The sequence below is a fragment of the Emys orbicularis genome, chromosome 25 (genome assembly GCF_028017835.1).
Source record: "Emys orbicularis isolate rEmyOrb1 chromosome 25, rEmyOrb1.hap1, whole genome shotgun sequence".
In the NCBI taxonomy this organism is placed as follows: Eukaryota; Metazoa; Chordata; order Testudines; family Emydidae; genus Emys; species Emys orbicularis.
Window position 1 is genome coordinate 2073113 of NC_088707.1, and position 139236 is coordinate 2212348.

Sequence of the window (139236 nt, forward strand, 5' to 3'; positions counted from 1 at the left end):
GTCCAGCCTGGGTGGGGTTCTGATCCCAACAAATTAAATGTTACAGACCCTTGATTAACCTCTTCATTTAGGAAAAGTCAAAACCTGAGGCTGGGTTTTGAAAAGGGCTAGAGAATTTCCTGGTCAATATTTGCAGTTGCATGTGCTAATCCTATCTCACGCTCCAGTGGGTAAACTGATCTCATGTACAGTGTTGCACAAGCTTCGTGGCATGAGAGACCCCCTTGTCCATTGGTGGAGGGACAGTGGGGTGTGAATACCAGACTAGATAGACCAGGGGTCGGCAACCTTTCAGAAGTGGTGTGCCAAGTCTTCATTTATTCACTCTAATTTAAGGTTTCACGTGCCAGTAATACATTTTAACATTTTTAGAAGGTCTCTTTCTATAAGTCTATAATATATAACCAAACTATTGTTGTATGTAAACTAAATAAGGTTTTTAAAATGTTTAAGAAGCTTCATTTAAAATTAAATTAAAATGCAGAGTCCCCCGGACCGGTGGCCAGGACCCGGGCAGTGTGAATGCCACAGAAAATCAGCTCGCGTGCCGCAGGTTGCCTACCCCTGAGATAGACCAAGGTTCGGATTCAGGGTCACAAATCCTGGGCTCCTGAGAGGAAAGAGAGAGAACTCAGGACAGTCAGCGGTAACTAATTTCTATTGGCAGCATGTTGACTGTGGGTATAGTAGTAATCTCAAGGAGGGAACATCTTCTTATGTTCAGAGAAGAGGACTGGCATGTTCATGGCTTTATCACTGACTCGCTGTCCGAACTTGGGCAAGTCACTTCACCCCTCTGAGCCTCGGTTCCTCCAAGTATAAGTGAGGATTTAAGTCTCTTTGACCTCAAGAGAGTTAGGAGGATGAGTGTTTGTAACACACTGACATCCCAATCCTGCAAGATCATGAAGGCAGACCCCTGTGTCTGTGTTGATCTCACTGCAGGATCTGGGCCCTAGGTAGCCTCTGTTAAGTGGTGCGATAGAAGAGCAAAGTACTAGAAAGTTGAAAATAACGTAAGAACATAAGGACATAAATATTTGCTTTAGTCACAGATTGGAAATATCAGCAAAAAAATAATGGACAGTGATTATTTCTGGCAAGCAGAAACGGCCTGGTGGCTGCTATTGGGAGCTTGTGATCTAAAAATGAGACATCTGTTAACTGAGCACAGGATGGGGAGTCAGGACTGCTGGGTACTGTTCCTGACTGATGCATCGTGGGGCTCACTTCTTAGCCTCTCTGCTCCTCAGGTAGGTTTTCCATGTGTAAATGATACTGACCCACACTGTATCAAGAGCACCTGTAAGTACAAAATATTAACAATCATTATTATTTTATTATTATGAAAAGGCAGCTGACCACAGTTAAACCACAAGGCCCAGGTGATGGGGTTCAGTCCCAAAGTGTTGCTGCAATTAGTGTTTTCCTTCTACTCCTACAAATAATCACGCTTTACTTGGTGGCAGATTAGCACCGATAGGCTGCATGGGAGAAGCATGTTGAGGGTGGGGGGCCTGGTTGGCCAAGAAGTCGTCCTGGTGCCATGCCACGCTGGGGAGGACCCCAGAGAGTAGAAGGAGGTGTGGGGGATGCATCGGAAGGCAGTGCTATGGTAGGGAGGTGTGGCGGGCTGACAGGCTTGAGGTGAGGGGTGCAGGAAGTGATCCAAACCTATCTAGGGCACCCATCGCCACAGTGAGACCACCCTAGATTACTGTCTCTCCCCCAGGGCAGGGTAAGAGGGTTAATTCATGTTTATAAAGTACTTGAAGAGCCTCAGATGAAAGGCAGCAAGAAGGGCAAAGGAAAGGACATGTCATCTGTTATCAGGAGATGCTTACAGCATACCCCAAAGGATGCCCAGGCAATTATTTATGCAATGGGATGGTAGCTGCAGACACAGGCAGGTAGCTTTCTCTAGAGCCACAGGTGGATGCAGGAGATTGCAACACCCCCAGCCGCCCTCCTTGCCAAGGCTGTGACGCTTCGGAGCACTTCCTAGCCTGCCTCTCGCCAGCAGGTGCCGGGAGAGGCCCCGCTTGGCTCCGGGCTGGGCTCCTGCCTGTGGCGGGCCGGTCGGTGCACGATGCAACCCTTGGCTGCAGCTCGTCCGCCTTCCCAATCCCAGGGCGGCCTCCGAGCATCAGTTCCTTGACATGGCGACCACGCAATTCAACGCCCCTGCCCCGGCTCCCGGCCGAGGGCGTGTCCCGTCAAACCACGGCCAGCTGCCCAATGGCGGGCTGCAGTGTCAGCGCTTGGCACGGCCGCTCGCCTCACCCCACGCGCGCTCCTGTGCCCAGCCCAGGGGCGGGGCGAGGGGAAAGAACTACAAGTCCCATAAGCCCCTGCGAGCCACCCCGGGCAGGCGGCGGGGCCCCGGCTCGCGCCAGGAGCACGTGGGGGGCGCGCGGCCCAATCCCCGCGCGGGGAGCGCATCTAGCCAGATGGGCCGTGGGGCGGGCGCGGAACAAAAGGAGCCTGCGAGCGGCCGGCGGGCACAGGCCGGTAACGGAGCCGCGCGTGCACCGGGTAAGTCCGCGGCCCGCAGCCTGTCCGGCGGCAGATGCGCCCCCCCCGTGCCAGGGCCCTTTGCACAACGCAGGGCTCCCGGGGGACGCGGGGTGCACTGGGGGGACTGGCCCTATAAAAGCGGGACATCTGGTCCCCCTAGCTGGGCGCAGCAGGTCGGGACTCGTGCCTGGAAGAGGCTGGTTGGGGAGGCGAGGCAGATCGTTGCTGGAGCCTGCATGGCCAGCGAGTGAGCCGGAGGTGGGAGGAAGCTGGCTAGCACTGGGCCGGGCTCTGGAGGTGACTGTGCAGGGCGGCGTGTCTGTGCAATGACACGCACTTCATTGTACACCCTGCTGCTGCTGCGTGTCTGGTTCGGCTCTAGTATGTGCGGCTCAGTGCTGCTGACCTGGCCTGACACACCGCTCATTCTCCACTGCCCTGGAACTTGTGTGGTTATTTACGCCAGTGCAAAGTCCGTGGGAAACGCCAGCCTGCTGGTCTGGTAGCCGTTCACACTCACGCTGCACTGGTGTATATGGCAGCACAAGGTGCAGGGCAGCTGAGAACAGGGCACTAAGGCTCCCTTGCTAGGGCCGACACAATTTTAAAACCTTGCTACTGTAAGTTTTTGTCTTTAGACACTGCAGTATGCCTGGAAGAAGCTGGACTTCCTTATGGAGGCAAAGTCAGGAATGAGGAATTAACTAAGCAAATAATTCTCCTTTGATGTGACTTTTTTTTTTTAAGGTTACAGGTGTGACAAGAATTATGAAAGTCCAGGAGCCATAGACCCAGCCTGACAAATTGTCAGCAAACTACTAGATAACCTAGATTAATTTTTCCTTCCTTCACTGGCATGTTCGCATCTCTGTGTCTGCTTTATCATTACGTGCTGCCACTGCCTCACCTGTTGTCTCATATAACAGACCTTTTAAATACCTCTCAACATTTTCCCGTTTAACAAGCTTTATTTCTTACTGACTGACAGCAATTGACAGTATAAATATTCGGCCATTAGTCACTTGAAGCAGTAATCCATTCTAAAGGGAAAACACCCAGATTAGTTTTCAGTAACAATCCCTGCAAGACATTGTTGTAGCTGCACTGAAGTCTTCAGAAAGCGAAGAGCTGTGCCCAAGACTGGTATTTCTGCAAAATAAGTCTTTGAGCTTAGATCTACCTTCTCCTCCTAGAAATGCAGAAGAATTTAAAGAGAGTTTAGTTCTTGCCTGATTATCCAGGCTTTGAGATGCTATGTAGAACTTAAATGTTCAGGTCTTCTGGTTTTCTGTCTTATCTGTCAATTGCTTCTTAGCACTCATGCTTTCATGTTCGTTCTTGCAGATTTGGCATGACTTAAGGCAGTTGGCTAGATAAGAATCAAACTCCTGGGTCATGTGCAGTTTGGGTAAAATAGCAGCACTAATTAATTTAAAATCATGTTATTTGTGGAGTCTCTGGTATTGTGATTCAGATCTTGATGAGAATAGATCAACAAACTTGTAATAGTGGTTTGAATATCTTGGTGTCAGATTTATTGACCTCTAGGCATTGTAGTCATTGCTGTGTGAGATATTTGAGCCCAACAAGTTGCAGGTCTCATCCTCCTTTCCTAAAAAACAAGGAGGAGTCTGGTGGCACCTTAAAGACTAACAGATTTATTTGGGCATTAGCTTTCTTGGGTAAAAACCCCACTTCTTCAGATGCGTGAAGAAGTGGGTTTTTTACCCACGAAAGCTTATGCCCAAATAAATCTGTTAGTCTTTAAGGTGCCACCAGACTCCTCCTCCTTGTTGTTATGGATACAGACTAACACAGCTACCCCTCTGACACTTGGTACTGGCCTCCTTTCCTGTGATCTCTCATTTTTGAGGGGGAGGAAGCAGAAGGTGGTGATGTTATACTGGAGGTATTTACTCTTTACACTAAAAAGCAACAGAGGGTCCTGTGGCACCTTTAAGACTAACAGAAGTATTGGAGCATAAGCTTTCGTGGGTGAATGCCCACTTCATCAGACGCGGATCTTGCATCTGACAAAGTGGGCATTCACCCACGAAAGCTTATGCTCCAATACTTCTGTTAGTCTTAAAGGTGCCACAGGACCCTCTGTTGCTTTTTACAGATTCAGACTAACACAGCTACCCCTCTGTTACTTGACTCTTTATACTGGTCCCAATAGCTCTTCTAGTCTGCTACATATTACAGATGAACTATAAAAGGCCCTGGAAGGAAGATTTGTGTGTTGCTAGTATACCCAGGGTTTCTAGAACACCATTGATAACAGGTGAAGATGGGGAATAGTGTGGTCTGAACACAGGGCTGGGAATCAGGAACTCAAGAGTTGTGATTTCAGCACTGTGACTGTAGGCAAGACACTTCACCTCTCTGGAGGGTTCTGAGATCTTGGCTAAAAAGACATAATAAACGTACCACCTTATTATGGATGCTTGTGTTGACTGTGTATTGTCTCCCTTGATCCTTTCTTAAACAATGTCAGCCTCTTAGCTCTTTCCAGAGACCCCAATGACATCTTGAGAATTGGAGAGGGAAAAACAAACACCAGGAGTGTAAACTCTCCATCTTCACTTTCTGAACTGTCCTTCTTCCACTCCCTTTCATAAGGCCCTGCCTATGCTCTGATCAGAGCTAGGTATGTTGCTACCAGAAGGGAGCTGATGTGGCTTGCCTTGTCACTGTGGGCTGGGATTATTATGTGTTGGTCTTGATGTTAATGAATGACCTGGAAAGGGGGCTGGTCTATAGCATGGTGGTGTAATTCTAAAAACAAACCAACTCTTGATGAGAATCTCTTGTTTACTAGCATCAGCAGTGTTCAAGTGTGACTGCAGTTAGCTAGCATGGTTCTGAACCAAGTGTGGACAAGACATAAGTAGCCCCTGGTTTGCGTCCATGTAACTGAGAGCAGAATGCCATGCACTCGAGTGGGAACTGGACCTGTGATTGGAACAGGGTCCAGTATGAGCGGAACTCGGCACAGTGTCTTTAATCTCTCTCATTCCCATAGCTGCTCTTCCCCTCCCCCTAGTGAGAATACAGGTGTTCATGCTACTAGGACCAGGCACTCAAAATTGAGGAAGGAAGATAAATAGCAAAGAGCCTGTAAAGACTGAAGCAACTGAGATTAAGCCTGAAATTATCCTGCGTCTGTGTCCATATCCACAGCTACTGTGTGCTGCTAGCTCCCATGGAAAGCTTTGACCTCAGTGTCTTGTATTTCTAGTGTGTTTTGAAGCAGCACTGGCATGTCACCTTGAAGGAAGCTCCGGTGAGCTACTAAGATGAATAAACACTTCGCTCTGTCAAGTGTGACTGGATATTTGATACCCAAGCAGTGAGCTCCATGTCGTCTTGGGAAACCAGGGTAGTAGTTCAGACATTTTCTGTCATGAAAAAGAGGAGCAGATTTGGCTACAATAGCTAAGATTGTTGGCTGCACCCATCCAGAATCCAGATTTCGTTAGTTGATGGTAAATATCTATTACTGATTTTACAAACAAGATTCATAAACATGGTCCCCAGCAGATCTGGCAAAGCAACTCTCTGGCAGTTGGAGGTTTGACTTCTCACTTCTGAAAAGCAAGAGGCCAGCTGAATGAATGATGAGGACAGCCTGGCATTGCTGACATGAGCTCAGCTTGGAAGGGGAAGATCATTGCTTTCTGCTGATTCAATTATAAAACAAACAAACAATCTGCCATCTGTTGCATTAGAGAGGGAGTTTAAAAGTTCCTCTCTGCTGGTAGCGCTAGGTAAACAGGAACTCTGTCCAGGATCTAACAAATACTGTGCTTGGGTGCCCCTTGCTCCTAGGAAAGGCTTTGCCCTGGAGGTGAGAAGGGAAATTGTTCTCCTAAGAAGAACACTTGATTTTTTTTTTTCCCCCCCCTTCCCCTAAGCTTCAAAAATTGCTGCTCCATAGATCTGAACTGAGCCTTAGATGGGACACTCCACTCAAATGTCATCTTGGTAACTGCTCCTGAAGAGGGTTATCATAAGCTCCTGTTGTTACCAACACCAATTTCACAATTTTCCCAGAAATGGTGGCTGATGCCACACAGTGACAAATTTTAGTTTAAATATTCCCAACAAATTCTCCTTCCTAAACAAATTGGACAATTTGTACTAGAGGGAATGGCTTAGTGGCTCTGCTCTGAAATCCCTAAACTACTGGGTCCTCTTTTCTTTCCCAGTTAGACAAACCTGAGTTCCATGCTGTTTAAGGTGTGTAGTTTCTTTTGGAGCACTCCTTAAAATCCAATGTCTCACTTGCTCTTAGTGGACACTGCAGATCCCAGGGAACTTTATTCAGAAGTCAAGGGGGGGGGGGGTTTGCCCTGATTCCTTTGCCTAAAATGCCCGTTCTGACTTCCCCTATCCTGTGCCATTGCACTAGGTGGTATTTTGCCTTCAGCTGGTCCTCACCAGATCAGGTTATTTGCATCTGTCAAGTTACAGCAGAGTCCGCGTTCAGCCACTCAGACCTATCTAGCTTGTCATCATCGTCCGTATGAATATTTTATTTTCTTCTCCCTTGTTAGTGTGTTTGAATGACTTTCCTGAGAACAAATCCTTCCAGCAGCTTTGACAGGTGACATCTTTTTTGACAGAGGGAGGTAAATATTTCTGAGCCCCAGAGAACGTGACTTAGTCTGTTAGTTTCCTTTACCCTCTCTGGAGTTCCTAATGAGCATTGGAATGTCTGTAAAGATGGTACCTATTTATGAACTGGTAACATGTTTTGAAAACTCCGGTTTTCTTAATACAGTAACTGGCATCTTTGTGCAGGGAACCAACCCCAGAGTAGATAGACCCTCACAGTTTAATTGAAAGCCTTTTGGAAGAACCATGTTGAATTGTGTTTAGCAACTGGCCCAGCAAAGTAGTGGGGGTAGCTTACCCTCTTGCCAAGTAATGTGTGTCCACTCCCATATGTATAAATTCTCCTTACAGCGAGAAGGGATAGGAATTCGGAATGGCCAGGGATTTGTCTAGCCCAACACCACGTCTGTGGAAGTAGCAAGTACAAGCAGTTTCAGAAGCAGGTGCAAAACCCTGTAATAGACAATTATGGAATAACCTGTCCAGAAGGGATGTTTCTTCCTAAATCCGTTAGCTAATGGTTGGTTCAAACCATGAAGTAGGAGGGTTGATATCCTCTTATAGATCGGTTGGAAGTATATGGCCTTCCGAACATAACAGTAGGTTCTCATTTTCCATTTAAATATCCAGTTCTCTTTTAGAGCTACTAGGCTTTTTGGTAGAAAGTAAATGTTATATTATCTATGGGCTGAGTTTGTGGGGCCTTGCACTCAGCTCAGTGGCATTTCTGTTTGTCTGTCTGGATGTAACACAATGACTGTTGAACATGGCATCTGATCAATTCCACCAGTTCAGGGAATGTTCTAGGCACCGATGGGCAGAAGAAGCCTGTTGATTTTGGTGAAAATCAGAAGACTGAAAAGGGAGAGACATGGGGGACACATGGAGCCCCTGGCATTTGGTCAACGGAGCCAGCAGCTTGAATCTCTTTAATTGAAGGGGGGAGAATAGGTGTGCACACAGAACCCCTCGTGGGGGGGCACACAGAACCCCTCGTGGGGGGGCACGTAGAGCCCCTCATGTGGGGGAGATGGTTGGCACGGGGGGCACACAGCATCCCTGGCATGGGAGGAGGAGGATGGGGGAAATGTTGTATAGGGGGCGGGAAACTCGTAGAGCCCCAGCATGTGGCAGAAAGGGGAATGGGGAGCACGGAGATACTGCCCTGATGGGGTGAGGGAAGGGAGACCCCCTGAGCCCCTGGCATGAGGGGCGCGGGATTACAGCGAATGCCTGACATAGAGGGGGATGGCAAGATGGCTCACAGGGAGCTTTTGGGGAATGGAGGAGTGCAAGAGGCTCCTGGTATATGCAGTGAGCTTGGCCTGCAGAAGCAACAAAGTGTGCAACCCTCTAGTTATTCATCTTCTTGACACTCACCCTCCTAAAAATGTAGGCCTGTGTAGTCAACTGGATGTTCCTTGTTCTCTATCTAGTGGTTTCTAGCTAGATTGGGCTGGGCAGAGTCCTCTTTGTTCAGGACCCTCTGTCTAAGGAGGAGACTCCCTATCCAAATATCTCCGTAGCTGCATCCAGGGCTGGTTTAAGGACTTTCTGTTTGGATCAGCTGATTTGTTCTTTTCTTGGCAGGGGGTTGGTGCTTTTTGGGCCACTTAGTCTAGTTCTGCGGTTACAATTTTAACCATAGTATTGTGCCCTTATGATCTAAAATACAGTGAATTAAAAATCCTCTGTTTTGTAATGGAAAATTCCATGCTGAAAGATTGTTCAACACCTGGTGTGGAATCATTCAGATGGTCTCCTCACAAAAATGCATCTACTACAGGGTGTGAAAACAGAGCTAGAATCTTGGGCCAGAATCTGCTCCAGTCTACAAACCCCCTTTTTCCCCCTTCAGTGAGTTGAGGAATGAGGATGTGTTCTGGAATATGAAGGCTATTCTGAGGCACAGTGTGGAGGTTGGGAGTAGGGGCTGTTTTTATTTTTCTTTGGCTGATTTGTGATGTTACTTGTGACCTCTTCATCCATCAGGGAGTAGCTTGAATCTCCCCCGAGATGCACTCTGGTCCTTCCTGTCACTTTCTTCAGCCCAACTTGATACTATGTGACCAGCATATATAGAGGAACAGAGCATCAAATCACCCAGAGTTCACTAGGAAGAATGCGCCCTTCAGAAAGCATGAAAACTCCGCAGACCTCTCTAGTTTAATAATAATTTAATCTTTTTTTGCCCTTCTGATGTTGGTATATAACTTTATGGTGCTCCTTGAAAAGCTGTTGGGTTTTACACCCTTGTAGATAACTCTACTGCTTTCAAAGAATGCCCTCAAAATAATTTTTGTTGCAGATAGACTGTTCTTTTGCAAAGCCTCTGTAAACACAGCAAGATCTATTCAAGGCACGTGTGAAGGCTGGTTCCATGAGACATCAATGTCTCATAAAAAGTAAATTATGTTTAATGTAATTCTTACTACAGTGATTCACCCATCAGAAAAGGCAGGGTGCATGGCTTTCATTCAGCAGAGCTCTCTGTTTGCGCATACAGAGGAGCTAAGTCTCGTGCAGCTGTTTCAAATAAATGTCCCTGGCATATTCTGAAGTTAAGTCTGGACCAAACACTCTGAAATGCCAACTAATTGTCCTTCACTTTGTTGTCTTGTCTCCCATTCAACTGTGCTTCCACCATTCTCCTTTCAGTGAGGTTAGGATGATTTCTGATAATGAAATAACTGGATCCTAGCAGTAACCCTGTGTGCCATGCCTGCATAGGGTCCCTAGAATGGCTCCTTAGCCAGCCAAAGAGTGCTGTGGATTAGCAATCTAACAGGTTCACCAACTTTATCCCACGCCTCCCTTGAGTTGAGGAATGTTGCGAAGGTCCTGACCATATAGCAGCAGGTGTAGGGGTCGGCCTATGTGCATGTAGCTTGCAGGATTGCAGCCTAATGCTGCAAGAAGACTGTAATCTGATTTGACCAGGAAAGCAAAAACAATAGGGTGTCAACAAGTAAATGGACCAATGGACAGGAGGTGGGGGTGACCCTGTGGCTTGTGTGTGTACCGGAGACACTTATATATTTTTTTCCAGAGGAGCTGAGTGCCCACCGCTCCCACTGGCAGCAGGTATAGTTGTGAGGCCCTCAGTGCTTAAAATGAGCCTGTGGGGTTTGGGACCTGACCTACTTAATTACTGGAAAACAGCAAGGTCTTTTTGCAGTGAATGTTACATGTACTTCACTTAGAGTTTGTGCTATTGCTCTAATGTTTGCTAAAGAACAGATACAAACAATTAGCCAGGCCTGCTCTGATTGTCTTAGTGACAGATGGCAGACCTGCACTCAGTGCATAGAGCAGGCATCTGCTGATGCCTTGTGGAAATTTTTCTGCTGACTGTTGTGCAGAACAGTTCTGCAGATAGTAGCATATTTTCAGTTTTCTCTCTATTCCCATGGTCATGGGAACAGCAGGGTCAGTGCAGCTGAAGAGCTTAACTATGATAAAGTCCTACTGCTTCTCCCCCCACCAATTGTATTACTAAGCAACACTTGAATGAAAGCAGGATCTGTTGCTTTTAACATTTTAACTGCTTCCAGTGTCATAATCCTTTGGCATCACCACTCTTACCACCGCAGCTGTGATGTCACAAACTCCGGACGATGGGGTCAGGTGAGGAACAACCATCGTGAACCGCTGAATTAATAGGGAATACAGATTTTGTAAAGCCTTCGATGAGCTCTTAGTGGGCTTTCAGTGTCATAACCCACAATAACAGCACTCTTGCCTTTCTATCAGAGGCTCTCAAAGCACTTTGCATACCCCAGGTTTAACAACTGCCCAGTGGATTAGGTTAGTATTCCCCCATTTTACAGATGGGGGGGGGGGGGAGCGGCAGAGGACAAAACAGACACAGGAAGCCTCTGGTCATGAAGAGTCCCAAGGTCACACAGAGCCAGAATGAGAGCCAGGAATCCTGATTCCCAGTCTCCTGTTCTAACCACTAGATAATACTGCCCTCCCAGAGGTAGGGATGGAACCTTGGAGTACTGACTCTTAGTCACTTGTATGATATTGTGTGTGTGTGTGTGTATAGGGCCTTTCATTATTTAATTTGTGTACTGCAGTGCTTTGCAGAGCTGTACTGTTGTATGAGAACTTTAGTATTTCATGCTGAAAGAACCCCAAATGTAAGATCTGTAATTAGCTCTTTAAAATGCGTAAGAAATGGATTTGCCATACTTAGTATCTTAATGCAGTGAAATGCGACCCTGGTTTTCTCTGAGGCTGCCCTTTGGCGTACTTTAAAACCGACAACTGATGGATTTTCATGGGGGGTGGGAGCCAAGTGTATTGTAGCTTTCTATCCGACACAATAAAAGATGGCGCAGGAGCTCCCGGAAAGAGCATCACTTAAAAGCAAGAAGAGAATGGAAAGCTTTGTGAGTGATGCTGTACAGATTGCCAAGAATAGCATGCTGGCTGCTGTGAAGGTGATTGGCAGAGCTGTGTCTGGGAGGGCAGGGAAGGCTTGCATTTACCTGTGCCAGCTACTAACCCAACACACAATTATGCCTGGTCTTTGCTGTCTAAAATGAAAGGTTGACAGTGGGTTGACCAGGCAGTAAATCATGCTGGGAAGGAATTCACTTGCTTTTCTGGATAGTCCTGTCCAAAACAATCTGTCACAGTGACTTTAGAGTCAGGAAAGTGACTCTGTAAAGGTGACGTTCCAGCTCCTTTTTGCTAATTACAGATCAAATTAGCTCCGTTTGCAAATCATCAGACAATCCTTCTAACTGTTGGTGCTGAAAACACCAGCTGGTTCCCAATGGTGCAACTGTTCTTTCTGCCTCTTTTAGCTTCCCTGCTAATCAAGATTCAGCAATCAGAACAACTCTGCAGCTCATGTTGGTGCACAGAAGAATCCAGCTTGCTCTCCCAAAGCTCTGTGGCATCTGCAGGGCTAAGAAGGGCAGAAAACTTCTTCTTGACAGTAGACTCAGCAGATTGGAATCTGTAGTGAGCAAAGAGGATGGTCATCTTCCAGCCACAATCACCACACTTGAAAAGCTCTGGGTACAAGCATTTTGCTGACTTCTTTTCAATGTACCCAGACATACCTGCCAATATTCTATATATTCCTTCTCCTCAATACTGTCTTCTGTCATGCCTTTGCTAGTTCACGACTGTTCAATCCAGCTTCTTGTTCCTCTAAAGCAGTGGTTTTCAACTTGTGGTCCGCAGACCAAGATTTCCAAATGGGTCCACACCTCCAGTTGAGATATTTTAGGGGTCCACAAGTGAAAAAAGGTTGAAAACCACTGCACTAAAGGAGCCTGGTACTATAGCCCTCACAGCAGTATGTCTGAGTAGCTCCAGCAACACCAAGTGGGTATCTGCACAACTCTGTTTGTAGCCAGATCCGGAGACGAGCTATGGAGCAGGCCTTCCAGGTCATAAAATGTTAGTTTGAAGCTAATCCATTGGCATGGAGCATATCCACTTACCTGTTAGCTGCCCCCATCTGCTCTTAGTAGCATTGAGATAATGTTCTGATGGGTTTGTTTTTGTTTTTTTATGTCCTGCTTTCACCTGATTGCAGCTGCACTTCTTCTCCCTCTACAGGCTGTTGCTAAGTCAGTCATAATGACGGACATCTGATTGAAACTAGCTTGCTGCTACAGCTATTTCAGGATGACTGCATGTAGACACCCAGGCTGAACATGCAATCTAGTACCTGCCAGACATACGTATCCCCGAGAGACGGCTATAATTCCACCCTGAGAAACGATAACATTGTTTAGGAAAGTCTCAGAATAAGCAAATAGAGCTAACTTTAATCTAGTTGATCAGTCAGTCGGCAAATTCATTTTGCATTGTGCTATAGCCTAGTCAGAAAGCAGTCTGGTCTTGAGCATTGGGTTGCACTCTTGCATTCAGCCAACGCAGCAGTTCAGCTATCCACCTCCATGAGCACTTTGAATGCCTACCTGGGTCTCCTGGATTAGCATGTTAGATCCCAGATTTGTATGGAGAATGCTGCATGACTCCCATCCTTTTCTCCATCGAGAGTATTCCTTCCTTTAAATTAAAACTCTGCCCACAAGGGGGCGGGAAGACCATTATTACATTGGCCAAACTGGACAGTCTCTACGCAAAAGAATAAATGGACACAAATCTGACATCAGGAATCATAACGTTCAAAAACCAGTGGGAGAACACTTCAACCTCTCTAATCACTCAGTGACAGACTTGAAGGTGTCAGTTTTGCAACACATAGAATTTCCTCCCCCATAGAAACTAGATGCTGTTAAGCACTTAGCAGCCTCACGGCATGTAGACTCTCAGGCCACTTGTTCTAGAAAAATAAAGTGAGGTGGTATTGTAAACAAGGGTTCTCGGGGGGGGGGGGGGGGAACCACAATGGAGGGTTTTTTTCTGTTCAGATATAAGCATTTGATTAGTGATTCCTAAAACATTAAGAATTGTAACTTTAATAGGGTCCTGTCAGGAGGACATGCTGGAAATGCAACATACTTTGGAAAAAAGGAGTGGGCTGGAGGAGGGGTTTCTGTCATACTGCCCTACTGCCACTCGAAAACAACCTAGGGGGAAAAAATGGCAAGTATGTTACAGGGAGGCCCTGTGATGAGAGAGAGAGAGCCAGTGCCCGGAGTGTATATAGTTGTGGGCAGGTTGCACTGCCTGTAGGGGTGGGGATGGTGGGGAGGCACGGACCTGACAGGTCATCTGCTGTGAAGGCTCCTCCAATGCAGAGTTGGGTGGCTCTCCCCCAGGGGGTGGAAAATGGATAGGGTGTTAGGAGTCGTTGGATGGGGTGAGGTTTTTGATCAATGGGGACTATTTACTTGATCAATGGGATTTTGTAGGTTTTTCATAATGACAAGATGGAGCCTGGAGCTCTGGATAGGCACTTGGATTAATAAATGTCTCTACTTAACCTAGCCTTGTGTTCTCATTGAACCTGAAGGATGAAATGTCTGTGCAAATCTGAGTCAGTGTCTCTGTCTATATAAAATATATATATAATTTTTGTAGCTGTGTTGGTCGTAGGATATGAGACACAAGGTGGGTGTGGTAATATCTTTTATCGGACTAACTGCGGTTGGTGGAAGGGATAAGCTTTTGTGTTTCACAAAGCTCTTCCTCAGGTCTAGAGGAAGTGAAAAGATATTACATCACTCACCTTGGCTCTCTTTTAATTGTATTCAGTTACTAGATAGCCATGTCGGCCAAAGCCATATCTGAGCAGACGGGGAAGGAGTTCCTGTACAAATATATCTGCACATCCTCAGCCATTCAGAACCGCTTCAAGTATGCCAGAGTGACATCAGACACCGACTGGGATCGGCTGACCCAGGATCATCCCTGGCTCCTGACTGAGGTAAGCACAACGACTTGCCCTTCTGCAGTGCCATTCATTGGAGAGTCTCTGAGCTTTTACAATCACTAGGCTATACAACATACTTCCTGTGAGGTGGGTAATTAGAGTGGGAGGTTAGATGACCTGCCTTCAGAATCACACAGTAAGTCTGATAGCTGGGACTAAAACCCATGCATCTGGTCTTCTGGTCCCCTGCTCTCACACTCTAGTATGGCTACTGCCAAGATGGCTGTACGTTGGAGCATTGCATGCAGGTTCTCTAAAGCTGATGGCAGTGGCAGCCTGCATTGTAGAACGCCGTTCTATCGTGAAGTGTCGGTAGCTGTTAGGGTCCAATGCCAGGAAATGTGGAGGAAAGTCTCCCAATGTGGCAGTGGAGCACTGAGAATTGATAAATGTGGCTTCAGTGATGCTGTATTGGTATCAAAGGAACCTGACTGTGTTGCTGATTTGAGGGCTTGAGTGACTGCTATTAAACAAAGAAATGTCAGCAGACAAATAATCAAGAGATTGGCCCATGCCAACAAAAAACTTGTGTGAGGTCGTCATGTAGCTACTACGCTCTAGATATTTCAGTCTTCATTCCCAATAACGTGCACTTTTCCGACACCCTTTCCTTACCCAAGCATTATAGAGTGGGTTGAGGATGATCATAGCATTCGAGTGACTGGCCTTCACTCTGACTAGTTTTGTGTTTCGCTAAGTAGATCTGTTGGATTTCTTGTACCTGAGCAAAAATGTAAGGTAAGTTTGTTGTTTTTCTTTCGTTTCCTAAGTCTTTTTGTCTTGCTTCCTAGCCATGCATCCTCTCCACAGAGCAGTGAGCATCTCTTCAGAGTTCCTTTCTCTGTTTGGCTAACCTGGCTCCTTTCCAGCTATTAATTACTTTAAGCCACCGGTTAGCAGAACATGGATGTTCCACACTGTCCACTTACTTGCTGATTGATAGCACCTGCACAGTAACTAATGAAATGCTCACCACTTAGCTGCATGAGTCTGCTGCTGGGAAATATCAGCAGTATCTCAGAGAGATTTTTCAGGAATCCTAAAAGAACCGTGGACAGCACACATCCTTTTGTTGGGGTTGTTTACTGAACACTTGAAATGTCTGTGGGCTTTCAGTGTCCATCCAGCAAAGGGACACTGCTATCACCATATTATATACTGCAGTGCTTTGTCGTTGCTATATACCAGTGACTCTCAATCTTTCCAGACTACTGTACCGCTTTCAGGAGTCTGATTTGTCTTGCATACCCCCAAGTTACACCTCACTTAAAAACTACTTGCTTACAAAATCAGACCTAAAATACAAAAATGTCACCGCACACTATTACTGAAAAATTGCCTACTCTCTTTTTTACCATATCATTTTTATAAAAAAATCGGAATATAAGTATTGGACTTACATTTCAGTGTATACTATATAGAGCAGTATAAATAAGTCGTATGAAATTTTAGCTTGTACTGACTTTTTGCTAGTGCTTTTATTGTAGCCTGTTGAAAAACTAGGCAAATATCTAGATGAGTTGATGTACCCCCCTGGAAGACCTCCATATACCCCTGGGGTACATGTACCCCTGTTTGAGAACCACTGCTCTCTAACATAGATCACTAAAGCTATAGTCTGTACTGGATGGATGGGGATGGGCAGCACAGGAGGGGAACAGCACTGTAGAGAATTCTCTCAGGTCACTTTCTGCTGAGCAATGTAAGCTTGAGATGTGTACTTCCCTTAGGCGGAACTTTCTGCAGCGGTCCAGTAGAGAGCTACTGTGGGTCAACTGAAATGTGATACCCTCCTAATTCCAGCCTTATCCCTGGCATTGGCAAATCTCCATGTGCAGAGCTTGTGGGGACGGTAAAGAAAAGAGTCGTGTTTGTGAGAAGTCAGATTGCATTTGCTTGCTTCTCTGGCATTCCGTATTTCTACTTCAGTATCAATTTTGCCTTTATAAGCCTCGGCTCACCAGGGAAACTTTAGTTAATGATGCATTTTGCCAAAGCAATTTGCAAAACCAAGGGAATAATGAATGCTGTTCAGTTTGGATTCTCAGGGAAGGAGAACAGCTAAACAAATCACCTTTTGATAATCTCCTTATAATCACAGCTGCTCTCACAACTTTCACTCAAGGATCCCAAAGCACTCAACAAATTGTATCCCTACACCCACTGCTGACATATAGCAACCTCTGAAGTGAATAAAGGGCAGCTTTTTTAACAGCACAAAGCAACAAACTGCATCCGTTCAGGACAGGGAGTTAGGACAAGTCCTGTATCCAAATGAAACAACAAGGGAAATCGGATTTAGAATGTTACCGCCCAGTTGGAATTTAGTCAGGTTAAATGTCAGAACAAAAGGGAAATTGACTACAAAGTTTTTTGGAGAATTCTTGGGATTATGTTCAGTTGGCTCATAACACAGCTCTGCAAATATGAGCAAAAATCCAAGTGAGTTTTCACTGCAACCAGGATTCTTCCAGGAAGGCTTCATCTGACTCTGTCCCTCTCCTAATGCCCACCTCTGCCAAAACCCACACTTACCTGTATTGCAGCTGGATTTCTGTCCCAGCGTTTGTTCTGTGGCTATGATCTCTTGATTTTTTTTTTTCCTTTTTGAACTTGGTGGAATCTCTCACCTAGTACCTAAGGCAGTACTAGTGGTGCATTTTGCCCAACAACCATAGTACATTGGGTGCCAGCCAGTAGGTTAAACGAACTCTCCCCCAGAACATTTGCTGCAGAGAATTTACTTAATTTAAAACTCAGTTTAATTATCTGCAGAGACTGTCTCTGCTTAACTCAAAGCTTCTGATTTTTCTCTCTTCTCCGACCCCTCGTGTCTGATATTCTAGCGTCTGGTGGTGAAGCCGGATCAGCTAATAAAACGGCGTGGGAAGCTCGGATTAGTTGGCGTTAATCTTGACCTGGGTCAGGTGAAGGCTTGGCTCAAACTACGTCTGGGGCAAGAAACTACGGTAGGTATGGAGCGTATTGGCCAAGGTTCTAATGGCAGATGTAGCAGTGAAGAGATGAAAAGTCACTTGTATTGCTCTGACCCTTTCATGCTATAAACCTGATCTTTAGTGGGCTTTGTATGTTAGTTTCTGTGTGCCAGGTTCTTCCTCTTGCATATGCCAGTGTAAGGCAGGAATAATCATTGAAGTGATGCTGATGTAAAACCAAGAGAGAGGAGAATCTGACCTGTGTGTATCTACTGTTGGGAATTAAGCACCATTTGGTAGCCCACTGATGGCACAATTCAGTCGACTTACTACCCATTATTTATATCCAATGACTAAGCCTATTGTGAAGCACTGTCAGTAAAAAAAATGTGGTGAATTCCCACTGAATTCTCGTGTAATTCTAAATATCTGTCGGAAACAGTACCTTAAAGAGCCAGCACTGCCTCTAGTTGGGGTGGCTGTTTCATTTTACTGGTGCCCAAAGTAGCTGTAACAAGACTGGTCTAAAAGCAAAGTCCTCACATCACCCCTTCATTGTTGCCAGCCAGTGTATTAGTCACTGTGTGTTGGCTGACAATGGAGTTTTATGTCAGTCCTCTTTTTAATTGGATGCTGTTTTGTAACTTTTATTCTCCTGGGAACACTCTGACAATGATAAACACACCTGTTATCTCAGCCTCTGCATCTCAGGAGTTGATGGAGTCGTGCTTCCTGGAGGTAACCAAGGCCTTGTCGTTCCTGTGACTGATATGCAGCTGGCTCCATCACTGAGATGCACAGCAGGGACTGCAAAGCCACTGCTGAAGGACGTTGTGAAATGGGGCAGGCAGCTGCATCCGGGTGGGGCTGCCCCTTGAGAAACAAGGGGTGTTGACATAACTGCTGGGGATAATGCAATGGCCATGTCAGAATGAATGGGCTCAGTATGGGGGCGTGGGCTTTGTCTCTCCCCCATTTTCCTAAATGTGTTGAGCCTTTAAAGGCATAAAAAATCATTCAGGGTAAAAACCCATTTAAAAAAGGATTAAATCAGACAAGGCATTTTGTTATCCATAAAACAGACCTTCTGGAGACCTGATTATTCTATCTTCATATACATTTCTCCCCCCACACCCTCCAAATTAATGTTCAGGGCTTGTGAAAGTGGGGGATGATAGCACTAGTTAGACTGAGGCAGATTAGACTACTTTTAACCGTGGGTTTTGCAAGCTGCCTTACATAGCTCTGCTGATGACCCTTACTCCTGTCCTGCAGCCCACTGACATCCCAGTCTTGGGGGTCTTGTGAGCAGGGGCTGATCACTTCAAATTGCACACTGGTTTGGGGATCTGGACAACTGTCTAATATTTAAAGAACCACCAAACTCATTTTACATGATGATTTAAGATGGCATTTGAAACCAGGTTTCCATGTGTATGAAGTTAAAATAGTAACCAGATGTTCCTGCTAGATCTCCCATGCCCTTCCATGGTCACTAATATTTATAACCCATAGTGTGAGCCTAGAGGACAGGTCGCTGTCCCTCCACAGCCTGTGTTTGGGGAATGGTTCCTCCCAAGCCTGCTTTTCTGGGCTGATGTGGGTGTTGATCTCCTGGGTGACTGCATTCTGCCTTGTCTGAACCCAGCCTGTGAGCTGCTGCCTGTGGCTGGGCAAATGGATTGTGGCCTGTGCTGATGGCCTGTCATTTTTGCCGTTCATCTGAGGATAAAACCATTCTGGTGCCTTCGTGTGCCCTAGCTGATGTAAGCTGTCAGCCCAAGGCAGAGGACAAAAACTGACTATTCATCTGACGATAACCCTTCAGAAAATCAGCCATTAACAAGGTCCAATGAGAAAATTTGGGTCCTCCTGCCCCACGCTGGTAATAACACTGTGGAATGTGTTTTAGTTACTGAAGGGTTAAGGGGGGGACAGTACATGCATCTTGTGTAGCACTTAGTACTGAACTGAGTGGTGCCCTTTGGAAATATTGTGCTTCTGGGATGTGACATTGCAGTTTGAGTAAGACCAGCAGCCGCCATTGGAAAAGGGGAAGGCAGACTTCGTAGGTGATGTCAGTACAATGTCCTAGATTGCCAGCTTTCTGGAGAACACAGACCATGGAGATGTGGGAACCTCTGAGCTCTGAGAAAGCTCCCTGAAGCTTCCTTTGAGTGTTGAAATGCCACAGACTAGCTCAGTGGTCTTCATAGCCGCAATAGTACACGCTGCCATGCTGGAAAGTGGAGATCTTGGTTTCAGGGATACACATTCCAACCAATAGGTTGTTGGGAATCGATTTGAGTCAGAGCAGCGTTAAAGACATCTTGGAGTGTGTTTCTGCCATGTCTTAGCTGTGGATACTGTGTGAAGCTTTAATGGTGTGTCTCTCTCCTATCAACAGATCGCTAAAGCTACAGGTATCCTTAAGAACTTCCTGATCGAGCCCTTCGTCCCTCACCAGCAGGTTGGTATTCCAATTAAAACACAAAGAAGTGCTCCAAAATAATCTTGTTTGGCCCAGACTGACTGCTCTTAGGGGTGGTGAAAGCAGGCACTTGAGTGGATGTCATAAAGGTGATGACGCTGACGCATGTCACTGAGAAATAGAGAGCTTTAGAATCTTTGCACGGAGACAGCGATTTACAGCTGCACTGGTTGGTTGCTTTTCCTCCCCACCAGGAGGAAATCCTGCCGCAGTAAATATCACATGGGAACAGGCAATAAATTGTTCCTCCAATCTGGTGGCTGTCAAGCAGGAAGAAGAAAGAGTGCTGAAGTGAGACAATTTACGTGATATTGAAGGAGATGTAGCTACCACATAATCTTCCCCTGCCTTAGTGTGTGGTGTTGGTTGTATGCTACTTTCAACATCTGAAACTGAGGTTCCCTCATTTTGCCCAACTGAGGATTGTGCTGGCACCTTAACAGGCATCTGAAGCCTGTACTTCAGCTGTTTAAAATGGGAGCAGATTGTAGCTGACCAAGGAGACTACAGGTCCTGGGATATGATGTGCCCAGTAATAGCTGTTGGGATCAAACTGGAGCATTACGTGCTGGGACCTGAAGTCTCCACAGGCTGCCCCTCCAAGCGCAGCCATGTAATAGTCTATAGAATTCCCTGGGATGTATTAAGGACATCTCTGATGGACACCAACTACTCCTGGGTTGGTTTATTCAATGAGTTAACTTGGGGACCCCTGGAAATTTAGCTAAGCAGTGCCATTGCTGGGTGTGACTTACTGGCTAATGTTCATCCCCCTGATCTGTGCCACAGGAAGAAGAGTTCTACGTGTGCATCTATGCTGCCCGCGAGGGGGACTATGTGCTCTTCCACCATCAAGGGGGTGTGGACGTGGGAGATGTTGATGCCAAAGCTCAGAAGCTCTTGGTGAGGGTGGATGAAAAGCTCAGTGCCTCTGATGTGAAAAAACATCTCTTGGTGCACGCACTGGAGGAGAAGAAAGAGTAAGCAGGGATATAATTCTACATCCTATATGCCCCCAGTCCCAATGTTCTATATGCCAACTCTCCTTCCCAAAAGCTCTTACGTTTCAGTGGAGTTGATCCTCATTTTTCTCCCTGAAGGTCCCTCTCTTTATAGCTTATGAGTTTGGGCAGGAATGTGCACTGCATCCCAAACAATCTAAGTTCCTTGGGGTTGTCTGTGTTTCCTGTTGAGCTGCAAAAGGCATATTTTACCTTCAGCCCAAGGACAGCCCTTTTTCCCCCCCCATCATTCTTTATGTAAGGGCGGCAGGACAATTCCTAGAGTCTGACTGCTGTGTCTTGCAGGGCTTGTAAAACTACTTGAATCCAGTGGCTGATTATGGAAAGGTATGATTCCTTGTCCTGATTGAGCTACTTGAGATTTTATAGCCTCTCTTGATATTCAAAAGCTTATTTCAGATTGATCTTCAGATTTCAAAACTAACTATTAAGCATCTAGTTAAAGAAGATGCAGGTAACTAATTTCGTTATTCATTATTTGGAAACACAATCATTGCTGAAGGCCTTCTTTTGACATGCACCTCATCGGGCTCTTAGATCCACTCTTGTTCACTCCAGTCTTTCCTTTCTCTGGCTAATGGTCCTTGAAGTTGAGTTCTGACAAAAGATGCACATCTGACAGAGAGAGATGTCTGCCTCCTAATGAGATTAAATCAGATGACAGTCTTGAGAGAACATTTTCTCTGCAGTTTTTTTTTTTTTTTAGTGGGGGTTTAGTGACCTCTGCGTCATAACCCAGACATCTTCCCATGAGAATGAAAGAAATGGATAGGAGGTAACTTCTCCACAGACAAAGATGATAAAGGAACTGGGACAGGCTCTTCTATGTCAGTGATGTGTCTACCTGCTCTAATGAATTTATGTATTTTAATTTTTGTGCAGTGTCCTGGCTAGCTTCATATCTGGCCTTTTCAACCTTTACGAAGACTTGTATTTCACATACCTGGAGCTAAATCCACTAGGTAACTCGGCTGTTTTGGGGAGAGGGTAGAAGAATCACTGCAAGGTTGCTTTGTTTGTTTAACAGTGAGATTTTGTTCATCCTTCCACATTATATACAGGTCAAAGTAATACCTAAGCAAAAGTGATACAAAACATTTCATAGGCTTTCTATGACTAGTTAATTATATACCTCTGAAATAGACTGTATACCGCATGTGTTAGTTTCTAGCAGTATAATTGTCTGAGGCAAATAGAAAGTTTTGTTGGACGAATCTTAGGTAAAGTCGAGGCCCTACACAGGAGGGAATCAGATCATTTTCAGAAGATGTCTCTAGTGATGTAATTGGCCTGGTTTGGCTATAGAATACTCTGAATGGCTTAAAGAAAGCAATGGAAAGATCCCTGCATGGTAAATTTTGTGTAAGCAGACTGCAGTTTTCATACAGGTTTTTAAAATTCTCTGTTGTAGATTTTGGTTTACTAATGTGTGTTCCTAATGGGTAACTTGCACCCATCGGGGACAAAGTGGTCTATGTGTATCAAACAGATACCCAGAATTTTGTGGTATCCATTTGCCATGGATAGTGGAGTTAGACCCTTCCCCCCCCCCCCTCCCAAAAAAGGGGACTTAGTGGGTATAGACCCTGGGATGGCTCTCTGTATAGAGGTTAACTTCACCAAAAGTCAATAATATAAAGAAAAAAACAAACAGGCCACCACTCCTAATATAGAAAGCATCACAAAATATCCAGTTAGTGGGGAATCCATATTGTTAATCCATGCATAAGGATGTACAAGCAAAAGACTAACTCTGGTGAATCTCTTAATACAGTTGTGACTAAAGATGGCGTCTATGTTCTGGATTTGGCTGCAAAGATTGACGCTACTGCTGATTACATCTGCAAAGTGAAATGGGGGGATGTGGAGTTCCCCCCACCCTTTGGCAGAGAGGCTTATCCAGAGGCAAGTAAAGAATCCACTGTTGCACAGTTAACGAGAAATCATTCTCCATATACATAGGTCAAAATGTCCATGACACAGATGGGGCTTTCCTTTCTTATACAGCCCTGTAACCATAGTTCATGTTGCTGACAAAGCTGACCTGGTAAGTAATAGATGTGGACCATAGCTCATGGTAGTTCTTACATTGTTATTCACATAATGCCAGTAACAGTACTCTTCGCTGTAGCCATTTTTCATCATTACATGGATCTTCCTTGGGCTCTTCTTCTCTTCTCTCTCATTTAGAATTTTTACCTTCCTTATTAACTGGAGGATCAAATTTAACTGCATTGAATTAAATGGCAGGTATGCTACTGTGTGTGGTGGGGTTTTCGTGTATTTTAATATTGTGCAAGTGTTGTCTGTGTTGGAAGGGCAGCCCCTGCCATGTTGGCTAACCATAGCTGTTTGCTGTGCCATATCCTGCTGATGGTGCTTTTAGAGTCAATGGTCACTCAGCATTTCTGTTTATAATCCCCCCCCCCCCCCCCCCCACACACACACACACACACACAGACTCTCTCACACTCTCAGGAGTTGTAACTCATGTAAAATCTCTGTCTGGGCTGAAGTCTGATGTGTTGATCCAAGAAGAGAATTTTCCTCTATCAAACTTTGAAATAAAATATTCCATCTGAAACCAGTTGCTGGCCTGCAAAGTCAAGAACAAGAAAAAATTGGGTAGGATTTTTAAAGTACCTTAAGAATATAATTTTCATTGGAAGTCAACAGAACTTGTGCTCCGAAGTTACTTAGGCACTTCTGAAAATCCCACCCCATATATAGAGGCTTCCAGCAGCATCCGAGATTGCTGGGTGTGGTGCACACTCACTAATTATGCAAAAACTTCTTTCAGATGCTTGGCCTGGCACTTCTGGAAGACTTGTCTGTTGTTCAGACCATTCATTTTAATAATCCTAACGATGTTTAAATTGGGAAAGGTTTTTTGTAATATGGCCAAGAAATCCATTTAGATATTTCCCCTGCCATGTAGCTTGCTGGGTGCCAACACTTAATTCAATTTGCTCTTTAATGGATTCGTTTAATTTCAGCCTGTCTGAATCATCCCCCTGAAAGTCACTCTGAAGGTTATTCCGTCTCTATGCTCATTGAGAATGTTAATGAACTCCCATTACAGTGCTTAGCGTGCCTGCCTGTTGTGATGGTAAAAGAACACAATGGTGAGCCAAATGATGGCTCTTCTCAGTGATTAGATCTCTGGCTGCAGCTTAGTTAGAAAGTTTATAACCAAGGGTGTTTTGGTAACACCCTTCCCCTACTTTACAGCATCAAAGGTCAGCAGAGAGATTTTTGAATACAGTGGAGTTCCACGTAAAGGACTGTTTGGGCAAACTTTCTTGCAATTGAGGCATGTGGGGACATGGAACCTGGGAGCTTTCAAAATGGAGCATGGGCAGCAAAGTAAAATTCCCATCGTGAAGTGACAGAACAAATAAAGGCCTTGGCTACACTTCAGAATTCACAGCGCTGCCGCGTGAGTGTAGTCGCGCCGCCAGCGCTGCAAGAGCTCTCTCGCAGCGCTGCAAGTACTCCACCTCTCCAAGGGGAATAGCTTGCAGCGCTGCGAGCAAGCGTGCAGCGCTGCAGGCGCTGATTACACTGGCGCTTTACAGCGCTGCACTCGCTGCGCTGGGGGGGGGGGCGTTTTCACCCCCCCGAGCGCAGCAAGTTGCAGCGCTGTACAGTGCCAGTGTAGCCAAGGCCACAGACAGAAATTTAAATCGCAGTGCAGCCTAGTCACATTATAACTGGCTCTGCATGACTCCCAAAGGCTCTTTACCTACACATGGCCGGTCTTAACTCCTACTTGGTAAGGAGGAACATGCTGTCCAGTAACAAGATGACAGTGGAGATGGTTGGGGTTGACAGTTTTCACAGGCAGGAATTTTAATTTGTTTCACATTGGTCAGTGGTGAGATCTATTACCCTCTGATGTTGTCCCTCCAAGGGAAGTGGGGTAAGCCCCATCTGCAGGGACATTTTAAAACTGGACTGGACAAAGCCCAGGAGAACAGCCCTACTCTGAGGGATGGGGTTAGATGAGACTGAGAAGCTCTCTTCCACTTCTGATTTCTAGGCTTCTGGATAGAAATACAAATGGATGGGTGTTGTCAAAGTAGGTTATTAACTGTAGCCTGGTGTCCAACAACAAGAATTAAAAGGCACTAGGACATATGTGGTGGGCCTGACTTCCCAAAGTTCTGAGCACCCACAATTTCAGTTTAAGTCAAGGTGAGCTGCAGGGGCTCAGCACCTCTGGAAATCAGGCCCAGTCTCCCTAACCCAGCTTGTTCCACAAGGAGAGTGCAGTCACCTTCCAAAACGTTTGAGCTTGTTTGTCTGCAGGAAGCCTATATCGCTGATCTGGACGCAAAGAGCGGAGCCAGCTTGAAACTGACTCTTCTCAACCCCAAGGGGAGGATCTGGACCATGGTGGCTGGAGGAGGGGCATCTGTGGTCTACAGGTACCAAGCACATGTTTCTATAGGGGACAGAGGACTCTAACCCCAGAGAGCTCCCAGTGGAAAATAATTGATGCAGCTTTTGGAAAAGGGAGTTTTCCTAGTGCAGCAGCTCCCAAGCCATGTGTGCTTGGGAGTAGGGGTGGCTAAAAAAACAAGAATTCTGTTACATGAAAAATGTTGGTTTTTACAACCAAAGCCTGTCTCATTTTTTCACAAAAAAGTTTGAGAGACCGCAGAGTAGCCAATAGCCCTGTAGTTAGGGCCTGAGTGAGATAAGGGAATTAAAGCTGGGTCTCCCAAATCACAAGTGAGTGCCTAACCCCGTGCTATTGGCTATTCTGGGGCAGGTCTCCCTTCCTTCCTTCCTTCCTTCCGTTTCAGCCTGGACCTGAGAAACCGTCCTGACAAAAACTTAGTTGAAACTGATGCATTTAATTGACACCGAAACTTTTTGTGGAATTAACATTTTCCAGTGGAAACAAGTTTTCTGAAAAAACCCTGACTAGCTGTATTTGGGTCCTGTTTAGAGCCAGGACCAGCTGCCATGAGGCACCCCCTTTCAGGGTGCAATATGTTTGTGTCCTTGTTACAGTACTGAATACAGTTTAATTCTGGGAGGTGGGTAAACCTATGAAGCGGGCTTTAAGCAGTGCTCTCAGGAGAGGAATCCAAACCCAACTTAAAGGACTCCCCCCGGGCACCTCCCCCCGGCCTTCTTCAAAACCTCTCTTCCCATCTCCAGCTTGAAGAATGCAGTCTTGGCTGAGGAGCCTCCAGCACCTCCCAGACTCTGCTAGGGCTTTTCTGACCTCCGCCTGGTTGTGAAGTAGATTTTCTCTGTGTTTTGGAAGGGAAGAAGTTAGTTGAATGTTATGTTTAAAGCAGTGACTCCCTCGTGGTGGTCATGGGTTTATTTTGTTTTGTCTTCTGTCCCCCAGCCTCGTATCTCAAAGGCCTTCCCCTCACCTCTGGGAAATGTATTTGGGATTAATCATAGTAAGCTTCATGTGGAAAGCATCTTTGTTTTCAGGAAATACTCTGGCCACTCGAACTCCTTCTGACCACCTCCTCCACCTGAGTGCTTGTGAAGTTTTATTAGGGCTTGTGAAGTGCCTGTGAAGAATATTTAGCATTTCCAATTGAATTTTTGTGCCTTCCTTACAGTGACACCATTTGTGACCTGGGGGGTGTAAATGAACTGGCAAACTATGGGGAATACTCTGGAGCCCCTAGTGAGCAGCAGACCTACGACTATGCGAAGACCATTCTCTCCCTCATGACTCGGGAGAAGCACCCAGAGGGTAAGAGAGGGCATCTGGGATTTGGACTCCAGAGATTGCAGTCAGATCTGTTACAGGAACTCTTCCAGAGCAGTCTAAGGAGATCAGCTATCCAGTTGTAGCAGCAAAAACAAAGGAACAGATTTGAGCTGCTATCATGTTTGGATGTCTGAACAGCTTCCTGAGCTGTGGCATAGCCTCCCAAAGCAAGCAGTAGAAGCTCCATTACGTGGAATGTTCAAAACATTAGACAATGTCTTATTGTGGCCGGTTAGGATGGATGATTGGCACCTAATGGGTCTCCTCCCATGAAAGTTAGAGATGACAAAAGCCAGTATCTTTGGAATGGTAAATGACACAAGTGTGGACCATCTGGCTCTTATCAGAAGACTTTTTGCTTTGCTATTGCAGGCACAAATCCCACTTCTTATCAGACATCTCCCAGAGTCTGGCTAGCCATTCTGTCCAGGGCTGTGGCTAGCATCCAGAACTGAGAGACCCTTTGACTGTCTCTGCCGCCTCCTAAGCAGCTTAACGCTTACGAGTGTGTCGTGCCAGTGTTCTAACAGCTGTTCGTTATTCTCCTCTTTTTCCCTAAGGCAAAATCCTGATAATTGGAGGCAGCATTGCTAACTTCACCAACGTGGCAGCCACCTTTAAGGTAGCCTATGATTCTGAAACACAAGGAAATGTATCCTGTTGGGTATCCTCAACACACAATCCATACTCCCAGCTGGTCTCCTTTTTGGCAGTCTCAGCAGAGAGGCTACGGGCTGAGTGAATTTCCCTCTGCTCCATGCACACTGTCTATCTGGGCCGGGGTTGGAATATGTGTTGGGGAGGGAGGCTGCATGATGTGATTCTTGCATTGCTTATGCAGTGCTATTTCCAAGAGTGTTTAAGTCACTCGGCAGAGTGAAGGAAAGGCGGCACTGCTGCACAGAGGACTCGGGTGTGATGCCTCGTCTCTCACTCCCTGGGCTGGCGGGGGTTCAGGATTAATGCTCTGCACCATAGCGCGTTAGACCCTAGTTCAATCCCCAGTCTCATGCCCCGGCATAGACAGGATTGACAGGGCACTGCAGAAACAAGCCACTTGGGAAGGTGTTCAAGAGTGCCCCCTTCTGGCCAGTTATGGAGAGTGTCTGATGGACTCTGATCCAATACAACCATGAACGTGGTTTTCAAAGAGTATAAAGCAGGAGGAGGTGTTCTGAATTCCAAGAGGGATGTGGAAGGCGGGAGAGAGAGGACCTCTCTCCACTAACAGACACCCATATGTTCTGTTTTAGGGTATTGTGAGAGCCATTAAGGATTACCAGGGCCGTTTGCAAGAGCATGGCGTGAGGATCTTTGTACGGAGAGGAGGCCCTAACTACCAGGAAGGGTTGCGTGTCATGGGTGAAGTGGGTAAGGAAACTCAACCAACCACTTAAGCTTCATTTAAGACGCGATATATCGATCCCCAAACGCGCTCACCGTCGACTCCAGAACTCCACCAGAGCGAGCGGCGGTAGCGCAGTCAATGAGGGAGCCACGGCCATCGATCCCGCGCCGTCTGGACCCCAGGTAATTCGATCCAAGATACTTTGACTTCAGCTACGCTATTCGCGTAGCTGAAGTTGCGTATCTTGGATCGATCACCCCCCCCCCCCCCCCAGTGTAGACCAGCCCTTTGTTGTCATTTTTCTTATTTCTGTTGCTCTTTCTTCAAACCTTGACACTTGGCCTCATTGGAAAATCACTTGGGTCTTGTCCTCAAGCCTGATTGGGTTTTGTGTTTGCTTGTGTGCAGGAAAAACCACCGGGATCCCGATCCATGTCTTTGGGACAGAGACCCACATGACAGCCATTGTAGGCATGGCACTCGGCCAGCGACCTATCCCTAATCAGCCTCCTGCGGCAGCCCACACTGCCAACTTCCTCCTCAATGCCAGTGGTAGCTCTTCTGTGAGTTTTCCAGCCACGGGGATCTGCTTTGTTTTGCTCTGTGTGAAGAAATAGCTGTAAACCTTTTTTAGAAAATAGTGAGAAGAATAATGACAGCAGGGTTCTAATCCCCCAGAGTCCAATGGACGCTTCTTGCAGGGGACTTTCCTCTGTGGACTGGTCAGGCTTAATGCAATAAGACTTTCAGGGCTGGCTGTCCCCTTGCTGTTGCTCTCCTAGGCCATATCCATGCTGTGCTTGAAACGCTTTTGGCTACAACTTATTGTAATCTGTACAGCATGATCTGTCCAACACCAAAAGTAAATCTCTTCCCAGGGAAATCCTGGCAGCAGCAATCATGATTAAATTCATGTTCAGCTAACCCATATCTCATTCCTTTAAGCACAGGGGGTTGGTTCTCTCTTAATAGAAGAAATGTGTTGGTTACAACTTCTTCTCTCAGACTGAGGTGCTTTTTTGTCTTTCAGCCCTGAGAACATTGCCAGGGAAGCTTAATACACAGTAAAAATACTCTGCAATGCTCAGTAAACTGGAGTAGGCTGTCTCGCTGTAGATCCATGCTCTGACTTTCATTTATTTTATGGTTTAAATCCAATATTAAAAGAATTACAGTTATCTATGTGAAAAGTGACATTATGTGCAATATGAACCTTTTTGCCTGCTGTAATGTAGGGTATGATCCAAAGCCCGCTTGAAGTCAATGGAAAGACTCCCAGTGACTTCACTAGGCTTTAGATGAGGCTCCTACAATACAAACTGGCCCCATTTCACATCTAGTGTCACTTCCTTGACCCCCCCCCCCCTTTTTTTTTTTGTTTGCAAGCCTCTAATACAATCCAATAAAAACAACTACTTAAAAATGTGGCATTACCTCTTGGGAAACAGTCTAATCCAGACTCCCAGATGTGTGGGGGGTTTACAGCCCATGGAGTCCTGGCATTACACTGCATTAGGTGTAAGAAAAGCCACGATTTGAACAAGGTTTGTGCCTGTTTCCGCCCATCTGGCCAATCTTGCAGTGAATCCTCCTAATACCAAACTCACTTCTGCAGCAAATCAGCAATGTCTCAAACCCAGGAATGTGATTTTCAGCACCAAATACAGTCTCCAGTGGGTCTTCTTGCATCTGGGGTGAATCCATCACTTAGAAACATAGCCCCTTATTACCCTCCGGGGGGGGGCGGGGGAGCGGGCATCTGAAACATTTGTCTCCAAAATTAATTTTCTTCCATTTTCTTTGGAGGATACACACTGCCAAAGTCAGTTGCTAGCCCTCAAGAAGAAGTTCATCAGGAAGCCCCATTCTGCTGTGTCATCTTTTGCTGACCCTGCTCCTGGGTTCTCTTTCAGACACCAGCACCAAGCAGAACTGCCTCTTTTTCTGAGTGCAAACCTGATGGGATTGCTCCAGCCAAGAAAGCGAAGCCCACGACACCTCCTGGTAAGCCCGGGGTTCTGATGGATCGTTAACAGCACTGCTTTCTTGCACCCCCCCGCCCCTTCTCTGGCTGCCAGTTGTTGCAGGAGTGAGTCCCAGTGCCTACCCTTCCCCTCCACCACTTTCCAGCCTGGCATAGGGGGGACAGTCTTCACTACCCATATTTGTGGATAATGAGCAAGAATCTTGCTGTAACTTGGATGTAGCTGTTTTTTAATAGTTGTCACTTGGAGTCCCACTAGATTATAAAAGATGAGTCAGGGTTGTCTTTGACTCAGGATGTGTCCTCCAGGGGAAAAAGCTAAACTTGAGAAATCCAGCTTTCTCAGCTCGTTACACGGGTGTAGCCAAGAGGTAGAATATTCTCCAGGTTGGTTGGGGTTGGGTTTTGTTTTTGTGTGGGTTTTTTTTTTTTTTTTTTTTTTCCTGTTTTTGGATGTGCTCCAATAGTAGGCTGTTGGAGGCCACATAAGTACCTAGAAAAACATTCCCTGCATGTGGATCTTCCTGGACTAATGCCATTTCGGTGTTTGTTGAAAACCTTGCTAGTGCAATGGAGGTCATGGCCTACTTCTTGAATAATGAAAACCCATGATATCAGATTCATGATTTCTTAGTTCAGATAGCTGGGAACTCTCTCTGGCTTGACACTATAGTTTTGGATGTACTTGTTAGAAACTTCTGCAGAGAAGGAAGCTGATGGCAGAATTGGGGGTAGGAAGAGGTGTTTGTGGAAGACAGTCGGATTCTTGGTTTTCTTCCTCGAATTTGAAGGCGATGCTGACCTTATGTATGTGCAGAAAAATGAATGATTTTGGTGAGACTAAGTCCTGTTCCTAGTAGGCCAGATCACAAGAGCCAGGATTGCTATCATAGTTAGTACTAGCTGGAAATTCTGTGGACAGTCTTAGCAAAGAGGTTGACAATTTAAATGGATTGTGGAGACTGTAACGTGTCTTATAATGCCAAGGACTGCGCTGCTTGAGCCTGAAATATATCCACATTGGGCTGAGCAAAGATTCTTGGGTGGTGAAATTACAAGTTTGATATCCAGTTATCTGGAAGGCAGATGTTTTGACTTCAGTTCTTTGGAGCTGCTCGATTGCGTTGGTATAATGTCTTATAGTATTGGGGCAACCTAGCCATTTTGTGTTAATATGCTTATTTTCCTCTGTATTTTTAAAACACTCCATCTATTGTGGCCTCTTGCTTTTCAGAGTTTGCTGTTCATGAAAAAACTCTGTAGGGCAGGGAGGGCACAATCTAACCAACTCACCAGGCACCCTGATGGGCTGTCAGGGCTGACAACAGCCAGAGTTCTTTGTTCCATCAGTTGTGTCATATTGTTGCATTGGTGATTCTCTCTTTAACAGATTCAGCCCCAGCTTCAAGACCTGTGCAAGGTAGGACACGTGTGACTAGCTGAATGTGTCTCGCCTTGCTGACAACTGACTTTTTTTTTTTCTTCCTCCCCCTCCCTTGCCCCACGCTCCCATTTTCTCTCTCCAAAAGTTTGCAGTGTTGTCTGGTCCCGCACCTCTTCCCCTCCCCTCCCTCATGCAGCCTATGTAGCACAGCACCATTCTGACTTTTCAGCTGTTTTTGAAATGCAGATCTGACACTCATTTGTTCCAGGGACAGTTGTCTTATGGGGTAGGAGGCGGAATGGGGACAAATTTCAGGCCAAAAGAAGAGAGCTCATTAGGGGGAAGATTTGAATGAATGATCAGTTGCCTGGTTTAACTCAGGCACACTGCAAAAGGTTTGATTTTCTTAAAAACCCAGATATTATTAGGAAGATTTTGATGTTTATTTTACTGAGAATCAGGTACTAGTGTTTTTTAAAAACACATTTTATTTGTATGCTTAAATGGGTGCATAGTAATGCAAATACCATCTGTCTGTGTTTGTGATTCATGCAAAGCACAGAGGAAAGTCTTTGGATCAACCCCAAGTTGTGGTGGCTTCACATTTAAGCAGGGGCTTAGTTCCTACTGAAGTCATGGGACTTGAGCATGCTCCTAAGCCCTTTGCTGAATGAGGATGGACTGCCGGGTCAGGGCCTAACTGAAGTTTGAAATGATTGCCCTAATATGGCACAGAAGCAAGGCACCGAGGCCTAGCTCCACTGTCTCATGGCAGTGACATCAAAGACTGCGGAGTTCTAATTCTGGCTCTGTTGCTGACTCACTGTGTGGCCTCAACTAAGTCACATTAGCTCTCTGGGCCTCTGTCCCTGTTTTATAAATGGGGGTAATGACACCTCCTGGAGTATCCTGGAGAAGTATAAAGACACAAATGCTAAGGATTTTTTTATTTGATGTTTTCGGACTAGAATTGTTTCGAGATGTGAGCTAAGAGCAACCAGTCTGAATTAGCAGTCCATATGCTCACGGGGATGGAAAAATTGTGAATTTAACAAAAGGAGCAGGGTGGTATCTTATAATGCAGGAAAATAGCATTAAGGATTCTGCAAAGCCAGAAAGAACCTATCTGATTTTCAGCTCCAGGCTGTCAGGCGCTGCAGCTGAGGAAGAATCTTTAGACTTTTAGTTTGGAGTTAGTTGAGGAACACAAAATGTCACTTTTAGCAATCCGTGTAAATGCACTTTAAGCAAAGAGTCCATCCTCACTAGCTACAGAGCTGCCTTTTCAAGGAGTTTGGTCTCAGAAGCCAGGTTCTGTGTTACCTTTACATTCCTGGGGCAGTCAGTCACCTGTTGGATTCTGATCTCCAAACAGAACTGAAAACCTAGGCTGAGTTTTGTGAAGCTCCTTTGCTTTCTTTGTTCCTTGTTTCCTGCTTTTTCTCCCCATTTCCTGCTCTCCCACTTTGAAAACTCGATCGATGGGAAGTCAAGCCCCTGTGGTCCTCCTAGGTCACAGTCCACATGCAAAATATGGGCGTCCGAATGATGCATTTGAGCTCTCTCCAGCTCCATAGAATAAATCTATCAATCCGGTTTGGGGGGAATGGTTGGTATATTGGGGGGGATGGGAGAAGGAAGCCGTTTTCCCTCCCCTCCTCCCCCATTTGTGAAACTGAAGTGTGGCTATTCTATTGAAAACTCTTGGAACGGCTGCTTCAGCTGCCGTTCCACCTTTCTCTTGGATGAGGTGTCTGCTACTTCCTGCGATGCAGCCAGTGGGTTTGGAGTGGGGGAAGTCACTGAATGTGGAAACGTCTCAGCAGCCGTGTGTATGAAGTGCTGCATTACAGATTTATATGTGGGGGGGGGTGTTTTTTCTTCGTATAGGTAAAGCCACGACCCTGTTCAGCTGTCACACCAAAGCTATCGTTTGGGGGATGCAGACGCGAGCTGTGCAGGGCATGCTGGACTTTGATTATATCTGCTCCAGGGATGAGCCGTCGGTCACTGCCATGGTTTATCCATTCACGTAAGTGTCCTGTATCCACCATGTAGTTTTCCTGACTTCCCTTATCTCCCTTCTCAGATCTGTCCACTGGCTTTCTCCCCTTCAAGCTCCCTTTTATTCCTCAAGTCTCTGCCCACCTCCATCCCAACCTATATCTATGATAATACATTCTCCTACACTCCGACCTGCCACCCGAGCTGTTCTCCCGACTGCTCCCTTTGTCTCCCTTGCCACTCCTGACTATACGCCGTCTCTGTGAAATGGCTTGGAACAACCCCAGGGTTCATGTTTGCCAGGTCCCATCTCTCTTTCAAAGAATTCCCAAAAGTATAATGGCCACACAACACTGGAATGTAGGAACTACCACACTATATAAGACTACTGGTCCATCTAGCCTAGGATCCTGTCTTTGAATGTGGCTATTTGCCTCCTTTAAGCTTTCTTTGGGGCAGGGAGAGTGCAGTTCCTTTAGCCTGACATCATGAACACTTAGTGCCTTGTTTATAATTTTTCTTTTTTAATCCCTTGACTTTAGTGTTGAATCCAGCATCCACAATTTGTTTAAAATTTCCTGGGTCCTTCAGCCTGCTTCACCAGTCAAACTGAAAGTGCCAGATATTGCCTTGTTCATTCTGCATCTTGAATAGCTTAAACTCTGTGGACCAGAGACTCTCCCAGCTATATTTGTACACTACCTAGCACAATGGAGTCCCAATCCTCATTGGGACTTTTGGATGTAATCATGATATTTAATCCTGCAGAGCTTGTTTAATCTCTTTGTCAATTGCGCTACATCTGCCTGGCTCCCTGTGGGATGTGCCTTTTCTGGTGCATGGTGCCGACATGCTGCCTAAGCTGCCGAGTTGTCCTACTGAATTGCATCTAGGAGGGGCTTTCTCCCTGAGGGAGGGAGTGAGATGTGAAGGAAACTCTTCACTGAACAGGGTGGGTGGCAAGGAGGAGAATGAGAGAGTGGCTGTTGATCTGTTTGTCTGAGAAATCTAGACAGTAGCTCCCTTAAGGGTTGTTACTTGTTTGCTGCTGGAGGTTTTTTTTTGTTTGTTTTTTGTTTTTGTTTTTCTTCTATGAATCTGAGATATGAGGATTAAGTATCACTGTCCTTCAGTGAATTACTCCTCCGCCCCAGTCAATCAAAGACTCCACAGTGTTAGTTTTAGACTTTGATCATGAGGATTACATCTCTGGAATCCCTTCTGGGTGAGAAGCACTTTACACACTCTCTAAATGCAGGCAGAGCTTCACTTTCTGCTGAAATGCAGCCACTTGGAACTTGGCAGCTGTTACGAGGAAGCAGCAACATGGCAGCAAAGTTTAAGACCAGAAATGAAGACGTATCCTGTACCTAACTGAATCTGCAGGGGGAATTTAGGTTGGCAAAATGTAATGGCTAGAGGTAGAATTTGGCTAGGATGCTCAGGATCTTTAACACCCAAGCATGATCAGAACCACTCAGTTCAGCAATCTGATTCTAGCTGCACAATCTCTCTTGACTGCAGAGAATGACATCTATGAATGAAGCTTTTACTGGGGTGCATCTCCTTGATGTGTCTGGGTAAAATCCCCCTTTCATGAAATGGAAATTCAGCTGACCCTCACTCTGCCCCTGTGTTTCTCAGGCATGAGGATGTCGGTGCCATGTGCTCTTTTATCATTTCTAAATGTGTCTTATTGATTGTTTCTTCACCTTGCTTTGTCTATCCAGCTTCTGGCAGAATTGAGATCCTGTTTGCTAACTTCACTGTGGAGCTGATCATCCTTGCTAGGTGATCCTGCTTTCCTTTACCCTCTCCATCCCATCAATCCAGCTTTCTCCATATGCTTCTCTGTTTTATACACTGCACACCTGCCTGCTAGTGGCTCTTACTACCTTTACCTCTCTCCTGAGATCTGAAAAGCCAACCGGACGGTGTCTGGAAACTGTGTTTTGCTGACACATTCCTGTGTCTGCAGTGCTGTGTAGCCATGTCTCTTTGCAGCAGTGTGAATGATCAGGTCTGTCTCATCTTGGTGTTCATAGTGGCGATCACAAGCAGAAATTCTATTGGGGCCACAAGGAAATCCTGATCCCTGTCTTCAAGAACATGTCTGATGCCATGAGGAAGCACCCAGAGGTAGATGTGCTGATCAACTTTGCATCTCTACGGTCTGCTTATGACAGTACTATCGAGACCATGAACTTTCCACAGGTAAGTGAGGAATCGGCAGCGGTCCAAGCAGTAGAGGATGCTCAGGCTAATAATACCAGGGAGACAATATTCTAGAACCACAGTGTTGGCAGAGTGTTGTGGGGTCCATGAAGAACACAGCTGAGTCTACAAGTGGCCTGTGAGCTGTAGAAGGGGTACCAAGGGTGTAGAACAACTTGTTGTCTAGTGCTGTATTGCAAAGCTATGTCTTAATGGATTTTTGAGGCTTGTGGAATAGGGAGTCAGCTCCCATCTGCCTGGTGAGGAGGACTAGATTGGACTGGACTCCCCCTTCAGGACACAATAGCACTACTTCTTCTTCTTCTTCTTCTCTTTTTTTTTTTTTTTTTTTTTAATTGAAGAGTGGCGGGGATAGCTCTTGAACAATGCTACTGGTGTCGTCTTCACAGCACTATCATCCCAGGCTGTTCCTGGGACTGGGACTCAAAACTGGGCCCTTTCACAAGATCGCACCCAGCGCTAACAACTAGACAGCTAAGCTGTGCCCTCTGAGAGACACTTGATCTTGCCCTGGCCAGTGTTGTGTTTATAGAACGTTCTTACCTTAAATAATTCTGTCTGCTGCCGCCCTAGAATTTGTCAAGCTGTTGACTGCTGGAAGTTACTGAGTGAGTGAGTGTTTTCTCTGTCTTGTGCTGCAGATCCGCACCATTGCCATCATTGCCGAAGGCATTCCAGAGGCACTGACACGCAAACTAATCAAGACTGCTGACAAGCAAGGGGTTACCATAATCGGGCCTGCGACTGTAAGAAATCCGCTATCGTGCTTCCTGCCCCTACACTCCTTCATACTCGTTTTCAGATCAGTTTTCCTTACGGGGGGAAAATTATACATTAGAATCTATTTCAAATTCTTGTTTGTAATGTACTGTAAAGCGCAGAGTCTTTCCCAGTTTGAAGGTCATTATGGAGCAAGCAATTCTATTGCTGCCTTCTGTTTGTGTAAATCCTGGCAGAAGCAGCCTGCTCTACAGACACGTCTCCGTGCTGCTCAGCTTCCATGTGTGTTCTTGAAGGGCCTGACTCTTTCTTCCCTCTTCCTGTAGGTTGGTGGGATCAAACCTGGATGCTTTAAAATAGGCAACACGGGGGGGATGTTGGATAATATCCTGGCATCAAAACTCTACCGGCCTGGCAGTGTAGCCTATGTTTCCCGCTCTGGAGGAATGTCCAATGAGCTCAACAACATAATCTCCAGAACCACAGATGGGGTCTATGAAGGTGTGGCTATTGGCGGAGACAGGTAGGAAACTGTTTCTTCACAGAACATGTCTTCGTTTCTTCCAGTGCCTGACTCAAAAACATCATGGGTCTTTTAGAAGTTGTTGTGGAAATGTTTTTTAAATTAACCTTCCTCTTCTCAGAAACATTCAGTATGAAATTTAAAATAAATAAAAGCTCAACTTCCTTTCACTTCCCCTCTACTCCACCCAGATATCCTGGATCAACTTTCATGGACCATGTATTACGCTATCAGGACACACCGGGAGTGAAAATGATTGTGGTGCTGGGGGAGGTGAGTTAAACCCATCTGCTCCTCTGGCCAAATGTTCTCTGGAAACTTTTTGTTTCTTTATAATAGAAGTTCTTACAGTATTGGTTGAGAGACAGTTGAATCAGCTGTGGGAACGTCCAATAATGATTGCAGATGGGTTCATCTTAGTAACAGTTGTCTCTTCCTGCTAAAAGAGTGAATCTTTGCCTGTTCCTGTTTCACAGAAGTATGAGCATCCAGCCCTGAATAGGCCCACAGAGTCCTTTCCATTTAAAAAAAAACTATTTCTGGAGATTAAGGGAGGCTTGATTTTTTGTTTTACAAGCATGTGGCTCTCTGTGTACGAGATGTGGCAAAAAAGGGGATTCATTTAGAAATACTGCCCTGATTTTAAAAGCTGACTTCTACAGAAGTACGTAAGCTTGAACCCAGTCCAGCTACTGTTTGTTTCTCTTTGCAGATTGGAGGCACAGAAGAGTACAAGATCAGCAGGGGTATTAAAGAGGGCCGCATCACTAAGCCTGTTGTCTGCTGGTGCATTGGTACCTGTGCCACCATGTTCTCTTCAGAGGTAGGGGTGTGTGTGTGGGGGGGGGGAAATATGCACACTTGGGAAGGGGGGGGTCACTTCCTTGCATTGCACCCAGGGAACCCAAACCTTTCCAGACATCTGTCATCATTAGCAGTCTGCATGTATGGATGTAGAAGTTAACAAATCCTAAATGATAGTAGCGTTCTATATTTCTGCAGTACATTTCATCCAGAAAGATCCCAAAGGATTCTGCACACACAGGGATTGCCATGAATGTCCTGAGTTGGAATGTGGCAGCTGTTTAATGGCATATAATGCTGTATATCAGTTTAGGAAAGGGAAATGAGGAAGATGCAGCTTCCCTGTAAAAATTCTGGGGGCAGAGATGTAGAGGAAAATAATGTAATTAGCCACACTGTAATAATATAGCTTCCAGATTAGATAATGCTTTGTGCCTTGCAGCATTAACAAGTGAGGGTCAGGGTCTTTGTGCCAGTGCTTGAAGTAATGAAGCTGAATAGAAAGTTGATATGACCATGTGCATTACCACTTCTTCATCTCCAGTCAACTTGGTTTCCTTCCTAAAGCTTGTGGCATTACTTTAGTCCACTGGTTTCTAATCCAATATCTGACTCTATTTTCTCTCTCTTTATCAGCAATTAGATGACTGGATCTCTTGGTACTTTCTCTCATCATTAATAGGTGCAGTTCGGCCATGCAGGGGCTTGTGCCAACCAGGCTTCTGAAACTGCTGTTGCAAAGAACCAGGCCCTGAAAGAAGCTGGAGTATTTGTTCCCCAGAGTTTTGATGAGCTTGGAGATGTAATTCAGTAAGTGGTATGAACAGGGCACCATGAACATAGTGGTGTTTGCAGGGGATAGGAAACCACTGGGGTACTACCTCTAAACTGGCAGGGGAGATGTGATAACCTTGTTTTGTGAAAACACTTCTATTCATACTAGGTCTTTCAATATATATAATATGAATTTTGGACCAGAACTGCTTGACTTGAGTCCCCTTAGAGAACTGAAAATAGCTGATGTCTGTCTCTTGTTCCCCTTCTGCCTAGGTCTGTGTATGAAGATCTCGTTTCCAAAGGAGTGATCGAACCAGCCCAGGAAGTGCCTCCCCCCACTGTACCAATGGACTATTCTTGGGCAAGGGTAGGTTGTGTATCTTGCCATCCAGTTACTTAAGAGCTGGCTGGGATGTTTGCTGGGATTTCAAATTGTTTGGGAGATTTTAGATGATAAAACTATTATGGGAGGGAAGGTATTGGAAGGTATGTTTCTCATGCCATCTGATGCTGTCCATTGACTTATCAGTGATTCCCAGGTGAAGCAGAAGTACCAAAAGCTTCTGACGTACATTGCTGGAATTATCCATTAGACCTCCCAGACTCTTCTATAATAGGTACTGCATGGTGCCAAGATAGTCATCCCACATTTTGCCACCAATGGCTTTGTCACCTGACAGTCTGGTTACAGATGTTTCACTCGCAACAGCATATATGCTGGGACCAGGAGTCTCATGACTTTAGCGGGGCAACATCATACCAACAAAATGCAGTGTGATGGAGCAATGTCTTGATGCTGGGATAATGCAGAGATCTTAAAGCATGGGCTCCATAATATTACCTGTAGAGCTGGGTATTGGGGGATGTAGCTTCTATACCAGGTAGCAGATGACACCAAAAAATGTAGGCAAGTAACTGTTAGGCTACCCTGCATTGGACTAGAGAAAAGCGATTCCTCGGCTTAATTCAGGTACTGGAGTTGGGTAAAGAGCAATCAATGTCATCATTTGCAGAACAGTTTGGTTTGTGGGGGGAGGGAGAACCGGGGTGAAGGGTGTCCCTTATTTCTAAACTGGATTGGATCAGTCTCATCTTTCTGTTCCATCCTTCAGGAGCTGGGTCTGATCCGGAAACCAGCTTCTTTCATGACCAGCATCTGTGATGAGCGGGGCCAGGAGCTGATCTATGCTGGGATGCCTATCACCGAGGTCTTCAAAGAGGAGATGGGAATTGGTGGGGTCCTGGGCCTGCTCTGGTTTCAGAGGAGGTGAGGCTGCTTTTTGGATGCTCTTGATTCCTTTTGGCTTCAAATTTAGCTTGATTTTAATAGGGATTAGGCACAGATGTAACTCTGGTATTTCCTTATGAACAAGGAGAGACTATTGTACAGGAAATACCCTCCCAATATCTGCTCTCTCTGAGACTATATCAGAGTTTGAAGACCACATACACTTCTTTGACTTTGAGGAGGGGGGGAATTCCAGAAACATGGTGGAGCACTGAGGAAATCCCTCTGCGTTAATTCTGTTACCCCTCTCTTGGCCCTGTTTTATGGCCTCCATCCTTCAGCACAAAAAGACTGGACAGGGCTCTCTGCAGAGCCTATAAAATTTGTTACCAATGTGCAGGGAACCTTCTGAGTGGCAAAGATACTCCCCCTCCTTGCCTGACCTCCAGCTGACAGGGGAGGAGGGACGGAGTGACGATGACACACACGCACACTTCCTGCACAATACTCTCACCTCTAGCCAGTCCAGGTGGCCAAGGAACTAAGAATGGACAAGAACTCAATTTCCCACATAACAATGTTGAGTGAAACCACTAGGCCACCAGGTGAGCCAACTAAATGTGCCTGCTGAATGATCCCAGATTTAAGGGGATTTGGTGTTGCCAGGAATCTGGATGTGAACTGGAAATAATCTGCAGTTAAGATGTGGAAAATACAAGTTTGGGACCAGATTTTCAAAGGTGGGGACAACAGGTGGGCCCACAAAAATGGACAGGTGCCCCGAGACACCTGACTTTGTTCATGTGTCTTTCTGGGTACATTTATTGCAACCTCCTCTGAAAATCATGTCCTTGCTGTGCAGTGCAGGAGATGTCACTTGCAGTAATTCCCTCAAACACCATCCACTAACAGATAGTCTTGATAAAATATTCTTACACAGAATTCCTTTTTCGTTCCAACACACCCAAGACAACCCCAGCTAACACTGAGTGAATGCTAGTATGAGTGGATGTCCAAGGTGGCCTCCATCAGCATGTAAGGTTGGTTTCTGTGACACAGAGGTGTTAAATGCACTTGGCTTTCAGCTGTGGAGACCTGGGTTCAAATCTTGGCTTTTAGCTTAGAGAGCCAATTCTATAATGAAATAGCTATCCATAGGGGGAAAAGAAATTCCATAGTCCGTTTCATTCACTCCCCTTGGGTTTAAATCACTGATCAAATGGCCAGAACGCTGCAGCCATTAGACTATCTGAGAAATATACCACTGTACAAAGCACTGAGTGCACTAAGCAGACGTATAAAACCAGCTTTTTTTTTCTAGCAGTCTCAGATAATTCAGGGAGACTTTCTGGGCTCTGAGACCCAACATTAGGTCTGATCCTGCATCTCCTTTCTAGCTCTCCCCTTGTTTTAGTGTGTGGATGGGAGAGAGCCTTATTATCTGGTATAAAATAGAGATGCATGGTCTGTCCATGTTGATTTCTTCCTATTAGGTAACGTCACCCATCTCTCTCTGCTCCTCCCCCACCCCCCAGGTTACCAAAGTACGCCTGTCACTTCATTGAGATGTGTTTGATGGTAACAGCAGATCACGGACCTGCCGTATCGGGAGCCCACAACACCATTGTCTGTGCAAGAGCTGGGAAAGACCTGGTCTCTAGTCTCACCTCAGGCCTTCTCACTATTGTAAGCATTTAACATCTGAGACATTGTCTTTCTCCTTACTATACAATCTGATTTTTACTTACGCTCCGTAGCAGTAGTGACCTGGCAGCAAGTCAGAACTTGGCATGACTCCTGTGCCATAGACAAGGCTGAGCCCCGCTTACTGTCTCGTCAGTTGTCCTCCCCTGATTACTCTGTCATTGATTAAAACATTGGCTTTATGTTGAATCCAATACTAATGAGGAGTAGCTGGGGAAATACATTAATGAAACTGGATCAAGTTAAGAGCTACTGGAAAATATCTGTGTGAACTGGACCCTTTCATCTCTAGATCACTGGTTTAAATCCAACCCCAGAAGGGTAGTGACCAAAAAGTGACCGCTGTTTGACGTTCCTTTATGTGAAATGGGTTTGGGTCTAGGTTTGTTTTGTATTTTTTGTCTACATCACAAAAAATACCATCACTATTAGCACTAACTGGCCCCTTTTTATTGGGAGTCTCAGGCTATGTCTACACTACTGTGGTAAGTTGACGTAAGTTAGGCAACTCCAGCTATGTGAATAACGTAGTTGGAGTCGACATAGCTTAGGTTGACTTACTGCGGTGTCTACACCGTGCTGGGTCACCGGGAGACACTCTCCCGTCGACTTACCTTACTCCTCTCGTTCCTGGCGGAGTACCGGGGTCAACCGGAGAACGCTGTGCCATTGATTTAGCGGGTCTTCACTAGACCCACTAAATTGACCCTGGGTGCATCTATCGCTGGAGTGTTGATCCCACGGTAGTGTAGACATAACCTCAGAAGTGACCAAGAATTAAATGGGCCTTTTAATCTTATTTGCCTTTTTGTCCCTAGAGGTAGTAGGTCACCTCTCTAGTTGTTGTTTACAGTTGTTCAATGAATCCCAGCTCGCTCTTTATCTCGGACTCCTGCATAGTCTAATCCTGTTTTCACAATGTCCCTGTTGTGGGGATGGGGGGTGCTGTGGGAGAAGGGATCTGGTTCATGCACCTATTGTAACATGCTACTGTAGAAATCTTTGCTGGAGTTCAACTTATGTATGTTGGGCACAGGGAGACCGATTTGGTGGTGCGCTGGATGCCGCAGCTAAGATGTTCAGTAAGGCCTTTGACAGTGGTATTATCCCTATGGAGTTCGTCAACAAGATGAAGAAAGAAGGGAAACTGATCATGGGCATTGGACACAGGGTCAAATCGGTAAGTAACTTACCTTGTTTTAGTAGGGCTTTCTTCAATGGGAGAGGAAAATGAATAGAAGAAAAAGCAAGTGGAGGAAGGATGGCAACGTTTAGAAGTGGTTTCTGGACTAATCCTTAAAATAAATCACTGACACACGTATGTTAAGTGGTCTTTGGATACTCGGGTGATATGTCAGCAGTAGAGAGAGCAGTTCAGCATTGTTTAAACAGTTACTTTTATGACAGCCCTTAACATTTTTCATCTCTTACGGTTCAGTATTTGGTCTTCTCCATTCACAGGCCTTACAAACTTAAAACTAAATTTCTAAATTGAGTACATTTCATTAAAAAAAAAAAAAAGCCCTATAAGGACAAAATTTAATTACCTTGGCTTCAAACAAAGGGTTTATTTGAGTTGATAGGTACAGTAAGATGTGCACTCTTACATGCGTGTCTGGCTGTTACTGCAAATAATATAATGTGTTCTTAAACATGCAGATAAATAACCCAGATATGAGAGTTCAAATTCTCAAGGACTACGTGAAGCAGCATTTTCCTGCTACCCCACTACTGGACTATGCACTTGAAGTAGAAAAAATTACAACTTCCAAGGTAAAACACCCCCACTGCATTTTTGTTCTCTATTACCTTGAAGAAAAAAATCTTTTGGGGTCATTGCTGGAGTTTTGTTTCTGTGTTTTAACTGGAGAGGGAGTAATGCATTGGTGCTAATAAAAACCAGAGACACACAGCACCAGCTTGGAGACTGGCACAGCTACAGGATATGCTGTGGCTGAAGTGAGCCTTATACACCAGGAGAGGCCAAACTGCCAGCCAATGATAGCCCACAGCATGCTACAGAGTAGCCTGTGACTGCGTGCCGCATTTAATAAGGAGGTGTAGTCTGCAGAGATGCTGGGTCCCGGCAGAAGTCCACCTTGAACTGGGTAGAGCCGCATGCAGATGATGAGGGGGGAGTCCCCATCATTCAGATTGCCAGACTAGACCTCTGCGTTACAAAGTTCGGGTGTCCCTTATTGCATGCAGCCTCTAAAGCAGGGGTTCTCAAACTGGGGGTTGGGACCCCTCAGGGGGTCACAAGGTTATTGCATGGGGGGGTCACAAGCTGTCAGCCTCCACCCCAAATCCCGCTTTGCCTCCAGCATTTATAAGGGTGTTAAATATATAAAAAAGTGTTTTTAATTTATAAGGGAGGGTCACACTCAGAGGCGTGCGATGTGAAAGGGGTCACCAGTACAGAACTTTGAGAACCAATGCTCTAAAGCATCCTAAGGCCCTTTGTGATGAAAGTTGCCGGATGAGTGCGAGTTACTAGCAGTTAACATTTTTCACTTTCTTCAGAAACCAAATCTTATCCTGAATGTGGATGGCTTTATTGGAGTCGCCTTTGTTGATGTGCTCAGGAACTGTGGCTCCTTCACCCGGTAAACACTGACGTATCTTCTCTAGCTGCTGTATGAAGTTGGGGGGAGAGGGTACAATCCTGATGCCATTAATGTGATGCGAGTTTCCCCACTGCCATCCAATGGGGCCAGGAGTTCATCTGACATTTGCAAGGCACGGCACCCTGCAGAAGCCTGGTCTCTCTGCGAGGGGAAGATTTCCAGGAGAACTAGGCCTTGAATTTGCATTGGGGGTGGTTTAGAGCTGCTCTGGGAGCCATTGTACCAAGCACCCTGTTCCCAAGAATTGTTTGGCTTTTATTGCAGGGAAGAAGCAGATGAATATATTGACATTGGAGCCCTCAATGGCATCTTCGTGCTTGGCAGAAGTATGGGGTTCATTGGTAAGTTTCACATGCACCCAAAAGCCCTATTATTGTGATATTCCCCATCATCACCACCAAAAGACAGCTCATACAAACCCCTTCATTCTTCACACCAGTCCTGACTGCATGTGGTGCATCAGCCACACTCCCAGCCCAGGAGAATCTGCTGGGATGCTCTCAGTGCTGGGTTGTTAAAGCTCCTGGATGGGTAACTTTTGAACAATAGTTAGGATTCTCACCCACCCCCCTGGAGCTTGTAGTTATGCCTTAAAATAGGAGTAACTGGATCTCATGCTTCAGGATATAATGATCATTTGTGGGGCCAGGAAGGGACCTAACAAGTTTCAAGGCAAGGTCAGTCTGGGAGGAATGGAAACTTGGATTGCTGCATGTAAAAATCACTTTCATTTTAGGACACTACCTGGATCAGAAGAGGCTGAAACAAGGTCTGTACCGTCACCCGTGGGATGACATCTCCTATGTTCTACCAGAGCACATGACCATGTGATAGCCAGTAGCATTGCTTCAAAACAGAGAAGCAAGTCGCCTGCATGGAAGACCGTTACATATGGGACTTAAATGTAAAGGCCATAGGTTTATAGAAATCAAGAACTACTGTGCAAAGCAGCTGTTCTATAAGCATAGAAACTGATGCAAATAAAACCAAAAGTGTGAGATTCCCTATGCTACCTGCTGTATTTCATGCTTGGAAGCAGTTGAACTTTGTCTCTTCTCCCCAGCCTCTTTTAATTTTTCTACTCGTTTTATTTTGTGTGTGTTCTGACAAGATTTTAAGATGGGAGGGGGGGTTGTTTTTTGCTCATGGACACAGCTGCTTTTGACTTGAAGAACTAGACATGTTAGCTTGAAAATAAGTTGTAACCTTCCTGACAAAAGGAGGAACCAAAACCTGAAGAATATTGTTACCCATCAGCTATGGGTTGGGGTTCTCTCGTAGGTTGTTTTTCAGCTTTGTTTGCTCTGTGTTTACCTCTACCGCCCAATAATATCCTATGTAGTGGGACCACTGCTGATATAGCCAATGCCATTCAAACTCTGGTGTAGTAATTTAAAATGTAAAGTTGTAACATATACTCTTGGTAAAACTGTGAAACTACCTGTATTGCATTTTCTATATTTACACGGCCACCACATTACTTACAGGAATCGCTGGCCCCCTACATTATCTGAATATGCAAGATGCATATTCAGTGGGCCATTAATTATAGTTGCTATAATAATCCTACTTGTCTCTATATTATTGTAACCTAACTTAAATAAACAATAGATTAATCATTTTTAGCTGGATTTTGTATTTTTTCAGTGCTGGCACCTTGAGATTTGTTTGTACTGAATCTTACTTTACACAGGGAAATAGAATACTTTAAAACACTGGGTAACCTGCTTTCTGCAGATCTATAATGTCTACTCTCTTTCTTCGGGTTTTCCTTCTGAAGATCAGGCCCTCAGTGTCTCCAAGTGGGCACCCCAAATCAATAGCCACTTCTGAAAGTTTAGGCCTTAATGTGTAGCAAATGGTCAAAATCATAGCAGTTTTTTGTCATGTGTATGAGATAAGCTACTGTGGCGATGGGGACAATATATAAGTACCTGGATAAACTTGGCAGAAATGGGCACGGTCTTACAGCATGAGTTAAGATGCAAGGGGAAAAAGGTCAACATGCCTTTCTGCAGTTTGCTTAATTAAGGGACTTAATATGTATAAATGCTCCAGTAACACTGCATGAAAGTTGGGGTGCTATATCATATTGCATTAATAATCCCAATATCTAAAGGCATTTAGAGTAAGACGAGCTGTAGTTGATTGAATCATGGTGACAAAAGTAAACTCTCAACTCACCTGCACTATAAAGAAAGTACATCCTGAAGACAGGAAAATTAGTAATGCCTCGTGCCATCCTAGTAAAGACCCTATGCTGCAAAATTCCCCAACGAAGAGAGAGAGAGATTGAAATGAGGAGAATATGGTTCAAAACTTCCCTCAGGCTTGATAGGCTGCCTGAGATTATGGGTAAAGGTATACTTGAGCTTTGACCGGTGGGTACCGTAGGTAGGTAGCATTTGGCACAGATACAGCAAGTGCTGTCTACACAACTGGATTCCCCAGCAATGGGATACACACTGTAAGATAGAGGTTCCCAAATAGGGAGACCTATCAAATCACACTTCGGCTGGATGTATCTTTTGTAATATTACTTCAGAGGTGACACAATGGATTCTAATAAACCAAGCCCTGTGCCACTTGCCTGCAGCCTGCGTATTGCAGGTGGGAGAGGTTCCAGGTGCAAGAGAAGTGATGTCTCTGGACTGCCGAGGCTATCCTATCCCAGCCAGCCCTAGGATCTCTGCTGCCCTTAGCCCAGAGCCTCAGCCCCCACCAGCCTGCCCCCTTGCCCTTGCTGTCCAACCCCACATGCAGCCAGAGCCCAGTGCGCTGAAGGCGCAGTCCTACGTGCCTCTGTCGCTTGTGTCTCCAGCAGGGAGGATCCCGGGGAGCAGAGCAGGGCCCCAGCGTGACTTTCCTCAGGCACGCCAGCACCACGGGCCTGGGCCGGGGGAGGCACACGGGCCTGGTGCCAAGGGGGAGGGCTGGAGCCCACCCCCCATCGTGGGGTATGAGGGTTGGGCGGGATGCTCAGAAATGGGGGAGAGGGGCCCCTGCCGTGACAGGAGCCACTGAGGGTGTGCAGCGTCTGGCTGCTCTCCACCAAGGAGACCTGGGGGGATGCTGTCCGCTCCTTCTTGGCCTCCCACCACGCTACCTGAATCTGCCCCTTGTGTCAGTGAGGCAAAGCCACACACCTCCAACCTACTTAGCGCCCTTTTACACAGAGGGAAACTGAGGCAAGAGGACATGCGCGCGCATTCCCCCCCCCCGAGTCCCCAGCGGGATTCGAACCGGCGGATCCCCCCTTCTCGCTCCCTGCTTCTAGAACTCCCATAGGAGAAAGCGGAGAGGAGGCGGAGCCGAGCCCGCCCCTTTCCCGCGTAGAGCTCCTCCCCCGTCAGCGTGCCGCTGACCGCCCGCGTGAGGCGGCGCGCGCGCGCGCGCGCCACCGCCGCTTGTCGGGGTGCGCGCACGTTCAGTGACGTCCTACTCCCCCTTTCTACGTCCTTCCGGCGGCGCCCCTGGGTCTCGCTGGGAGCCGTTGGCTAGCGGGCAAGATGGCGGCGGCCGCCGCGGCCTCGCCTCAGACGCAGCCCGGGCCCGCGGGGGAAGGCGCGGGAGAGGCGGGCCCGGAGGGGGCCGGCGGCGGCCCAGGCCCGGAGGGGGCCGGCGGGGAGCCGGAGGCGGAGGAGTTCGCGTGCCCGGCGCACTGCAGCGAGCTGGCCTGGCGGCAGAACGAGCAGCGCCGCCGCGACCTCTTCTGCGACATCACCCTGGCCTTCGGGGGCGGCGCCGGGCCGCTGCGCGAGGTCCGCGCCCACCGCTCCGTGCTGGCCGCCGCCACCGACTACTTCACCCCGCTGCTGTCGGGCGGCTTCGCCGAGTCGCGCTCCGGCCGGGTGGAGCTGCGGAAGTGGAGCTCGGAGGGGGGGCCCGAGCCGGACACGGTGGAGGCGGTGGTCGGCTTCATGTACACGGGCAGCATCAGCGTCAGCCCGGGCAACGTGCACGAGGTGCTGGAGATGGCCGACAGGTGAGGGGGCGGGCCTGGGGGGGAAGGGCCGGGGTAGCCGACAGGTGAGGGGGCGGGCCTGGGGGGGAAGGGCCGGGGTAGCCGACAGGTGAGGGGGCGGGCAGGAGGGGGGGGTGGGCCGGGGTAGCCGACAGGTGAGGGGGCGGGCCTGGGGGGGAGGGCAGGAGGTGGGCGGGGGTAGCCGACAGGTGAGGGGGCGGGCCTGGGGGGGCAGGGGTGGAGGGGGGCCGGGGTAGCCGACAAGTGAGGGGGCGGGCCTGGGGGGGAGGGCAGGAGGTGGTCTGGGGCAGCAGAGAGGTGACAGGGGGAGGGCAGGGGTGGAGGTGGGCCAGGGTGGCTGACAGGTGAAGGGAGGGACAGGGCAGAAGGTGGGGGGGCAGGGGGGAAGTGCAGGCGCCGGGGGCTGAGGTGGGGGGGGCTGGGGTAGGCCAAGGTGGCCCACAGATGAGGGGCGCGGGGAAGGAGATGGCTGACAAGTGAATGGAGGGAAGAGATTGGCCAGAGGCTGCCCAAGGCAATCTTTCCTCCACCCCCTCCGCCCCCCGTAAAACTTCAATGTGTTGCCACCCCCCCTCCCCATAAGCCTATGGTAGACTTGGCCTGGCCATTTCGCTGTCAGATGAAGGGGTGGCTGCGCCAAATTTCAGTGAGTGGCGTTTTGATCTAGTTCAGCATGGGGCGGCACTCAAATTTGGGGTGGCCAGGCTAAATCTGTCACCCTAGTCAGTGGTCTGGTTTGTTTGTAGCTAGAGTGGTGGGTGGCGGGGAGAGATAGGTGAGGGGGCAGGGAGGCGCAGTGGAGGAAGGTAAAAGCTGGTGTAGTACAGGCGCGCAGGTGAAGGGGCAAGGGAGAGAAGGTGATGGAGGTGGCTAGTAAGTGAAGTGCAGAAATGGTGGGTTGGAGGTGGTGGGCAAGAGAGGGAGCTTGGAGGACAGCAGCTACTCATAAAGTGGTTACATTGGAATGGTGGGGAGGATGCTGGAGCTGGCAGGGGAGATGTGGAGGGATGACCAGTAGTGGGGGTGGAGCAGTGGCATGCTCTCCTGAGTCCTATGTCCTTCCTATAGGAGCAGGATCATGTTATCCCATCTTCTCATCTCTGTACCCTCGTAATTAGGCCCACCTCTTTTAGCTAAATTTTACAGCTCCTGAATTCTCTGAAGGTGAAGGGATCAAAGCTTCCCTTCAGGGAGGGGGCACACGTCATGCACAGCATTCCTAACCTCCAAAGAGCTTCCCTGAGCTGCACCCTGGAGATTGGACATACCAAATTCATCTTCCTTAGGGGATAATTCACTAGAGGTTACAGTGGACTAGTTGGAGGCATCTGAACTTAAATGCACTGATCTAATAGGTGCCCCCATTCCATCAGCAGTTAATATACCTAGTAAACAGAGCCAGTATTGCAATTTGGCTTGCGGTCCTTGAATGTATCTGTAGGCTACAAGATGGCTAAAGGGAGCTGTTAAAAGAACAATTATGTAACATTGACTTCCTAAAGTACATCAGGAACTTGGCTGTTGTGCAGTATAAACACATTTTTGTTAAAGATATATGATTGGATTTAACCTCACTCCCCTCAGTTCATGTCTTAACTCATCTTTGTTTGCTCTTCAGGTTTTTATTGATGCGGTTAAAGGAATTCTGTGGAGAGTTTCTGAAGAAAAAACTGAATCTCTCCAACTGTGTGGCTATTCATAGCTTAGCTCATATGTATTCCTTGAACCAGCTTGCCCTGAAAGCCGCAGACATGATAAGAAGGAACTTCTGCAAAGTTATCCAAGATGAAGAGTTCTACACATTACCCTTTCACCTCATCAGAGACTGGCTTTCAGACTTGGAAATCACAGTGGACTCTGAAGAAGTTCTTTTTGAGACTGTGTTAAAGTGGGTTCAGAGAAACGCTGACGAAAGAGAGAGGTACTTTGAAGAACTCTTTAAACTGCTCAGACTGTCTCAGATGAAACCCACTTACCTTACCCGGCATGTCAAATCTGAAAGGCTAGTATCCAGTAATGAAGCCTGTCTTAAATTAGTGTCTGAAGCTGTGGAAAATCATGCCCTGAGGGCTGAGAACTTGCAGTCTGGTAATTTACAACATTCTGCTTATCCTGTAGCATTGCTGCCTCGCTATGGGCAGAACATGGATGTCATCATGGTGATCGGTGGTGTGTCAGAGGGAGGGGATTATTTAAGTGAGTGTGTGGGGTATTTCATTGATGAAGATAGGTGGGTAAACTTACCTCACATACATAATCACCTTGATGGACATGCTGTTGCTGTTACAGAATCATATGTTTATGTGGCTGGCTCCATGGAACCTGGCTTTGCCAAGACTGTAGAAAAGTACAACCCCAACAGAAATGTCTGGGAGCAAGTCTCTCATCTAATAACCAGAAAGCATTCTTTTGGCCTCACTGAAGTCAAGGGGAACTTGTACAGTATTGGTGGACATGGTAACTTCAGTCCTGGCTTTAAAGATGTAACCATTTACAATCCCGAGCAAGACAAATGGCACAACCTGGAGTCAGCCCCAAAGATCCTTCGTGATGTCAAATCAGTCACCATAGAAGATAGATTTGTTTACATTGCTGCTCGAACCCCAGTTGATGATAGTGAAGATGGTTTAAGGGCAGTCATTACCAGATATGACACGGAGACAAGGCACTGGCAAGACATCGAATCTCTGCCACTCATTGATAACTATTGCTCTTTTCAGATGTCTGTTGCCAACACAAACTTTTACCAGACAGCATCATGCTGCCCCAAGAGTTACCCCATAGATAATGAAGAGGCTAAGAGAAAGATCTCTGGCAGAATACCAGAAGAGATTCTTGAAAGTTTACCTCCAGAAGTTCTTAGCATTGAAGGGGCGGCCATTTGCTATTTTAAAGATGATGTTTTCATCATTGGTGGGTGGAAGAACAGTGATGATATAGATAAGCAATACAGAAAAGAGGCCTACCGTTATTGTGCTGAGAGAAAGCGATGGATGCTTCTCCCTCCCATGCCGCAGCCTCGCTGTAGAGCAACAGCCTGCCATGTAAGAATCCCATTCAGATGCTTACATGGTACACAAAGATACCCTATGCCGCAAAATTTGATGTGGCAAAAGGATAGAATACGGCAGCTGCAGGAAATACATCGGCATTCCTTAAGCTTGCGAAGAATGCCCCGCTCACAGATTGAGTGCTAATTCCTGGAAGACCATTCCTCTAATAAACCTGGTTTAAGAAATACGGTGCTATCTATTTTGTAAGGCTCAATACATTGCCATCGTATATTAGGATTTGGATAACTGAACTGGTTGCTGGTTTGATGCATAAAAGTAACATCTTTACTTAAATACTGAGGATGGGAAATAGTTAACAAACACCTAAAATCCCTCTCTCTTGTATATCATTGAGAAGAGCATACAGTAGCCCAGGAAAACTAAATTCCTATTAAGGAGATGTGATGAAATGCCTGACACTTTAAGAAAATTTGATGCAGAATCTGTTAATTCTCTTGTCCAACCCTCATTTTCAAGGATTTATATGGAGTTAGTCTGTCAACAATTCCTTCAATTTAAAAAACAAACTCCAGCTGTATTCTTAAAGCACCAATTTTATTTGCACTTACATATTGATATTCCTTTAGCTTCTCTTCTCCTGAGTAGCTGAAATTCACATACCATTGGCATCCGTGCACTTAGTTCTCCAAAACTGAAGGCACATGCAATAGTTAGGAATACCTGTTATATAAAAATAAAAGCACAATCTTTTTTCATAAAATTACTTCAGGATGTTTCTCTGTGTGTTAAATACTTTGTTTCTGTATATTGTAGAAATGCCAGAGTTTACTTGTAACAAGTGATTGGTAAAATATCAGAGACTTACTAAAATGGCATTTGAGACAGCACTTGGGATGATTTCACTATCTGGACATCCTTCATGTTTCTGGGTCTCTTCTTTGTCAGCTTGATTAGAAACTTAGACAAACAATCAACCTGATTAAATGAGTGAAAACAGTAAAAATGTTAACAGTAAAAAAGTAACTGTCCACTTCTAAAATATCTGAGGACATTAGGGATTACTAAAAGCAAAATTATTTCCTAGCGGGATATTAAAAACGGAGCTACTTGAAGGTTTTTTCCGAACATGGCACACATTTAATTCCAGTAAGAGTTTGAAAAATGAACCTGTATCCAGCCTGCCTTTGACAATCAATACTTTTTTGCCATCGATATATTTTCCTCTATAAACTTAAGAGTAGCAGTGCCACACTGTTCCCTGACAAATTAGCACTTGTGTTTCTGTTGAAGTGGAACAATCAGTTCTTGAAATCTAATTGCCAATAAGAAGCTTTTAGTGATCTTAAGCCTTCACAGTCTTCAAATGTTTGAATTCTCCATTTATTCTGTTTGCAGCATTTATAGATGGTTGGGGTGAAATTAAGCTATTTAATTTTTTGACATCTGAGATTGTTTTATGAATAGGGCCATGTTGGTTCTAGATTACTTAATACAATATTCTCTAAGGGAAATATCCAACACATTGCCCCATGGAAGTATCATTGCCCAGAAGTAACCATCCAGCTAAGCCCTCTCCCCTTATTCTCATCGCAAAAGTTTCTCAATTATTTCTTGTGAATTCCATTGTCCTTTCTACCTCCTCTTTATTTAACTGTTTGGATTATTTCCACTGTAGGCCTAACTCAGGATCTTAGGGAAAGGAAAGGAGTAGTAACAAGGGTATCCCAAACGTCTACACAATCGAACATTGCTGAGAAAGCTGCTTACTTTCTCTTGTTCATTTTATGGTAATCTTAAATGGGGGCAGCTAATTTTGGAAAGCTCTTCTAAAAATTTTACTCTTTTTAAAAGTTTAACTTTCTGAACTGACGCTTCTCATTTTCCAATTCAGCAGGCAGTCTAGATCATGTCTGAAATACTAGGTAAGTCTTTCAACTGCATGATGTGTACAGGTTTTTCTGACTTGCATATGACCCTTAATATTTCCTCTTGAAATTCACTTGACATTTTCTGTATCATTAACTTGCCTTGCTGTAATATTCAGACTAATCCAGGCTTGTAAAAATTACTATGAAAATGTAACAGCTCAGATACAGTCTAATCATGTGCTAATACCATCATGTTGGATTTTACTTGGCTTTCGAATTACGCTGCAAGAGCAAGCGGGCAGGTCAAAATTTGCAAGGCGCAGGCCTCACCTCTTCAAGAGGGGAAATCAAGTTCAAGGCTGACATCCAGAAGTTGTTGGCTCTGAAAGACCTGCATGAACTCATTTGGCAAGGTGCTGATGAATGTAGTTTATCAACAGCACTGATAGAGCATTTGGTTGTAAAATATCACGATTATCATATTTTAATTGCAATCTAAACAAAATCTTTGGGTTGCATATCACCACAGATCAACCTAGGCCAGCGGATGCACAAGCATGATCTTGTTTGGTTATAACAAAAATTAATAATAGCCCTTACCATGAAATAACTTTTGGCTTTTGTACATCTTAGAGATCTTAAGATTCTTAAATGAAGATGTAAAAATAACTTCATGCCCGGGTGGTCTAACTTGTGAATGCCAGCCCTGGTTTACCGTGTGATGCACTTTATCTCCCTTCCAGTGTGTTCAGTTTGCATGATGAGTGATGGGCACTATGGAGCGTAGTCAATTTCACAGCAGTCTTTTTTTTTTTTTATGCCAGTTCCAGGGGACCTCTTCATTTTTAAATAGGCTTTTTTACATTGAACTTATGTGGCTCAATGGCATCTGCGCTCATGTTTTTAAACAAAAAGTCTAACTGCCCATTGTACACAAAGTAGTAGTTATAAGATGTAGAAAACTTAAATGTGTGTTGACTGTGGATCTAGCTCAGTCCACTAACCTGTCAGCCATTTAACAAGTTCCTTGTGGCCCTTGATTGGCGTAGTGTAGTGGTACATGTACACTCTTCAGCTATAGTTACAGCAGGGTAGTTAAACTAACAAGAATCTTACACCTATATCCAATAAGGATAACTAAACTGACTCCTATCTTTGTCTTTCATTATGAAAAAAATCAGGTAGAATATTCAGACTATTCTGCCGTTTAAGACAATCGTATCTTTTTTTGATGTACTAAACACATGCCATGAAATCAATGTTCTATGTCCTATCTTTCTGTTCAAAATATTAGTGAAGTAGCGTAAACCTCTGACCAGCTAGACTGGCAATGTAATCATTTTTAGGTGCCATATGTGTACATAGTATTTTATAACAACCTGAATGGTCTATTAGTAAGTAAATGTTTTGTATGTATTTTTAATACTTCTCTGCACAAAGTTAGAAAGACACCACCCCAAACATATAGAATATATGCCATCTTTTTAAATGCACTAAGTATTCTCTGCTACTGCTTATTGATGTTATCCCCAAATTATTTTTCCATTACAGTAAACAATAAAATAACAGGACTATTGCGTCAATGTATATTTATGTTTACTAGAGGCAGACTGCATTGTGCAGATTAACAAAGTTTAAGGGCCTTTTGACCTGAAATTACAATAGTATAATGTAGTGTTAGACTTGTTTGTAAAGGACCCAGTTAATATAAGTGTATTTGTATGGCTTAGCTTTATTTTCAGCCACTTCTCAAATAGAATATAACCATCTTTAATATAACCAGTTTAGGGGAAGCTTCCTAATACAAGCACTCTTGAGGATATAATCCTATAAAGTACATGAATGTTAAATGTAGAAATAACTAGAAGTCCTAGATATTCCTCATGGATCCACATCACTCTGGATCCCATGACCTATAAGGCAGCTGTTCACTTCTGCAATTGCTTGGATAAGCAGTACCCTCCATACCGGGAAGAATTACATTGCTTCCTGTAAGGTAAAGTAGAGTTTCTGTTTGAAACAAAGAATATTGTAATATTTAAGTCCTTGAAACTAAACATTGTACTAATGTTTTGTTGTAATAAAAGTTTTTTATTTCTCTATTCTTGTGGTCTTCCATGTGCTTTTTTGCCAGGTATGCACTGTTTAGCACTATAACCCATGTTTGTAAATGATAGATGTCTGGCTCCATTGAATGAAACAATTTCCAGGACTGACTATTCCTGTGAGTTTGTATCCAATTGCTTTTATTTTAAAAAGTGAATACATACAGTTCTTGCTTAGAAGACTTTATTAGCTAAGTGGAGCTATTCATACAGGTAGGGTACTTGTCGAAGAGGAGTATTTGACTTCATCTCGCTGTGATAATCCTATAAAGTTGTCTCGTCTGGCAGCGTACTCCCCAACATTGGCTAGTCCTGGCACCACACAGCAGCTCAAAGCACTACGGTATATGCTCATGTCATGGGCATCATACCACTCATCAGTCTTTTCATCGTAACATTCAACGTTGAATGTGGTAGTGAAACCATTAAAGCCACCCACCACAAACAGAAGGTCATCCACCACTTCAATGCCAAAATTACTACGGGGATTAAACATGGTTGGGATTGTACGCCAGGTGTTGGCAACTGGATTGTAGGCTTCTGCACTCCGAAGACGGTTGGCGCCGTCAAAGCCTCCTACCTGTAGACATCAAAGAAATATGACGTTTACTAGCTGAGGAAGGGCTTATATTAGGTGGCTGAATTGTTACATGGGTTTAGAACTCATGCATATTCAGTAGGCCAAATTCTGTGCATATTCAGCTTCATTGACTAGAAGTGTGAGTATTCAGCACTTCTGAAAATCAGATCTTAATTCTGCATATTCACTTACTGCAGGCTACTACTTTGTTCTTTCTAGTTACGGTAAAATCTAACTGCCAAAAATGTTTATTGGAATAGTTAAATTTTACATTCTTACATCTAAAGGAGGCAAAGGCACAGGATGTATATGAGTTAAGTAGAAATAATCCAAAATTCACTTAAAAACTACATGAAGAGAATTGTAAGGTTGTGAGGTCAAGCGTTCAAAGTGGGGAAATAACAAATAAGGTTCCAAGTGCAACTTTAACTTTGCCCCTTTTGCATATAACAGTATTCCAAATTACATCGTACTATTTCTCAAACACAACACAATTCACTTTTCTACAACCTTGGATATGTGTAGCCTCTTGTCACAATTGATGCCTCCCTGTTTAAAATATTCCGTTATCTTTCTGGCTTCATATAAATTCTCTTGGGTATTTATTTCAAGAACTGTCAGTACCAACCTTTCTCAGTGGCATTAAGTCCTTAGATGTTACTGGAGGTTAAACAGTTGAGCTATAAACATGGCTTACGTGCAGCCTATTTTAGGTGAAATTTTGGTGAATGGGACAGCTGAATAGAGTAGTTCCCTATGAATTTAGGAGACGTTCATATTCTAAACTTTCATTTTCTCTAGGTTGTTCATCTGGGGCATGTTGTAAAAATGTTCTCTTCATTGTATACAACATTCTATACCTGCATCTAAGGTTTTAGGAAAACTTTTATATTGTATTTGAGGATATTGATCTTACTGCATGTACACAAAGGGATGAGTATAACTTAGCGCAAAAGTCCTAATCTGGAACTAAATGCCTAAGGAGAATCAGAAGACCCTATTCCATGAAAACGAAGAGCTGATGAGTGCACACTTCATTCACTGAAGCAAAAGGAACCTCAGAGTTATGACACCTCAGGAATGGAGGTAGTTCTTAACTCTTAACAAAACATGGTGGTTCTTTCAAAAGTTTACAACCGAACATTGACTTAACACTGCTTTGAAATTTTACCATATAGAAGAAAAATGCTGCTTTCCCTTTCTTTTCTTTTAGTAGTTTGTTTAACACAGTACTGATCTTTGGTTTTTTGGGGTTTTTTCTGCTGCTGCCTGATTGTGTACTTCCGGTTCCAAATGAGGTGTGTGGTTGACTGGTCTGTTTGTAACTCTGAGGTTCTTCTGTATGTTCACTGCATCTGCCTCACTCAATTCCCACCTTAACAGCTGCACCATAGGTGAGATAGCTTTCCTCTATATGCTGTATATGTACAGTCAGAGCCATCCCGTCCATAGGATGAACCAGGGCAACCACTCTGCACTTTGGGGGACCCCATGCTTTGGGATGCAGGGTCCAGGGCAGCCTGGGTGGTTAGCGGGGGGCCTGGTGCTGGAAGCAGCGAGCGACCCGGCCCCAGCCCGCCCCGCCAGCTCCCAGCATTGCTCAGGGAAGGTAGCGGAAGCTGGAAAGAGGTGGGGCAGTGGCTTGGTGGAATGGGGGCAGAGCGGGGGCTTGGGGGAAGGGGTGGAGTGGGGGTGGGGCCTGAGGAACGGGGGGTTGTCCCGGACCCCGCACCCTCCTAGGGACGGTCCTGTGTACAGTGGTAGCCTATTGCTCATGACACTGGTTAGAAATAAAGACTGAGTAGGGAACATCCAAGAACAGCATTTCTCAAGGTATTGGACTTGTTAAATGTCTTCAGTAGGACCATGAAAGACATTTCTCCATCAGGGCTAATTCTCTGCCAAACTTTATTTCAAAGCTATAGCTGTTAAAATTATTTCACAACTTTTTTTAGAGGTATGAAGCGGCTGCCATATGAGGAGAGATTAATAAGACTGGGACTGTTCAGCTTGGAAAAGAGATGACTAAGGGGGGAGATAGAGGTCTATAAAATCATGACTGGTGTGGAGAAAATAAATAAGGAAGTGTTATTTACTCCTTGTCATAACACAAGAACTAGGGGTCACCAAATGAAAATAGGCAGCAGGTTTAAAACAAACAAAAGGAAGTATTTTTTCAAACAACGCACAGTCAGTCTGTGGAACTCCTTGCCAGAGGATGTTAAGGCCAAGACTATTACAGGGTTCAAAAAAGAACTAGATAAGTTCATGGGGGATCATCAATGGCTGTTAGCCCGGATGGGCAGGGATGGTGGCCCTATCCTCTGTTTGCCAGAAGCTGGGAATGGGCGGCAGGGGATGGATCACTTGATGATTCTCTGCTCTGTTCATCCCCTCTGGGGCACCTGGCATTGGCCACTGTCGGAGGACAGGACACTGGGCTAGATGGACCTTTGGTCTGACCCAGTCTGGCCGTTCTTATGTTTTATATTTTAAATGAAGGAAAAATGCATTTTATTCTGCCCCTTCTCAATAAGTGGTTGATTCTTTTTCGCTCAACCTTGCCTCTTGAAATGTGACCTGTAGACAGAGAGTGAATGAAATGTATGAGCACTGCTCCAGCACTTTAACTAGAGTGAAAGCCACACGTACATCCGCCATAATGAAAGCTGACAGCTGTCACCTTACCGCATAGACGTGTTCTCCGTAAGCTATTACTCCTATTCCACTTCTTCTGCTTCTCATTGGTGCGATTAGCGTCCACTGGTTTGTCTTAGCATCATATGCTTCAGCTGTGAATAGGCATTCATTTCCATTGAACCCACCACATATATAGACCTGTTTTAAAAAGATTACAATATTTCTATTTGTGGGGGGGAAATGAAATGATCCTATCCTGTTTTGGAATAGCCTCTTTTCCTGGGCCAGGGTTAATGCAAGTGCAGTGATCGACCACGGGAGAACTGAGTTTGGACTTCCGTTTCCTGAGATAGGAGTTCTATAGAAGTACTAGGAATCCCCTAGCTCAAGGGGTCGGGAAATTATTACCTGGGAGTCGCGAGCTGTCAACCTAAACCCCGCTTTGCCTCCAGCATTTATAATGGTGTTAAATATATAAAAACGTGGTTTTAATTGATAAGGGGCATTGCACTCAGAGGCTTGCTCTGTGAAAGGGGTCACCAGTACGAAAGGCTGAGAACCACTGTTCTAGCTGAGCAGCAGGCGTAAGAGGTTGCAGTCCCCTATTCTAATCTCCACATTCTTATGTTCGTGCCCTTCTGTTCTTGGACAGCCCAAGGCCTGTCGTACCAGAGTCTAAAGGGTAAGTTGGGAAGTGAAGAGCGACAGATTGACTGGTAAATTGATCACCAGTCCAGTGGGCGTGTCTGTTACACTGGCTACTGCTACAGCTCCTTTCAGCAGGATTTGCAAAGCACATCACAAATATACTTCACAGGCCTCCTCTCCCCCTCCAAGGGCCTGCCATAACTGGGAAAAACAGACTGGTGACGTGCCGCTGAATCAATGGAAGAGTTGAATTACAGCCCCAGCATTCCTGATTCCTAGTGTCCCCTGCTCTGTTACACGCGGTCTCGGCACTACTCTGGCCTCTAGGATCCTGGGCTGCTGCATTTCCACCTTTTTTTAAACCCTGAAAACATTTAACTTCTACAGATTAATTTTTAAAAAATCATCTTGCCACATGCCTGCTTCTAGCAAATATACCAAATAACAAATAGTTTTGCATCTAAAATTGTACTACAATTGTGTGAGCAGTTCTTGCTCTGACAGATTTTTGCAAGCATAGCTCTATAACAGGAAAAAATATTAATCAGATATCAAATATTAATTAATTAGCCCATGTGGAGTAAGTCTCTCTCCCATCTACTAGCTTTGGGCATCCTAACCACACCTCGGCGTCCGTGGGAGTGCTCACATCAGTCCTGGGACACTGATTTCATCAGCTACATTCAGAGAAGGGGAGCGGCTACAAAAGGTACCTTTGCTCCTGTTTCCTTTTAATGCTTACGTTTGTATTTTTCCAAAGTTTGTAATTTGAGACGCTTATGAAAAAAGATGAACAAGCGCTGGCCAATTTGTGTCTCCAGACCACGTCTCTACAGCTCCTGAAATCAACAGCTGTAGCTCAAAAGCTGAATTTTGCTCTGGACTAGGAGCCACTTCCCCTTTACATGCCTCTTGCTTCCCCTTCCCCCCTTTGCCTTATCCATTGAGCCTGTCAACTGTAGGTGCTTAGCACAATGGGGCCCTCAGCTGAGCTTAGCCCCTACCCTAATGCAAAGAGTCATGCATGTCCAGGCTATTGTACTTATCGGCGCAGACAGCACCTCCATCAATCTATGGTGCTGTATCTGAGGGCTCGTCTACACCGCAGACACCACAGCAGCACACGTACAGCACTGCAGGTGTGCTGCAGCCGTGTAGTCTAGACATTTGCTACAGCAACAGAAGGGGTTTTTTCCATCCCAGCAGTTACTCCACCCCCTCGAGAGGCGGCAGCTACACTGATGGAAGAATTCTTCCATGGATCTAGCGGTCTCTATGCCGTAGCTTAGATCGGCTTAACCACGTCTCTCGGAAGTGTGCATTTTCCACACCCCTGAGCGACATTTCTGGGTCAACCTAAGTTTTAGGTGTAGACCAGGCCTTAGTGTTAAGATATATTTGATCTGGTTTTTTTTTTTTTTTTTTTTGCAGGACGTGTGTGCTGGCGTCGGTTCTTTCTGCGTTCCAATAAATCCCAGTGATGCTAGAGGCGACTATTACAACATGCACCGTTTAACGCTACCATGCTACAGACGGCGGTTTGGTACCAGTCCTGCTGTCTTGCTCACCAGAGGCAGCAGCTGCATTCCGTAAGCTCAAGTCCTTTTTACCTTTCCATACAGCGTGGTGGCGCTCGCGTCGCTTCTCTGTTCGTGCATGGGTGCAATCAGCGTCCACTGGTTTGTCTCTGGCTCGTATCGTTCTGCTGTGTTGAGCCGCACGTAGCCGTCGAACCCTCCCATGGCGTAGATGAAGTTGTTAAGAACGGTGACGCTCACGTAGCAGCGTCTCGAGTGCATGGGAGCAACCTGGTGCCATGTTTTCTTAAGTGGGTCAAACCGTTTGACGCTATTAAAATAGTCCACACTGTCGAATCCTCCAATGATATAGACGTAACCTTTTAAATAGGCAGCACCGTGGTAAGCACGGGGGCTTTCCTGCTGACATGTGACATTCACCCATCTGTCTGCCCGGGCGTCGTACGTTTCAATGGCATTGGTCGGGCTACCCCCGCTCCATCCACCAATAGCAAACAAAATTGCATAGGGCAGGCGAGGCCTCGTGAGCGGGTTGGTGAAATCGGAACTTGAGGGGCCGTTCATGTTGAGATCATACATGGCTTTCAGTGCATTTATGATGACAGGCTTGCATTCCTCACTGTCCTTTACATAGTCATGCATTTTAACGTTGTTCATAAAATACTCCGCATGCATCAGCGCTAGTCGAACCTGGAAAGGCAAAGGGGAGGCGGGAATCAAGATGGAGGGTGGGTAGTTATGAGAGCCGTCTCTAGATGGTTTTTACATACTACAGGACTGGCCAGCTAGAAACAGTTTGATTTCAACCATGTTGGAGCAGGGACTCTGAAAGGAAGACTGGCTAGCTGAGAGGCTTGTTAATGGGAATACCGTACTTTCCAGGCCCTCACAGGTCACTGCTTCAAATCAGGCCTGGTTTTGGCACTGACCGAAGGCTGTTCGTAGAATCAGAGAGCAAGAGAACCTAGGAGGACATCTAGTCCATTCCATGGCATCTCATGCAGGACTACCTCCCTAGGCTGTATTTTCCATGGGTTTGTCCAAGTCTAGTTTTAAATCTCTCAGGCCACAGGGCTTTCCCTCTTTTCCTTTGGGAGACTATTCCTTAGCCAAAGACATCTTTATGCTCCCTAGTACCCCACCAAATAATTCCTCCCTTGGCACATTCACCCCAGGTTTGTAGGTGTTTATACCGTCTCTACCCCCTCCCCTCAGCCATTGCTCAGCGAACTTATACACACTTCATTCTTTTAATCTTTCCTCATCACTCAGTCCCTCTGGGTCCCTAATCATTCTTCTTATAATGTGATACACTTCCAGTTTCTCATCTATACCCTTCTATAAAGAGGCAGAACTGAATGTATTGTTGCAGGTATGGATACTTCAGATTCACACGGTGAGAGGGGGGCTACTTCTTATCTATGACACGATGTTTCTGTATAGGAAACCTAAAACTGCATTGGCCTCACTTGCTACTGTATTGCATTGCATAGCTAATTACATGCCTCCAAACTTCCTTAAGGCAGAGTCAAGTTTGCCCAGTGGTGCCTTGTGCCCTTCCAGAATGTGGAGAGCGGCTAACTTCAATTTCTGAAAACCAGAAAATACTAAGTTATGGCAGACGCCACCCCCACGATGCAGTCTTAACTCTCTGCCCCCCTGGAGAGGTTCATAGCCACTTGGAATGGGTGAGAAAGGGCAGTGCAAAGGATAACAAACTACCAGTGGAAGTGGTGGATTCTTTATCCCTTGAAGTCTTCGGTAAGACCAGATACCCTTCAGTAATATGCCTTATTCAAAACACAGGTATTCGGCTCAATACAGTAGTAACTAGATTAAATTCTCTGTCCTGTGTGATACTGGGGGTCAGACTAGATGATCTAATAGTCCCTTCTGGGCTTAACATCTATTAATCTAGAATTAGATCTGTGGAAGGACTAAGAGCATGCCATTGTTTGTGTTGTGTTCCACTGATCTGAATTCCAGCACTGATCTGCATGCTCTCCCACTGTGTTAAGTGGTGGGGGGTTCATTGGAGCAGCTTGATCCAGCTGTGACTATGATATGACAAGAGGGACGTGGGTACCTTGAGGGATCGCGTGTGCCTCATTTCAGCGCTAAATTTTCAGCAGACACACACAAGGATGCCTTCTTGCCATGGGGGTTGTCACCATGGTCTCAGAGATTTCGGGAGTGGTAAAGGGAAGTAATCCTTGGGACCAGGGTGAAGGGGTGATTCAAGTTTCGCAGGTCTGGGGTGGTTTGTGTGTCTGAGTGCAGACCAAGTGTAAGTAGCTCCTGCTTGCAACGCTTGGCCTAAACCCTAGTTTGGCCTTAGCAAGGAACACGTGTTGGCCTTTATCCCATGCTCATGTGATCTATCCATGAGGATAGAGTGCTAGTGTGTGTGATTGGTGTGTCTGGGCTCTGGTGAGAGGGCCGAATTAAGATTGCAAGGGGGGGCGTTCATCCATCTTTTCTTGTTTTTTCCTGGGTCTCAGAGGTTTAAGTTAGCCACTCAGCATTTTGGAAAGGCACAAGGCACCACTGGGCAATCTTAACACTGCGTTAACTAAGTTTTGGGGGGATTTAATTTCCTTGGTTTAAAGAAAAAGTCTTGGTACCACAGTCCAGCTTTCCCCCTCCACAGCCTCTGGCTCCTTGGCAATGATTTGCTGCTATCCTGGTCAGCCCCCATGCTTGTGCAACGCTCTGTGGACTCTCCAGGCTCCCTCACAGGGATCTGATTACAGGATTGGGGCCTACAGGCTAGCTTCAGTGTGGGGAAATCTTTGCACAGCCACTATCTCTTATACATTTCCTGTGCATTAAAAGGAACTAACTTCCGTTTAAGGAGCTGCTCCTCTAGCCCCTTTCAGCCACCCACCACTGTTTAGCAGGCATGAGAGAAAACCAGCAACCAACTGACCTTAGGCAGCAAGACTGAAATGTACTGTTTCCTGTTTGGGGGATCATGGGAAATCCATTTGAGAATGGCCTCAAACACTGCATCTTCTTGTTTCACGTTGAGTTCGTCCTTTTCAATGATGTCTTTCAACTCATTGACCGAGAGCTCTAGAAACTCCGTAGACGCCTTCACCATTTCCTCGAAGTTATGCAGGATGAACATGTAGGCCGTCTGCCGCAGGTCCGGGCAGTGGTAGTACTCGGTGAACTTGCAGACGCCAATGCAGTTCTCCAAGCACAGCTGAGACTTTAAGAACTCGCAGCACCCTCTGACAATGCCCATGATGTTGAACTGGTCTGCTGCAGCCAGTAGCCGCTCCACATTGTCAGCAGTGACTGGGACTGTCCTAGTATAGGCATACTCAATAATTAGCTTCATCATGTCAGGGGAAATGCCAGGGATATTATACACTCTCTTCTCCGTGTTGTTCCAGCCACTGGTAAACAAAGCCCTGGAAAATGAAGCAACACTTTAACCAAACAGCCTATATAAAATCTACTGTTTTACGTATACATCCCTTCTTCACCAGCTCACACTCCAGGTGGATAGATGACTCGGGATGAGCAATGGCAGGCTGGACCTTTTCACCTTGGGTTTTAAACCAGACTACAGGATAGTGACCAAAATCTCATTGGCTTGTTGGCCTGTGTTAAATGAGTTGGGGCCTTGGGGATAGTTCCCAGTGGATAAGTAGCCACAGAATGACTGGCTGCCTTGTTGCAGCAGAGACAACGGAGGGAAACTGAAATCTCCTCTGGCTTACGTGGCCGGAAGCCGGGCATCTTGGCAGGGCAGTGTAGGGAATCCCAGAATGGCCCTTCCCATGCTGTTCCTGCTCTGTGGATAAATTCTGGACACCAGTTTCCAGGGCTATGGTTAAATATTAGACTGTGGCCTGATACTGGTTTCTAGGCCGTTATCGGGACTCTGGCTAAACAATGGATGCCAGTTCCAGGGCTTCCGTCCACCCCAAATCCATTTTAAAACAATGACGATAGACAAGCACGCAGTCATTGAGCCTGTTCCCTTGCTTGGCTTGCTTCAAGCACTGACCTAAAGTAGGAACTGCAGCTACATAAGATGTTCTTGTGGGCATTGAACTCTAAACCATTGACTTTGATGACCACATCACAGAGTTTGCCTTCCAGTCGAAGCTCGTTGAAGACTGTGCAAGCCATAGCGCTCATCTTTCTCTCCATGTGGGGGTGGGAGTACCCCGCTGAAGCCGAGGTGTCATCCATGTCCGTAAGCCTGGAGACAGCAGAAGAAGCTCCTCTCCGAGGCGCTACTGGGCTTTCTCCTTCCCCATCCTACATGTTCTTTGAAATGCGTATTTAGCCCAGAAGTTCCAGAACACGCCTGATAATGAGATCATTGACAGGGCTGGGTTCTAGAACCTTTCCTGCACTTAGCAGCAGCTGGGACAGTTGCCCTAGATCAATGGGGCTGGCTGCAATGATAAATTGTTTGGCGACTTATATTTGCGTCTCCCGTCTCCTCTGCTTGCCTGGCACCACAGCTACATTGGAGCTTGAATTCCAAATCCATCTGACGTTTCACAGATACTGCACAATGGCTCTCGGCCTTGTGAGACTGCATAATGACGTCTATGGAGACAGTTTTACTCTATCTGGAGCGTCTTAACCATTATTATGCCCATTTTACAGATGCGGAAGCTACAGCACAGAGAACTTAAGTGGCTTGCTTAATGCTACACAAGTCAGTGGCAGAGCCAGAAGTCAAGCTCACCTGATTCAGCCTGGTGCCTTACCTGCTGGATTGCCTATGCTGCCTGCTATCTGGAGGGGCAGTAGATTCCTGCAGGAGGCCAGAACAGGAATTAGGAGTCAGTTCCTGACTTTGCCACTGACTCACTGTCTGACCTTGGGCAAGTCACTTCTCCTCTCTGCGCCTCAACATAGCCATCAGTAAGTAATATGGGCAATGAAAAAAGCACGTTACTGAGGATTTGTAAGGATTCGTTATTGTTTGTAAAGTGCGTTGAGATCTGTGAATGGAAGCAACTAAAAATGCAGTTGGCTTTATTTTGTCTTCAATTGAATGAAGTGATGTTATTTAGGGTTGCGTTGCAGGAAGTTCAGAGGCAGTTTCCAGCATGACCCGGTTTTACTTTTGGTGTTGAGATAAGAGCTAGTTGCCTTAATGTTCAGTTTCCTGTCTTTTGACTCTGTTTAATAACTTAACTACTGAGTGACCTTCTAGCACTCGTTGCAATAGGCTGGGCTCATGCCAGCTAAAAACAACACGGGTCTGTGACAAGCCAAGTTGCAGCAGTTACCTGCTGTGTTTGTTCTGGGAACGATTTACAGTCTCAATACTGTTTGTGGGCAATGGGGAAGTGGGAGAGCCTGCTGGCAGTGAACCTTGTGACAGGTGAGGGCCTGAGCAGGTGTGGTAGTGAGCACCTGCAACGTGCGGCCTCTAACGGCAGCGATGGTGGGGGGTGCTCTGCAGCTCCTGGCAGGCTGGGCCCTAGATTGCACAAGATCAGCTTTCTGCAGCCCGCCCTGCACTGGCAGATACACTGGGTGATGCCAGCCCAGCAACTTCAGGGGCTGAACGGGGCTGCCCTGCTGTCCCCAGGGCACAGGGTCACCGAGAGCCACAGCTGGGACATCCTGCAGTGACGGAACATATCCAGCTCAGCCCCCTACCCCCGCCCCCGCCCCCCATGAGCCCGTGCCCTCAACGCAGCAGCACTTGCATCCTGACTCCCAGCCCCCCAGTCCTAACACAGTCCTGCCCCCTAGCCTAACAGACCCCCAGACCCAGCCCCCCAATCTCAGACCAGCCCCCCAGTCCTAACACAGTCCTGCCCCAGCCTAACAGACCCCCAGACCCAGCCCCCCAATCTCAGACCAGCCCCCCAGTCCTAACACAGTCCTGCCCCCTAGCCTAACAGACCCCCAGACCCAGCCCCCCAATCTCAGACCAGCCCCCAATTCTAACACAGTCCTGCCCCCTAACCTAACAGACCCCCAGACCCAGCCCCCCAATCTCAGACCAGCCCCCAATCCTAACACAGTCCTGCCCCCTAGCCTACCAGACCCCCAGACCCAGCCCCCCAATCTCAGACCAGCCCCCAATCCTAACACAGTCCTGCCCCCTAACCTAACAGACCCCCAGACCCAGCCCCCCAATCTCAGACCAGCCCCCCAGTCCTAACACAGTCCTGCCCCAGCCTAACAGAACCCCAGACCCAGCCCCCCCAATCTCAGACCAGCCCCCCAGTCCTAACACAGTCCTGCCCCCTAGCCTACCAGACCCCCAGACCCAGCCCCCCAATCTCAGACCAGCCCCCAATCCTAACACAGTCCTGCCCCCTAACCTAACAGACCCCCAGACCCAGCCCCCCAATCTCAGACCAGCCCCCAATCCTAACACAGTCCTGCCCCCTAACCTAACAGACCCCCAGACCCCCAATCTCAGACCAGCCACCCAATCCTAACGCAGTGCTGCCCCCTTATGTAACAGACCCCCAGACCCAGCCCCCCAATCTCAGACCAGCCCCCCAATCCTAACACAGTCCTGCCCCCTAACCTAAGAGACCCCCAGACCCAGACCCCCAATCTCAGACCAGCCACCCAATCCTAACGCAGTGCTGCCCCCTTGCGTAACAGACCCCCAGACCCACACTCAGCCCCTAATCCCAGAGCAGCCCCCCAATGTAAACAGACCCCACAGCCAGCCCCCCAAGACTAACCTAATTGACTCCCCCCTAACCCCTAGAGCTGGCTCCAGCTTTTTGGGGGTTAAGACGACCCGGACGTGCCGCCCCCCCCCCTTCCCATTGGCCGCCCCAAGCACCTGCTTCCTTTGCTGGAGCCCGCCCTGCTAACTCCAGCCCCCAATCCGGATCCAGCCCCGCCCCCCGGTCCGCCCCCCCCCCCCCCCCCCGTCCGGCTCCTCCCCCCGCGTCCCGGCCGCGGCTCCGGCGTCTCAGTTTCTGTTTCCTGGGGAGCCGAAGCCGCGATGGTGAGAGGGGGCCGGGGGGCTGGGGGAGCATTGGGGGCTGGGCAGTGGGGGGCGCACAGGGGGAGGGGAACAGGGCATAGGGGAGCACTGGGGGAGGGGCAGTAGGGGGAGCATTGGGGGTGGGGGGCACAGGGGGAGGGAAACAGGGCATAGGGGAGCACTGGGGGAGGGGCAGTGGGGGAGCACTGGGGGAGGCAGGTGGGGTGAGTAGGGAAAGCCTTGGGGGAGCAGAGCCAGGGGGTGGAGGGAGAAGGCAGAGAGTGGGGCGGGGCGGGTTGTTATAATGAATGGAAGCTGCCAGTGTCGCTGATTTCAGGGTTTCCCTGCACAGAAGGGGCCCCCATCTCTGGCACCGGGTGCCCCACATGCACCCCAATGCTGCGGGATGGAAGCTGCGTCCTGCCTAGCGCCCGACTGCTGTGGTGTTAGCGTGGGTGGTTGTCGTGGTGCAGACACTGTGAGGGCCGTGGTTGCCCCCAGCACCTAACAGTCCGGTTTGGTTCTCCAGCCACAGGCGCAGTGCTGACCCCCGGCAGCCGGCTAGAGCCTGAGCTCCGATGGGAAGCCTCTGGGTGTCTACATGGGCTGCCCGGGCCACTTCTGAGCGAGGGCCAACAATCAAAGCAGTAAGAACGTCAGTGCAGTTGTGGTTAGAGAAGTGGCAGGCAGAGAGATGCCCCGTTCCCCAGCATCTCTGCTTCCCAGAGTCTTTGATTCCCATATGCTGCCTCCCTTAGCCCCACCGAGCCCACCTCACTATGGGAGAGTCAGCTGGGGCTCTGTCTGTCCTGGGTCAGCAGCAGAACAGCTAGAGAAGGCCCTGAGCCTGCAACGTCAGGAGTTGCAGGATCAGGGCCTAAATTGTTCATGGCTGGTAAATCCAACAGGATTCTCCAAGACCAGAGGTAGAGAAATTGCTCTTTGGCTTATCAGTGGAGCCAATTTGAAGTGGAAGAACTGATCGGGACCCTGTAGTGTCTCACCAGAGTTGATTTTCTGCCTCCTGCCTCGGTCCCTGGAGGAGAGAGATGCTCCTTAAGGCACTGCGGGGTGAGAGGGTGTTTGGTGAGCTGCGTCGAAACCAGGCCGGCGAATACCGACCATGCTGGCGCCTGTAGCTGGGGCGTGTCTCTTAGCACTGACCCCTTCCTCGGAATCAATCTGTGCCTGCAGGTTCCTGAACTGGAGAAGGCCACGGTCCACATGAAGAATCCTGAGCACGTGCAGCGCGTAATCTCGGCGCTCAGGAAAGAGGGAACAGACAAACTGCAGGTTCCTCTTTGTGTTCTGAGCTGCGCGGTCAGGAGTTCGCAGCCCGTTGCTGGGGGATATTTCAGCATTGCCATGGCAGTGGGGGGGGATAATAACGCCCCAAGTTTGTGTGGAACCCATCAGCTATTTACGGCACTTGTGTCGCCTCCATTTCCATAGTATGTGAGTGCTTGCACCAAGGCCGTTCTCCTGACAGTGCCCGTGTGAGGTCGGGAGATGCTGTTCCCTCCATTGGACGTATGTGGAACACAGAGACCGAGTGACTTGTTGGGGAGGAGCAGGGAATGGAACCTGGTTCTCCTGAGTCCAGGCCGGCACCCTGACCACTGCCCCTCCTTTTGTGTTCAGCTGCTAGGGGCTCTCTCTAGACGAGCCAGTCTGCACAGCGCCCGCCCCTTGCCAGGAGGCAAATCACCAGGGCCCTTTTGTGCAGATGGGGAAACAGGCAGGGGGGGGGGGAGTCCCAAGTCTTAAGAAGGCACCTGTGTCGAAGCTGGGAGTAGAACTGTGGCCCAGAATCTGCCTTCCTGCTCTTCTCTGGTGAATAGCCACTCCTGCTGCAGGAGAAACGCAGGCCCTTGCTGCCCATCCCCTTCCCCGCGCACCTCTCACAGCACAACATGCTGGATCGGTTTCAGAGATTGGCCTTTTCTCCCCCTCCTTGTGTCCTTCAGGTCATTTCGGACTTCGACATGACTCTCAGCAGGTTTGGATTTAACGGGCGACGATGCCCCACGTCGCACAGTGAGTCGAACGAGCGCTATGTTCGTTAGTTTGGAGCTTCTGTTCCTCGCTCCTGTTTCCATCGTCGCTGTCTCACCTGCACCTTCCCCACCCGCACCCACAGGCTGTTGCTAAGCCCTGGCGTTTTCCTCCCCAACCATCTCTCTTGATACAGTCCCTTCTGCTGCCGAAACTCTGCTCCGCAGCTTGGCCCTCGCTCATACTGATTGCGCCTCCTCCCCCACCCCATCCAAAATGCCGCTGTGCAGATCACCATCCTATCTCATTGCTCCAACCCTTCACCCCATCCCCACAGCCCCCTTCTCTGCTTTCTCCTCCCCTTCCCTGTTAAGTGCCGGCCTTTTTCCTCCCCTTCCGGGCTAGGCCTGACTGTGCCCCAGCCTGCACGTCTGCTCTCTTCTCCTACGGCACCTCCCTGGCTCTTTACTCACCACTGAATCCTTTCCACCACTTTCCTTCCTACCACCCACTGTGCTCAGAGCCCCCGCCCAAGCCCCTTCTTCCCGCAACTCCCTCTCTCAAGGCTGGTCTACACAAACACTTAAACCTGGGGGGTAAAGTAAATCTACCCTGCACTAGTCTGCTGCGCTCTAAGTGTCCATGTTGACCCTGTTGCTACACACGAAAAGTTCCCTGGTGCACTTTGATCTATTCCTCCTTTGGAGAGATGCCCTAACAGGTCCTGGTTTTCAGGAAATGCTGAGCACCCACTCTCTGAAAGGGAGGCGCCTGTCAAACATCTCAGGTTGGCATCCAAAAATTGTTACCCAAAATCACTTGTCATTTTTGCAAGTGTTGACTCTGGTCTTTCTGGGGGATTTGGAAAGGGCCCTCGTGTGTTTTCCCGGGGTTGGGTAAGTGGCTGTTTATGTCTTTCCAGATATCCTAGATAACAGCCAAGTCATTAGCGAAGAAGGCAGGAAAAAGGTACGTTTAGTGCTATCAGACTCCATCTCTTTTGGCTCTATGTACAGTCCAGTCTGCTGCTCACACGCTGCTTCTCCTGCTCGGGGTAGTAGAGACGGTTAGAACGCAGCCCTGGGACAGATGTGACCCCCTGCCAGCAAAGAGAACAGAACACGTTTCCAAACAGCATTTCAGATATGGGAGCACTTGTCGGAGTTCAAGGGAATTTTTACAAACCTGTCACCACACCCAAGCATGGGCATTTCATGTCAAAGAGAACAGTGATAAATAGTGAGCAAAGGACATTAATCTCTGTCTAGAACAATTTAATCTTGCTGACACTCAGCTTGATTTCTAGAGCAGTTATTAAATATTTCCCTTGGGACCCCGTGAAATTGACACAACACTCAGTTGTTTCATGAACAATTTAGGGTTTTATTTTTAAGCTGTGATGCATTTGTGAATTCTGCAAATACTCTACTTGCTGGTTGTTAAATCTCTTTTTCAACGTCCTTAACTGTTCATTGCATTTTCTGTTTAAACCCATCAAACGTTCTAGTTAAAAGATCTACTGCACTATTACTATCCAATTGAAATTGACCCCAACCGGACTATGGAAGAAAAACGTCCCCTCATGGTGGAATGGTGAGTGACTGTGTCTGAGGGCTAATTTTGTGAGCTAGAAAATAAGTGGGTAAACAAGAAGAGAGAGAGGAATTCAGTCCCCTGATCCCCTTGCGTAGCAGAACTCACTGTGCAGCGGAAGTACAGTTTATTGATAGTCCATCTTCCCGTTTCTCCAAGTGCATGAAGCGTCCTTTCTGGTAATATGGCCAGGATCAAGCCTGGTAGATCCCGTTACAGGATGGCAGTGCTGTGGACAAAAAGCAAAGGCAAGGAGCACATGGAGAGGGAGGAGCAGGTTTGTCTCTGTTGTATTGTTAACTCTGATGCAAACTGCCTTAGCATGTGGCAGTCGCAGTGCCATCGTGATCGGACTTCATGAGATCTCAGTGGATTTGTTGGATCCAGAAGATTTGTATAGACGTGCAGCTCTGGAAGTAACGTTCCTGATAAGAAAAGGATGCAAAGTCACTTAGAAACGAGGGAGAGTCGGTCCCCTTTGAGAGCAGGATATGGAAGCGACAGACGGCTCTTTGAAAATGCAGCCGTCAGAAGTGAGCCCGTGGCTTTTGTGCCTGAGAAGGAAACCCCAGTTACTTCCTTTTTCTTTTCTTACTTGTAGGTTTCATTATTCCCCACCCGAGCGATGGTGCATCTAGCACAGCTGTACTTTCGCTGCCCCGCTCCCACACCCTCCACGAAAGGGATCCCAAAGGGCCTGGTATTTTGGGCTGGGTTATTTTCCAGCTCTGATAATCAGTCCCTGGTAATAGATCAACAGTGACTGCATTGAGGAGTGCTGGAGAAAAAACAGGGCAAATCGGACATTTGTGTTGGGTGCCCAGATACCCTGGTGGTGGACATAATAAAATGCATCGATTAAGTAAGTGCTACCAGCCTGCCTCAGGCAGCCTCTTACCCATAATGAGCCTTATATGTGAAGCAGAGAGAAAGTTGAAACTCTCTTTAAACAACAATTAGTCTGACGGGCGGTGTCTTGGTCACGGCTCCGGTAATTTCCCCTAGGTCAGATCCTAGAAGCTCACAGTCTGTCAGAAATGAAGCTCACTTTGGTATGTGTTTCCAGGTGGACCAGAGCCCACGACCTCTTGTTGCAACAGAAGATTTTGAAAAGTGACATAGCCAAGATCGTCCGAGAATCCGAGGTGATGCTCAGGTAGGGGTTTGGGGTGGTCTCTGCAGCTTGTGTCCCCTCTCTCCCTTCCCGGTGAGAGCACAGACTGCGAGGGCTCTGTCGCGCTCTCTCTCGACTTCTGGCACCTGCTCATTCCATTCAGAGCCTGGGTTTGTCAGAGAGAGAAAAAGGGAGGCACTGAACTGACTTCTGAGAACTCTAATCCACCTCCGAGTTGCTTTCTCGCCCTTTCCAGACATGGCACATAAGGGGCAGCAGGCCAGAACGTACCCCCGTCACAAACGAGTCTCAAAATGCAACAACACAAACGCCAACCTAAGCCTTTTCCGCATACTTGGCTGCTCCTAGGGTTCCTCCCCAAGAACTGCTCAGCCCACCTGTGAGGTCCACTCCCACCTCCCGTAAATCCAGGTGGGTAGCAAGCCCCTTGCCTCAGTGAGTCGGCAGAGCCAACTTAACATAACCTGTCAGGATCATCAGTGACTAAGAGGCTGGGTTTTGTGGGCAAACGCTGCCAATCTGTTACAGATAAGATTTTTCTCTCTCTGTGAACTGCCTGGAAAAGTCAAAAGTGACAAAACCCAGCAGCTTTTTGTGTGGCACAGACACCACGTGTGTTCAGCCCACAGGAGCAGCTGAGAGTCTGCCCAACAGGTGGCATTTGTGTTCGATTAGTGATATTTATTCTGGTGCAAAGAAAGCTGGAGCTTCTGTCTCTGATCTCAGTAGGGAACTGCATTCCATGGGGAAAAACCTCTTGCTCGTTTGTACTGCGCCCAATCTGTTGTGATTACCGTATTGTGGTAGCGCGTGGAGGTCCAAGGGGGGATCAGGACCCCGTTGTGCTAGGGGCTGCACATGCGCAAAGAGTAATAAGATGTTCCCTGTGCCAAGAACCTACAACCTAAGAGCCCACAGGTGGCTGCAACAGAGACAACACACGGTCTGATCAGTGTGACCACCAGCTGCCTGGCCAGTGTTGCATCCAGAGCTTTGTTCCCTGGAAGTCACTCTCTTACAGCCTATGGGGAAGCCAAGGACCATATTTCCTGTAGGTAATTTGCGTTTGGGAGAAATAGCGTGGGATGAGTGTTACCCCCCGTCCACTGAGAGCACTAGCTGGGTGTACATCTGTGCAATAGATTTAACAAGCATCATCTTTCCTGGGAGCTTTGCTGCCTAAGGATTAAATTCCTTTTTCTAGACCAGCTGAGCTGTGTGGTCACGGATTCCGTGGGGGAAGGACAGTGATTATTCCAGTATCTATACTTCTGGCAGTAGAAGGCTGCATAGTCCAGGGACCTGAGGTCAGGAACTCTTGGGCTCTGATGCCAGCTCTAACGCTGCCTTCCCCTGTGACCTCGGACGAGCCATGTCCCCTCTGGGCCTCGGTTTCCACAGCTGCTGAAGTATTAGTCAGCGTTTCTAGACCAGAGAGCCAACAGTGTAACAATGGGCTCTGCAGTCTAGCAGAGGCAGGTCTAACACGATTCAGGGTCTGGAAGTTGAAGCGAGACAAATTCGGACTGGAAATAGTGTCAGTTTTTAAGAGTGAGTCATTCCACTGGGATAATGTACCCAGGGTCGTGGGGGCGTCTCCAGCACTGACCGTTTGGAAATCGAGATGGGGGGCAAGTTCTCTGGCCTGTGTTACACACGTCAGACTAGAGCATCACATGACCTGGCCTTGGAATCGATGAAAAACCGGTGACTGAAATCCAGCCTATAATGCCCGGGGAGCAACCCCTGCCTAGGCTGTTGGTGCGACCGAGGAAGAAGTCATGTGCAGAGGATGCATCCCAGGTTTTACATGGAGCCCGACGCACTTTGGGACAGGGTTCAGGGAGTTACGTGCATACCATAGAGGGTGAAATTCACCCCACACCAGGCCTATCCACTGTTAAGTCCCTGTAGATAAGGCGGGGCCCTTTGGGGCAGGCTTGAATTTCACCCACAGTGCAGAAACGATCGATAAAGTTTGTCGTTTATGCACCTTGCTACCAGAGCCAGGATTTAAGGAACGCCCTGGTGCCTTGGGGCATGTAGCAGTCCCTGCCCAACGAGTTTCCAGTCTCCAGTGGGGATGAAAGCACTTGCAGCACCGTGGTAGTGCGACGCACTTGTGCTCTGGAGTGAAGGATGCTGTTGTGACTCTGTCTAACGGGCATTCCCCCCTCCTCCCTCAGGGACGGAGTCAACACCTTCTTTGACCAACTCCACCAGCACAACATCCCCCTGTTCATCTTCTCGGCCGGCGTGGGCGACGTCCTGGAGGAGGTCCTCCGGCAGGCCGAGGTGTTCCACCCAAACATCAACGTGGTGTCCAACTACATGGACTTCGATGACAAGGTGCGCTGCGCGACGTGCCCCGTGGTTGGGTCACGTTAGCCCTGAGTGCAGGGCAGAGGACATCCAGAGAGGGCGCCATTCGATTAAAACCCATCTGTCCATTGGAAATGTCATCCCTTGTTACCATAGCAACCTTTCCAGTTATTAGTGCTGAAATGGCTTTGAATGCGAATACATCTATATTAGCTGTATTAGGGTAGCACACCAGACTAGGGCCCCATGTGTAAAGACAGTCAGAGAGAGCCCGGCCGGCAGAAAGCTCACACCCTAAATTCACAAGGCTGGGGAAAAGTTATGCAATATACAAGGATCTACTTGGCTCTTCTCCTTTCTATGTTGCACTCGGCAGGAGAACGTGGGCTGCTGCTCTTTGCTTTGTTTCAAGTCACTTTCACGCTCTGGTTTGCCTAGGCCCGTGATACCGTGTTTGGGGGGGGGGGGGGAGCACTGCGGGAGGATGGGCGTTGACTTACCATAATTATCCTTAAAACCTATGAAACCCCCGGAAACTGCCCACTAAGTTGGGCCTGATTCCCAGTGGCTCCCTTGGGGTGGACATGGGGGCATGTAGGGGTTTAGGAGATTTTAGCCACCTAGGGCTCCCTGGACTGTGAGCCACCCAGGGGCCTTGGGGCTGCTCTGACTTACGCTTTGCTTCCTGTTGCCCCCTATGGAGCCAGGGAAGCAGAGAATAGCCACGTTCGCTGCTCCCCAGCCTGGCCCCTGTTACGTCCCTGATCCGCCCCTGACACCAGGGCCACTGCAGAGCTTTTGCATCAATTCTGCACTGCCCGGGGAAGGCCTTCTGCACAAGGCAGATTCCACCCAGTTAAAGGCCCCTTTATGCTGCCAGAACGGGGCCTGAGTGGCGGAGAGTTAGGCCCTTGGGCCCTTGCTCCCCTGGTGGCCTGGGAGCCCTTTGGAGGGGCGGGAGATGCCACCTCTGGGTGGGAGGGGTGGGCAGCGTGGGACAGTAGGCTTCCCAGCTGGCTCCGCTAAGAGCATCTCTAAGAAAGGTGCAAGTCAGGCTGAAGTTTTGTTCCTTCAGCCCTGAGACCCCCCAGAAATCATCCTGTCCGTCCGTCCGTCCTTTGCTGCACAGGGCGTCCTGAGACAATTTAAAGGGCCGCTGATCCACACCTACAACAAGAACAACGCAGTCCTGGAGAAGACGGAACACTTCCAGCTGCTGAGCAGCCGGTCCAACATCATCCTGCTGGGGGACTCCATGGGAGACCTGAGCATGGCAGACGGGGTCGCCAACGTGGAGAACATCCTCACAGTCGGATTCCTGAACGACAAGGTGAGCGCGAGGGCAGAGGCTGTCTGCCCTCTGAGCGTTCGCAGGGGAGTGGCGGGGGTGCGGGTGGGAGGTGCCTACGTGCTGCAAGAGAAGTCTGCTATCTGGCATGCTGTATGAAATGAGTTTGGTGGGTCTCAGTCCAGTCCAGGTGGGGAAGGTGTCCACATCACACCTGACCCCCTTGTTCGCCCCTCAGCTGAGCTGGATGGGTCATCCCTCCGTGGTCGGGTGGGGCTCCTGTGCCGGGTTGCAGAGGGGAGAGCTTGCCGTGCTGCGCCCCATGCCCTGGAGATGCTGTCTCTAGGGCTGTTGATGGGGTACCTTTCACCAGCCCTGAATCCCCCGCGCTGCTTTCATGGGGCTCCTGGAGTTCTGAGCTTGGCAACCGGCCGCGCTCATTCTCAGCTGCTAATGTTGCCGTCCTGTCCTGTCCCCTCGCCCCACGGCGGCTCTGCAGGTGGACGAGCAACGAGGAAAGTACCGGGACGCCTATGACATCGTGCTGGAGAAGGACGAGACTCTGGATGTGGTCAACGGGATCCTTTGTTACATCCTTGGAGACCTGAACTGAGAGCCCAGGATCCTGACTCTGGCCTCTCAGGATGGTGTCTGCTTCCCATGGCAGAGTCAGGGCGATTTGAATCCATCTTGATGCCCTCGGGAGTTCTCCCACCCCACCCCCCGGCTCCCTCCTGGGCTTTTATAAATACCCTTTTGTTCGTCACTCCTGGGATTGAGGGGTGAGCTGGAGAAACTCTCTGCTTGCCCCAACTACCTCCACCATGTCTCTGCTCAAACCCCAGCCGGCGCTGCTCCCGGCTCATGTCCCATCCCACGAAAGCTCAAAGGCACTAAGGCAGGGTCGTCGTTTGGCTAGCCAGGCCGTCAGCCAAACGACGCAGAATTAAAGATGCCTTGCAGAGCTGGGGACCAACGTGTTTCAATGGGTTCGTTCTGCCGCCCTAATCGCCTCTGTCGGGGAGCAGGCACCTGTTTGTTGTAGGTCCATCACAAAGCGTTCAGGCCGGACTCCGGCTGCGTGGTTCAGCTGCATAGCAGAATTACAGCTTGCCCTGTGCTGGGGGGCGCAGGGGTCTGCAATTTGCTGTGGAAACCCTACAAATCCCCTGGTCAGTTCTCTGCTCCCTCTGCCTGCAACCTACTGGGACGTTTGTGGGCGTCACTGCCCCCTGGTGGCCGGAGAGGGGACCAGAGATGATTTTAGAGGGCGTAAGCCCCACCCCGTCTGTGCACCGACCTGTTGTGGGTGGAGCCTGGAGCTGCTCAGACAGCATGGTGGGCGCAGGTGGGAAATCCGGGTTGGGGGACGTTCTGGCTGCCTGGGCTTGTCGCTTGGAACATTAACACTTTGGGTTTGTGAGATGATTGTGCAGATGCAGTGATGCTTAAAGGGGTGGGACTCTTGTGAGGATTCCTGTCTGAGAGCTGCTTGTGTGATGAACGCAAGGGCTGAGTTTGGTCATCCCGCGGTGGAGCAGGGTTTGCTTGGCTGCTGTGTTTTGCTGGCAGGAGGACGGGGTTGTGGTGTACAGTGAATCCCACTGGCAAGCGGCTCTCGCTGGAGCAACGAGGCTCCGCTGGCCAGTCACGCGGTGCTGTGGAGTGGAGTTGTTACAGCTGAAAAGTCAGGCAGCAGGTTTGTCGTGTGTGGACTGGGGTGTTGGGGGGGACAGTGGCAGCCGTGGGTCCTCGGGGTGGGTAGTTTAAAGATGGCTGGGAGGGAGGGAGGGCAGGCTAGTTGTGTGTGGACTGGGGTGTTGGGGGGGACAGTGGCAGCCGTGGGTCCTCGGGATGGGTAGTTTAAAGATGGCTGGGAGGGAGGGAGGGCAGGCTAGTTGTGTGTGGACGGGGGTGCTGGGGGTCGCAGTGGCAGCCGTGCGTCCTCAGGGTGGGTAGTTTAAAGGCGGCTGGGAGGGAGGGAGGGCAGGCTAGTTGTGTGTGGCTTTTTGAAGCGTGACTATTGTATAACTAACCCTTTGTGCCGGTTCTGGGGTCTCCGGGCAGCACGTCTGTCAGCAACGTAAAATCTCTCTCCCTCAAATACAAAAAAATGGAAAAGAAAAGCAGTGCAGCCCCTCTGGGCCCCGTCTGCTGGGATCCCTTCCGGACATGACAGTCACACTGGCCTGAAAGAGGGGCTGACGCTAAGCAGGCGTTCTGGGTCCCCATGTGCCCATGCAAGGGCTGGCATTACTTGCTTTACCGCGCAGAAAGCTTTCTTTAAGGATCGGCATTTCCAAAGGAGCAGGAACCCCATGTCCCTCATGCCAAGTTCAGGCCTCTGGCCTGGGTACGTGAGAACTGCCTACCATGGCAATCCGGGCTCTGCCTCGGTGGCATTTAACTCATCCTAGGGGGACCCAGACTCCTGTACTCGGCAGCTGGATGGGGGACAGACAGCTGCTTATCGACTGGGCTTGGCCTGCGTGCTGCGAACCATCGGAGAGTGCAGATGGCTCTTTCAGAGCTCCCTGTCCCGCGCTGTAAAACTCCATCTCCTTTCACGCTGCTCCTGTCGGGGAGAGCCAGAGGCTCGCGTTACATTACAGGTCTCCTCTGCGGGTGGAAGGGACCTGGGTTCCTGCCGTGCAAATTGTTACTAGTCCTGTTCCTGGCGAGGTGCCGTCCACGTGGCTGTCTCGCTGTGACCCAGCCTGGCATTAGCAACCCAGGCCCCTGCATTGTTTGGTAAGCGAAGACACTTGTCATTTGGCTTGTAGGAGCTGGGCTGGTCCAGGTTCACAGGCAGCCATCTGGCTCGCTCGCTGGGTCACAGTCAGATGTAAATGTCACTTGTGAGGGGGGGCAGGTTTTATTCCGTTTGTTGAAATAAATACATTAGATAAAGCCGACGTGTGAGTGGTTTGTGAGCTCGCAGTACAGCACTGCCTGGGGTGCCCGCCGAGGCATACAGAACTTCCAAAGGTGGATGAGCTAGTTAGCCTCATGTTCCAAATGGGGAAACCGAGGCACGGGAAGTCGAAGAGTCACAACTAGTGAAGGAAATTGCATCTCCTGACTCGCTGCTCTAACCCCTAAGCTTGCGTTGCTTCTGTATCTCAGAGATTCCAAGGGGAAACGCAAAGACCTGCGTCACTGCAGAGATGGCTAACCCAGCATCCTGTTCCTGGCTGCTTCAGAGCAGGGGGCAAGAGAACCTGCAGGGGGCAACTTTCTGACCCCCCCCAGTGACCAGCACCTCTCCCCACTAGGCAGCCAGGGGCCAGCCAGTCTTCCCGAGGGCTTCGAGGTTGGAACAGCCTCAGCTAAAAATCTTTACAATGTTTTTAGCCCTTCCTCTGAAACTGGGGGTGTCTGCGGCCAGGCGGGAGCCTCTGAAGGAGACGAAGCTTTTTCCAACCCAGTGCTGCAGATGCAAGAAGCTTGGATGGGGGCTTATCCAGCCAGACCCTCCACAGCTCCCCCCACCGGGACAGCGAACACAGACCTGTGTGTGGGGACCTCTCTTCGTGCGGACAAGCGCAAGCAACGGTTCATCCCAAAATAACGTGCCGGGAAGCAGAGTTGTTGGAAACCACTTTAAATCAGTTTATTGGGTGCAAGGCAGAAATTGCTATTGGGGGGTTGTTTGAACCTTTACATCATCTTGTCCTTGCACTTCTGATCTTTTATCCTTGCCCAGCAGTTGGCTCTCGCAGACACTCGTCGGCTGAGCCGTGATCTTGGGACACAAACCTTTAAAACCGGAGACACTGGCCAAAATTTGCAAACGTGGGAGACTAAAGTGAGGCTCCTGAATTATATTTAAGCATCTCAGTAACAGTGGGCTGAGTTCCAGTGGTACTGAGCAAGCCCAGCTCTCATCAGCGTCTGGAATCCGGGTGCTCAGAAACTGAAAATCAACCCACTTGTGTTAGCCCAGCTGGGAGGGTTTGGGCCCTGGATTTTCCAAACTGACTGGTGGTTTTGGGGGCCGAACTGTGTAAAATCAGGCCCCTTCAAGGTGTCTCAAGTTCAAGCCCCAAAATACCACTGGGCCTAAAACCACTCATCACTTTGAAGAACTGGGTCTGGGCTTTCCTTTCTGGTACAATTCAAGCTGTTGCAAGAGCCTGGACCAGGGATAGGAAATGGCATTACATAGAGATATTTTTAAATCCCTCGGGAACAGTGACTGGGTTCAATACAGGAAAAGCTCCAGCAGATGCCAATTCATGCCCCTTGCTCCAGCGGCAGCAGGATGCCCTCACTGGCTCACGTTCTGCACTCTGGGTACGCGCTGGAAGGTGTCCTGGCAACGACAGCCCCGATCTGCACAAGAGCAGCGCTGCTGAAATGCTCAAAGAGCCGAGGCGAGCGAAGGCAAAGGGCCGGGTCTGACGTGGGGTTACAGGCAGGGCTCTCAGCTAGACGGGGGGATGCCACCAACTTCCAGGAATCCCAACCCCCAACCCCACATCACTGGAGAGAGCAGATGGGGGGATGGGTGCACCTGGGATTCATCCAGTTCTGGGCTGGGGCAGGGGAGTTAATCTGTGTCCACAACCAGGTCCACCGCAGCAGCCCCCACCCCGTCAGAGGCAGGCAACGTTTTGTAGAAGCATCCGGCACTGGGAGCAGGCAGGCTGGGTGGGCCTGTCTCTGCAGGGGACAAAGGCAGAGCGCAAAGCCAGGGATTAAATCACTCAAAGCCCAGAGAAGAAAAGTCTCTGGGTTCTGGTCTCAAAGCAGCTGGATACAATTCCAGGGTAGTTTGGGAAGGGGTGTCAATTACCCCTGTGTAGCCCCTGGAGCCTTGAGGCCCAGGGTGTGGGTGGAAGTCCTAGGAAATAGCTCACGGTTGGGTCTAGTTTCTAGGCCAGGGGTGGGCAAACTTTTTGGTCTGAAAGTCACATCTGGGTATAAAAATTGTATGGCAGGCCATGAATGCTCACAAAATTGGGGGTTGGGGTGAGGGCTCCGGCTGGGGGTGTGGGTTCTGGGGTGGGGAAGAGGGGTTGGGGGTGCAGGAGGTTGCTCTGGGCTAGGACTGAGGGGTTCGGAGGGCGAGAAGGGGATTAGGGCTGGGGCAGGGGATTGGGGTGCAGGAGTGCAGCCTCCAAGCAGCGCTTGCCTCAAGCAGCTCCTGGAAGCAGCAGCATGTCCCCCCTCTGGCTCCTATGCGGAGGTGCGGCCAGGCAGTTCTGTGTGCTGCCCCGTCTGCAGGCGCCGCCCCTGCAGCTCCCATTGGCTGCGGTTCCCGGCCAATCGGCACTGCGGGGGCCATGATTGGGGCGGGGGCAGCATGTGGAGCGGGGCCCCCTGGCTGCCCCTACATGTAGGAGCCGGAGGGGGGGACATGCTGCTGCTTCCGGGAGCCGTGCGGAGCGGGGCACACCCCTGACCCCGCTCCCTGGCTGGAGCGGGAGCTCGAAGGCTGGATTAAAACATCTGAAGGGCCGGATGCGGCCCCTGGGCCGTAGTTTGCCCACCCCTGTTCTAGGCTCTAACTTTAAAGGCAAGAATTTGGGACCCTTGTTATGTGGAGTTTTTCCCCTGCTGGCTTGTTACAAACGCTTCCAATAAAACACTATTAAATAGTAAAAAAACAACAACAACCAAACAACCTCGCTCTGCAAAGGGGTTGGCACTAAAGTTTCCTGAGCTGGCTTCTCTAGGGCACAGTCCCTGTGGTGGTGGGGGAGCAGCCCACTCCAAGGTAGGAAAGGACAAGAAGAAAAGTTGTCTCTTGAAGGCAAGAGCTCCTCAGAGCTCCTCATGGATTCTCTCCTGATCTTCGTCCGATTTCAGCTTCAGCTCCTCCGCGGTGATTTTCCCATCCTGGTTCCGGTCCTGGTTCTGAAACATGTCGGCGATGACGGTCTCCTGGTCGGAGCTGGGCATGAGCCGCCCCTTCCCCTCGGTGAGCTGGGCCTTGATGAAAGTGGAGAACTGCAGCAGGGAGAGGTGAGAACAGCTTACGTGGCTGGGCCCGTGAGGGATCCCAGGACAGCATGCAGCCAGCTCTGGGGTGGAGGGCATTGGCCGGACAGGGCTAGATGCCGCAGGATAACAAGGGCAGGGAGCACGCCAGTGCCAGGCTGCAGGAGGCTCCCCTCCAGGTTCCCTGTTCTGTGATGCTCTCAAAGCTTTCTGGGCACACGCCCTCCCCGCCTCTCCTTCTCAGCCTACAGCTAGACCCAATTCAAGCTGCTGTGCTAACTGGCCTGGCCTGTGGCTGGTTCCCAGCATGCCTTGTGGCACAGAGGGATGTTGCTGCCTGGCTGGGCCCCTGGACAGGGGGGTCTCTCAGAGTCCGTCCCTGGCCCCTGACCCGGCAGGAGGGCTGGGCTAGGGCAGAATCCCTGGTACTGCCACCTTAACAACCAAAGTGTGCGCATTAGTCACAGCTTGGCAGCCGCTCCGGGTACTCGGCACGCGCGCCGGATGCCAGCTGGGCGCCGTGGCAGCCTAGCCGGCCCCTCCCTTCGCCATTGAAAAGCCCAAGCTCAGCGGATCACGGGATCCGAGACTGCTTCTGGGGCCGTGTTCCCTGATTCCGATTCCTCCCCCCATGTGCCCGGAGCTTCGGCCGCACCTCTTCGGGGGGGATCTCGCCATCCTTGTTCAGGTCCATGTCCTCGTACAGGTTTGCGGGTGGGTCCCCGTGCCAGATAAACAGGTAGCCTTCTGGGACTCCTTCCTCCCTGGAGAGCAGCTCCACCTCGAACCGGAGCACAGCACTGCCTGGCACGCCCCGGGCTGAAAGGCAAGGGGTGCATGTCACCGATCCCTCGTGTGCTCTGATGCACTACGGTGCCTTTGCACCATGGTGCGACGTGCGAGAATGAGCTCTGAACATCCCCGCTGGGGCGACTTGCCCAGGCTGGGTCAGCTGGGGGGGTTAAAGGCCAAAGGAGACCAGGTAACACCCTGGGCCGCTGCCAGACCACTGGGGCCACAAACCAACCCACCAGGCAGTTCCCCTCCCCCCCTCACCTCCGTTCTCTCCGTGCCCCAGGTGCGGGGGGATGACGATCACCCGTTTCTCCCCCACGCACATGTTCAGCAGGCCGGTGTTCAGGCCGTCGATCACCTTACTGGTCCCCAGCGTCGCCTCCTGCGGGTGGTTGTAGTCGTGGCTGCAGGAGGCAATGCAGACATTGGATGGGCGAGAGGACTTCCCGAGCCGGGGCTGCCCACACAGCCTCCTACCCTCAGGAACCTGCCTCGGGCCTCCCCCGACCTTGTACCAATCAGCGGTGGCAGGTGAATTCTGCCTGAGGGTCAGAGGAATTGCTAGTGCCCATGATCTTACCCCAGTCTCCCCGAGTTCAGCCACCTCCATCCTGCTGAGCTTCGCAGGGCCCCACCCCACAGCTGTTAGCACTAACCCACGAGCAGCACCCAGACTGCTGGGATGGAGCTGGGGGGGATCCAGGCTGCCCCGGGGGGCGGGTGGGGGCACACTCACGAGGAGAAGAGCTTGGTGCCATCCAGCAGCGAGCAGTTGTAGTGGTAGCGGACGTAGTCGCGATCCTGGGTGGTGACGTTGCAGCCCTCGGGCCGGGAGAGGGTCTCGATCTCCACCGAGTCCAGGGGGTTGTGGAAGTCGATGACGTGGATGTCGAAGATAAGCACGGCTGAGCCGGGGATCTTGTTCCCTGGAGGAGAAGGACGAAGGGCCCTGTGGGGATGAGGGGCTGGGGAGAGGGCAGAGCCGGGGGGAAAGCCCTGCCGAGCCGGGGGCCAGCGCAGGATTGTTCCTACAGTCCAGTCCCCTGGGCGCTAATTGAATGTGTCCCTGCCCACCCCAGCCCGAGAGACAACCCCCTGAGCCAACGGCCCCGCCTGACAACCCTGCCACTGGTGCAGGGGCTCCGAGCCCTTCTGCGGGAGGCAGCCCCCTCGCCCCCCCCCCCCCCATCGGCTCAGGGCAGGGCTGGCTCCCATCTCATGGGCGATCCCCCCGTCATGGGCACGGGAACGACTGATGTGACGCAGTAAACAAAGGATTGTGTAACGGAGCCAGCGGGGAGCGAAACGGCATTGCTGACTCCCGCTCCCTACCCTGCAATCCCACCCCACTACCCCGCGGGGACCCCTCCCTACCGGCTCCGTTCTCCCCGTAGCCCAAGTGCGGCGGGACGACGATCCTTCTCTTTTCTCCGAAGCAGACGCCCTGCAGGCCCTGGTCCATGCCGGGGATGACGTAGCCCTTCCCGATGTAGGTGTCGTAGGTGTGATTGCGGGAGTAACTGCAGCAAACGCAGCACCGGGCGGCGTCAGGTTGCAGGTAAGCACCGAATGAGGGGACCGTGGCGGCGTAAGCTCAGTCCGCATCCCCCAGCCCCTCCACCCCACAGCCCTGCCCGCATCCCCCACCCCACAGCCTTGCCCACACCCCACAGCCCTGCCCAGGCCTCTCCACCCCACTGGGGGCCATGTGGGGAGGAGCTCTGCTGCGTGCCACCCCAGGCACAAATGGGGAGGCCCGTGCTCGTCCGTAGGCCCCGCCGGTGGCCAGTACCTGGAGTCAAAGAGCGTCCCGTCCATCAGGGTCCCGTTGTAGTGATAGCGGACGAAGTCGCCAGTCACAGCCTTGCGCTTGCAGGACGCCGGCACCTCCAGGTGCTCCAGGGAGATGCCATCTTTGGGGTTGTGCAGGTCCACCAGCAGCACATCGAACACCAGGGAGGCCTGGGGCGGGATCACCGTGCCTGGGTGGGGAGGAGGGAAGGAGGGTTGCGCCCAAGCAGAGCCAGCCCCTGCGCCGTGCCCAGAGCAGCCGGAGTGAGGGACCTCCGTGGGGTGGAACTGCAGCCTGCTCGTGGCTGGGGTGGCCATGTGGCCAGTCACCCCCTCCTCTTTTGCAGAGGTGGGGCCCCCGAAGCGGCCGACCCCAGCACGCCCCGCTCTAGCTCCGTGCGGAGCGCACCAGGCTGCGACCTGGCGTTATCGGCACGCAGCAGCTCCGTGTTTAACGGCACGAGGCGGAGCTTCCACCATGCACCTGATCGTGGCCGTGACATACGTACACGAAACCTAGAGCTGCCTCGGAGCGACCCAGTGCTGAGCAGGGTCCCTTCGCCCCCCCGACTCGCCCCCCTCTGCCCCGGCTGGCTCACACCCTCCTCTCTGGTCCTGCCTGAATTCCGCTGGAAAATGGTGCCAATACTGCATGGCGAGATCTGTCCGGCAGCCCGGGTGGGTCAGGCCTGCTGCCCTGGGACCAGCCCCGGCTTTATCAGCCACCTGCCCGCCAGCTTGTTTGGCTGACGGCAGAACACTGGGCTGCGCGGGATCAGATGCTCATGGCCCTTTAATGCCCGCCCTCCCCCCCCCCCGAGCCATCTGCTTCCCCATCCACTCCTGTCCTTCCCATCCCTTTCTCCCCTCTCTTCCCGGGGTTTCCTCAGTCCCAGGGCTTCCCAGCCAGTGCCAAAGTGACCCCGTCTCCTCTGCCCACGCGGGGCTGAGCGCTGGCTGGGCACCTGCTTGGCCGTTTCCTTGCCTGGGGCGTTTGGCCCCTGCCATGACTGACGTTCGTCAGACCCAGCGCTGCCTTTCGCCCATGCAAACTGCCTCCCGGCTGCCTGCCTCCGGGCAGCCCCATCAGTCACTGCCCCAGCGTGCCAGGCGTGTGCAATCCCGTCTCTGGGGACGCCCCCACTCACCATAGCCCTTCTCCCCATAGGCCAGGAAGGGAGGGATGATGATCCTCCTCTTCTCCCCAGCGCACATCCCCAGCAGGCCCTCGTCCATGCCTTTGATCAGCCAGCCTGTGCCCACGTAGGTGTCATACGTGCTGTCCTTGCTGTAGCTGGCACCGGGGAGAGAACGGAAAAGACACGAGGGGAAGAATGACTCCGGGGCACGGGCAGCGCCCCTAACCCAACCTGCTCAGCCCAGGGGTCCTGGCACGAGCGGGCTCCCCCTCCCCCTCCCCCACAGGGAGTCACGGAGCGTGAACTCACGCCTCCCCAAGCCAGGCCCCTCTGAGTCAGGTGAGATGGGTCTGGGGGCGGGCCCTGGGCACGTGTGAAGCTGGCCCCGCTGCTACTTGCTCCGTGCAGCGAGGCAGAGGGGTCCCCAAGACGGGCAAGCTGGCGTTTGTCACTAGCCCCCGCGGTGCTGCCCCTCCTGCTCGGCTGCCCTGTACCTGGAGTCGAAGTGGGTGCCGTCCAGCAGCGTGCCGTTGTAGTGGTACCGGACGAAGTCCGAGTTCTCCACAGTGCGGTTGCAGCGCTCTGGCTTGTGCAAGGTGGTGATCTGCAGCTTGTCCTCTTTGTTCCAGATGTCCAGCATGATGACGTCAAAATACAAGGTGGTGTCGGGGGGGATCATGCCAGCTGCGAGGGACAACGAACGACAATGGCTCAGCCCCGGGCAGCGTCAGAGTGAGGGGAGCAGCCTCACAGCACGAGGCCGAGACTGTTCACTTCAGCGCCTCAAAATCCACCCACAGGCCCCCCCAGCCTCTGACGCTCAGCCCCGTTCACAACAGCTGTTCACGTGCGCTTACAGGGTTGTCCCCCGCCCCATGGCTGGTCTACATACGAGATACCAGGAGTCTGCTGCTGCTTGGAGCTGATGGACTTCGACACAGGGGCTCGAGCATTGAAGGTCCCAGCTTCACACTGGCCCAAGTGGGGTCACTTATACTTTGAGCAGAGAAGGGGCCACCACACCTCACAGCATGGGGGTGCCCAAAATGCCAGTTACCAGATTTTCTCTTCAGATGAACCAGCCACTCCACCCCACTGTCCTACGGAGAATGGAGAGCGCTGGCACTGGGAACCCGGGCGGTCCTGGTGAGTAGCGCACAGCCTTTATTCAATACCTCCCTGCCCTCTTCTGCTGGTTTTCCCTTTAAGGAGGGGGGTGACAGCATCACACCCAAACAGTGCTCAGGGGGTTATTGTATCAATTATTTATCGGCTTGGAATGAATAATAATTCTCGGATTAGCCCTTTCGTGTGAGGCTCTCAAAGGGTTTATCAAACCTAGTGATACTCCACGTGCTCAGAGATGGCTTCGTTCTACACCAAAATGCAGCCACCTCTGGGCTGAATGTGGCAGCTGGGTAGCCCCACAGCAAGGAGAAATGATACTGCATCCAGCGGAGAGTCCTGGGGGAACGTGAGGAGGTGTGATCCTATTCTCCTGACTGAATTCAGCCGGGCCGCGCTGCTCCCGTAATGCTACAGTGGGATTGTTACTGACACGCTGAGATCTGCACTGATCTCCCAGTGCAGGAGGCCCTGGGTCTCGCCTGCCCTGTGCATGTGGTGACAAAGGTTCACACCCCATGGGTTAAAGAATTCCAGCTGATTGCTCCTACTGGCCTGGCCATCTTATTTTTACACGTTACTCATTGGCTAGGACTTTGGAATCGCTCTGCCCACCCATTGCATCCCATATAAACTTCAGGAGGGAGCCAGGGGATCTCAGCGCGGGACTCGGAGCCTTTCCTCATCCTTGTGGTCGCAGCTGCCGATCTGCACGTGGCTCATCCCAGGCCAGCGGGCGGCTCAGCCACTCAGAGAAAGAGGAGGCCAGGAGGGGAGAGCTCTCTCCATGTTAGTCCACCACCAAGGGCCAGATCCTGCCCTGGGGGTCCCTGGACTCCCCTGCACTCATCCAGGGGAGATCAGCCCACAGAGGTGCTGAGACCTGCGAAGCTCATGGACTTCACCGGGACCTGTGGGTGCCCAAGTCCTTAGGAGCACAGACGGGAGCGGATCCACCCTCAGGGGCCTTTCTGCCTCCCACGTTATCCCCAGTGAGAAGGGCTCAGCCAGCGATGCAGGAGGCAGAACCCCGCTGCGACCTGGGCTCCTGCAGGGCTGATGGGAGAGACGTTGGGCCTGACCTCATCGCACCGGAAACCCCCTGGGCTATGCTAGGCCAGCCGGGCGGGGCCCTCGCATTCGCCGCCCCCCTTACCGACGCCGATGCTGCCGTAGCCCAGGTGGGGAGGGACAATCAGGTGACGCCGCTCGTTGACGCACATGCCCTGCAGGCCTCGGTCCATGCCGGTGATCAGCCGGCCGACTCCCACCACGCCCGCCACCGTGGCGCCTCTGTCGTAGCTGGGGAGGAATGGAGACACGTTAAGTCCCTCTTTTCTGATGGCCTTGGCTGTTTGGGATACTGCAAAGCAACTAGGATCCTTGGCCACACCAGCCTGCCCCACCAGTCCAGCGAATCCCATAGCTGGCCCCAAACAATAGGGTTGCAATGTTCCCACCCAGCCCTGCCCATGAGGCCTGCCACAAGACCAGTCCAGTGACTAACAGCCTGAGTTTCCAACTCCACCCCCTGAAGATCAGGATGTTCCATGCGTCCCCCTCTCCTGGGGCAACGACTGTACCAAGACACGTCACCACTCGACCAACCCACCTGCAGAGGTAGGGGAGTCTCTATCACTGGAGTAGTTCAATCCAGACTGATGTCTTTCTAAGCCGCACGCTCTCACGCGGACAGAAGCGATGGGCTTGATACTCAAGTTACTGGGTGAGGGTCTCTGGCCTGCACAGTGCAGGTCAGCCTAGAAGATCATAACGGTCCCTTCGGGACTCGAGCACTAATTAATGACAGATTATTACGCACCATCGGCCCCACGTCACAAGGCACAAAGCGGCTACGGCCCAACATTTTCAGAAGTCTCTAATTTGGGGGGCTTCTGTGGCTGGGAGCCCAACTCACTGCCCACCTTCCAGCCACAGAGCTGCGGGTGCCGAAGCCCGAGGTGGCTCAGCTTGGGCACCCCAAATTAGAGGCCACTTCTGAAAACACTGGCTCCGTGACTCACCCAATGAGTTGGCAGCAAAGTCAGGAATAGAATCCAGGTCTCCTGAGTCCCATTGCTCAATCCACTAGACTACAGCTATCCCCACGTCTCTCTGTGGTTAAAGCAACCGGCCCATGAAATGACAGGCTAGGGGGGTGCCCATAATGTTCTGCAGATGATGGATTCTGTCTCTTTGCTCTTGGAATATGGGGGGGCAGAGGGCACACATGTGTTGCGTTTCATGGTGGAGCATATAAAGGAGTATGACGTCCCACGTATGCTACTGGCCAGATTTCTTTTGCAACTCAATCTCTGCAGCAGACGCGGACCCAGTGGCAGGGAACAATCTCGTCAAAGCGGGATTGGAGCTGACGTCCCTGATCCTGGGTCTGATCCTGCATTCCTCACACACTCAGAGGCTTGGGGATGCAGGATCAGGCCCTTTGTTTGCAAAAGTCATTTGTGATGTTTAAGCTGGGACCGAATGCAAACAAGCATCTCGCCCAGATAAGCACTGGCTGGCTGACTCTCCGGTGCTTCCAGGGAACAGATATGCCATGTTCTGAACACCGTGCAGAGTAACTAACGACCAAACACCCAAGCCTCATTTGTAACCTGCAAATTACTCTGATTTTTAAATCGTAAAACCCACTCTCTCAGGGGCAATTCGGGCTTGTTACAAGTGCTCCGAGATCCTTTGCTTGGTTTAATGGCCAGCGAAACGTCTCAGGGAACCACGCTGCAGCCATCAAGACAAAGAATTATTTTAGTACGAAAGGTTTCCTGGGGCCCCATTTATCTGTCAGACTCACGCCTAGCGGTGGCTGCTGGATGGCTGATTTATCCCACTTTTTACGCTTCCTGTTCGGGCATTCAGGGACGAGTAGCAACGTTTTAAATATTTAAAACCAGAGCAGATTCCCTGAAGTGTTTCGTTGGCACTTCTGAAAACCTCCCGGGAAAGCAACTGTTGCTGCCCTCTGCTGGGCCTGATCCTGAGCCTAGAGACGTCTGTCTTCCCTCTCCGCAGGCCCGTGCAATGGGCCTGCTTTGCCTCTTGCTCCCACTGGTTTCAATCAGGAGAAATTCCCCTGGAGTGCCACCAGCACCGTAACTCCGGACTGACATCAGCGTGAGGAAAGGGCTGGCTGCACGCGCAGGCCCAGGGAGAACTGGGACCAGCTCACATAGGTGGAAAAGGGGCCCTTTGGGAATGGAGCACACTCCGAAACTGCAATGGCTCGAAAAGCGCTTGAATCTGTTCCTGCGTCATGGCTGCTGTGATGAGCTTTATCTCGGCAGCGGCCGGCACCGTCTGCTGTGCCCGATCTCAGTTAGGACCCAATCCTGCATCCTTTACTCACCCGAGTAGTCCTTACCCCTGCAAGCAGTTGCACTGGACTCAACAGGCCTGCCCTTGGGAGTAAGGGCTGCTGGCATGAATGGGAGATTGCAGGACCCAGCTCTCCGCCAAAGAAAACAACATGGACACAAAATACAAAGCAACGGCTCCTGAAAAACGAACCCCAAAGATCGCCATCAACGTTCTCGGTTCTCCTCCCCCCTGATCAGGGCAGTTGCTCGGGGATGGTTTGCACGTGGCGAATATGGAGCCACCAGAATGACACGTCTACACTGAGCTGGCCCCCACTGCATGTTCAGCAGCACCCCAGGGCAGCTGGTGTAACGGTTTTTCTTGCCCTTGGGAACTGCCCTGCGCTCTGGTTGCAAAGCAAGCTCCTGGGCCGCGCATGCAGAAGTGTGCTGGGATCCTGGCACGGCCATAGGCATCGATTCATGGCGTGCCAAAGCCGGCCAGAGAAGTGGAACATGCAAGTGAGCAGGGCAGAATTTGAGCCCATCCTCTGAAACACGAGAGCGCATCCCAGTGCAGCTGGGGGGGGGGGGGGGGGGCAGGGAAGTGCACACTCTATTTGCAAAATGAAGAGGGGGGGCTGCAGCAGACCCCCCCCCCCTGCTATTACACTAACTATCCAGAACAATCCTGTACCTGGAGTCAAACTTTTTGCCATCTTTGAAGGTGCCGTTGTAGTGGTAGCGGATGAAATCCCCCATCTGGACTTCCCGTAAGCAGATTTTCGGGATGTAGTATCTGTCGATCACCACGTCTTCCAGGGGGCCGGGGTCCCCCAGGCCGGGGGCCGCCAGCAGGCCGAGGAGGAGGAGGCTGCCCAGGGCCATGGTGCTCGGAGTGCGGGCAGAGAGGGAAGGGGCTGGGCTGCTCGGAGCCTGGAGCTTCGCTTTCTTGCTTCCCAGCCCGGCCTCTCGCCAGGAATTTTGTCAACGTGTAAAGTGGGCTTGAGAGGCGCTGAGGTCACTTAGCTGTCCACGCTGATTCGCGGGGGCGGCTCCACATCCACCCGGGAATTTCCCCCGGCGCGCGGGGAGGCTCCGGGGACGCGGAGGGGGAAGTTCCACGCGGGGGGATTTTTTTTTTTTTTTTTTTTTTTTGCAATTATTTCTGAGAAGGAAAAATCTGAAGCAAACTATTTATTGCAAGTTTGTGCAGGGAGAGGTCCTACCCCGCCAGCAGCCAGACTCCCCCTGGGTCCTAGTGCCGCTGGGCCGCTCCCACCGCCTTGCTCGGGGGTCGCTTCACTATGGCGGCAGCTCCATGGGCACGTTTGGATACACTGGTGCAAAACAAGCGACCATCCGTCTGGGCTGTGGGAGCAGGAGTGTTGTAAGCGAGACACGAGAAGTGATTCTTCCGCTCGGCTCCGCGCGGATTCGGCCTCAACTGGAGTCTTGGGTCCAGTTCTGGCCACCACAGTTCAGGATGGATGTGGATAAATTGGAGAGAGTCCAGAGGAGAGCCACGCAAATGATGAAAGGTCTAGAAAACATGACCGGTGAGGGAAGATGGGTTTGTTTAATCTGGAGAAGAGAAGACTGAGAGGGGACATGAGAACAGTTTTCAAGTACATAAAAGGTTGTTACAAGGAGGAGGGAGAAAAATTGTCCTTAACCTCTGAGGACAGGACAAGAAGCAATGGGCTTAAATTGGAGAAAGGGAGGTTTAGGTTGGACATTAGGAAAAACTTCCTAACGGTCAGGGTGGTTAAGCACTGGAATAAATTGCCCAGGGAGGCTGTGGAATCTCCATCACTGGAGATTTTGAAGAGCAGGTTGGACAAACACCTGTCAGGGATGGTCTGATAACGCTTAATCTTGCCATGAGTGCAGGGGACTGGACTACCTGACCTCTCGAGGCCCCTTCCAGTGCTACGATTCTATGATCGGTAGTTATCAGTCAGGAGTAATAAATACAGCGAATGAATAATTATTAATAGCAATTTCTAACACTTTTAAACCTGCTGAGGAAAGGTGTTAAGTGCAAATGATAATGAATTAGGAATGATTGGTGTCCTATTTATCAAATGCACATCAGACCATTGCAAGCATTTCTGCCTTCCACAAGCTCATCTGCAAACAGCGATCACCAGAGTTAAGTGCGCTCTGCACATCCTGGATACAGACTAGACATCTAGGAACTGAGATGGGACCTACTGGTCCTCAACAGATGGGAACAAGGATCCAGACAGAAGCTTGTTGTTCACTCCTGGAGTCAGCAAGTCCCTTAGTTGTCTGCAAGGCTGATGGATTCTTGGCTTTACGTGTTTAGGCATGAGGGCTGCTGCCAACCATCCCACCTAGGGAAGAAAGAGGGTGCTGGCCCTGCAACCAGTCATTGGCCCTTCTAGATGCGGGGAACGTCCTCTCTAGTCTCTGCAGTGCTGTGGAAAGATAAGCACTGGTTATTTTCCCAGCAGTGTGTGTCTCCTACTGTAGCTGATCACATGTTAATTGGCCCATCACTTCATCTCTCTGTGTTCAGCCCTTGGCACTGCCCAGCATACAGACTGGAAGGTCTTTGGGACAGAGACCTGGCCTTCAGACCTGTCTGCAAGGCCCCTGGCGCACTGCTGGCATTGTATAAATGTTTGCACCTGTACCCATCTGACAGCCCTGCAGGTCTCTGCTTCTGGTGACACTCTCTCCCCCCCCCCCCCCCCCCGGGGGGGCAGAGACATCAGACAGCACAGGGCCTGGCCTCCAAACAGGAGCTGAGTGGTCTGGCTGGCTCTGTGTGACTGTCACCCTTCAGATTGATCCCCAGCTGAAGATGCGGCTTCCACCCCCTTTGTCACAGCTGCAGCACTGTTCAGTGCGACACAAACATTCCCGTCCTAGCGAGACGGGCCGGGAGCCCGGCCCTGGGCTCCTTTGCGCAGTCACACCTGGACCGGGCAGTTGTGGCCAGTCCCATGAGCCCCTGACACGAATGCTTCTTAAACCCAGTGCAGCACTTTTCCAGCTAAAACTCCCCCGCACGGAAATCTCTGCCCCGCCTGACTGTGGGCTGCACGGGGAGGTTGAGGATGGACCCGATAATACTGTAAGTGCCGCACGTCCCCGGGTCCCCGGGCGAGCACAGCGTCGTCTCTCCCAAGGCAGCGTAATAAGGGGAGTAACAGAACCGGATCCCAGTTACTGTCTGGCCCCACCAGTCAGTGGGGTCCTTCCCGGTGCCACTCACCTGTTCCTTGGGCATGACTGGCTGGGAGGGATGCAGTGTGGATTTGGGCAGTGGTGGCTCGGCCATGCAAACGTCCCCTCTAAGGCAACACACGCTCTATCAGAGCTGGCGCTAGCCATAAGCAGACTAAGCAAGTGCTTAGGGCCCCAGTGGCTCAAGGGGGCCCCTATTAATGATTAGTGTGTGTTGGGGGGGGGGGATATTCCTGCTTAGGGCCCCAGTGGGCTAGCACCAGCTCTGCACTCAATGTCCAGGGCACAGTGTGCCAGGGAGAAGCGGGTGCAGGCGAGATCCTGGTGCCACAGACATCAGTGGCCACAATCCCATTGCCGGCCGTGGGGCCAGGGTCTCACCCAGCCGGGGCAGGAGCATAAAGTGTGTGGTTGGTTTGTTTTTTTTGACTGGTCAAAGCAAATCTTTATTTTAAGATGGGAGTTCTTCTTCGTGATGGCAAAATAAAATGGTCATCTTAATTTATTGGTATCTTGGATGCACCGTTTCCACGTTAACTCTTGTAACAGTGGAGCAGTCATTAAAAAAAAAAATATCATGTTTAGTGCAAGGCGCACACACGGTGCAAGGAGCAAACTCGTGCAAGGCCCACACTGGTGCAGCACTAAGACCCCGCGGATCCGCCTGGCCCGGCCTCCTGCACTCCCCGCCTTTCCCCAGGCAAGACGCCGGATGGTCCCCCAGGCTGGGCAGCTCCTTGGAGTGCGTGTGCGGCGCTGCGCCGAGGAACCGGGCGGGCATGGAGCGGGGAGGCCGGCGGCTGTTGTTGCTGCTGCTGGCGGCGGCGGCGCAGGGCCCCGCTCCGGCGGGCGCGCAGTACGAGGAGTACAGCTTCCGCGGCTTCCCGCAGTCCGAGCTGGTGCCGCTGCAGAGCGCCTACGCCTACGCGCTGGAGCAGTACGAGGGGGAGCGCTGGAAGGAGAGCGCCCGCTCCCTGGAGGCCAGCCTGCGCCTGCACCGCCTGCTGCGCGACAGCGAGGCGCACTGCCACCGGGAGTGCGCGGGGGGCGCAGCGGGCGGCGCGCCGCCCGCGCAGGCGGAGGAGTGGGGCTGGGAGCTGGAGGTCTTCGGGCACGTCCTGCAGCGAGCCGCCTGCCTGCGGAGCTGCAAGCGCGGCCTGCCGGTCTTCCAGCTCCGCTACCCTCCGGCCGAGACCCTGCGCGACTTCCAGCGCCGCGCGCCCTACCAGTACCTGCACTACGCGCTCTTCAAGGTGAGCCGGGGGCGCAGGCTGCGCGCAGGACGGGGTGGCGCCAGCTCCGCGCGAAGTGTCCAGCCCCGTGGGCGTTGCAGCCAGTGGCCAGAGCTCCACTGACTCGCGTGGGTGAACCTTCCCCGCCGGGCCCTGCACCTCAGCACGGCTGGAGCCAGAGGCGTTCGTGTTTTGGGGATGGGGGTGGGGGTGGGGACAGGACTGGGATCCATTTTCAAACCAGAAAAATAACAGGAGTACTTGTGGCACCTTAGAGACTAACAAATTTATTAGAGCATAAGCTTTCGTGGGCTACAACCCAGTGGGCTGTAGCCCACGAAAGCTTATGCTCTAATAAATTTGTTAGTCTCTAAGGTGCCACAAGTACTCCTGTTATTTTTGAGGATACAGACTAACACGGCTGCTACTCTGAAATTTTCAAACCAGGGTGCAAGGGATGTGCCTAGGGTGACCAGACAGCAAGGGTGAAAAATCGGGACATGGTGGGGGGTAATAGGCACCTACATAAGACAAAGCCCTAAATATCGGGACTGTCCCTATAAAATCAGGACGTCTGGTCACCCTAGATGTGCCTGGGAGCCTGCCCGCCCCATGGCTCCTGCTCTGGCTCTCTGCCTGTCTCTCACCAAGTTGTTTCACTGTTTTGTCACCCCTTCCTAGGGCCTCCTGTCCGCTCAGTGTCTCCCCGACCCAGGCCCAATCCCTCACGTTGGCCCACACGTGTGGCCTCCTGAAGTCTCAGGCACGGCTCAGATGAGGGTTTGCAGGACTGGGCCCTTTGGCTCCTCCAGGCAGGGGGCAGCATCTCTGTCCGCCCAGAGCACGGTGTGGGCGTTTCACAGATAAGAAATCCTTGCAGGGCGCTGGGGTCAGCCGACGATCGCGACGGCCCCTTCTGCCCTTGGCATCTGTGGGTCCCACAGGAGCCAGGTGCCGGGCAGAGAACAAGGTGCCCTCCCCCCCGTAGCCTCTGTGGGCTTGTGTGAATGTGAGCCGGTCCCCAGCCTCGAGGTCTGGCGCACTGGGACCCTCTCGGTGTGGTCCGTTCCCAGCCGGAGCAGGAATGTGGCATGCGGGGTGTTTCCGGGTGCTTTGCCCAGTGGGTTTAAGGGGCACCCATCCCACTGCTGCGAGGGGACTGGCCAGCAGCCGTGTGCGTTGTGTGCTGTGTCGTTATTTCCTTTTCACAATCTGTGCTGCTTTTGAGCCCTATCGCATGGAGCAGGAGCTGCAGGCGCCGTGTCAGCAGCTGGGACCAGCGTGTAGCTCGTGTGCGCCAGGATGGAGTGTTAAAACCTTTGCCAGTTGCTTCTGGTCTTTTCTTTTCTCCTCTTCCCCCCACCCCCTTCTCTCCTCCCCTTTCTCCCCACCCCCTTGGCCAGCCCTCCCCACAGCCGGAGCCAGGAAGCCCCCTGACTCGGATTTGTAGGAGGAATGCAAATGCCACGTCCCCTGTATCCAGAGCAGCAGAAGCCTGGGTGACTGCCGAGCACAGACCTGGGCAATAGACCCTGCAGGGATCCTTGGCCGGGGGGAGGGATAGAGCCGTCTTTTGGACCCATTGCTGGCTGCTGCTCCCTACAGTTTCACTGTCCCATTGGCCCTGCCCCCTCCGCTCCAGCCCTGCCGTTCCTAGAAGGTAAAAGTTCCAAAACTTCTGTTTTCGGGGGCAGAGTCTGTTTTCCCCTCGTAGCTCAAGGGAAAGGTCGTGTTCACTTCACGTGGTCAGATGCAGTCGGTGCTGCCGTCCGACTGCATGGCTGGAGTGGGGAGTCTGCTTACCTTGGGGGTGGGGGGGTCCTTTTGGGAAATCCCTAGACGCCCCAGTGCTGGTGCATGCCCAGGCTGGGCAGGACTCAGTGTGCCATAGTGTCCACCTGGCAGAAATGTTAATGCCTTTTGAAGAGCACAAGGAAAAAGGGAGAATCAAAGGGTTTTGCCCAGGGCTCCCAGTTGTGTGCATGCTCAGGAAGAGTTATTTTAACAGGCTGATGAAAGGGTTTTCCCTGGGGGTGGGGGGGCAAACAGGGGAGGAGACAAAAGGAAACGTAGTTTCGTTCTTTGCAGTTTTACCCACTGAGTTTGCTATAGAAGACCTCTGTGCGTACTGATCTATCACCCACCTTTCTCCGCCCTGCAATTCTAGCTTCTCTTTCTGTTGGATTTGCCAGCAAAGCCGGGGGCGGCTGAGAGTCCAGTGGCCTGAGCAAAGGCCTTGGGAGTCAGCATCCCTCGGTTCTAATACTGGCTTTGACACCTACTTCTAGTGCAAGCTTGGGCAAGTCACGTTGCCTCGCTCTGTGCCTCAGTTTCCCCACCTGTAAAGCAGGGATACTAAGGGGGGGGTGTAGCAGGGAGGGGTTGTGAGGATGAATTAGGTCTGATCCTGCAGTTCTTACCTATTGAATACCATTGCGTGAGCCATGCTGTGGGTGACTTAGCCATTGCCAGAGTGACACGGTTTCACTGGCTCCTGGAGTGCAAATGGATCCTTTAAGAGGATAGTTTAAAGTGCCGCAGTTTGAATCCAAGCTGCTCTTTCCATGGGCCGTGCTGGGGGAGCCCCTGGGAGGAGTCGGTCTTTCGCAGTAGTTTGCTCGCGCTCTTGTGCACACTTGGATTTACTGGCTAATTTCCTCCAGGCCAAAGATGCGAGGCTCCTGTTCAGTGGGATAGTCTGTCCTTCCTGCTAACGTAACACGTTTTCCCCTCAGCCTCGCCAGCCACACCTCCGGCTGCGGGACTCTCAGCCTGGAATCGCAGAGTCTGAGGCTTGGTAATGCTGGGGCAGTCAGTGCGGCTGGCAGGAGACTGTGGAGAAATGCCATTTAAGGTCCCAGCCAGGAGGCCTATAGGCCGACGAGCAGGAACAATCTGAGGTGCAATCAGACGTGACTGACCTGAGAAACACCCCTAACCTGTGGCCGCCGGGGCCCCAGAATCACTTGGGAACCTGGCTGAAAATTACAGACCCGAGAGGGTAAAGTTAGACTCCAAACTCCATGTTTAGGGACCCAACCAGACGTGGCCTCATTGGCCAAAGGGCTGAGCAGCTCCAGCTCCTATTGAGCTGTGGAGGGTGGGGGGGCAGATTTCCCTGCATCGGTGCCACAGGATGGGGGCCCACAATATGTCACCTGGATTCATTGGCTTTTTTTATCGTCTGGTTCTGCCCGTCGGCTGCTGCCGGCAGGGGATTCGCCCCAGGGCTGCTGCTGATCCAAGCTCCACATTGTCTGATTCCCACCGGGAAAGGTCCCTGGACCCACACTGGGCTCCTTTTGCATCGCTCGCTCTGCCAGCCGCCTCGGCCTGGCGATCCCATGAGATCACTTGCAGCTCGGCTGGGTTAGCAGCCAGAATATTAGCAGCATGCCGCGCTGCCTTCTGCACGAGAAGGTTGAGCGTGTCCCAGCTACTTGGGGGCGAATAAAGGAGTCAGTGTATTCCAGACCAGAGCGCCAGAGAGCTGCTTTCCCGCGTTTGGTCTGGTATGATCTCGGGGTGTGAAAGAAACACCAGGACGGGAGGGATGGTCTAGGGGCTAATACAGTGGCCTGGGATTGAGGAGAGGTGGGTTGAGATCATGGCTCTGCGTCAGTCTCTTTGCGTATGTCACAAGGGGACATGTTTTCAGAACCTCGGTAGGAGCAGATGTTTCTGTGGGGCCTAGAAAGCAGGGACCGGCGGACGGGTGCCGAACCCTGCTTAGAAATCTCTCCAGCCATGGCAATTCCACTAGCCCCCTGGCAGCTTGCACCTTGGCTGAGCGGCTCTTGGGGCGTGTCCGCCCTCCCAAATCGTATCTCCGTCGCTGCAGCGGTGTAGGTGAAGCAGACAAGCCCGTGGGGTGGACGCAGTTGGACTGGTATAGTGGTGTTATCCTGGGATAGCTTAGCCCCCTGTGGGAAGGGGAAGAAGCCATGCAAGTATAAAGCCCTATTACCCGGAATACCTGTGTCCGGGCTGTGGGATTGTGCTGTGCTAGCTAGACTGGGATGACTGAATCCGGACAGCTTTGGTGTAGGCAGTAGGAGCCGTGTGGATTTTCTGGGCCGGTGGCTGGCCAGAGCGGAGACTCTGAGCCCTGCATGGAGCTGCCGTGAACCCCGGGACTGAGCTCACTGGGATGGCCTGGAGAGACCCTGGCTGCAGTGTCGTGCGACTCTCTCCCTCTCTTAGGCCAATAAGGTGGAGAAAGCCGTGTCTGCTGCTCACACCTTCCTGCAGAAGAATCCCAAGCACGAGATGACGCTGAAGTACATGAACTATTACAGAACTATGCTGGACGTGGACGAGTACCTCGTGGACTTGGAGGCCCAGCCCTACGAAGTGAGTGCGTCCCCAGGGGGCCAGGCTGGGATAAGGGGGATGCGGGTCGGGATTGAGAGGCATCAGCAGAGCTGTGGGCCAGGAGTGAGGACAATGACAGAGCTGGGTGGGGGGGTGACCATGCCTGGAATGGGGGGCTGCAGGTCAGGTTTGGGGTGCCTCAAGGATGATCTGGGGAGGAAGCTTTGACGGGTTATCTCTGCATCGTGCCTGGCCGTGGCCACCCTGGTCTGTCTGAGCCTCGCCCCCTCGAGGGGTAGTGGTAACTGTGAAGCTGTCGCTTTCAGAGCCGCAGGAGGGGCCGTGCTGGGCCCTGTCCCGTCGCTGGCTGCTCCTGGGGTTGACAGAGGCAGGCTGGGCCCCAGGCTGCAGCTCATTCTGCTCCAGCTCTTGCCGTGAGCTCCCATCTGTGGCAGGACCACGGGGAGGGAGGCGTTCACTGCCCGAGGTTACACCCGTATTTCCCGGGCTCTGCTCGGAGGCCCTGTCTGCTCCACGATCAGTGTCGTATCCGGAGCGGGGTGGGGAGCTAGGCTGGAACACCCCCTGGAAACAGGTTGTGACGGCCTGGTCCCAGGCTAATGCCGGGAGCCAGATCCAGCCCTTGTGTAGGTATGCGCAGCTCCCAGCAGAGGGCGTTCACACTGGGACTGCCAGCCCACGTACACCAGGAGAACTTAGTGGAGCGCCAGCTCTGCTGGCGTTGGGCTTCGGACCAGCTGTCTGCTCAGTGCGCGACACTTCTGGGTGCTCTCCAGTCCGCGCTGGGGGCAGGATCTGGGTTCCTTAGGAGGCTACTGTGCTCGTGCCTGTCTCCGTCCCCGTGGGCTGCTGTCATGCAGACAGCTGGGGCCGTTTGTGCACAAGCTGGGCCCTGCTGGGAATTCAGCCCATGCAGAACGCAAGGCACCGGGGATGACTTTACTCACCAGGCTTCGAACCACTGAGTCATCAAGAGGAGCTCGAGTGATACAGAAATCAAGAGGGACTCGGTCAGTGTAGCAGAAATCCACGTATCCGGAGTGGGGTGGGGAGCTAGGCTGGAACACCCCCTGAAAACTGGTTGTGACGTCTCAGTCCCAGGCTAATGCCGGGAGCCAGATCCAGCTCTCGTGTAGTTGTGTAACATCTCAGATACAGAAATCCTTTCTGTCGGGGGGGGGCCCAAAACTGGATGAAATACTCCAGATGGTGAGGCCACATCTGGAAGACTGCGTCCAGATTTGGGCCCCCCACTACAGAAGGGATGTGGACAAATTGGAGAGAGTCCAGCGGAGGGCAACAAAAATGATTAGGGGGCTGGGGCACATGACTTACGAGGAGAGGCTGAGGGAACTGGGCTTGTTTGGTCTGCAGAAGAGAAGAATGAGGGGGGATTTGATAGCTGCTTTCAACTACCTGAAAGAGGGTTCCAAAGAGGATGGAGCTCGGCTGTTCTCAGTGGTGGCAGATGACAGAACAAGGAGTAACGGTCTCAAGTTGCAGTGGGGGAGGTCTAGGTTGGATATTAGGAAAAACTTTTTCACTAGGAGGGTGGTGAAGCACTGGAATGGGTTCCCTAGGGAGGTGGTGGAATCTCCTTCCTTAGCGGTTTTTAAGGTCCAGCTTGACAAGCCCTGACTGGGATGATTTAGTTGGGGTTGGTCCTGCTTTGAGCAGGGGGTTGGACTAGATGACCTCCTTAGGTCCCTTCCAACCCTGATATTCTATGTTACCTGGGCCTGGGGTGGGGCCTTCTGCACAGGGCTGAATTCCAGGCAGCCCCAGTCAAAGCCCCGGCCCTCGTGCTGACCAGGAGGAGATGGCCGAGGGGCTGGATCTGCCCCCTTTCCCGCTGCGGTGAGGGCCTGGCGGGGGCCCACCCGTGACGCGGGGCTGTTCCGATCCCTGCAGACGGCGTTCGTGCGCTCGGTGAAGCTGTATAACAGCGGGGATTTCCGGAGCAGCATTGCGGACATGGAGCACGCGCTGGTGGAGTATTACAAAGCCTACGAGAACTGCCTGGCCGGCTGCGAGGGCGCCTACGAGCTGCGGGAGTTCAAGGACTTCTACCCGGCTATTGCAGGTGGGGGCGCCTCACGGAGCCACGGGGCGGGCTCTGCTGCCGGGCGCTGGGGAGAAGTGGCCAAGAGGTGACAGATGGAAGCCGCTGTGTCCCCCGAGCTGCCTGTTTGTTCACACACGTGTGTGGGTCCCCGGGGGCAGGTGGCTCCCCACAGAGGCTCCCCGGGGCCTGGCGTGACGTGGGGGGGGGGGGGAGGGGGCTCAGTCTGTTTGTAGCATTGGCCACTGTCAGAAGACAGGACACTGGGCTAGATGGACCCTTGGTCTGACCCAGTCTGGCCGCTCTTATGTAACGGGGAGGGACACAGGCCGTTTGCCTGGCTGCGGGGGACAGCGAGAGCATCGGGGGGGTGGTTCAAACCAGCCGGTCCTAGAAACCCCAGAGGCGTGGCAGAGAGATGAGCCTCTTGCGCTGTGGCACAAGCCACCCCATAAGTGATGGGTCAGGGAGAAACTTCCCCGTGCGGCAGGTTATCCCACCATCAGCTGCTGGGGGGCTCGTCTCCCTGGGTAGCAGGGGCCGGCGGCTGTGGGTGAGGGCGGCCAGGGCCTGGGGATGCCGGGCCGGTGTGACGGGCATTTCCTCCCAGATCACTTCGTGGACGTGCTGCAGTGCAAGGTGGACTGCGAGGCCGACCTGACGCCCAACGTGGGCGGGTACTTTGTGGAGAAGTTTGTGGCCACCATGTACCACTACCTGCAGTTCGCCTATTACAAGCGTGAGTCCCCGGGGCCGCGTCCTGGTTTGCTGGGTGGGCAGTTGGGGGGCAGGGGCTTAGACCCCAGGGCAGCAGGGAATGATCCCCCCCCCCAGGCACCCTTGCCCCCTCCATCTGCAGCCAGCACCTGAGCACCTCAGAGCCTCTCTCCTATTGGGGGTCGCCCTGCCCCACAACCCCTCCGTGCTGTGTGAGGGGTGCCCCTCGTCTGTCTGGAGTGGGGGGCCTTGCCCCATGGCCCCTTGTGCCGTGAGGGGTTAGGATCAGAGAGGCCTCATGTTGGGGGGTCCTTGTCCTTATGCAAAGGGGGTGGCTTCCTCTGCCTTGGGGGTTCTCTCTCTGCCCCATGCCCCCCACTCACCTCCCGCCGCGCCTGGCTCTCACGCAGTGTTAGTATCTGCCCTGCACCTCCTAAGCCTGGCTCCTTTGCAATGGGGGGGTCTCTGTGCCCCATGCCCCCCACTCATTCCTCCCCCCGTGCCTGGCTCTCGTGCAGTGGGGGGGGTCTCTGTACCCCATGGCCCCCACTCACCCCCCCCCACTCACGCCTGGCTCTCGTGCAGTGGGGGGTCTCTGTACCCCATGGCCCCCACTCACCCCCCCACTCACGCCTGGTTCTCATGTAGTGGGGGGGTCTCTGTGCCCCACGCCCCCCACTCATGCCCCCCCCCGTGCCTGGCTCTGGTGCAGTGTGGGGGGGTCTCTGTACCCCATGGCCCCCACTCACACCCCCCACTCACGCCTGGTTCTCATGTAGTGGGGGGGTCTCTGTGCCCCACGCCCCCCACTCATGCCCCCCCCCCCGTGCCTGGCTCTCGTGCAGTGGGGGGGTCTCTGTACCCCATGGCCCCCACTCACCCCCCCCACTCACGCCTGGCTCTGGTGCAGTGAACGACGTGAAGAACGCGGTGCAGAGCGTCTCCAGCTACATGCTCTTCGACCCGGCGGACGAGGTGATGCAGCAGAACCTGGTTTATTATCGCTTCTACCGCGAGCGCTGGCACCTGGAGGATGACGACTTCAGTCCCCGCCCGGTGAGGGGTCCAGGGGGCTGTGGGAAGGGCTGATTCATGGAGCCCATCAGTGGCTCAGTCCTCGGCCCCAGGAGAGGCTGTACCCCCATCTCAGGGTCTGGGGGAGCCAGGGAGAGTGGGGTGAGCCCAGCTCCTGGAGATGGGGAGCCTGGAACTGCTCTCGTGGCTGATTCGGGGCTTTGCAGGGGGTTTCCCCTCCCATCCTGGCGCAGGGACCCCCGGATGAACTGGCCCAGCTGCCCCTTGCTGGCTGGGCTGAGCGCAGGAACTGAGCGTGCCCTGCTGTCCTGCCCCAGCTCATCCTGGTACCCTTTAACCCTTTCCACGCTGGCCGGGGGCCGGCTCTGCCTGGGAACAGCTCCTGGCCGTGGGGGCGGCAGTGAGGCTGATGTGCCCCCTCCTGTCCCCTCCAAGGAGGCGCTGCAGTATCACAACCAGACGGCCGTGCAGACGAAGTTGCTGGACTTTGCCAAGCAGTATCTGCAGGGTGACGACGAGGTGAGCTGGGGCTGGGGCAGTTGCTGAAGATGGGGGTGGGGGCTGGGGTGAGAGGAGCCCCCCATTCAGCTTTCTGCTGCTGGAACCCTTTGGGCTGAGACCTGAGCAGGGCTGGGCCACGTCGCTGTTTGGATGGGAGCCCTGGGCTGTGCTGATTCAGTAACGGCTGCTTGATAGCGGCACCCAGCGCTGCTGGGCCCCACTCCAGAGCTGGCTGCATTTTGGCGCTGGGGGAAATGAGCCCTGTGCACCTCGCTGATACGAACAGGTCTAAGGCATTGGCTGAGCAGGTGGCTTCGGAAAGGTCTCCCAAGGGGAGAAGCAAGGCGTGCCCATTGAAACGAGACTGCCCGAAGCCTTGGAGAACGGGAGGGGTGGGGGGGCGGCGATTCGGCACTGGCTCCTGCCGGGGGGGCTCTGGAGAGTGGAGTCCAGGGGCGATCCCACACTGGTTCCTATGGAGGGAGGGGTAGACTGTCCCTTTCCCGATGGGCCTTCTCCAGCTCTGCTGAGCAAAGCCCAGGGGCCGGGCTCTAGGGGACAGGCCTGCCCTGGGCGGTGATGGCTTCTCCCTCCCTGTGCTGCAGATGGAGCTGGCTGAGGGCGCGGAGCCGGACGGGCGGGACCTGCCCTCGGACAGCGAGTTTGACGGCCAAGGCGACTACGAGGAGGGATTTTTCGCTGAGTGGTGGCAGGAGCCCAAGTCCAAAGGGGACAAAGCCGACCAAGGTTACTGACTGCAGGCTCCCGCTGCCTCCCAGGGCCTGTGACGCTGTGGGGGGGGAGAGGGCAGCCACAGTCTCCCCTTGCCCCATGGACGCAGCAGGAGCTCCACTGCCCTGGCTGGGCCCAGGGAGCTGAGAGGAGCAGCAGCCCAGGTGGCTCCTGGGGTGACAGCACAGCCTGGCCACCTCCTCAGTAGAGCCCCCCACTGGCTGCCCCCTTTGGGAGAGGCCCCAGGGCTGACGGCTGTGGAGATGCCCTTCTCCTCCTGCCCTGGGCCGGGGCCCTCCAGGGCAGGGCTGAGGCTGTGGGGGATGGCATGGGGGGAGCTTGCTCTACCTGTGCCCACGCTCCAGCCTCTCTCGCCAGCACTACGGGCCTGATCCTGAGCGGTGCTGAGCGCCCCCATCTCCCCATGGGGTGTCGCCATCACAGACCAGCACCCCCCACGCCTCCTGCCGGAGCACAAAGGACCCTGCTCGAGGCAAGGAGAGCAAAGTCTGCAGGCTGGCCAACCCCCCTCTGCAGGGCTGCTGCTTTCCCCCAAGGGCCTTCGTTATGCTAACGAGGCTTGCTCGGGTGCCTGTGCAGGGCTGGGTTCTCTCCTCCCTCCCCCTTTCCTTCCTGGCTGCCTCTGTCCTGTCCGGATGTGATTCCAGCGGGGTCTGTCTGCATGGCTCTGGCAGTGACGTGCGCTTGTGGGCAGCCTCTGCTGTCTACGGCTGTCGCTGCGGCCTCCCTCCCACCCCAAGCCTGGAGCTGCAAGACCCTGGGGCAGGGGCAGGCACCATACTGCACAGCTGGGAATTTCTTCCGTTGGCATTGCCCATGATGACTGGGGGGTGGGGTGTTATCATCCCCCAGCCCTCCCCCAGCTCCATGAGCCTGGGTGAACCAGCAGCTTTGCCCCTAAGCTCCGGACCAAGCAGGAGATGATGGATCAGCTGGCGTTTGCCAGCTGCAGAGGGACGCCTGGTCTGCAGGACACTAGATCCAGGCCAGGTGAGCCGTGAGCTGCCTCTGCGGCTCTGCCGTGTATAAACACAGGCTCACCTGGGGATCCCAACGGGCCGTGACCTTTCTGCCTTTGCCTTTTGTGCCTAAACCCCGTCTGCATGGCCCGCACTCCGGGCCTCCCTGCTCCCTCCAGAAGGGACTGCCCAACACTTCAGTCTCCACTCTCCTCTCCGCCAAGGCCCTAGGTTCATGCTCGGCACTGGCTGGGGGGGCCCAAGACAGTCCCATTGGAAGAGTTGCTTGGCACTCCTGGCCCACCCAGGGCAGTTCCTGAGACGTGGCGGGCACAGACCCTCCTAGCCTGGTGCCCCGACACGCAGCCGGGCCCGCCCCTAACGGTAGCTCTTCTTTGTTTGCAGAGAGGATCCGATGAGCAGCATTCACGGGGGCCGAGTGGCATCTGCATCCGGGTCTCTGCCCCGACAGCCCTTCAGCCCCATCATCTCACCTGGGTCTAGGCCAAAGGGGCCGGGGGGCTGATGGCCCCAAATAACCTCTCCCTGTGGGAGCTGGGGGGCCAGGACCGCCCCGGGAGCAGGACGCGGGGCTCCCCCAGGCTCTGCCATGTATAAACACAGGCTCGCCCGGGGATCCCAACGGGCCGGGACCTTTCTGCCTTTGCCTTTTGTGCCTAAACCTTCTTAAATAATTCATGGACCCCTCGATCCCATTGGCTGAGCTCCAGCACCTCTGAACCAATCCCAAGCGTCGCCTGCTCTTCCCATGAGGCCTCACTTCACAGTACTTGAATAACAGCCCCCCCTCCTGCTAACACGTGAGAACCCCAGGACCAGCCCCTGCTGTGCTGGGCCCCCTGGCTGGATAACGAGGCTCCTTGGGGCGGGGCGGGCTGGGGGTGAATGGGAAATGGCCTCTCTGGGCCACTAACACACATGCTGGGTGAAGACCTTGCGGCTCCCTGAACTATCACTCCCGTTGTGTCGTCCCCCCGCTGTGTGTGGAGGAGAAAATTCCCCCTGTGGTTCGGGAGCAGTTGGGAACCTGCACTGCAGCCATTTGGGATTTGCCTGTAAACCTCCCCACGGCTGGCAGTCTTGCAGGGGAGGGGCAGGAAGTGGCAGACGGGGACGGACACGGCTTGGCTTGAATTGTCTTGATCCATTTCTGGTGGCGGAGTGGGCCGGTGAGAGGCAGACACAGCGTGGGCAGGGGCTGGGCAAATCCCCTTCCCTCCCCGTGTATCCCAGTCCTGCCCCCTGCTATCCCAGGCCTGGGCTCCCCTGCATCTGTGCTGGTGTCCTCAATCCCAACCCACAACCCCCTGCTAGCCCAGTCCTTCCCCAGCCCCAGTGCCCCTCCACCCTGAGCTGCAGCCCCCTGCCGTTCCAGCCCTGGGGTTTTGTCCAGCACACGCCGAACGGGGCCTTGTGCAGTGGTGGTTACGGTGTGTGTAAATCTCTCGCAGCATTCAGGGCCTACGGAGGAGCCCCACTAAACTCGTTCCACTGGTGACCCGAGCTGCATTGGAGTGGTGACTGCTTGCATGGCGAGGGCGGCAGCTGCCCCCTGCTCCAGGGGCTGCACATCAGCTGCAGCTGGCAGCCTATGGCGCTGGGGCTGCCTGGTGGCGCTCGGCCACCCCGAGGGCTTTGGCGTCTCTCACGAGACCAGCCCTTGGTGAGGTTATTCTCCATTAATTTAATGGTTCCTGCCTTGGACAGTTCCTTTTTATATTTGTGCTAAACTTTAATAAACTCCGGATGGGTCCTTTCCCTGCTGCCCGGGCCTCCCTGCACGCCTGCTGGGCTGGGATTCCCGCTCTGGAGGGGCTGGCGAGCCCTCAGCTGGTACCGGGTCTGCTTCTGCGGCCAGGCTGGAGGCGGGAGTTGAGAAGAGCTGGGAGAAGGACCCGTGGTCTGGGAAACCCCCTCGCAGTGGAACACTGAAGGGGAGGGCAGGCTGAGAGGCAAATGGATCATGGGTTGTAACTACCTCCCCTGGGCCTAGAGGGGCTGGGGCTGGTTCTCCAGGGGATGTGGCGGATTCTCCACGCAGGGGCTTTAAATCCACGCCGGTGTGGGAGGAGGGTGTTTTAAGGGCGGTGCGACAGCTCCACCCCCGGTCAGCAGAGAGGTCAAGCACTGCATAGGCCCTTGTCCTACCCCGGTCCCTGAACTCGGGGCAGGAATCACTGGGTGGGATTCGCCGGTATGTGAGGTGCAGGTCAGGCCTGATGGGTGCTGTTGTCATGTTGGGGTCACCAATGTTGTCAGACGCCACCGGTGTGGTGCTCTGCTCTATCCAATGTTGATAACAGTCGGCTGCGTGCGTGTTCCCTCTGTGTGCTGCCCCGGCACTGCGCAGATCGCTGACACAGCAGACCCCGAGAGAACCCTCAATGACCACAGACTCCGATAAGGTACGAAGGCACCGGCCAGGTTTATTGTCAAATGAAGCCCAGTCTCTAGCTCCCTGGATCAGATGTCTACAGTTCTGCTAGTACAATGGACCGGCTCAGTCAGTGGCAGGACTCACCACTGCCCCCGAGGCCGGACAAAGACACCGCCCCGGGGATGCATTCTTATACACAGGTACAAACAAGTTACATGTCTCTCCTGATGTATTGAGGTGCAACCACCCTACGTAGTAAGGTACAACTCCTCTGCGCAGTACGGTGCTGCCTCACCTTATGCATGTTGGTTCGAACAAAACAACTCCATCCATCATATTCCCCTTTTGCCCCTGTCCTTGTTATCTGTGTGGATTGTGCAAGTATCGGAGTGGTCTGGTACCAGCAGGGGATATGTTTATATCTCTAGTGTCCAGTACGTTTTAGGTATGTGTATTTGTGCAACATCAGCCCTTTCCTTGCCAGCTTCTGTGAGCAGGGCCTGCCTCTGGCTCACAGCTTAACTTTGCTTTATGTTAGCAAAGCCTTGACCGCTACTTTAGTTTAGGCCTCATACCGGGCCTCTGATACCAAGGGTATATGTTTCAGGGCCCCATCTTTTGACAGGTGTAATGCTCCCTTTGGCCTTAACAGCGAAGGGGGCACTCCCTCCCTCCCCTCCCCCCCAGTGTCTCACCTCTGAGCTGTCGTGGTGCCACTAGCTGCTAGACACACGCACCTGGCAGCATGGCCCCACAGTGCCCCTACTTCCCACCCCATCACCCAGCCGGGGCACAGCAGAGCCGGAGGGGGCAGGAGAGCGAACCCGAGCAGAAGGATGTGAGGCCGAACCTCACCCCACTGGAGAATGCCAGAGCCCTGGCAGCTACCCAGGGGCAGGGACTGCTGGGGGCAGAGCAGGCACCTGGCGGGGGGGACTCCGCTCCCCACAGATAAATTATCCATCTCCCGGCTGACAATTGAGGCCTGGCCCCTAGGTTCCCACTGCTCCCCACTAGGTGGCGCTGTGAGCCTTGAGACCAGGTGGGGAAGGTTGCTGTGGCTGGGGTGTGTCGCCCTGAGCCCCACTGCGCTGCTCTCTGGGGCAGGGAGCCCCAGGCGTGGCAGGAGCTGCTGTAGGGACCGAGGCGGTAGCTAGGGGCCTCTTGTGTCTCTAATACCTGGTGTGGGCTCCTGCTTCTGGTGGGATCTGGGGGATGCAGCCTGAGGGCCTGGGCCCAAGGCATCAGGAGAGGGGCAAAGGGAGCCAGTAGGTCTGGTGCTTTGCAGCCAGGCAGTGATGCCCTGGGGCTGCCCCAGGCTGAGGAACCGGGCCTGGAGAGATGCTGGGGTCCCGCCCCGGAGGAGCTGGCAGAGAGCATTGGGAGACACTCGGGGCAGGGACTGTCTACAGCCCGATGCCTCAATAATTGCTCTGGCCCCTGGAGGGGTCCCGCAGGGCAGGGCTGGGGTGGGGTGCTTGGGGCCGAGGGGAGCTTGCCGCCTTCGCACCTGCTCTCTCTGGCTGACGCAGAAGCCAGCCCCTTTGAGCCGCGTTCTCTGAGGATCCTTCCCTTCCCCCTGCTGGCTGCGACCCTCCTGGGGGGCTACTGGGCCCCTGGCCCAGCGCAGGTGCCAGGCATTTGCTGGCTGTCAAATGTGTCCAGACCTGGGGGGCCGAGAGCCACTGAACCAAACTAAACCCTGGATATAATGGAATCCACTTCAAGCCAGGGGGTGCGGCAGCCCCCGCAGTTCCAGCACCTCTGGTCCAGACAGGGAAGCCCGAGCTTCCAACAGTGGCCTTTCCGCTGGGGCTCCAGTTCCCGGGTGCTCCACGAGGGCCAGTCCCAAGGCAGCTGTGGGCGCTTGGCCCCTCTGATCTCCAGGGGCCCGGGGCCGTAGGTTGGGCACCCGCCTGATTTGCCACTTGTGGAACTGTTGGGGCTCCAGCCTCTTCCTTTGTCTGCAGGAGGCCCACGGCCCGTGGGCTCCCCCAGCGCAGGCTGGGCACAGGCAGGCCCGGCTGCTCTTTGCCACCCTCTTGTGGGATGAGCCACGGCGTGGGGGAGGGGAGGGGGCCCCTCCCAGACTCACAAACATCTGACTCACCTGTGCCTGGGCCGGCCACAGTAACCTGTGTGTCCTGTTCCCTGCCCCACCCGCTGTGCATAGCCCCGCCTTGCCCCGGGGGCTCAGCAGTGGCCTGTGACCCTGCGATGGGTCCTGGGAGCATGGCCCGTGCTGGGAGCCAAGGGCCCAGCCGGGGGAGCAGGGGCAGCATTGGCCTCTGGTTTGGGTGCTTGGTTTTCAACGGGCCAAGGGGAAATGTGGTAACTTCGCAGTCGCTGGGAAAGCGCTGAGCCCCACCCCGCCCGGCTGGGCTCGCTGCAGCCCTGAGGACCCTTCCCGTTCCTTACATCCCGGTCCCTATGCTCCAGGGGCGCTTAGCTGCAGCCTGATACTGGGCATTCAAACTTGCAGGGACACGTTCCCCTTCCTGGATGCAATCTCTGCTGGCCGCACTCCCCGTGAGTCTCAGTGTCTAGCTGCCCTGTGTCCTGGGGGAGGGGGGCGGATAGCAGTTACCGCCCCCCCCCCCGCCCATCCGGGAGGTGGAACACACTGTGCTCCAGATATTTTCTGCTCTCCCGGGCCCATGGGGCAGACTCGGGGACAGGGGCTGGAACTCACTGTTCTCTGCTCCCCAGCAGCCTTGGGGCTGCTCTAGCTATGCTAGGGGAGGGGGCACGGCCCTGCCTAGCCCCAGAACATGGGGAGCATAAGGGTGGCCCCCACATCACTGCCCTGGCCGGGGGAGCTGGGTTGAGGCAGGACCCCGCGTTAGGGGCCGGGAGCTGCTGCAATGGTGGCACCGGCCGTGCCCCATACGGGGTTGGGGGCGAGTGCTAGCAGCAGGACGGGGGTGGGAGCTCCCTCTGCCGCGGTGTCAGCGGCTTGGGGCCAGGGTGGGGCACGTTGCTTTGTTGTAAACGTCCCATGGAGGCAAGCTGGTGCCTGTGCCGGGTGCAGCACTCCCAGGGCGGGCAGCGGGACGCCGTTCCCCAGCACTGGCTCCGGGAACCAGCCACGCATTTGCTCCTCCCTGCTGAGCTGGCATTTTTGCTCCCCTTGGACGCTGGCTCCGAGGAGTGAAACCGAGAGGCTGAATCATAGCGTGTACCCTGGGGGGGTGCCAGGGCCCACCCCGCCCCACCCTGCCCTGCCCTGCCCTGCTGGGACGAGCGCCGCATTCCCCTTGGCTTCTCCCAGCTCCTCAGCCCAACCCCGGGACAATCCTGGAGCTGCAGAGGGATGTAAAACACAAAGCCCCAGCAGAACCGGGGGTGAGGAACGGATCTGCCATGGGGTGGGGGTGGGAGCTCACCTGCCCAGGTCGCTCTGCTGGGGACTCTTTGTTTTGTAAGTGACTGAACTAGGATGAAATGGGGAGAATGGGGGGGGGGTTCCTGCTAGCCTAGAACTTCCCTGGGTTTTTATTACAACCCCCAAACGTTCACCTGGCGGCCGAGCACCAGCACTTGACGGGGAGCTGGGGTTGAATAAGACAGAGCCTGTGGGGAGGCCCTGGGGTTTAGGTGGGGGATCCTGGGGGTGGAGGCTGGTCAGAGTTAAGGGTTTTTTTTTCATTTTTGGCCAAATTTTGTTTTGACCTTTGCTGGGGGCTCTTCAAATGCAAAACTTGGTGGGGGGGCAGCTCCCAGGCATTGTGACCCCCATGAGAGAGGTTCCCCCAAGCCCCTGTGAAGAGAAACCTCTGAGGTTCTCCCAGCTCCATGGAGACCCAGCTCCCTGCTTGTCCCAGGAGGCCCCATTGGGCCAGGTGCTGCACAGACCCAAACAGAGAAACGGTCCCTGCCCCGAAGCGCTTGCAGGCTCTGAGCGAGGGCGACCCATGGGGAGGGAAGGGCCCGCGGCGATGGCTCATTGGAACTGCTGGGAGGGGCGCTCGGCTCCGTGCTGCAATGTCCTCTAGGAAAACCCAGAAGTTTCCTGGGAATGGCTGGCTTTGGAGAGGGGGCTGGGCTATTGGCGGCTTCCTAAATGTAATCTGGAGGTTCATGTTGTGTGGACAGCGTGTGGCTGCTGGCAGAGCGGCCCTGGCATGCCAAGGCCTCAGTTTACCTTCCAAACAGCTAGCGCAAGGACAGCAGCAGGGCAGATTTCCCTCCCCGGGGTGCCTCAGCCCTGTGCTGCAGAGACCGTGTCTGGGAGCACTGGGGCAGGTCGGTCGCCATGGCCCATGCAGTGCTTGGCCTCTCCGCTGACCGGGATGTAAGTGTCCACTGGTGACCAGACTGATCCACAAAGCCCCCAAGGGGACGCGTGTCCCTCCTCTGGTCGCTTGGCATCCCTGCTCACTCAGGTGTGGGTGGGGAGTCAAGCTCCCAAAAGGGCTCACACCTTCATCTTTGATCATCAACCCACTTTCCAGATAGGGAAGCTGAGCCATGGAGCAGGGTGGGGACCCGCCCAGTGCCCTGTTGTGTGTCAGTTGCCGAGCTGAGCCTAGACCGCAGCATGGTTCATGTTCACCTGTTGGGCACTGCGGTTTGTGTGGCATCTAATGGGTTAATTTGGCTGAGACAAAGCCAAAGGCGGCTGCTGTCTCTCCTGACCTTGACCAGACAAGGACTATGAACGAGGTGGGTAGCCTGTCCTCTGCGCTGGCCCTTGTCACCGCCGCGTGCCCCGGAGACCCACCCCGCGGGCTGCAGTCCCTTCCGGACGTGGCTTGTTTGCACATTTTCAGCCGCTCGGCACGGACGGCACCTCCACCGTGCAGGGACCCGTGCAGGCTGCCGGGGCAGAGGGGTCAGAAGACACAAAGGAGCCGAGCTCTGTGCTGGTTAATTACGGCACGAGGCAGGCTTTGGATTCTGAAGGCCGAGCTGGCGTCTGGGAGATGAAAGGGGAGAGCGCTCGTCTCTGGCTCCTTTCTTCCTCGCACTGAAAGGGTTCACACTGCGCCTTGGCTCCCAGTGGGGCCGTGAAATCCTGTTCTTGCAGGGGCATTTGAAGATCTGTCACTCGCTTCCAGACGGGAAATGCATTCTAATTGAGTCAGCAAATCCTGCTGCTCGGCTCGGCCGAAGCTGGAGGCTTGGGGGCACGGTGGGCTTTGATCTGGGTTATTCCTCAGGCTGATGAACACATCAAGGGCCCTGGCACTCCAGTGAGCTCCTTGTTCCATCTGTAGGCCGGGCCCTGCGGTGGGACCGGGGATGTAGGGAGAAAGCAAATAAAGCAGGCAAGAGAGGCAGAACATCCAGATGTGCGGGCAGTGGGGACGCACGGGGAGAGCATGCAGATGTGGCGTAGGAGCATGCAGCCGGGCAAGTCGCAAGCTTTTCATTGCAGGCTGCTTTCGAAGGCAGACGAGGGCTGGTTTCCCTCCTGTCACCTGGATTTCTGCAGGGCACAAAAGCCCTGGGATGAGGCAGTGGAGCCGTGGTTATTCTCCTGCGCTGTCCTTCGAGGTGCCCAGCGGCTCTCTCTGTTCCTCATCCCTGGACAGAAGCAGGTGCAGGGCACATGAGCACCATGCCCAACCCGAACTCCGCGGGCGGGCCGAGCCTGGCGGCTGGGACCCGGCTCTGCCCTGTGGCAGGCAAGCCCCTCGCTAGCCCTAAAGTGAACCTTGTAGCGTGCGGGGCTGCTGCTGCCTGGCAGGAAATAACTGGGCTACTGAGTTTAAACTGGTCTGTCTCCAGCCCCTTGTGCCTGAGGGTCCCGGAGCACTGGGCAGCCATGCACGGCTGCTTTAGGGAGTGTTAGTGGCTGGGGAAGGACAGGCCTGGAGAAGTGAAGTGACACCAGGCAGAGGGTGGTGGATGGGTGGCCCAGTGGTTTGGGGACTCAGCTGGGAATCAGGAGACCTGGCTCCAGTCCCTGCTCTGTACAGACTCCGTGTGTGACCCTGGGTATGTCACGTAGCCTCCCAGGGGTGCAGGGGGTCCAGCAGCGCCGCCTGCCTCGCAGGGGGTGGGAGGGTGAATTGGGAGGGACTCAGCTGGGTTTGCTTGGCTGGTTGCTTTGGTTTAACCTCACCCGCTGCTCGCTCGGCGGAGCTCAGGCCTTGTGGCGACTGCACGCAGCACAGCCGAGAGAAATCTCTGACTCTCCCCCGGCCGCAACGGAGCCGCGTCTGGAACAAGCCAATTTCCTAGCTGCGCCCCAGCCCCTTGGAGATCTCTGGGGCGGGCGGAGAGCCGGGGGACTCTAGGGGTACGTCCACACTGCAAAAAGCCCCCTGGGTCGACCGACTCAGACTTGTGCTATGGTGCTAAAAATAGTTGTGCAGACGTCCCTGCTCGGGTCTGACTGGGGGGGGCCGGGAGCCCTGAGGGCACGGGAAGGTTAAGAGCAGAGCGAACACAGGACAGCGTCCATGTTACAGGCCCCCCCTCCGAGGGCTGGCTCAGCCCCCAGCTGAGAGCCTGGCTCTGCAGCCCAAGCTCCAGAGACTCTCTCGTTTCGCTGTGGAGAGGCCTTGGTGCCCGCCCAGCTGGAGCCGTCCCATCAGCGCTGGAGTCTGGCCCACACTCTCGTGGCCTCAGCCAGGCGTGGCCCTGCCTAGAAACCTTGGTCCCTTTCCAGGCCAGGCCCAGCAGCTCCTGGGGCAGAGGGCAGGGCAGTGTCGTCCCCCGCCAATCACACCAGCGTCTCACTGAGCCACAGCCGCAGCACCTGGACCCTGCTCCCATCACTCTGGAAATGCAAGTGGTTCAGCCGGGGGCAGGGGGTGCTCCCACACCCAGCCCTGGGCCAGTAGCTGCTGGCAACCTCCCCTTCGTGTGTCTGTGGGGGGGGGGCTACGGGAGTCTGCTGCGGCACTGGGTGGATCAAATACCAGGATAATGGGAAGGGCTGAGTGTGACTCCTCACAGGGCTGAGCACTATCCCCCCCCCAGCTCTGCTGACACCCCTCAATCCTGACCCACAGCTCTGCCAGCACCCCTCAGCCCCGATGTGCAGCCCCCTGCTGCCCCACCCTGGGCTCCCCACCCACGGCTCTGCCAGCACCCCTCAGCCCCGATGTGCAGCTCCCTGCTGCCCCACCCTGGGGCTCCCCACCCACGGCTCTGCCAGAACCCCTCAGCCCCGATGTGCAGCCCCCTGCTGCCCCACCCTGGGCTCCCCACCCACGGCTCTGCCAGCACCCCTCAGCGCCGATGTGCAGCCCCCTGCTGCCCCACCCTGGGCTCCCCACCCACGGCTCTGCCAGAACCCCTCAGCCCCGATGTGCAGCCCCCTGCTGCCCCACCCTGGGCTCCCCACCCACGGCTCTGCCAGAACCCCTCAGCCCCGATGTGCAGCCCCCTGCTGCCCCACCCTGGGGCTCCCCACCCACGGCTCTGCCAGAACCCCTCAGCCCCGATGTGCAGCCCCCTGCTGCCCCACCCTGGGGCTCCCCACCCACGGCTCTGCCAGAACCCCTCAGCCCCGATGTGCGCCCCCTGCTGCCCCACCCTGGGGCTCCCCACCCACGGCTCTGCCAGAACCCCTCAGCCCCGATGTGCAGCCCCCTGCTGCCCCACCCTGGGCTCCCCACCCACGGCTCTGCCAGCACCCCTCAGCCCCGATGTGCAGCCCCCTGCTGCCCCACCCTGGGCTCCCCACCCACGGCTCTGCCAGCACCCCTCAGCGCCGATGTGCAGCCCCCTGCTGCCCCACCCTGGGCTCCCCACCCACGGCTCTGCCAGCACCCCTCAGCCCCGATGTGCAGCCCCCTGCTGCCCCACCCTGGGCTCCCCACCCACGGCTCTGCCAGCACCCCTCAGCCCCGATGTGCGCCCCCTGCTGCCCCACCCTGGGCTCCCCACCCACGGCTCTGCCAGCACCCCTCAGCCCCGATGTGCAGCCCCCTGCTGCCCCACCCTGGGCTCCCCACCCACGGCTCTGCCAGCACCCCTCAGCCCCGATGTGCAGCCCCCTGCTGCCCCACCCTGGGCTCCCCACCCACGGCTCTGCCAGCACCCCTCAGCCCCGATGTGCAGCCCCCTGCTGCCCCACCCTGGGCTCCCCACCCACGGCTCTGCCAGCACCCCTCAGCCCCGATGTGCAGCCCCCTGCTGCCCCACCCTGGGCTCCCCACCCACGGCTCTGCCAGAACCCTTCAGCCCCGATGTGCAGCCCCCTGCTGCCCCACCCTGGGCTCCCCACCCACGGCTCTGCCAGAACCCTTCAGCCCCGATGTGCAGCCCCCTGCTGCCCCACCCTGGGCTCCCCACCCACGGCTCTGCCAGTACCCCTCAGCCCCGATGTGCAGCCCTCTGCTGCCCCACCCTGGGCTCCCCACCCAAAGCTCTGCCAGCACCCCTCAGCCCTGATGTGCAGCCCCCTGCTGCCCCACCCTGGGCTCCCCACCCACAGCTCTGCTGTGGCCCCTCAGTTCCAACCTGCAGCCCCCCATCGTGCTGTGGGCCCCAGCGCCACCACTCCCTGGAGAGGCTTGTGGGGCAGCAGGTGGGAATCACTGCCGGATACCAGCTCCCACCACCTGTTGCATTTTCCTCTCAAGTAACAGTCCCTGGAGCCCCCAGTGTGGCTGGTGCAGGCTGTTCCCAGAGCAGGAGCTGCGCCCTCTCCCCGGGAAGGGACGAGCTGGGGCCTGGCAGCGTGAGGGGCTGATCCTGAAGCGCCCGTGTCCCTTCGTCCTTGTGCTCTGGGCTGAGGTGTTTGGCTCTCAGGCTGCCACAGGGTCTGGGCTAAAAGTGCCCCCCCCCAGCCTGGCTCCCATCAACTTGACCAGGGCGAGGTGAGGCTGAGACCTGCTCAGAGCAGCTCCTACCACCTGTGCAGTGATCTACATCTGTGTTTGCAAAGGGCCCTGCCCCCGCCTCCTTCCACAGGTGCTGCAGTCCTGCTTGTCTGGTGGGTGCCTCTGCAGCCTGACCCCCGGGGCAGAGCTGTGGGGCTGGAGCCCCTCCCTCTGGGATCTGGTGTGAACCTGACCAGTGGAAGGAGCAGCTCGGAGCTCCGGCCTCTGCCCCGAATTGCAGGTGGCCAGACCCAGAGCTGAGCAGGGACTTTGCAGCGGCTTCACCAGGTGGGTCTGTGGGAGTTGGGCTCATCTGATCCCCCTGGGACCTGCCCCCTGGCTGTCCCCCATTTGTCTGGCTTCCTGAGTCTGATACACACAGGCAGTGAATTCTATCCAGGCTCAGCACCTCGCTTTCCCATGGGAAGTGAGTGGTCCTGGCTGAGCTGGGGGCCTGTCTCTGGCCCGCAGGGGACTGGGTGGAGGGCTCCAGCCCTAAGCAGGTGCTGGCCATGCAGGGCACTGTCCTGATGCCTCACCCATCCCAGCACAGAAGCTGCTGCAGGGAAGGGTAAAGCTGTTCTCTGAGCCGGCCGGGGTAGTCATCTGTCTGCCCAGGGCCCTGCTGCTCTGCCAGCCGTTGCTGGATGTTGGTCCCTGCTCTCGTGCCATCCACTGGCTTTGATTTACCCAGGAGACCCACCCCTCCACTCCAGCCCTTCTCCCTGCAGGGCCTCAGAGAAACAGGACTCGCCTCCTCACGCACCCGCTCCGGGGCCCTTGGCCGTGCTGCAGCCCAAGCTCTGGCCTCTTTGCAACGAGGGGTGTTAATAACCCCCACCCCTCAGCCCCTTTCACACTGGGAGCTGGGTGCTGCAGGGACACTAACGCAGTAATCCCTCGAGCCCCCTGCAGAGGGGGAAACTGAGGCACAAGGCAGGATGGGATTTGGTCATGCCAGGCACAGATGGGAATGGGACCCAGGAGTCCCAGTCCAGCTGCCTGTGCTGGTGTGTTTCAGGGGCATGAGGTAAAAGGTGAGGTGCCCTCCCTCAGACGAAGGGTCGGGCTGAGATAAGCGGGGCCTGGAACTCCTGCCTCTGGCTCTAGGACAGCCACCACCAGAGCTCAGGTTCCTACGAGCCCCATGAGTGATGAGGCCAAACCTCCCCATATGCTTCTCGTGCACGGCCTGATGCTGCAGGCCCCACACCGGGTCTGTGACGCTCCTGCACCCCGTGCCCGGACAGACAGAGCCCCTGCAGCTTCCTCTGCTGCCGCCAGGCCTGGGGCAGGGTGTCTGGCTTGCGGTTCCTCTCGAATTCCAGAGGGGTCAGTGGTGCCGCCCTGCGTGTCTCCTGCTAGCCGGTCCCAGCGCGGCGTGGAGCACTCCCCAGCCCTGCGCACAGAGCTCCTTGTGTCTTGAAGCCATCTGGAGCCTTGGGGAGCCTGGCTCCGTGCCACGGCCTACGCAGGGAAAGGGACGGAGAGTCTCTTCCTGGGCTGGAGCCTGGAATGTCTGAAAGAGAGGGGATTGCGGGCTGGCTGAGTTGGGCAAGCACTGGCTGGATACGGGTGGGTGGGGTGGCGGTTGCGGAGGGATCAAGGAGCCGTGAGGGGCAGGACGGCTGAAGCGTGTGAGAAGCAGCATTGCGCCATGCAGAGCCCAGCAGGTGCCGTGTGCGTGGTGGGAACGTGGCTCTGGGGCTCAGAGCGGGTCCAGCTCCCCCCCTCTGCCCTTTGATCCGAGCTAGAGAGACGTCCCCGTGTGACCCTGCCTCGGTGCCACAGGCTGATGCTCGGACTCCTGGGCTGGTGCCCGGCCGTCGCGGGGCAGGAGGGGTTGTCTTCCCCTCCCCCGCCCACACAGCCCAGGAGTCCCAGCCCCGGCTTTTCTGCCATGGCTGCCTGGGAGCTGCCAGCCCTCCGTGCCAGCCTGGAAGCCAATCAATGCAAACAGCGTAAATGATGCAGGAGGCAGATGTTAGGTTCAATCAACTTGGGCTACGACAGGACTGCGATTGGAGCTTGAATTGGTGCTGAGTCGATTTATGGGCAGTTTGAGGGAGAAAACTTGGAACCTGGAAGGCTTTAGCCCCTGCAGCTTCTGGTGTGACAGGCTCTCCCTCCTCCATCCCTGTGTCCCCCCCCCCAGCCCCTCGACACGCAGCACAAGTGATTCTGCAACCTCTGCTCATCCCGTAGCCCCACACACAAGGTGCCCTCAGGCTCAGGGCCAGGTGGCTCTGTGCAAACTCGAGCTGCGGTAGATCCAGCCTCCGAGCTGCATGCAAAGTGCCTTCCTGCCTCCAACAGCTGGGGGCAGCTGGCTACAAGGCTGGGGGCCATTGGCAGAGCTGGGGGGGAGCCCAGGGCTGGGCTAGCAGGGGCTGCGGGGCGGGATTGAGGGGCCCTGGCAGAGCTGTAAGTAATACTTTCCCTTGCTATATCATTTTAGTCAGAAACGCCTCCCCTCCTCCATCCCAGCACACGGTCAGTACCGCCCCCGAAGTCCCGAGCTCTGGCAGCGCGCTGGACCGTCGCAGGGAGGCCCAGAACCCAGGAGTTCTGGCTCCCGTGCTCTAACCCCTGCAGAAACCAGTTCCCTTGTGCCTGTTTGCCCTGGCTAGGATGCCACCAGCCCGGGGCTCTCCTGTCCATTAAGGTCACTCACCCCTAATGTGTGTGGGGGAGGGATGTGTCGGGGGTCTCCCCGGAGGCTGGGTGGCCGGAGGAAGCAGCAATCCAGGCCAGCCCCGCCCTTCAGGCTCCGAAGCACAGGGGAGAAGCCCATTGCAGGGGATGAGACCTACCAGGTTAGTGCAGCCTCTTCTTCCCAATACACTTTATTAATAAACAATAATGCTACAAGGAACCAAGCCCCGGCTCTGACTGCAGGGCTGAGACGGTGAATTATAGATGAATTGGCCGCACACTTAACTGAAATTGACTGCACCTAATGCACTGATGAAATATTTACACCGATTTACTCTGTGCTCCAGCAAAGGCAGGCGTTGGGGACGACGTGCGACCGACGTTCATGGAGCTGGGGCCCTGCTTCCCTGCGCCTCACTCTCCGTCTCATTGTGGAGCCTGTGGTGGGGGTTCTGGGGGGTTTGTCTCGCACAGGGGCGGGGCCGGAGAGCGAGGCCACATGCCCGGTGGAGCCCACCCTTCTGCAAGGACGTGGCCAGCCTCGGGCTCCGTGGAGCAGCTTGACCCACACCCAGCCAGCAGCCACTGCGTGTGCCTGGGTGTGGCAAGAGGCCTTAAAACCACACGCCACCTGGTTCTCCTCCCATCCCGGTGTAAATCAGGATTGACGCGCCGAAGCCAACAATCATGCTGCCCCTTGGGCCAGATTCAGATTGCCCTTACCCCAGCTTTACCCCAGTGCCACGGCATTGCCAGCAGTGGGGCTACTCCGGATTTACGGAGAGGTGTTTAGGCCCGGATCCAGCAGCTGGTGAAGGCTGCACAGTTGACAGGCAGCGAAAGCTTGCAGGGGGGCGCTGGACTCCAGCTGTTGAGTGTCAGGGGTGGGCGTATGCTCCCCCCTCGGCATGGCTGCGGTCGGTGCCAGGCTGTTGTTGTTCCTGGGAAGCCAGGAGTGTAACCAGCAAGAAACAGGAAATGAAATCCGCCAGCCTTGTCTGTGGAGAGAAAAGTAAAGAGCAAAGGGCCTGGAGTGACTGACAGTTCTCAGCTCCCTCCTGGTGCAGCGACCCAGGGTGTCTTGTTCCTGGGGCCGGCCGGGGTTCATGTGAAATCCAGGGATGCCTCGCTGCGGCTGCACGCTGGACAGGGGCAAGTGGCATTCCTGGAGGTTCCTCTGCTCCTGTGCTGGGGAGTGGTGAGGTAGCCCTGGGCAGAGCTCCTGCTGCCGGAGAGGTGGCTGGCCCTGCCCCCTGCTCTGTCTAGGCACTTACCTGGCTTTCATCACGCTCACAACACCCCGGGAGGCAGGGACGTGTCACCCCCATTTTACAGGGGAACTGAGGCCTGTTGTAAATGAAATGACTCACCCAGTGAGTCTGGCTGAGCCAGGAATTGAGCCCAGCCCTCCTGACTCCTAGTCCAGCCAGTGCCCACACCCCTCCCCCATCGTTTGTTATTGTAGGGTTGCCACTGGACCACAATCCCAGCGTCTGCAGATCCCCTGGGCGGTGATATTTACACCTCCCCCCCCCACTCCTCCAGCCTGGCTGGGTGCTTTTCCAGCCCCCTGCAACCTGGGCACCAGCTCAGGTGAATCTCAGCTGGTGCTACCTGGGTGTGGAGGTGACCACACCTCACGGCCAGGGACATTTACACAGCAGCAAGCTTTCAGCCTAGCCTGGCTGGGGTGAATGCTTCTCTGCTCTGCACCTTGCATGGACCTGCCACTAATAATACCAGAGCTCCTGGGCAACCCTAGAATAACAAACTAGAGCTCATGGGCAACCCTACAGTAACAACCAGGAGAGCACCAGCCAACTCTCCTGAGCATGTGCCCCCGAGTTTAGCACAGGAACAGATCTTGGTTTCAAATGACTTGTCGTGGAATCTCTGAAAGCAGCAGCGGAGCCAGAACTGAGCCTGATCCCCAGGGGCCTGGTGCTCGCTTCCGTTCAGATACTTGGCATTATTGTGGGTTTCTGGCCTCCCACGGCCCTTTTTAGCCGGGCGTTTGCAGAGCCATGTCTGTAATTAAGTGAAATAAGGTGCTCCCCCTCCCTCCCCAACTCGGGCTGCCAGGGTGGAAAGTTCCTGCTGGAGACTCATGCGGGCGGTGTCCCAGCTCCCTGCCACGCGGGTGAGAGCCCCAGCCCCAGCGAAGGCATTTGGGCCAGCGCAGAGGAAGCTGGCAGAGACGGAGGGTGCAATGGAAGGGCCCCAGAGCTGGCTGTGTCAATGCAGCCCGGCTCCTTCCCAGGAAACTGAGGGCTCCTACTCCCCTTTGTCACCCCCCTGCCCCAGCTCACTTTACACAGAGAGGCTGCTGACATACAGGGCCTGGGGCTGGTGGTTAGAGGCAGATGGACGGATCCTGGCTGGGTGGGGGTGGGGTGTCTCTCTCGCTGGGAATTGCCCTGAAGGAAGAATTCTCTGCCACTGCGGAGTCAAAGGGTCTCTGTCTTGCTTGCTGAGTATGACAGCTGGGTTGGGGAAGCGGGGGGCAGTGTGCTCAGCTCCTGGGATGGGGGCAGAAGGGGGTTTGCTGCAACTTAATGACCAGCCAGCAGTGCTGGACCCCGGACAGTGTCCCACCAGGGCTGATGGCTGCAGTAGGGAGAGAGGTGGAGGCGAGGAACGCCATGTTGCCAGCCCCAAATATTCAAACCTCATGATTCGGCTTCTCACCAAATCACGAGATCGGCTTTAAAATGACGAGATTTAAAAACAAACAAACAATTAAGTCCTGGGTCTGGGCGTTCGGCACCTGGGTCCTGAGCTGTGAGGCGTCACCTCTTCCAGCTTTTCTCCCCAGATACTAGGGGGAGAGACTTCCTTAATAAGAGAAGAGAGAGCTCAGATTCTCTCATGACTCCAGGAGCAAAGCACCAACTATTGTGGGACTTGTGATCAAATCATGCGAGTTGTCTGTGATGGGAACTGCAGGGAGGGGAAGACGAACCCGGGGTCCTTGCTGGGAGCCATTGGGGCAGGGATTGTCTGGCCCCTTCCTGCTTGGAAAGCGCCCTGGCTGAGAACAAAGGATCCTTCTGCTCTGACAGTGGAAATGGCTCCAGCTGCCCCTGGTCATTGGAGGCCTCTTCTCTGTGAGCTGAGCTAGCCATGGCACCTCCCCAGCCCCTGTCCCTGTGGCCAACAATCATACCTGAGTCTCTCTCCCTGCCACAGGCTGCACCCCGCAGGTGAGGGCCCCGCGCTGGTGGCCTGGTTCTCATGCTGCTCAGCTCTGGTCCCCGTGGCAGGAGCGGGGGTTGTGCTGGGAGAAGAGGGACAGCAGAGCAAGCGCAGGCACTGCCCGCCGCACAGGGCTGGAGTGCAGGGACGGGCATGTGGGGTGCCCAGGGAGAATCCGCTGTAATTCCACTTTTTGGATTTGCTCCAAAAAATCCCCTAAATCAGAATGGTGCCAGGAGCCTCCCACAAGCCAGAAATGACCCAGCCCTTGTCCTGGGGGTGCTCCTGGTGTGAATCTGCAGCGCCCAAGGGTCATTAGCAGACAGAGGGGAAGGACAAGGGTGACTTTGCTCTCAGGGAGACACACGTCTTGGTGGCCTTGATACTTTGCAGCCCCCCTTTTACAGCAGGGCTGGGTTTGGCCCCTTGTCTGTATTAATCCAGTGAGGGGACATGGAGGTGCTGTGGGCAAGACGCCCTGTTGCTGTTTTGTATTGCTCTAGCACCCAGCAGCCCCGCGATGGACCTGACCCTGCTGCGCCAGGCACTGTACAAACATGGAGCCACGCAGAGCTCCCAGCCGCCATGTGCAAAGCATGCGTCGGCTGCGTCCATTCTGCTCTGCGCCCACTTGGTGCTGCCCTACGGGACAACACGAATAAAGCCGATTCCTGCTTTCCCCCCGGGCCTGGATCCCCACAGACTGCTCTCTATGCTGCTGAGGGGATTGTTCTTGGGATGGGGGATGGTCCAGGGCGATCAGGGATGGCCTCGGCCAGGCGTCTTGTCTCCTTGCCTTGCCATGTGGGGAGAGGGGCTCTCTGAGCTGATCATTATTTCGACAGGCTTTAGATGTAGGACAGCTGCGAACCGTAGCCGCTGTGCATTAGCGGCTTCAATTGAACTGTGCCGAGGGAGCCGAAGGGAAGTGCAGCTGGGCTTGTGTCACACGAATGGCTTTCGGAAAGCGCGGTGCATTGATATTTTTTAATGGGGGTACGAACCAAGCCTGGAAGCACTGTCAGGAAATGGAGTTTTAATAATAACCCTTCTCCTGATGTCTGGAAAGGGACTGCTACAAAGTGCAGTGGCAGATAATTGTGTTATTCGAGTCGCACTGAACACAGGAGGCCAGTCTGTGCTCTAATCCCTGGGCAGGAGCTACAAACCGGGAAACAGCACCTGTTACATTTGCCAGTTTGTTAATCTGGTGCCAGGGAAGCAAGGAGGGGTGGGTGGGTGAGAATCGACAGCGCTGACAGGCCAGAATGAGAGGGTGACGGTGTAAATAACACGGAGAGGAAGCGCAGTCCCCAAATAACTGACACGTCCCAGGAGGGAGGGAGAGGGGAGGCAGCTGTGCTGGAGGGCAGGGCGTGGCGAAGGATTGGTGTGGATGTGCTGTTCACAGGTTAGTTTCCAGCTCCCACGCCCTCTTTCCGAAGCAGGGGCAGGTAAACCCCAAAGCCGGCCTTTCAAGTCCATTCCTTCTGGCTGCAGCTGGGAGATTCCTGCAATCGGGGCCCAGGCTGGTGAATTCTTTATGGGTGACGAAAGGACGTGGGCCCCCTTTATTTATTCCCCCCTCCCGGACACCTTTCTGATACGCAGAAAAGGCCTCTTGGGTTTTGGTTTCAGTGCTCTGCTTCATTTGATTGATGCAGGTCTTTTCTGCCTGTTTTTCCCCAGAAGAACCTGGGCTTGGCCCAGTGGAAACCCTGAGTGCAGATGGCAAAGCCCCGTTTGTCCCGTTTGTCCCGGTTAAACTTGGCTTCTAGCTTCTCTGGAGCAGCAATCACACCAGGTTGCCTGTGCATAGACGGTAGCCTGTCTCCAGGAGGTGGATTTGATCAGCAGCAGGGTGAGTGGGGTTAACAGCAGCTCCCACAGACAGAGGACAAGGTTAATACAGAACCCCCCAAGGTGATAGTGGATGGATGAGGAGAGAGGAGGGGGGCACAGGGTGGAGTGATGAGAGAAGGAAGATTGCATCAGGCAGATCAGCGAGCTGCATCCAGGCAAGGTGTAATGAGAGATCAGAAATGGGCACAGGGTGATACAGAGAAGGGTGATTTCAGTGACTGCAATGCGAAGCTGGAGGAACCCCACTGACACTGAAATCTGGGCCTGATCCAAAGCCCGTTTTTTGTGTGTGAGAGAGAGAAAGAAATTAATGGAGATATCCCATCTCCTAGAACTGGAAGGGACCTTGAAAAGTCATCGAGTCCAGCCCCCTGCCTTCACTAGCAGGACCAAGTACTGATTTTGCCCCAGATCCCCAAGTGGCCCCCTCAAGGATTGAACTCACAACCCTGGGTTTAGCAGGCCAATGCTCAAACCACTGAGCTATCCCTCCCTCCCCAAAACATGTGACTCAACCAAAGAGGGCATAACAAATCAAAGGAAAATGCCTAATTGAATGGAGATGGAAAGAGATGGGAGCAGAGGTGTTTCCTTTGCCTTCTGGGTCGGTGAGCTGTTAAGCTCCCTATGGGTGGCAGCCTCCCATCAGACCACCTGCAACTTGGCTGTGATACTCCTGGCTTCCAGGAACAAGCTCTCGGTTATATCAGGACTTGAATGCATTGTCTTGCAACCATCCGTGTGCAACACCCTGTGGAATGCAGTCCTTTAGCCAGGGCAGCCCTGTCCATGCTTTCTTCAGAGTGGTGTGATGGTCCCTTTAGCCATATATAGGGCTAGTTATATATAATGTGCGTATATTCGTTTCCAGTATTTGCAAGCAATGAATAACTCTGTAATAACATTTTGCTCTATTCTGGCATCTTTCATCTGAAGCCCTCAAAGCTCTTTACAAACATGCATTAATTGTGACAATGGCCTAAATGCCAATAATAATAATAATAATACTTAAGAAATGATAATAAACATAATACTTTGTGTTTCTAATAATGCCTTCCAGCCGAGGATCTCAAAGCACATTCCAGCAGTAAATGAATAAAGCCTGCTCTTTCCCCTGGGGCTCAGGTGAGTGCTCTCACCTGAAGAAGAAACTGTGACCTGGGGAGCATTTCAGAAGTGGCTAGTGATATCGGGTGTCCAACTTGTGACAACTCTGCCTCATTTTCAAAGGTGCTGAGTGATCACAATTCTAATGAAGTTAATTGGAGCGGCGCGCCTCTGAAAATCAGCCCCAAGCAGAGCACCCCAAAATCAGAGGCCACTTTTGACTCAAGTGATTCCTGAAGGTGTCTGTGGCATAGCAAGAAGCAGAATTCAGGTCCCACTCTTAACCCCCAGCCAGAGGTATCTGCTATTTTCTTGTAGTAATAAGAAATGTATCATCATCCCACCTTCTTCCCTCTCTGGCAGTTCTTAATGTGACACGTGTCACCACTGGTTAGCTATAGAGGCTTTCAGACACACAGTATCTCTGCAAACACTTCAAAGAGGTAAAGAATCCAAGTCCCAAGATATTTCAAATTCAAGATACTTTATCAGTGTTTCAAGCCAGACAAAGGGTTATCGAAGAGGGATTGAGGTAGAAGCCTCAGGTCTGGGTCCCTGGTTGCTGTAGCAAGCATCTGGAAGCTGTTGGGGTTTATTTTCTGTCCATTTGTCAGCATCGCTGATGGTGGCAGGGTGTTAAACAGTGAGGTGCTATTCCTATCAACTCGCTCCTGTCCCTGCAGGCCAGGCACAGGTTCTCCTCATTGCTTTTTAATGGGAAGTCTTTTATCATTTCTGATCATTGGAGGAAATATAATTTTTGCCGACCCCGGGACTCTGGAGTAGAAAAGTGACTCCGTTTCAATTTCTCCTCTGTCAAATTGGTTGCACGGTTGTTCCTGTCTGCGTTTGCGCTGTGCTGCAGGGAATGCAAGGGAGAAACAAATGTTTTCACAGGAAGTCAGGAGAGAAATGGAGTGACACAAGGAGCCTGGTGCAGGCAGGAGGAGAGGCAGAGGAGAAGGCTCTTGCATACGGATTGGGGGATTGTGTTGGGAACTTGGGGCCAGAAGGGAAACCAATGCTACATGAAGAGAAGGGAGCCAAGAAAGTCGTACGCTTGGCTGGAGCTAGTGCACCGAGGGGTTGCAGAATAAAGAAGGCAGTTTTGAACTGGATCCTGCCATGAGTGGAGTAGCCAAGGCAGGTGTTTGAGCATGAGGTACTGAACATGGTGTGGCCTGTTGCACTCAAACAGCTAAACCATGTGCAGCCACCCATGAGGGAGCCATGGCTGCACTCCATCTCCACGTCCTAACTTAGGCACAGCCTGCGTCTCCCCATCAGACACATCCCCCAGCGCTCGGAGGTATGTGACCCACATGGCGTTTAACAGGACCGTGCCTCCCCCTGGAAGGAGACGTGGGGTGTTATGGGGGCTCAGAGTGAGCTGCTGATGGGAGAGGGGAAATGGGGCTACAGTATGTGTCTGGGGAGCAGGGGGGGGACACAATAGGGTTGCAGTCGGGGGGGGGGCAGGCTACCTGCTGGGGAATGGGCTGCTCTGGGGGAGCTGCCTAAAGGTGCACAGGGATGTACTGCGAAGAGTTCTTAGGGGCCTGGACAGGCCCCAGCTTCTAGCCCAGACTCCCCCTGCGCCCCCCCGCAGCTTCCCCCTGCCAGACTCCCCCCGCCCCTCTCCCTTTCGCAGGCTCCTCCCTCACCTGCATGACCTCATCCAGGTGGGCACCTCCCCACTTGCCTTAGGGACACACCCTCCCCAGCCTTCCGCCACCCTGACCGCCATCCCCGACATCCAATCGCCTCCCAGCTCCCCAGCAAATAGCCAATCCGCTTCCGGCCCGCGTGCCCGGCCGCCCTCTGCTCGGGAGGCGGCCAATGGGGAGGCGGTCAACTGCGCCAGGTGGCGGCGGAGGCCCCGCCCCTGATGGGGTGAGGGAAGGGCGAGCGGGCCAATGAATGGGCGGCGCTGAGCGGGCGGTGCCGGTGTCCATGGGGACCGTAGGGGAGGGGGCGGGGCTGGGCTGCGGGCTCTGCTCCGCCCGCCTTTTGTTCGCTGGGTGCGAGCGGGGCGGGCGCCAGTGCCGGGCAGGAGCGGGCGGAGCAGGAGCAGGAGCGCGGCGCAGGTGAGGGCTCGCGCGTGGGGGGAGGGGCGCGTGGGGGGCTGAGGCGGCGCGAGGCGGGGGGGGTCTGAGGCGGAACCGCCCCCCACAGTGGCGGGGGCTCAGGGCGGCGCCTCTCCCGGGTCAGCGTCGGCCCGGCCCGGTCCTGAGCCCCGCCCCGGCTCGCTTCCCTCCGGCCCTCGGAGCTGCCCCTGTCCGGGTGGGCAGCGCTCGGGGGGCCCCGGGCCGGGCGTGGGGCGCGGCCGGGCTCCCGGCGGGGTCTGACACGAGCGAGTGGGGACCGCGGGGCGGTGTTTGTGCCGGGCACGGTCCGGGCAGGTGACCCCCTCCCAGGCTGGCCAGGCGCTGCTCGGGGGCCCCTGGCCCCCGTCTGTTCGCAGCCTTGTGACCCTTCTCGGGAATCCTCCCTGGCCAAAACCACACGTCTCCAGCGTCCCCTCCTTCGCGCGCACTTGCTCAACCCGCAGCTCGCCAGTCATCCCAACAGTTAATTGCTGAAGGCGGCCAACGTGTCGGCATTCATTGAATCCCGAGATCTGAAACTCGCTCGGCGTGTCCTTGCACGGGCCTTGTTTCCCTGTTGGGACAGACGGTTTGCAGGGTCCCTGCTAAACGCTCAGTGAGAAGGGGTTTTGCGAGGAGACCTTGGAGCCTGCTGGGATCTGGAGCGGGAGAAGCCTTTTATCTGTTTTGCACCGTGCAGGCGCTCCAGAAATCTGTACTGTGCATGAAACCGAAAAGGGAGCCTGCTGCGTATTAAAGACAAGTGGTGTAACCTGGAGTTGTCTTGGGTGCTCAGACTTAATTAGCTGTTTTATAATTCAGGAAATCTTGGTAACAGGCAATGCAGCTTGATTGACTCTTGAATGCCAAATGACAAAAATCACTGAGCAAGATGTTCTGCCAAATCCACTTCAACCGGTCCTTGAAATTAGACTTTTTTTTACAAGCTCATAATGGGGGTTTCCTGTTCTCGTGCTTGAGTCTTGCTGTGTCTGTTGAGTCCCTGGGAGCAAGTTCGCAAATTGTCTCCTTGCCTGGCCTTTCCGTGAGAGTATAATCACTGCTCCCCTGATTGTTATGGGAGGACATGAGAGCGCTCATACTCAGCGCTCCATATGCTAACATAAGATGGCAATTTCTTTGAGGCATGAGCAACATGCACTTAAAATCGTCCCTCTGTATAATTGACAGTGCCGTGGATCAACATACAGCCAGCTTTCAGGATGAAGTTGCAGTGTGGCTGCTTATAAGTGTTTGACATCTTCACTTTCTGAGGTTCATGTATTTATTATAAAATGATCATAACATGTTTTATTGGTTAGCATGCAGTGAGTCTGACTGATGTGGTGTTTCTTGCAAAACACAATAACTGGTGCAGGCGCAGGGTCTGGGCATTGGGCTCCCAACGCTTTGAGATCTTTGGAAGGAAGATCCTGTACAAGTGAACAGTGTTGACTCTTTTTAATTAAATTGCCTGATTGGAGTCCCCTGCAGTCACATGGCTTGTAGTGGTAGAGACTTGATTTGCAAGCAAGTTGACACCTAGATTGCAAGTTAAAATGGTTTGCCATGCAATTCGCAATGTAGGCTTGGCCTATGCTTGAAAAATCTATTGGCATATCTACGCAGGTTGGGGCCTGAAAAAACCACACCCCAGTGTAGATACTATACAGCTATGTTGATGGAAATAGTTCTGGGAGGGGGTGGTCCTCCACTGACCACAAAACTCCTTCAAGGAGGCTGTGTCTACACTGCGTGGCTATGCTGCCATAGCTATGCTGGTCTAGTCTCCTTGGTGTGCACACCCCCTCAGTGTCCCTTGTTGGTTTTCAGAGCGCATGCCTGCTTGTTCTCTGCAGCACGGTGATTGCACAGCCTATGTCACCCCTTCAAAGCTGAGTTTGGGCCCTTATTAATAGGTCCCTACCAAATTCACTGTCCATTTTGGTAAATTTCACGGTCAGTTTTAAAATCCATGGTTTCAGAGATTTAAATCTTGCATTTCATGGTGTTGTCACAAAGCATGGCTGTTTTAATAATAATAAAAAAAAAAAAAGTAAACATGTAAAGCCCCTAAGGCAGTGTTTCTCGAACTGGGGGTCCCAACCCAAAAGGAGGTCACAAGGCTATTATGGGAGAGGGGTTGCAATATTGTCACCCTTACTTCTGTGCTGCCTTCAGAGCTGGGTGGCCAGACAGTGACAGCTTCTGGCTGGGAGCCCCAGTTCTGAAGGCAGTGCCGCTGCCAGCAGCAGCACAGAAATAAGGATAGAAATACAGGGACCCCTCCCGCCCCCCACAATAGCCAGGTTTCACAGTGGAGACCAGAATTCATGGTCTGTGACCCATTTTTCACAGCTGTGAATTTGGTAGGGCCCTATTTATAAGAGCTTGAGCCTGTTCGTTACACTCCGCAGCATGTTGAAGTAAAGTCACTTTAGAGCCCAAAATCTTGTGTGTTCTCATCTTCTTGCCAGGAACTGGCCTTAAGTGAGAGGGAGTTAGTAGTTGAGTGTGGAAATATGCAGGACTTGGAGTGTGAGTAAGGAGTGAAGGAATACACCCAAACCTCATATCTGAGTTGAAGGTAAAAACGGAGGATGGGAGTGAAAAAGGAAGGAATCCAGGGGGTAAAATTAGACTCATGTTCAGTCTGCCATGCTGCCCGGCTTTGGGGGAACCCTGGCACTGGTAGAGGAGAGGGTGTTCTAATTGTATTAGCTAAATGATTAGCTTAATTAATTAGGTTTGCAGCAAAGATGAAAGGACAATGCCAAATTTTGGTGTTGCTGGGAGTTGCTTGGGGGGGAAAAAAGCTCTTGTATAAGGAACCTGAAAAGAGAATCTCAGTAGAAAATTGCTGCCATAAAATCAGTGTGAACATGTATGTGTAAACGCCCTGATGTACTTGGCTCTCAGCAGGGAGGGTGCATATTTAATTATATGGTAAAGACAGTGAGAGTTGCATGAAGGGGAGTCCCGGCAGAGTGCTTGGTGCTGTCCATAACAGAATATAGACCTGATTGTGCGTTGTAAAAGTCTGAGGGCTTGTCTGCTCTTGAAATGCTACAGTTGTGCTGCTATAGTTCCTCAGTGTGAGGACTCACAGGAGGGGTTCTCCCATCCATGTAGTTAATCCACCTCTCGGAGCGGCGGGCTAGGTTGTTGTCTACATGAGGGTTTAGGCTGGTTTACCTGCATTTCTCAGGGGTGTGGATTTTTCACACCAGACCTGGCCTCAGACTGTTCTATTGGTGTGAAGTAACTGAACACAAAGCATTGTGTCTTTGCACTTTCTATCCTGGGCTGATATCCACCCCAGTGTGGAAAACTGACCGAGCATCAGGCATGGAAAAAGTGGTGGCTAGTGGGAATCTTGAAGTAGGTGTGATGCTGTACCATTGATTTAAACCCTCTATTCTCAGTGAATGTTGTAGCAAAGCCTGCTTAGAACCAAACTGCAGAAAATACAAGATGCATGTGAAAGATGAGACTTCTTGTGCTTGTGGTTTTCTTGGGTAGAAATTAAAAGTTTGGGAAGAGCGAAAGAAATAAAAACATCTTTTCACAATAATACCAAGTGCTCTGAAAGCGGCCAGTGTCCCAGTGTTCTGCAAAGTATTTAAAGATGCCCTTTTCTTCCAGGCCAATAAATATTCTCAGTATGGAGCCTGGCAATGCTGAAAATGTGCTATTAATTTCCAGGATCTCAGTGTCCATGTTCTGAATTCTCAGGGAGGGCGGTGTTCACCTGGGGTGTATCCCCAGCAGGCAGAACAGCATATTCCTTCACTGGGGTGGATGGCAGGATTGTGAGAGTTTTGAAAGAGGAGAGGAGGCACTCAATTGCTGGGGCTGTGTCTTGGGAACCTTCTGAAATGAGTCATGCTGATCTCTGCCTGAAGGGAAACAAAGTGCCTGCTTGTGTTAGCTCCATGGGTCTCTAAAAATACGTTGGGGGTGACGTCAGTGAGTACTCTGAGCTCGCGGGTCAGGTGTTAGTGCATTCAGGGCGACTTTCAAGTCAAGCATTAACAACTCTGGCTGTGGCAGTCCCAGTTAAAAAGCAAAGAATGTCCATTTGAAACGTGAAGTAGCAGGTTATCTGTGTCTTGCCCACGCTGCACCTGTTTGTGCGCCTGATTAAAGTAGACCTGTTCTTGCAGGGAACTAGTGAGCTCCAGCGGGTAGGGTAGTGACTCCTGGGTTCTGTTCTCAGTTCTAATATAGACTCTCTCTGTGACCTTGGGTGAGTCGCTCCATGCATCTGATGAAGTGGGCTCTAGCCCACAAAAGCTTATGCCCAAATAAATGTGTTAGTCTCTAAGGTGCCACAAGAAATCCTCGTTTTTTCTTCCCCTGTGTCTGTTACCCCATCTGCAAAATGGGGATACTGATGCTCAGCCGCCTTTCCTGGAGCACCGTAAGAGCTTTGTCAAGCCAGTGTGTCTTATCCCCAGGCGCACCAGTACTGCGGCTGGAAGAGCAAGACTGGGCCAGGGAGGTTAAAGAAGGGCAGAGGGACTAAGGAGAAGCTGGAAGGAGATGTTAAGGGCATGATCCTACTCACATGTGTTCTTCTGTCCTGGAATCTCCTTGAAACTCCCACAAGCAAGCACTTGTTTGCAAACTGGAGTTCCCCCCCGACACCCTGTAGTAGCTACAGATGCCCGCGAGCCGTTGAGTTCCTATGGTATGTGCCCCAGGAAGTAGCAGGCTCTCCGGGCAATGCGTGACCCTTTCCTATTCAAATACTTGGATCTGTCGCAAGTCAAATCTGTCCCTCATTCTCTCCTGCCAGCTGCTGTAACGGGTGGCTCTCTGCACCTAGATGGGCTTTGTGCCGAGTATTGACTTTTCCATCCCCCGCCAACACTGGCTCCCTTCCACATGCAGTTGAATGAAGCTATTCGGTATTTCTCTGCACCATCTTTCTCTGAAATCCTTCCCTTGCTAGGGGCACTGCCCTCTAGAGGCATTGATGCTAAAGCTGAAGTAGTCTTGTCCACGTGCACGTGACATAAGCTCTTCTTGAAACAAAACCTTTGCTTAAGCTATGAAGACTCCATAGTGCTGCTACTTGTAGCTAATTCCTGCATTGCAGTGTTAAGAGCAGGTTGTAGATCCAGCAAACCCATCACTGCGCCTTGGCGCAACTGGCACCCTGCTTCTCTGGTATTTGTGCTACTTGTTCACCTAGAGTAGTGAAGCCATAGCATGCACGGTCCTTCCACCTGTTAATGAAAGCCCCATATCCCAGCTTGGAGGTGAAGTTCAGAACCCAGTAATGATGCTGTTTGGTTCTTTTACTATTGGAGACGGTAAATCTGAGGGCATAAATGGCCTTGTTGTAGTCTGACTGCTGTAATGAACCAAAAAAAGAAGTCTGTCTCCAGCAGTCTTGCTGTCCAGACTTTATTTCTCCACCTCTGCCCTCTGAGTGTTGATGAAATACTGGAGTGAAGAAGTGCTAACACCAAGTAGTCATCTGGGCACTCTCACTCACCCGTCAGCTTGGGATTGGAGAATCTCTAGCTCTCTTCCCATGGGTGTTGAGATGTGAGAATTTCCAGGGGGATTTAAAAGCAACAATCTTCTTCAGGGATTGGATGGAAGCCCCTGCTTTCCAGCTGTATTCCTAAATGGGGTTGGTGCGCCGTGGGGGTCCCTGTCACTTGACCAAGGTCCCTGCTCTTTGTAATAGAGGCAAAAGACTCCAGTAGATACGTTCGTTCTCCGATAACGGATTTGGAGAGGTTTAAAGGTCCATTTTCATGTCCTTTGTTAATGTTTATTGAAGTAGGCTATAAAAGTACAGAATACCCAATTAAACTGTCTTTGTACATCCTAAATCTGTAACTATTCATCAGCTTGGAAGGGTTCCATAAAATGTCATGGAAATACCCATTTTACTGCAAATTTGGTTTAAGTGGGTTTGGCCATTAAGCTATAGGAATGCGAAAGCTTGTGGGTTCAAATTAAAATGGCTTTTTGTTGTGCTTTGCAACTTCACAATTGTCTTATGTTTTTTTAGGTGGCTGGGTTAATGCGAACAAATTGCTTGGGCCATTTTGGGGGAAACTAGTTTAAAAATGCAACTTGAATTATGGCCTGTAGGAAAGTGGGTCCCAGTAACCTCCCCCTCTCAGGCTTGTCCGAGAGTCTGTGCACAGCAGCCACTTTAGAACAATAGATTTGTATCTTCTATTGTCTCAGCAACCCATGAGTGATGGGCGTATCCTCCCCAAGTCAGTTCCTTTCAAACAGGGCTATCGAAATAAACGGAGAGTGTGTCTACACTGCCCTTGCAGCGAGCCTCCCAGCCCGGGTGGGGGGGACAGGAACGGGACGGCCTTGGGCTAGCGGGTCTCAGGCTAGTGCTCCAAGAATAGCTGTGTAGACAGCGCTTTGAAATTGCAGCTCAGGCGCTGAAGCCCACCCCCTTCCCTAGGCTTCAGAGCCCAGGCTCCAGCCTGAGCCACAACTTCAAAATGCTGTTTCCATAGGTGTGTTCAGAGTGCTGGCGAGAGCCCTGCGAGCCCAAGTCTGCTGACCCAGGCTGGATGGCTTCCAGGGGCTCCAGAGAGAGACCCTAATGAACAGTCAGGATGGACGAGACCAGTGCTTAACCTCTCCGTGCTTTCAACCAGCAGTCCTCCAGAAGGAGGGCTGCGTGGCTATTGAAAACTTAACTGGGCAACTTGCTGGGGAGGTGGTGGTGGTGGTGGTGGGGTTGGTGCAGACTACCTCTGCCTGCTCGTGAGAACGGGGTATGGAAAGCCCCCAGTGTCACTGCAGACCTGGGCCAAGTGTTGCAGTCGGAGTTCTGAAGAGCTCTCTAACCTCCTCTCCCCAGCTGGGTAGTGGTAAAAAGGATTTAAAAACAGATCTATTAAACGTGACAACATCTCTCCAAAGTAACCTCTGCCATAAGCCCACTAAAGCAACCCCCTGCCTGTCTTGGAGGAGTCTCCCCAGCAATGAGCAATCCCGCACAGCTGAGGAAAAAGACCACTTCCTTCAGAACTGAGAGGAGCGGAAACTCCATTAATAGCATCGCTGTGTTGCTTAAATCGTGATGTGGACATGACCAACCCTGCTGGTGCAGAGTTGCATTTCCAGGTGCAAAAAAGCATCTTTTGGGGGAATGCTCGGAGTAAGTTGAACACCTCCCAAATCCATGGCCACTGCACACAGTTGAGAGGTTACAGCCGTGTCTCATGTTACAGCTTCCCCAGTGCTTAGTTTCCAGTTAGGAAGGTCAGTTGCTTCTACCACCTCTGAAGCTGATTCTCCTTCCTTATAGTTGCAGACCTTGAACAACTTCCCCTTTAGTCCCAGGCAGTATTTATCCTTGATAATGTTCAGTACAGTCCTAATTGCATTAGCTGGCTTCCCCCCACAAATCCATGATCGGGTTCAGGAGCTGGGATCAGCAAGGTTTTAATGATTGTGAGGCTTTTCCAACTTTGAGTTTGGTCCTGTTGCTTCTGTAGTTTATCTCTAAGCCTGTGGTTTTCTTGTGCAGTGTAGGATTTGGCTTTTTACTACACTTCAGCTCTGGATCAGTTTCAGAAAACACTTGGGTCTTCCATAGCACGTTTATCAGAGCTCTTAAAGCACTCCACAAAGGAAGGCATCCCCCTGTGGTAGATAGGGAAACTGATGTCTTTTCTACATTTAAAAAAAAAAGTTGCACAGATTTAAGTGTCCACACAGTTGCCTGCATCAGTTTTTCTGTTGCGCTTCAATCTATTCCTAATTGATGTCAGCCAAACCAAAAGAAGTCACTCTTAAACCAAGCGTGTCCACACAGGAGTTAGTGGTGGTGTAACAAAATCAACTTAACTCCCCCTCCCCCCCACTTAAATTAATCTAGTGCAACTTTCTTCCCCAAGACAAGCCCAAAAGCAGAGTGATGTGTGATGCCCAAGAGGTGGCAGGACTGGAAATAGAACTTGTCTTCTGACTCCCAGTCTAGTGCCTGATCCACAAGACCGTTCTGCTTTTCATCGTTAGTCCAGGTACACTCATTGTGGATCTGATTAGAGATCTTTGACTCCCACCTTCATGTCTGAGAAGAATTGTGGCTGTTTCAGAACACTGGCGGCCCTTCTGTAGTTTCATGGGACCAGTAGCTCTTCGCCAAGTTCCTAGCTGTCCCTTCCCCCATCCAACGTGACACACACAGCAGGTGGTTCGGAGGAGCAGTTGGCGTTGATGATTATGTGGGGTAGCAGGAGTATTGTATCTGCACGTAGAAAAACTGGCAAAGGAATCCTCAAAACCTGACTGAAGCAGCTTTAAAAGTGTGTGCCATTTGCACAGTGGCAATCCCCCAAACCAAGTGCAAAATATTTCAGGAACTTGGAATCCTGGGGATGTGGCGTAAAACCAGTGTGGCAGGGCTGCAGTGAAGAGGGAACGAGTTGCTTGTTGCTCCTTTAAGCAATGTCCACACTAGGAAAAAGGTGAGTGTTTTAACATGTTACCTAACATGTCGTCAAACACATGTGAAATCCCAGTGTGGACAAGGCAAGGTCATAGTTTAACACGTGTTAGCTGGTCGTGGTAAGTCATGGCAAATAGCGAAGATCTGGCTTAGCTAGATTGGGTTTCCTTACCGGTTCTTGACAGTAATGGCTGAGAGCTATTCGATAGAAACTAACGTTTGTGCTCTCGGAAAGGGAGGTGCTTTCTTCACTGACACATTAAAAAAGAAGTCTGCCCCGCTTCGCTGTAGCGATTGCTCCTTCCTGACCCTGGTGGAGCTTATAACCAAAAAGCACATCGCAGGTAGCTGCAGCTCCTGGCTCTGATCTCATCTAAAGATGTAAATGTTTTCAGGCAGGAGCTTGCCTGGTCTAATTAGCTTGTCAAACGTCCGTTGAATGTCACATTAATTTTGGAATCTGAAAGTGCTGAGGAAATGTTTCAGGTTAGGCACGTAAGCTGGTAGCTGGAATAGAATTAGGTTTTGTATGATCCTTCTCATTCTCTGCATACCTGGAAGTGCTTTGCAGTAAGAAATAAGCTGTGGTAGTGAAGGGTGCAGGTAGTCAGCAGTCATGCATGATGAAACAGGAAGTCGTTGGACTTCTCTTCTCCACTCTCTCACACGCTTGTTGTGTGGCTTTGGGGAGATGCTGACCCGCCTTCCCAAAGTGCTTTGGGATCTGTGGATGGGAAGCATAGGTAGTAAGTGCTTAGTAGACAAGGGCATTAGAACTCCTTTAGTGAGGGAACAACATTAGCTGGGTGATGGGGGTTATCAGCCTCTCTCCTTGGAAAGTGCTCCTAATGTATCTTCTATCCTGCAGAGCTGTTTCAGAAAGAACAGAGATCTGATTTTCTGTTGTAAGTTCTTTCTCCGCTGTCTAGGTTTTTGCCTCATGCCCGTCACCTTAGTATCTGAGGATCTCTGGGGCAGGGATCAATCACGTATGACCAATCTGTAAAGCATCAATGGTGCTGCATAAATAGCCTTGGTTGAAACTGAATCCCTGATTTTGTCCTAGGATGATCTAGTACTCCCCACTGAACCATACTGGTACTACAGGTGTTTACAGAATAAAACACTCCTGTGTCTGCAGAGCAGGAATTTTCTTTTCAGCACTCAGACCTCTTTTGAAACAAACACATAAGTGACAACTGCAGTTCTAGCTTTGAAGTTTAATACGCAGCCTAGGAATATTGCTGTGCTCTTGTCTGAAATCTCTTTGACAAACAGACCTCCCACTTCTCTTGTGTAGGAATAATGTATATTTCATAAACCGCTATGCTGGGGAAACAGTCGTCAGACACAAAGATGTTTCTAATTAGATGGAGGTTTGAAATATCTTTCTAAATCTGCCATCCCTGATTAGTTTTTCTGCAGATTCTGTCAGGCCTTTAGGCATTTCATAATGCTTCAGTCACTTTGTTCTGAAATCATTTCTACAGAAAGGGCAGGGGGCGTGGCATTCAATCTGAAACTCTTAATACAGACGCTATTGTCTACAGATGTGTTTGCATCATTTGCCCCAGTGCACTGAGAGTTTTGGCTTCTCAGTACTTAAACCAAATGTGTTTCAAGGTTCTTTTCAGGATGTTGAGCGAGAGACTTTGGTTTCTGCCCACTCCTGAAGCAGAAGGGACAGCCAGGTGAAAGTGATCTGGGTTGCTAAATGTTTTTTTTAAATATTCCGCACCTGGCCACTACCCATGAACAGCTGTAAAAATAAATACAAACGACAACCATACTTCACACTGGGCCTGGGATGTTGTGGCAGCATGGCCCTGTGGGGGGGGATACAGGTCTAGGAGCTGAAACTAGAACCCAGGTGCTTCTGTGTCTGCTGTGACCATGGGCAAGTTGCTTCAACTCTGCCTCAGTTTCCCAACTTTGCCTTCCCCTTGTGAACAGCCTTGAGATCTCCGGATGAAAAATATTGCTGCTGTTCTGCAGCAGACAGTGGCGGGGGTGGGAGACCGTTTCCAGCTCCAGAAAGATAATTCTCTCTCCAGCTACACGATGAAATTGGAAAGGGTGAACTCTGCTCAAGTTTTTTTTCCAGTGCACTGAAGACAGATGAGACTTGTTAACAGATGAGTGTGGCTGTTCTGAATTCTTTGAAGGCTCATTTGGTTTTGGAAAAAACTAAAATTCCTAATTAGGATCCACATATGTCAATTGCATCATTTTGCTAGCAAACTTATGTAAGAAGCATTCCCCTGCCCCTCTTTTGTGAAGAGTGCCTGGCTGGCAGAGGGGAGATGGGGGATCGAAGGGGGCAGCTGTATAGCTTTCTGCGGGTGCTATATTGGGAATGTGGAGCCATGCTGCCTTTGGACTCTGTTGCTTTGTGGCATTGACTTACTAAGGCATATCACTGCATGAAGTGCATTTGCTTAGCTGGTGGTAAAAAGACCTTTGGCCACTTTAAACAACCTCCTAGTAATCACTCTGACATGCAGGCGGGGCACTAGTGGCAAACCATTAACTTGCTCGGACAGGCTGGGCGCTGACTGGTGTTGGTTATAATTTCTTATGAAACATCTGAACTCTGCAGATGTAATGCAGTTGAATGTAGAAATGAATCAGCCCCCAAATCCTTTTGTTTTACCCTCTTGAATTCTTTTCTTGGCTGTAAAATGGGGACTGTGCTGCAGAAATACAGTATTTTTCTCGCCATTATCCAAGCTGGAAATAGCACGTGAGCGCCTCAAAACCTAAATTTAAAGCCTGCAATTATTGTGTTCTTAGGGAGCTATTTGTTCGTAGCTTTTTAAAAGTAATAAAATCTATCTTCTCCAGATGGAGTTATTGTGATTAATTGTATTGTTTTGGAGTCACGGGCAGCTCAAGCAAGCATGCCAGAATCTCCTATTCATGGGCAAATGGCAAGTTTTCTCATCTGTCCCACTGATATTTCCAACCAGAACAAACTGGCATTAATGAGAGAATCGGAGCATATAGGGCTTTCTTAAATGAAAGTGTGACAGTTGTGGCAATTCTCTGCAATATCCTTGTAAAGCCTTATTGAATTAAGTTTAAGTATCTTTGTATTAAATGCAAAGGTTTTGTATTATTGGGGGGCCTGGCTGGTGAAAGGACTGTAGCGAACAATGTGGCAGACTAGAATGGTCTTTAGGGACAATATATGTGAAGTGGATTTACTGGGAAATGTCCAGGGGGAGGTGAATGAAATCCTGCCGCCCCCCCCCCATTTATGCATAAACCCAGCCTTTTGAAGCCAGTGTCTACTGATTACCTGTTTTTTGGCATCTGAAGCTCAAAGGCTCAGGCTGTGTAGAGGAAAGCCTACCGCATGCATGGGGGTGCTTGTTCTGAGCTAAAGCCATTATGAGCTTGTAAGCACAGAAGAACCCTTTGGTGGGGTTTGAAGGACTGACCTCTACCAGAGCCCCTGCAGAGTTGTGGGGTGATCTCTGGTAAGTTTATTAGCACGTCTGTAGATTCTTTTATTGGGTTTGATGTGCTTTCTCTAACGTTTTCACCTTAAGAATAAATGTGCTTGCTTAGAGCTGTGTGGTAACTCACAGCTGCGGGCAATTACCTTGTTCGGAGCCTGCGAATAGTAAACAAAGTGCAGATGCTGTCCTGGTTAGACAGTCTGGCTTGCTGGGGATATCTGTGTTGGTGGGAAACTGTACAGCCAGGAAAAGTCTCTGGTCAGCAGTGAGAGAGACGAAGGTTTCTGCCTGAGAGAGGTGATTGCTGGGTGTCCTTGCTGGAGAATGTTTTGTCACAGTGTAGGGCAACTGCACCTCTATTAATGCCAACTGAGACATACTAAGATGCATCTTTGTGACCTTAATGACCTAGAGAAATAGACTCTCCAAGGCGCCCATCTCAGGTTTGCCGAGAGTGTCTGTCAGCATGGTATCAAGCTCTGAGCCAAGAGCTATCGCTTGTTTCCTTCTGATAAAACTCACCGGTGACAGCTGAGTGCAGTCCCTGCTGATTTTTTCCAGGAAATGTGAATGGTGAGAAGGAAGCCGAGCCCCATGCTGTAGCGCCAAT

At 51.9% G+C, this 139236-nt stretch overlaps 6 protein-coding genes across 6 annotated transcripts; 4 read left to right on the forward strand and 2 right to left on the reverse strand.

The window, feature by feature from the left end:
- The first annotated feature begins 2515 nt into the window (after nucleotides 1–2515).
- On the forward strand, nucleotides 2516–45660 carry ACLY (ATP citrate lyase). Its single transcript, XM_065422793.1, has 29 exons — nucleotides 2516–2535; nucleotides 14329–14500; nucleotides 17353–17475; nucleotides 19850–19916; nucleotides 20727–20913; nucleotides 21838–21917; nucleotides 22730–22860; nucleotides 25267–25385; nucleotides 26550–26686; nucleotides 27265–27326; nucleotides 27958–28075; nucleotides 28461–28615; nucleotides 29966–30056; nucleotides 31427–31456; nucleotides 33311–33452; nucleotides 35470–35638; nucleotides 36301–36405; nucleotides 36706–36902; nucleotides 37094–37175; nucleotides 37615–37725; nucleotides 38389–38516; nucleotides 38757–38850; nucleotides 39596–39750; nucleotides 41247–41397; nucleotides 42452–42595; nucleotides 43075–43188; nucleotides 43939–44021; nucleotides 44307–44383; nucleotides 44779–45660. The coding sequence occupies exons 2-29, from the start codon at nucleotides 14342–14344 to the stop codon at nucleotides 44871–44873; spliced, it is 3306 nt and encodes a 1101-aa protein (XP_065278865.1). The 5' UTR covers nucleotides 2516–2535; nucleotides 14329–14341; the 3' UTR covers nucleotides 44874–45660.
- A 1891-nt stretch (nucleotides 45661–47551) lies between these two features.
- Nucleotides 47552–51889, forward strand: KLHL11 (kelch like family member 11). The gene is made up of 2 exons (XM_065422603.1): nucleotides 47552–48027; nucleotides 49646–51889. Exons 1-2 carry the CDS (start codon nucleotides 47552–47554, stop codon nucleotides 51222–51224), a joined length of 2055 nt encoding a protein of 684 aa, XP_065278675.1. The 3' UTR covers nucleotides 51225–51889.
- Nucleotides 51890–55219: 3330 nt separating this feature from the next.
- KLHL10 (kelch like family member 10) lies at nucleotides 55220–64629 on the reverse strand. The gene is made up of 5 exons (XM_065422788.1): nucleotides 64442–64629; nucleotides 63350–63839; nucleotides 60493–61110; nucleotides 58283–58432; nucleotides 55220–55594 (listed from the first exon to the last, which is right to left on the reverse strand). Exons 1-5 carry the CDS (start codon nucleotides 64627–64629, stop codon nucleotides 55220–55222), a joined length of 1821 nt encoding a protein of 606 aa, XP_065278860.1.
- Nucleotides 64630–67315: 2686 nt separating this feature from the next.
- Nucleotides 67316–76653, forward strand: NT5C3B (5'-nucleotidase, cytosolic IIIB). The gene is made up of 9 exons (XM_065422615.1): nucleotides 67316–67384; nucleotides 68558–68656; nucleotides 69331–69400; nucleotides 70281–70327; nucleotides 70866–70951; nucleotides 72018–72107; nucleotides 74273–74435; nucleotides 75538–75738; nucleotides 76196–76653. The coding sequence occupies exons 1-9, from the start codon at nucleotides 67382–67384 to the stop codon at nucleotides 76307–76309; spliced, it is 873 nt and encodes a 290-aa protein (XP_065278687.1). The 5' UTR covers nucleotides 67316–67381; the 3' UTR covers nucleotides 76310–76653.
- A 4812-nt stretch (nucleotides 76654–81465) lies between these two features.
- FKBP10 (FKBP prolyl isomerase 10) lies at nucleotides 81466–90697 on the reverse strand. The gene is made up of 10 exons (XM_065422610.1): nucleotides 90507–90697; nucleotides 87649–87794; nucleotides 85862–86051; nucleotides 85377–85522; nucleotides 84230–84419; nucleotides 83812–83957; nucleotides 83174–83363; nucleotides 82699–82841; nucleotides 82298–82461; nucleotides 81466–81651 (listed from the first exon to the last, which is right to left on the reverse strand). The coding sequence occupies exons 1-10, from the start codon at nucleotides 90695–90697 to the stop codon at nucleotides 81466–81468; spliced, it is 1692 nt and encodes a 563-aa protein (XP_065278682.1).
- A 3110-nt stretch (nucleotides 90698–93807) lies between these two features.
- Nucleotides 93808–103665, forward strand: P3H4 (prolyl 3-hydroxylase family member 4 (inactive)). The gene is made up of 7 exons (XM_065422701.1): nucleotides 93808–94281; nucleotides 98464–98613; nucleotides 100507–100678; nucleotides 101268–101396; nucleotides 102285–102430; nucleotides 102845–102928; nucleotides 103516–103665. The coding sequence occupies exons 1-7, from the start codon at nucleotides 93808–93810 to the stop codon at nucleotides 103663–103665; spliced, it is 1305 nt and encodes a 434-aa protein (XP_065278773.1).
- The last annotated feature ends 35571 nt before the right edge of the window (nucleotides 103666–139236 follow it).

Coding starts and splice junctions, on each gene's coding strand:
- ACLY (XM_065422793.1), top strand. CDS start 14,342: ATGTCGGCCAAAGCCATATCTGAGCAGACGGGGAAGGAGTTCCTGTAC. Junction 42,596..43,074: donor TTGGACACAGGGTCAAATCG/GTAAGTAACTTA, acceptor TTAAACATGCAG/ATAAATAACCCAGATATGAG. Junction 44,022..44,306: donor AACTGTGGCTCCTTCACCCG/GTAAACACTGAC, acceptor CTTTTATTGCAG/GGAAGAAGCAGATGAATATA.
- KLHL11 (XM_065422603.1), top strand. CDS start 47,552: ATGGCGGCGGCCGCCGCGGCCTCGCCTCAGACGCAGCCCGGGCCCGCG. Junction 48,028..49,645: donor GTGCTGGAGATGGCCGACAG/GTGAGGGGGCGG, acceptor TTTGCTCTTCAG/GTTTTTATTGATGCGGTTAA.
- KLHL10 (XM_065422788.1), bottom strand. CDS start 64,629: ATGGATGACACCTCGGCTTCAGCGGGGTACTCCCACCCCCACATGGAG. Junction 61,111..63,349: donor TTTCAGTCTTGCTGCCTAAG/GTCAGTTGGTTG, acceptor TTGCCTTTCCAG/GTTCGACTAGCGCTGATGCA. Junction 55,595..58,282: donor ACGGAGAACACGTCTATGCG/GTAAGGTGACAG, acceptor TGATGTCTACAG/GTAGGAGGCTTTGACGGCGC.
- NT5C3B (XM_065422615.1), top strand. Junction 70,952..72,017: donor CGTCCCCTCATGGTGGAATG/GTGAGTGACTGT, acceptor ATGTGTTTCCAG/GTGGACCAGAGCCCACGACC. Junction 72,108..74,272: donor GAATCCGAGGTGATGCTCAG/GTAGGGGTTTGG, acceptor CTCCTCCCTCAG/GGACGGAGTCAACACCTTCT.
- FKBP10 (XM_065422610.1), bottom strand. CDS start 90,697: ATGGCCCTGGGCAGCCTCCTCCTCCTCGGCCTGCTGGCGGCCCCCGGC. Junction 84,420..85,376: donor CTATGGGGAGAAGGGCTATG/GTGAGTGGGGGC, acceptor CTCCCCACCCAG/GCACGGTGATCCCGCCCCAG. Junction 83,364..83,811: donor CTACGGGGAGAACGGAGCCG/GTAGGGAGGGGT, acceptor CTTCTCCTCCAG/GGAACAAGATCCCCGGCTCA.
- P3H4 (XM_065422701.1), top strand. CDS start 93,808: ATGGAGCGGGGAGGCCGGCGGCTGTTGTTGCTGCTGCTGGCGGCGGCG. Junction 102,431..102,844: donor ACGACTTCAGTCCCCGCCCG/GTGAGGGGTCCA, acceptor GTCCCCTCCAAG/GAGGCGCTGCAGTATCACAA. Junction 102,929..103,515: donor ATCTGCAGGGTGACGACGAG/GTGAGCTGGGGC, acceptor CCTGTGCTGCAG/ATGGAGCTGGCTGAGGGCGC.